The sequence below is a fragment of the Hydra vulgaris genome, chromosome 12, assembly GCF_038396675.1.
Source record: "Hydra vulgaris chromosome 12, alternate assembly HydraT2T_AEP".
Lineage (NCBI taxonomy): Eukaryota > Metazoa > Cnidaria > Hydrozoa > Anthoathecata > Hydridae > Hydra > Hydra vulgaris.
Window position 1 is genome coordinate 1520001 of NC_088931.1, and position 130000 is coordinate 1650000.

General features: G+C 27.9%; 5 protein-coding genes across 10 annotated transcripts in view; 2 read left to right on the plus strand and 3 right to left on the minus strand.

Annotated features, from left to right (window-relative positions):
* Positions 1–13437: 13437 nt before the first annotated feature.
* LOC136087866 (uncharacterized) lies at positions 13438–18266 on the plus strand. Its single transcript, XM_065811480.1, has 4 exons — positions 13438–13522; positions 15890–16738; positions 16921–17162; positions 18240–18266. Exons 1-4 carry the CDS (start codon positions 13438–13440, stop codon positions 18264–18266), a joined length of 1203 nt encoding a protein of 400 aa, XP_065667552.1.
* Positions 18267–18572: 306 nt separating this feature from the next.
* LOC100198906 (progesterone-induced-blocking factor 1) lies at positions 18573–77922 on the minus strand. 2 transcript variants are annotated; one of them, XM_065811191.1, is made up of 16 exons: positions 77751–77922; positions 74490–75094; positions 73208–73327; positions 66312–66445; positions 65941–66049; positions 61903–62084; positions 59974–60099; positions 59765–59863; positions 54911–55076; positions 52913–53063; positions 52453–52543; positions 52279–52381; positions 51973–52103; positions 19467–19551; positions 19227–19388; positions 18573–18695 (listed from the first exon to the last, which is right to left on the minus strand). In XM_065811191.1, the coding sequence occupies exons 2-16, from the start codon at positions 75066–75068 to the stop codon at positions 18624–18626; spliced, it is 2310 nt and encodes a 769-aa protein (XP_065667263.1). In that variant the 5' UTR covers positions 75069–75094; positions 77751–77922; the 3' UTR covers positions 18573–18623. The 2 variants fall into 2 exon arrangements, with proteins under 2 accessions (XP_065667263.1, XP_065667264.1); XM_065811192.1 differs by lacking the exon at positions 77751–77922 and adding an exon at positions 77552–77665.
* A 16095-nt stretch (positions 77923–94017) lies between these two features.
* LOC136087755 (uncharacterized) lies at positions 94018–106515 on the plus strand. 3 transcript variants are annotated; one of them, XR_010642038.1, is made up of 8 exons: positions 94018–94187; positions 102737–102820; positions 102901–102978; positions 103407–103575; positions 103786–103885; positions 104059–104642; positions 106012–106211; positions 106299–106515. XR_010642038.1 is itself a non-coding variant. In XM_065811193.1 (7 exons), exons 4-7 carry the CDS (start codon positions 103459–103461, stop codon positions 104264–104266), a joined length of 387 nt encoding a protein of 128 aa, XP_065667265.1. In that variant the 5' UTR covers positions 94018–94187; positions 102737–102820; positions 102901–102978; positions 103407–103458; the 3' UTR covers positions 104267–104582. The 3 variants fall into 3 exon arrangements, 2 of the variants coding, with proteins under 2 accessions (XP_065667265.1, XP_065667266.1); XM_065811193.1 differs by lacking the exons at positions 106012–106211; positions 106299–106515 and having other exon boundaries at positions 103752–103885; positions 104059–104154; positions 104227–104582; XM_065811194.1 differs by lacking the exons at positions 106012–106211; positions 106299–106515 and having other exon boundaries at positions 102737–102793; positions 103752–103885; positions 104059–104154; positions 104227–104582.
* A 5305-nt stretch (positions 106516–111820) lies between these two features.
* On the minus strand, positions 111821–118173 carry LOC105844765 (mucin-2). Of its 3 annotated transcripts, none has more exons than XM_065811196.1 (3): positions 117915–118134; positions 117029–117826; positions 111821–116879 (listed from the first exon to the last, which is right to left on the minus strand). In XM_065811196.1, the coding sequence occupies exon 3, from the start codon at positions 116810–116812 to the stop codon at positions 111932–111934; it is 4881 nt and encodes a 1626-aa protein (XP_065667268.1). In that variant the 5' UTR covers positions 116813–116879; positions 117029–117826; positions 117915–118134; the 3' UTR covers positions 111821–111931. The 3 variants fall into 3 exon arrangements, with proteins under 3 accessions (XP_065667268.1, XP_065667269.1, XP_065667267.1); XM_065811197.1 differs by having other exon boundaries at positions 111821–116858; positions 117915–118133; XM_065811195.1 differs by having other exon boundaries at positions 111821–117826; positions 117915–118173.
* An 11729-nt stretch (positions 118174–129902) lies between these two features.
* Positions 129903–130000, minus strand: part of LOC136087756 (piggyBac transposable element-derived protein 3-like) — a 3406-nt gene continuing 3308 nt past the window's right edge. Inside the window, exon 7 of the mRNA XM_065811198.1 lies at positions 129903–130000. This exon is cut by the window's right edge and continues 63 nt beyond it. The gene's annotated coding sequence lies outside the window, so the exon portion shown is untranslated.

The following is a 130000-nucleotide window of genomic DNA, read 5'->3' on the forward strand; positions in this document are numbered from 1 at the left end:
ATTTATTCTTTATAAAAATATTTAATGAAGTTACAATACAAGTATACAAAAAAAATATGCTGAATAAAATCCAGATTTTTTGCATACAATTCTAAAATTTAATGAAACTATAACTTTGAAATGCATGAATTAAAACAGAAAAAAACACACACAAAAAAACATAAAAGTAAAAATATTATGAACAAAATATGTTACTTAACATATTTTAGTGTAGCCTGAACCAAACGTAAAAATAATCCAGCCTACTCAACGCTTAATTTTGTTTGTCGCGCGAACTATTCGTGCTGTGAGATTTTTGACCAAAAATTAACACCGTGATCGTTCAACAAAACAGCAAAAATTTTTTGAATTTGATTGATTTGATAAGCCATTATTATCCTTTAGTGGCTAAACACATTGCATATGTTAAAGCAAAGAAAAATACAACCTCCTACTTTTCTCCTCAAATTCAACATGAGCAGAATGAGTCACTCAGGCAGAAAGTTAGAAATGAAATATTGTCAAACAACAAAATAATCTAAATACTATTCTGTTTTGTTTGACTGCGCCACAGATGCCTCCCACAAAGAGCAAATAACCCAAACAATCAGGTATATCCACATCAATGATAAAACCTGTGCAATTATGAAAAGCTTTGTAGACTTTATCAAACCTGTGCAAAAAATCTGAGAAGGTCTTACAACAGAGATCACCGAAAAATTAGAGATGTCTAAGGATATCTAAACATTTATGACAATTGAGCCAATACGTCCGGAAAATACAATGGCGTCCAAGCTTACATCCATTTTCTCTGTGATTCAGCAAGATTTGTTTCATGTGCAACTCAAACTTTGAACCTTGTTGTTGTCTATACTGCTAATGTTTCCTCATTCATGATTCCATTTTTTAGAAAAGTTTGAACCATTTTTTTTTTCAAGTTCTACATCAAGATGGGAAAAACTGATGAAAACATTGATATTCTCATTAAAGGAAAAAAAATGATACAAGGTGATCTGCCAATCACACAATTGTTTTTCAAGTTTTGAAATCTATTATTGACAATCCGTGACAAAGCTGTTACTGCTTGCCGTGTTACTACTTGCCGTGTTCCTACTTGCCGTGTTACTGCTTGCCGTGTAAAAGATCTTGTCATTCGAATTTCAGTTTTTTGTTTTTGTTGGCTCTCTGGTGTCAAATCCTTTCTTTAATTGACTAGGAAAGCAAACTGCTTTAGTATAAAAACATTTCAATTGACATTGCAACAAAATAAAATTAAATGATTGAAGGCTTATATTCACAATTTAAGCAATATTGGGGCGGACAACATTATCAAAGATGCCGCAAAAACAGCTAACCAAAATGGAATTTAAAATGGCTTTCCAATCAAGAGGAAGCGCTAAGTAAAGAAGATGGTACCTTATGAAGTTGAAGACAACTTTCACCTTCTCACAGCAGAAACAAATTTCAGATTCCAGTGCAACCTTGTGTTTGACAGCATTATTACACATTAAGTTGCGATTTGAGGCTACGTCTGCTGTATCTTCCAATTTAAACTTCTTATGAACTTAAATTTAGGCAATTGCTAATCGCATCTTACTCATCATATCAGTCAAAGTTGCGTGAAAAAACTTTAGCTTATAAAAAACAACATGAGATCAACTATGGGCCCAAAATTTTTTTCTAGTTTGGCTATAGTTTCAATTGAACACGAAGAGGTCAAGGGGAGCGAAGGAAAGGAGCAACTTTCGTTGCTTGCTCGAAACGCAAAGTTGGCTTGCTATGGCCCTGATAGTTTGTTTATTTATTAAGGAGTAAAATAGATTTGTATTGTCTGCAAACATTATGAATTCAAATTTTTCAGAAACTTTTGGCAGGTTGTTTATATAGATTAATTTTTTTTTTTTTTTTTAATTTTATTTTTATTTTATTTTAGGTGCCCCAAGAAGTCCTAACGGTCTTGTCACAGAGCACCGCGGAAGTGCATTTAATCAGGAAGTTCACGTCTCCTTCCTTACCGTGACGCGAAAATTTGTCCTGAGCTCGTTTCGAACCTCGATCTCCTGCTTATAAAGCAAGCGCTTTAGGGTTAGGGTTAGGGTTTAGATTAAGAACACAAGAGGTGCAAAAATCGAACCTTGAGGGACACCAAATGTTATTTCTAATAGTTTCTTATTAGTTAAACTAATAAAAAATAAAATATGATCAACCTCATAAATAACTGTAAGGAAATAATTTTTAACATTTAACATGGCAGAAACCAATATATCAAACATTTTAAATATATCTCACAGAGATAATATACTTTTAACAAATGATATTGATCCTGATGTAAACATTTTTGACAAACTTTCGATCGAAACTAATTATTTTAATGTTAGTGAGGCTTCTAGCTTTTTTGATTCTTCGTCATCTTCTTATTCGCTGTTAAACCTAAACATCCAGAGTATGAATAAAAATTTTGAAAATTTGAAAATAATGTTAGAAAATTAAAACCACAAATTTAGTGTAATATGCCTGGTTTCAAAATGGAGATGATTCAAACTCAAATGTTTATTTATCGGGTTATAAATCAATGAGTGATAAATGAGGAGTGAGTACTTTTGTTTTAGATTCATCTATTTTTAAAAAGATAGAAAACCTTAGCATAAATAATGCAGATTGCGAGTCCTTAACTATTGAAATAATCAATCAAAAAGCTAAAAATATTTTCATTACTGCTCTATACAGACCACCTAATGGCAATTTCGAACTATTTCAAAACAACTAGAGCGCATATTACCTGACAAAAGTAAAAATATTTACTTAACAGGTGACTTTAACATAAATCTTTTAAATACAAAATCCGATTCCAACGTCAGGCGCTTTGTAAATACACTTCTTCAGCACAGTGCTGTACCGCTAATAAACAAACCGACGCGTGTAACCCCTTTAACTTCTTCAATCATTGACAATATTATAACAAATAACAACATGATTTGTGAAAACGAAAGTGGTATCATAAAATCCGATATAAGTGACCATTTTCCAAATTTTTTGATAACCAATCGCTTAACCATTGAAGATAATAATTCCTTTACCGCCTACGTCAGACAAATAAACAACAATTCTATAAAAAAATTTCGTGATTTGATACACGAAACCAATTGGGAACTCATAGCTGAGTGAAATGATGTGAATGATGCTTATGATCTTTTTATACGCTTATTTTAAACAACACGAAAAAGCTTTTCCAAAGACCAAGAAAACAATTCATTAAAAAAATCTGCGTAACCCTTGGATGACAAAAAGGCTTAAAAAATCATCAAAAAAGAAGCAAAGGCTCTACGATAATTTTTTAAAAAATAAAACTTTAAAAAATGAAACTAAATACAAAAATTCTTTTGTATAATTAAAAAAAACATGTAAAAAAAAACTATTACTTAAATAGAAAATTTAATAGAAAATGGTAGAAAAAAATGGGATATAATAAAAGAAGTAACTGGAAAAAAGAAACTAAACATAAACACTGTTTTTCCAAAGCGTTTACAAACAAAAATGAACACAGATGTTTTTGACAGAAACAAAATTGCGGATATGTTTAATGAATTCTTTCTTCGTTGGTAAAAATTTAGCCGAAAAAATAATTCCGGGAAGCAAAACGTTTCAGTCCGTTTTTTAAAAAAACACACTCAGTTATGAATGAGTTTGAAATATCCTCAGATGAACTTCGACGGCATCGACGAAATCAATGCAACTGTTTTGAAATCAGTATTTGATATTATCAAATCGCCTCTTTTAACAATATTCGATTTATCCTTTAAAACTGGTGTTTTTCCTGACCAATTAAAATTAGCAAGAATAGTCCCTATTTATAAGAATGGCGATGATTCTTTAGCATCCACCTATAGGCCTATATCAATTCTTTCTTGCTTTTTAAAACTTCTTGAACGTATCATGGATAATAGATTATATATCTCGAAATAAATAATATTCTGTATAGCAAACAGTTTTGATTTCGCAGGAGCCATTTAACATATCATGCAATAATTGAATTAGTCAATAAAATTTTGAAAGGTTTTGGAAATAATGAATATACTCTTGCCTTGTTTATTGATTTAACCAAAACATTCCATACAGTTGACAACGGGATTCTCCTACACAAGCTAGAGATATATGGAGTAACAAACAACAGTCTAAAAAAGTTCAGATGTTACTTAAATAACAGAAAACAAGGAGTGCCTTGTTTTCTGTTATTTAAGTAATCTTAGTTGAAAGAATCATATTTTGCACATCGAAAACAAAATCTCCAAGTCAACTGACATCATGCATAAAATGAAACACCTAAATAAAAGTTGTTTAAAAAATGTATATAATTCGTTCATTCACAGTTATATATATTACTATTGCAATATCGTTTGGGCAAGCACTATTCAGTACTAAAGAAAATATATGTTAAACAAAAGCAAGCGTGTCGAATAGTATACAATGCTAATAGATATACCCACGCCAAACCATTATTCAGGGAAATTGGAGCTCTAATTATTTATGAACTAAACCTCCTCCAAAATTTATTATTTATGTTTCAATTGCAAAATAACTTTCTACCAAAATACTTTGAAAATCATTTTTTCACCATTGATCACAAATACCCAATGAAGTGCTCTTTACAAAACTTTGAAATTCCGAAGACTTTACTTAAAATAACTGAATTCTCTATCTCATCTCGAGGACCACGGCTATGGAATTCGATCCTTAAAGAAGAAATAAAAAACATGAAGTCATCAGATTTCTTTAAAGCAGTAGTCAAACAGCACCTATTTAACTTAAGTGACTTCAAACATACTCTCCTATTTTTAAAGATCAAATCAATAATAACTAACTAAAACGAATTTATCCTTTTTGGATGACTACAAACAATGATTATACGATGGTTTATTTCTACTTACGAATTCTACTTATGGATGATTATTTCATTGGTTTATTTCTACTTAAGAATTTTTGTCACGTTAATCTCACGTGAAACTAATTGCAAAATTGCAGGGGGCTTGATGATAAGACTACAGTCTTCTACTTGCTGCTGTCATTATTTTAATTATTATCTAATTTATAAATGTATTAAAGCTAATTGTATATAAAATAAATAGTGACGAATTAAATAACAAAAAAAAAAAAAAAGTTTCGTGTGGTAATTTTCATCTGTAATAACACATGTTTGTCTGTTATACAGGTAACTTTTAAACTACTCCAGTGTTTTGTTTTTTAGTCCGTAAATTTCTATTCTTTAAAGTAGGATTTCAAGATTTGCTGCGTCAAACGCTTTTGACAAATACACCAACACGACTACAAATACACCTAGTACGAGTTTTTTTTTCTGAGATCGATTTACTAATCCTATTAGTGAAATCTAAGATAGCATGCTCTGTTGAGTGCTGAGTTTGAAAACCAAATTGGTTTTCATTTAGGATTGTTTGCGCTTAAGTATTTTTATAAGCGATTGCATATTATTTATTCAAGGAGTTTCAAAAATATGAAAAGGATTGATATTGGCCTGTAGTTATTTAAGGAGGAGATTTCCTCAAATTTATACACAGGTACCATTTTAGCTATTTTTAAATAATCGGGTGCAGTTCCTGTAATAATTGAGGAGTTGAATATTTGAAAAATGGTTTTGATTATTTCTGGAAAAATATTCAAAATTACATTGGTGGAGATATCATCAGAACCTTTATTAATTTCTAATGTTTTAATTGCATTTTCAAGCATATTCTAGATCTTTGAAAAGAGAGCAATGAGAGTCCCCGGTGTAACTGTCAAATTAATTGTTTGTAGATTGAACTTTGAAAGCAAGATTAGAATCTACACTCAAAAAGAAGTGTTTGTTAAATTTTTCAGAGATTCAACTTTTTTATCATTTAAACTCTTTTCATATATGATAACGTTGGAAGGTAGTTGGTTCGAGTTTATTTTATTTTTACCAATTATATCTTTCATAATATTCCTCATTTTTTTATTATCTCCTTAAATTTTTGAATTTAATGTGAATAGAAAAGCCTTTGGCTTTTCTATTCACATCAAATCTATTTACTCTGATTTTTTTAAACAGATTTTTATATTGTTTATACTTGGATAAATTATTTTCGCTTCTGTTTTTTAGATACCGCTTTCCTACATTTGTTTTTGAACCTTGATAACAATCGAAACTGATTTCGTGACGGTTGAAAATATTTATCTCATGTTCAATAAGCCTGCATTTTTGTAAGTTGTTTGAAGTGTTTCAAAAAATTATAAATTTTCAAACAATTTCAAAAGAGCCTTACTTACGGGAGAACATTTAACAAGAATTTTAGGGTCATTTAGGCTTTAAAACTAGTAATTTAGGATTTAAAACAAGGCCTCATTTTATGTTATCACAATCAATTTTTTGATTGTTGATTTCATGTTATCACAGTTAATAATTTTCAAGAGCAATATCTTAGTTTTCCACACCCCACTGACATGCTTGTGATCATAAACTTATATTGCAGTTTTTATATAATCCTTTATAACAACATAGTTAAGAATATGTTTATATGGTTTTACTGCTTCTTTCACTTTACTGAAAATAAAACTTTACCACAAAAAATTATTGATTTAAATACAAAAGTTTTTAAAAATTTTCTTTTAATAGTTGGTAACTTTTCCGCTTCATTTCTTTTAAAATACTGTTATTTAATATCATTATTCAATATATAAATACACATATGTTGATAGTAAGCAGAATAGTTGTCTCTAAAGGTCTTTAAATGTCATTCTGATTCATCAAAGTTAAATATCTCGCTTGTAATTTGACAAAATTACTAACCCAGACAAATCTTTTAAAGAGCTAGAACCATCAGGAATATTTATAGAGCTCATAGTAAATTCTTATGCTTTTATAATATACTTCAAATAAGCTTTTTTAACGAATTTCAAGTAGAATATTGATGAAAAATATGTTTATGTTAGAACATTTCTGTTTTCTGCTGTAATGAACAAGAATAAGCCATGAAATGTAAGAAAATCCTCTTCGGTTTATAAGTTTTTAATTTCTGTACATACAAATATCACAATGCATTGCGTGAAAATAATGAAAATATATATGTGTACAGGGGCGGATCTAGGTTTTTTATTGACGGTAGTAAAAATGCCATAAATATTTTTTTGTCAAAAAAAAAAAAAGGTCCTCACTTTTCACATTTGCCGACAGTACTAAAAGTCCAAGTTTGCCGACTGAAGTATATGATCAACATATGCCGATTTGCTGGTCTAAAAGAGCTAAATTTGCAGACATAATGAAATAAAATTCATTGATAGGGGGTGGAGGGAGAGTATCACACACCATTCGCGCCAGCCTTTGATGTACAGTGGCTTATAGTGATACATGAGGTCCCCTACCTCATGTATCACTATAACCTCATGACGTTAAAACTATCTGACGTTAAACTGAATACTTTTTTAAAAATTAAAAGTTTACTTGTTTTTTATGACTTTTAATCATGACTAAAACACTGACCAAACCCTTATCCTCAGTTGATGTATCATGACTAAAACCCTGACCGAACCCTTATCCTCAGTTGATGTATCATGACTAAAACCCTGACCGAACCCTTATCCTCAGTTGATGTATCATGACTAAAACCCTGACCGAACCCTTATCCTCAGTTGATGTATTTACAGTTAATTCTTGGTATTCCTTTGCCAGTCAATGTATTTATGTCAAATAATACACAAAACATATTCATAAAAATTTATCTATATATTTAAATTAACAAAATATTTGTGGTTGTGAAAATGTTATGTCTGCAAAAAAATTGGAAGTTGATATTTGAAAATAAAAACGACCAATTTAATCTAAATTTGTTTAAAATTCTTTTAATCTAAATTTTTTTATTTAATTAAAACTTTTTTCAAAACACATTATGCTTTATTTAATGGCTTACTTTATAAAATATCTGAAAATTAAAATAGACACTGTAACGATTTATATAAATTTATAAAAACAATATATAAATATTTTCATATTTTTAATAATAAACTTCATTACTTCATTACAACAAACTTTTTGTCAAATAATAAAAAAAAAAATGAAAAAATTTTCAAATCAAATAAAAAATAAAGTAATTGAGCTTTTCAATAAAAATAAAAATTTTTGAAATATAAAAAAATAAAATTTTTTGCTTCGAATACTTTAAATAAATAAGAAATGGTTTTAAAATCCCAAAACAGCAAACTTCAGGCATATTACAATTAACAACAATACAATCAACAAATATCAGCAAATAATAAAAACAAAAGTGTCAATAAATAAATGTCAACCTAACAAGACAAACTTAATATGGTCAATCTTTTAAACAACATAGTTTTTTGTTTGATTTTGGTGTAGAAAGTTTTCAGTGGATTTTTATAAATGAATATAAGAAAGTATATTGTGATGATAACACTCAATTTCAATTATGTAATTCATTAAAGCGTAAAAGTGTTGAATATTGAAGTCAAACAAACTTTATCTTTAACCAAATTGAAGAAAAGCCATTGGTCAAAAGGACTTTTTAATCTACCTATTTTAAATGATTTTGGATATTGACCAAAGTTTAAAAAAATAAAACATTATACTGTCAAAATTTCATATTCGTTAAGCAAATCTTAATTTCAAAATATATTTTAATGTAAACAAGAGACTTCTTTGGTTTCGAAGAACACTTAAAAAATATGTCTAAAGATTTGTTTCTCTTAATAGCGTTTTAATCAGCTAAATTATTTCTTCACATGAATAATTTATGAAATGCCTGGTGACATTTGTTGATATTATATGCCTATTTTCTGATTTTTTTTTCATGCATAATACTGTAGGGAAGACCGGGGCACGTTGGCCCGCTTTTTTTTCCTTGATGTGTAACTTTTTTAATTAACTTTTTTCGTTTTTTAATTAATTTTTTTTGGGAAAAAGGTTGGCTATTCCCTAGACTACCCGGAAAAAGTATTAATAAAAGTTCATAATTGCTTTTCATTACATTTAGAACTCTTTTTGTTAGGTCATGTCGGGTGGGCCAACCTACACCGTTATTGGGGTAGGTTGGCCCAAGGATTGGGGCAGGTTGGCCCACATACAACTTATGGCAGACTATGAAGTGAGAAAACGCTCATTGAGCAAAAACAACTTCACAACTTGATGAAACGAAACTGAAACAACTTTAAAACAGTAAACTACAAAAAAATGAAGTAAAAACAAAATACAACAATAACATTTTATTTAACAACAGTATAAACATTTATAATCTAATCTCTTTGCATCTTTTTCTACACAACTCACATGGGCCCAACGCTGACAGCTTGAACACTGTATCCACTCAGCACCTGGAAGGCTGTTTGAGAACGGTTTGAAGCAACGGTTTGCGTTTTTCTTTTACAGGTTGACTGGCAAAAATCTTGCTTGTTTTAGAGTTACTTCGACCAACTTCTTTGATAGAAAATAGTTTTTTATTTTTTGAGCCCTTCTGTTTTTTTTCTTTTGCTGCTTTTTGTTCCTGTTGCAAAGCTTTGTAAACTGGTGTATCAGTTTATATAACAGAGATTCGTTTCCGATTTCTGAGCTTATTTACATTGTTTTTTCTAGGCTGAGCTTTTTCAAAAGGCATTACTTCTTTAGGAGATGGTATAAGTGAAAGGTTTGGAGTAGCACCTGATATGCTGTCTAAATCTGGAAAATTTCCTTTTCTTTGATTTTGATTCATTTGAATTAAATTTTTTGAGTTTTTTTTGTTTTGCTTGGAAACCACTAATTATGTTCCTTGGAGTTATAGCATTAGGAAGTGCTGTTTTTACTATACCAGGTATGTCATAGATAGTCATAGGTCGTTTGTTTACAGTAATCCATGCATCACATGCTGAGTTGACAAACTTTTTAAAAGGACCATAAACGCTTCTATCTAATGGTTGTAATTTATGAGTACAATGTGCTGGAAAAGATAAGAGTATGATGCCATTTTCTTTACAAAAATCAAGTACTGCTGCATCAGGATGAGAGCTGTGGTTGTCAATCAATACCAGACAAGTGCAATCATTGGAACAACGTGCATGGATAGAAAAATGTTTGATACATTTTAAATTTTGTCTCTGTCATCCATCCTGAAGAATGTGCTGATCCATCATATCCTATTGGTCCATCACGGATAAATTGAGATTTAAAATTAACTCTGGGAAAGATAAAATATGGAGGTATGCTATTGCCAATTGCACCACCAAAACCACAGTCACTAATGCTCCTCTTTCTGCTGATGTCACTTGACCAATCTGGCGAAGGCCTTTGCGTGCAACAACGTGATCAGGCCGCTGCACTGTAGTGATTCCAGTCTCATCAATGTTCCAAATGTCTGAAGCACTTAATTTTATTTTAAAATAACAGACTGCAAATTGTATGCCTCAAAATCAGGAGCAAGAGTCTTCAGCCATTCTTGTTTCAAGTACACCAAAGAAAATTTGCACACATTAATCAGTAAATGTCTTGTTGACCACAGTTACTCTAATTCATTGTCCAAATTTGCAAAAACGCATCATCAATATGAATCGGCAAATTATTGGAAAGTTATGTTCAAGCAGTCACAGATGATTATTAAAAAAAGTTATGTGAAAAGTTTAACTCTAGAAGAAATACCAGGTTTACAGTAAACAAGGTAAATCCAGAAGACATAAACAAAACAAAAAATATACTCATCACAAACATTTATGGTTCTATGGAAGCCCAAAACATCATTAAATAGGTTGAGTCAATTGAAATTGGAAAAATAAAAAAAAAGGTCGAAAGGAGAAGAAAAATAAAGAAAAAGATAAAGAAAAAGAACAATTTTATAAATGTAAATCAAAATGCGTTTGCGATGACATTTGTACAGTAAAGGATCTTAAAGAATGCCCAGTCTGCCGCGAAACAAAAAAATTAGTATGGAGAAAAGTATCTTGTAGAGTTAATGGAATGAAGCCAATAATGATTAATCTAGCGACATCGACTAAAACAAATGCTAAATATAAAGGCAATTTAAACGACAAGGAAAGCGATAACATCAATTAAGGAAATGTATTATGTTGATTTGAAATGTAACTTACTAATTTTGAAAAGAAATTTCGACTTTGTGTTTCAATGTTTGTGTTTCAACTTTTGTACCCTTTAAAAACTACAAGCATCTCTAATGTTAGTAAAAAGCTCATTCCGTCAACCTGAAAAGAATATTGTATAGTTTTTTTGTTTTTATTTGTAGCAACAATGTAAGTATCTATAAACCAAAGATTTGCAAACTTATTTTCAAATTGGTGCTTACCCATACCAAAAACGGTGGTTTTCAGTTTAAATTTAATTTTTTTTTTAATTCAAAATTGTTTATATCATATTTATATCATATTTTCTAAAATTGAAAACAGCCTAACTTTTATTTTTTTAAGAGAGTATTTATATAAAGTCTTAAAACAAAGAATATTATGCGCTTAAGCTCAAACAGTGCTTGTAGAGAGCATCAACTATGACTTTGTAGTTTTTAGGGTGTTTGTGTTTTTATGGCGTACCTACCTGTATATAACTTTTATAAATGATCAACAAATTATTTCTCAAACTTTTTAAATCTGACTCTGTCGTTTCTCTTTATGGAGTCTTTATGTGCGGGGGCACAAATAGAGTGCGTACGAACTTAGAGAGAGCGGGTTAGCCCAGAGCGTATAAGGGAAAAGAACTATTCGGAATGCTTTGTTTCTTTTCCTTTTATTTTTACTAAGTTACATTTCTCCTTAGCTTATCACATGTAACTTTTTACAAAGATTAAACTCTTTCGAAATTTACGAAAATATATCGATAGTTTTTTTTTTATTATCAAATTTATTTAAACAATATATTTTTTAATTGGACAATTTTGTATACTTAGAAATTTTCATAATTACTAAGTATACAAAAATCACATAAATTTATGTTATGAAAAGTTCATACAAAATTAACGTAAGAATTATGAGTATAGTCTTCTTTAGATTTAGTTCATAATTGAACTAAATCTAAACTACAACATTAAAATACCGAGAAAGGATCTCGGTTCGAACAACACACCTATTGGGGCTGTCCATTAATTACGTCAACAATTTTTGCCAATTTTTACCTCCCCTTGTCAACAATTTGTCAAACTTTCAGAAACCTCTCTATAAAATTACGTCAACAATTAATTTCCCCCACCCCCACCCTTTCTTATGTAAAATTTAAAAAAATAAAAAAAATGAAAAAAATATTTTTAAATAATAGTAATAGTAGTAGTTTACAACTTGAAGAAAAAATGTTTTAAAGTAAAATGTTTAGAAAAAAAAACTTAATTCAACTTTTAACTTATAAACATTTTTTAAATATATATAACCATTTAAAATTATAAAGGTTTGCTCTCAACAAAAAGTGAATAGGAGTAAAAGTGATTACTACTTGCAACACTATTGGTTTAAACTTCTTCCAGTGCATGATAGAAGGTAAAAAAACGTGAAAGTTTATTTCATTAAATTCACGCTTGAACTTGAACATCAGAATTAAATCATTAGTTATTCTTTTCTTCAAGTGTCGTAAGACCTAACATGACTCTTCGCTGCTCGGCGGTACGATGCTTAATCTCAGAAATGGTTTTTGTAGCACGGTTTTGAACTTTTTTTAGCGCTTCTATATCTGCCCGTTGGTAAGGTGACTACGATTGGATAGCATACGGATCCTGGGATGAAATAGTCTTGTTTTGATACCTTTTTTCATGACTAGTAACTAAGTAAATATGCATGCCTAGTAACGAAGTAAATAAATTTATTTAAAAAAGTAACGTAATGTTATTGACGTCAACTTTTCTTGCCCTCCTTCCCTCCCCCCGTGCTCGGGCAAATTTTATTTATCATTTTCATTAGCAATTTGAATGAAATAATCTCAAATAGTTCAAATTTTTATGTTGATGATAGTTTTATGTTGATAATAGTTGAAGTAAATAAATTAACACAATGTTTATCATTACAAGACGATATTAATAATGTTTTTAAGTGGTGTAAAGACTGGTTTATCAACTTAAATGTCAACTAATATAAATTTATGCATATTGGCAAACAGAATTTAATGTACAATTATATTATAAATAAAGTAGATGGCACACAACTAGTCTTAAAATCGTCGAATGAAGAAAGAGATTTAGGAATCACAATAAGATCGGATTTGAAATGCAAAACGCAAGTGTTAAACGCATGCATTAAAGCAAATGCCATAATTGGTCTGATAAAAAGAATATTTAGCATAATAAACGTACAAATGATAGAAATTTTGTATAAATTGTATATAGGACCACATGTAGAGTATGCAAGTGTAATATGGTGTCCCTATCTGACAGGAGATATAGAAAAGCTGGAAAGAATTCAACGCAAAGTAACAAAAATCCCTTCAAAATTAAATAAACACGACAGCGTGGAGACTTAATCCAAATGTATAAAATTGTTCATGGGTATGAGAAAGTTCAATGGTCAAATTTTACGTTTCCAGTTACTGATAAACCTGGGATTCGTACAGGTAGGCAAGGGCATAAATTGAATATTGAACTAATAAAAAATTCTCCAGCAAGATTTAATTGTTTTACAAATACAGCTACGTAATTGTGGAATACCTTAAAAACTGATGATACTAATGCAATATCATTAAACTCATTTAAGGCTATTTTATCGTCCAGATATGATTACTAACGTTTACATTCACAATGATATTGTAGCCAGCGACATTAACAGTTAAATGCTTGTTTGGTGCTTTGCGGTCGTCCTACTAAAGAAACGGCTTTGTTTGTATGGTTATGTTTATAGCAACGGCTGCAATAACCTAATGATAGGTTCTGTAGGGATAAATTATCTCATTCAGCATTGATATATTATTATTATTATTATTATTATTATTATTATTATTATTATTATTATTATTATTATTATTATTATTATTATTATTATTATTATTATTATTATTATAAGTTTAAAAATAATCAACACACAGCTAAGAAAAGTTTAATTTCAGAAAATGCTTTAAGTTTTCCAAATAAAAAACTTCAAGAGAAGTGAAAATTGCAACTCAAGTATCATCCACTGATGAAAACGATTATTTTATTTTGATTGACTTTCAATTGCTAAAAAGGTTCATAGAGAAGACAGCCATATGTTCTGAATGTAACTCGACGTGACACTAGGAAACTCTAGATGTGACTTTAGAGACGTAAGACGATGGAATAAACTTGGTGTATGTTTGGATCACAATAGAGCTATTTATATATAAAAAAAAACTTTAGGAGAAGTGAAAATTGCCATTCAAGTTTCATCCACTGATGAATATGATTATTTAAATTTGATTAACTTTTAATTGCTAAAAACGTTTACGAGCAGACAGCCATATGTTCTGAATGTAACTCTAGAGGTGTGACAGTATGGAACGAACTTGTCTTATGTTTAAAAAAAACAAGTTAACAGGATGAATTTTTATTAGTATATTATCAATATTTTTGTATAAATCAGTTTTGTATATTATCAATATACAAAACTGATTTATGAAAATATAAAGTCAACTTTTATTAGTCTATCGGAAGATGAGCTGTTATCTAAATGTCTTCACTGTCAAACATATAACTCAAAAGAAATTATAACTCAAATAATTTGGAGTATGTCCCCAAAGAATATTTTTGTTAAGCAAAAAATACTAGAAATTAAAATTTATTCTGCAAGACAATCAGGAAGAATAAGAAAGGATTTATAGACATACAAAATGAAAAATAAGTAGCAGATCCTTATCTTCCTGGTGGAGATAAGTAACAACTTCTTATCTTCCCGGTGGAGATTCTCTATTCTTCATGTTAATATTAGAAGTCTACAAAAAAATTTTGATTCATTAAAACAACTTTTGTATAAAGTTAATATGAATTTTCAAATTATTTGTCTCAGCGAGACATGGTGTGATGATAAAAAATATCGAGAACAATTATAATTTCCATTTACCAAATTATAAAGTGATTCACCAAATTAGGACCTCGGGCAAGGTAGGCGGGGGTTTGTGTAGTTTTATTAAAAACTCATTATTGTACAAAGTTAAGTCAGATTTAAGTTCAACCACTAATGATTATGAGTCATTGTGCATTGAACTCGTTAATAAAACCTCCAAAAATATAATAACCCTTGCTTTATACAGACCACCTTCAGGTTCTTTTAAAGTGTTTGAAGACCACATTAAAAACGTCATTAAAAATAATTATATTAAAAAAAAAACTGTTTACATGGTTGGTGACCTGAACCTCAATATTTTGGATTATGACTCAAATAAAAACATTAAACAATTTTTTAACGTCATTTTTGAAAATAGCTACATTCCTGTCATCAACAAACCTACTCGCATAACCAACAAAAGTGAAACTTCGATAGATCAAATTATCACCAATGACTTCATAAATATAAAGATAATAACAGGAATATTTAAAACAAATATTTCTGATCATTTCCCCATATTCATCGTTGTTCAAAAATATAATAGAAGTGATTGCCAAAAATAGAAAAAAATAAAAACAAGAATAATAAACGACTCGTCAGTTAACCATTTTCATGACCTTTTATCAAGTGTTAAATGGGATGCTTTGTTATTGAATCTAAACGCTGATAAAGCCTACGATATATTTATATCAGAATATTATAAATATTATAACAAAGCATTTCCTGAAATTACAAAATTAGTTAACTCAAAAACGTTATCAAATCCTTGGATAACTAAGGGTATCCTTAAATCTTCTAAAATAAAACAAAGATTATATAATAAATTTCTAAAAAAAATAAACCCTACGTAATGAAAGCAATTATAAAAACTACAAACGACTCTTTGAGTCAATTATAAAAAGATCAAAAAAAAACTATTATTCAGATCAACTAAAAAAGCATTCAAATGATCCTCAAAGTAGTTGGAGCATAATCAACGAAGTTATTGGTAAAAATAATCCAGAGAGAAATAATTTTCCAAAAATTCTTAAATTCAAAGACAACTATGTTATAGAAAAAGAATTAGTGGCTGAAGCACTCAATAAATTTTTTATTAATATTGGTCCGTCTTTAGCATCAAAAATTGAATCCTCTCAGATCAACTTTGATACATACTTAGTCTCTAATAAAACTAATATTATGCCTAATGATAATCTAACTGAAGAAGAATTACTATGCGCAGTTTCTTCGATTAAGCCCCAAAAAAGTATAGGTGTCGACAATATAAGTGGTAACATCATTATAAATTCAATAAAACTGATTACAATCCCGCTTTTGTGTATCTTTAACTTATCTTTAAAAGAGGGAGTTTTTCCAGAAAAAATAAAAATTGCTAGGGTGGTCCCTATTTTCAAATCAGGCAATCCTAGTGACGTTACTAATTATAGGCCGATCTCTGTTCTTACATGTATTTCAAAAGTTCTTGAACGAATTATGTATAATAGACTCTATTCTTTCTTAATCCAAAATAATATTTTGTACAATAAACAATTTGGTTTTAAATCTGGTCATTCTACTGATCACGCAATCTTACATCTTGTCCACGATATATTCAAAGGTTTCAATGAAAAAAAATATACTTTAGGTGGTGTCATAGATCTAAGTAAAGCCTTTGATACTGTCGATCAATTAATTCTTTTGTTCAAACTCGAGTTCTATGGCATCAAAAATTCTAACTTGGCTTGGTTTAAAAGTTACTTGTCTAATAGGAAGCAATATATTTCTTACGATGGTGGTAAAACGGATAATATGATTATTACATGCGGTGTTCCCAGGGATCAATTCTAGGGCCCCTTTTGTTTCTAATTTATGTCAATGACTTATATAAATTTTCTAATATTTTAAACACAACTTTATTCGCCGATGATACGAATTTGTTTTATTCTCATGAAGACATTAATATTTTATTTTTAACAGTTAACAAAGAACTTGATAACCTAACCCAATGGTTTAAAGCCAATAAATTATCTTTAAACATTACTAAAACTAAATACACATTATTCCATCGTGTTCATAAAAAAGAAAATATTCCACGTAAACTTCCAAATCTTTTTATTGATAAAGATATAATAAAAAGGGAAATATCTTTAAAGTTTTTGGGCGTAATACTTGATGAAAATTTTACACGGAGAGAACATATAAGTGTTATTGAGAATAAGGTTTCTAAAAATATTGGTATATTGTATAAAGCTAAACAGTTCTTAAACCAATCTTGTCTTAAATACATATACTTTTTATTTATACACTGTTACCTAAACTATGCTAACATTGCTTGGTGCAGCACCAATGTTACAAAGCTAAGTAAACTTCTATGTAAACAAAAACACGCCGTTAGGATTATTACAAATAAAAATCGCTTCTCATTCAAAAATACTTTTTAGTAAACTTAATATTCTAAATGTTTATAAATTAAATCTCTATCATGTTCTTATATTTATGTTTAAACTTGATAAAAAAAATGGCACCATATTTATTTCAACTCTTTATTTAAAAAAATAAATCATATATACAGCACAAGATTTTCAAATAATAACAATACTCAATGCAAAACCTACTATTCTGCCACTAAATACTCAATCACAAACTGAGGACCTAAACTCTGGAATACACTTTTAAATAAAGATCTTAAAACACTTTCTTCGCTTAATCAATTTAAAACTAAACTTAAGCAAAATCTTTTACTAAACGACAATGAACTAAATTTCTTCTGAAGCATTTAAAATGAGAGTACTATTGTTAATAATTTAGTATTAATAATTGTTTATTACTAAGATTGTTTATTCAAATACATAAATATGATAAATAATCTTGTCTCTAGTCTTGTTTCTGTTTTTTTTTTTTGTTTTGTCTTTTTTTTTTTTTTTTTTTCTTCTTTATTGTTGGTCTTTTTAGTAAATAAAGTAAACTTAAGCGTTAATAATAAAAAATAATTTATAGCATATGCAACTTTTTCGGTTTTTATTAGCATTGTAAAAAAAAAGAAGGGCATTATTTTTTTTTTTTTTTAAATAAAAGATTTAGTTTTAGCCTATTAAATACGAAGAACCAAAAAAATATATTATTATAAGTTTAATATTTTAGATATTTAGTATTGTTAAAACATTTAACATTTTACTATGTTTTATTTTCATTCGAAAAGCAAATATTATCATGCGTCATGATAATATTTTAACAACGCAAAAAATAGAATGGCATTTATAATAATTTAAAATAAATAAAAATAGCATTTTAATTAGATGAGAGCCGCTAAGAACTGCGTATAAATTTACGCTAATTATACTGATACACTGTTACCACCACATAAGGCCAATTTAAGTATAACAAATCAACTTTAACTTCACTGCTTACATCTTAGAAATCTGGTGGTATACTCATATTACCAAGGTGCTCATATTAACCAAATCTACCATACTAATATAAATGTGCAAAGTTTTTTTCCTTAAGAGAGATAAAAGCAATTTTTGGTAGCTATATTAATTTGACAATGATATAACAATTTTTTAACATGTGTATTTTTTCCATATTTTCTTGCTTGATACAACTTACCGATGTAGAAAAAAAAAAAGAAGAACAATATGGGTTTTATTTAATTATAAATTATCATATAATAACGCTTTAACTTATTTAAGGCTCTTCAAAGAATCGTTTTGTCTTCTCAATTTCTGATACCACGAAGGAAGTTCAGCATTTGTCTAAAAAGTTAAAACAATCAAAAATAAGATAATAGCACTTAAATATTCAAAACAATTAATGGTACCAATAAAAAAACATCGATATCATTTAAAAATACTAATAACTCAACCAGAGCCGTCCCGAAGAGATCTCTTACAGGGGGTGGGAGATGTCATATGCGTCTTTTGCCAGATCCTCGATATTTTACATTTGCCAACTATCATGGTGAAAAAAAGATATTAAATTACATAAAACGTGTTTAAAACGTCTAAAACATGAATTACTACGTAATTTATTAGTCTTAAACGCGTCTTTTACTCATAGATAGCGACTAGCTAGCTAGTCGCTAGCTAATTTTACAAAGAAATACTTTAAAAGTTGCCAACTAAATGTATGTATGTGCCAACTCAAATGCAGATATAACAGCTTGGCAAGGGGGAGGGGAGGCAGCCCCTAGACCCCCGTTCGGGACGGCCCTAAACTCAACCATCTTGTCCAATTAAACCATTATTTAAAAAAAAAAAATAATAAACAATAAACTTAAAACATACAAATAAAATTGGTTTAACTAATCTAATGTTAAGATCATCGCTTTTTTGCGATTCGTAGAGATCATTATTCTTTCGGGATTCATAAAGCGATGAAACGGTATTCATTGTCTCATTGGTGTTTGATTTGAGTTTAATGATAATTTCTTTCATCATCGTCATTTCCTTTAGTCATAAAAGAAAAAATTTAATATAAAAACCATAATCTGTTTAGTACAACTAAAAAAAAAACATCTGTAATACTTCTCTTTGATTTAAAAGTCTCTCAAGATCAGCTGACATTTGATTGTTGCAGGTAATGTATTTTTCATTGTCTATTTTTGATTTTCTATATAATAAGAAATTTTTTTGAATAAACAAATAAAAAAGTAAAGAAATAAATTAAGAAACTCAACTATATACATACACACACATACATGCACGCTTATATACATTAATAAATTCGAAGATTTTGCTAAATATCTTAACTTTAAAGTTTTTTTGGATTACAAAATTCATCAGGGAATCAGGGACAACTGCAATTTTGCCATTATTTCTATTTTAAAAATGGCGACCAATACGGAAGGAAATTTTTTTTAATAAATTGTAATCACTCAACATAATAATAACTCTGCTAAATCGCTTTTTTTCACACAGTTTTTGAACGAACGAATAGAAAGTAATGTTTTACAATATATTTAGCTAAAACTATTCAAATTTAAAGTACGTGTTGCAACAGAAATATATTTAGCTAAAACAAATTAAAAGTACTAGTTGCAACAGAAATATATTTAGCTAAAACAAATTTAATGTACTTGTTGCAACAGAAATATATTTAGCTAAAACAAATTTAAAGTACTTGTTGCAACAGAAATATATTTAGCTAAAACAAATTTAAAGTACTTGTTGCAACAGAAATATATTTAGCTAAAACAAATTTAAAGTACTTGTTGCAACAGAAATATATTTAGCTAAAACAAATTTAAAGTACTTGTTGCAACAGAAATATATTTAGCTAAAACAAATTTAAAGTACTTGTTGCAACAGAAATATATTTAGCTAAAACAAATTTAAAGTACTTGTTGCAACAGAAATATATTTAGCTAAAACAAATTTAAAGTACTTGTTGCAACAGAAATATATTTAGCTAAAACAAAGTAAAAGTACTAGTTGCAACAGAAATATATTTAGCTAAAACAAATTTAATGTACTTGTTGCAACAGAAATATATTTAGCTAAAACAAATTTAAAGTACTTGTTGCAACAGAAATATATTTAGCTAAAACAAATTTAAAGTACTTGTTGCAACAGAAATATATTTAGCTAAAGCTATTCAAATTTAAAGTACTTGTTGCAACAGAAATATATTTAGCTAAAACAAATTTAAAGTACTTGTTGCAACAGAAATATATTTAGCTAAAACAAATTTAAAGTACTTGTTGCAACAGAAATATATTTAGCTAAAACAAATTTAAAGTACTTGTTGCAACAGAAATATATTTAGCTAAAACAAATTTAAAGTACTTGTTGCAACAGAAATATATTTAGCTAAAACAAATTTAAAGTACTTGTTGCAACAGAAATATATTTAGCTAAAACAAATTTAAAGTACTTGTTGAAACAGAAATATATTTAGCTAAAACAAATTTAAAGTACTTGTTGCAACAGAAATATATTTAGCTAAGCAAATTTAAACTTGTTGCAACAGAAATATATTTAGCTAAAACAAATTTAAAGTACTTGTTGCAACAGAAATATATTTAGCTAAAACAAATTAAAAGTACTAGTTGCAACAGAAATATATTTAGCTAAAACAAATTTAATGTACTTGTTGCAACAGAAATATATTTAGCTAAAACAAATTTAATGTACTTGTTGCAACAGAAATATATTTAGCTAAAACAAATTTAATGTACTTGTTGCAACAGAAATATATTTAGCTAAAACAAATTTAAAGTACTTGTTGCAACAGAAATATATTTAGCTAAAACAAATTTAAAGTACTTGTTGCAACAGAAATATATTTAGCTAAAACAAATTAAAATTACTAGTTGCAACAGAAATATATTTAGCTAAAACAAATTTAATGTACTTGTTGCAACAGAAATATATTTAGCTAAAACAAATTTAAAGTACTTGTTGCAACAGAAATATATTTAGCTAAAGCTATTCAAATTTAAAGTACTTGTTGCAACAGAAATATATTTAGCTAAAACAAATTTAAAGTACTTGTTGCAACAGAAATATATTTAGCTAAAACAAATTTAAACTTGTTGCAACAGAAATATATTTAGCTAAAACAAATTTAAAGTACTTGTTGCAACAGAAATATATTTAGCTAAAACAAATTTAAAGTACTTGTTGCAACAGAAATATATTTAGCTAAAACAAATTTAAAGTACTTGTTGCAACAGAAATATATTTAGCTAAAACAAATTTAATGTACTTGTTGCAACAGAAATATATTTAGCTAAAACAAATTTAAAGTACTTGTTGCAACAGAAATATATTTAGCTAAAACAAATTTAAAGTACTTGTTGCAACAGAAATATATTTAGCTAAAACAAATTTAAAGTACTTGTTGCAACAGAAATATATTTAGCTAAAACAAATTTAAAGTACTTGTTGCAACAGAAATATACTTAGCTAAAACAAATTTAAACTTGTTGCAACAGAAATATATTTAGCTAAAACAAATTTAAAGTACTTGTTGCAACAGAAATATATTTAGCTAAAACAAATTAAAAGTACTAGTTGCAACAGAAATATATTTAGCTAAAACAAATTTAATGTACTTGTTGCAACAGAAATATATTTAGCTAAAACAAATTTAATGTACTTGTTGCAACAGAAATATATTTAGCTAAAACAAATTTAATGTACTTGTTGCAACAGAAATATATTTAGCTAAAACAAATTTAAAGTACTTGTTGCAACAGAAATATATTTAGCTAAAACAAATTTAAAGTACTTGTTGCAACAGAAATATATTTAGCTAAAACAAATTAAAAGTACTAGTTGCAACAGAAATATATTTAGCGAAAGCTATTCAAATTTAAAGTACTTGTTGCAACAGAAATATATTTAGCTAAAACAAATTTAAAGTACTTGTTGCAACAGAAATATATTTAGCTAAAACAAATTTAAAGTACTTGTTGCAACAGAAATATATTTAGCTAAAACAAATTTAAAGTACTTGTTGCAACAGAAATATATTTAGCTAAAACAAATTTAAAGTACTTGTTGCAACAGAAATATATTTAGCTAAAACAAATTTAAAGTACTTGTTGCAACAGAAATATATTTAGCTAAAACAAATTTAAAGTACTTGTTGCAACAGAAATATATTTAGCTAAAACAAATTAAAAGTACTAGTTGCAACAGAAATATATTTAGCTAAAACAAATTTAATGTACTTGTTGCAACAGAAATATATTTAGCTAAAACAAATTTAAAGTACTTGTTGCAACAGAAATATATTTAGCTAAAACAAATTTAAAGTACTTGTTGCAACAGAAATATATTTAGCTAAAGCTATTCAAATTTAAAGTACTTGTTGCAACAGAAATATATTTAGCTAAAACAAATTTAAAGTACTTGTTGCAACAGAAATATATTTAGCTAAAACAAATTTAAAGTACTTGTTGCAACAGAAATATATTTAGCTAAAACAAATTTAAAGTACTTGTTGCAACAGAAATATATTTAGCTAAAACAAATTTAAAGTACTTGTTGCAACAGAAATATATTTAGCTAAAACAAATTTAAAGTACTTGTTGCAACAGAAATATATTTAGCTAAAACAAATTTAAAGTACTTGTTGCAACAGAAATATATTTAGCTAAAACAAATTTAAAGTACTTGTTGCAACAGAAATATATTTAGCTAAAACAAATTTAAACTTGTTGCAACAGAAATATATTTAGCTAAAACAAATTTAAAGTACTTGTTGCAACAGAAATATATTTAGCTAAAACAAATTAAAAGTACTAGTTGCAACAGAAATATATTTAGCTAAAACAAATTTAATGTACTTGTTGCAACAGAAATATATTTAGCTAAAACAAATTTAATGTACTTGTTGCAACAGAAATATAATTAGCTAAAACAAATTTAATGTACTTGTTGCAACAGAAATATATTTAGCTAAAACAAATTTAAAGAACGTGTTGCAACAGAAATATATTTAGCTAAAACAAATTTAAAGTACTTGTTGAAACAGAAATATATTTAGCTAAAACAAATTAAAATTACTAGTTGCAACAGAAATATATTTAGCTAAAACAAATTTAATGTACTTGTTGCAACAGAAATATATTTAGCTAAAACAAATTTAAAGTACTTGTTGCAACAGAAATATATTTAGCTAAAGCTATTCAAATTTAAAGTACTTGTTGCAACAGAAATATATTTAGCTAAAGCTATTCAAATTTAAAGTACTTGTTGCAACAGAAATATATTTAGCTAAAACAAATTTAAAGTACTTGTTGCAACAGAAATATATTTAGCTAAAACAAATTTAAACTTGTTGCAACAGAAATATATTTAGCTAAAACAAATTTAAAGTACTTGTTGCAACAGAAATATATTTAGCTAAAACAAATTTAAAGTACTTGTTGCAACAGAAATATATTTAGCTAAAACAAATTTAATGTACTTGTTGCAACAGAAATATATTTAGCTAAAACAAATTTAAAGTACTTGTTGCAACAGAAATATATTTAGCTAAAACAAATTTAAAGTACTTGTTGCAACAGAAATATATTTAGGTAAAACAAATTTAATGTACTTGTTGCAACAGAAATATATTTAGCTAAAACAAATTTAATGTACTTGTTGCAACAGAAATATATTTAGCTAAAACAAATTTAAAGTACTTGTTGCAACAGAAATATATTTAGCTAAAACAAATTTAAAGTACTTGTTGCAACAGAAATATATTTAGCTAAAACAAATTAAAAGTACTAGTTGCAACAGAAATATATTTAGCTAAAACAAATTTAAAGTACTTGTTGCAACAGAAATATATTTAGCTAAAACAAATTTAATGTACTTGTTGCAACAGAAATATATTTAGCTAAAACAAATTTAATGTACTTGTTGCAACAGAAATATATTTAGCTAAAACAAATTTAAAGTACTTGTTGCAACAGAAATATATTTAGCTAAAACAAATTTAAAGTACTTGTTGCAACAGAAATATATTTAGCTAAAACAAATTAAAAGTACTAGTTGCAACAGAAATATATTTAGCTAAAACAAATTTAAAGTACTTGTTGCAACAGAAATATATTTAGCTAAAGCTATTCAAATTTAAAGTACTTGTTGCAACAGAAATATATTTAGCTAAAACAAATTTAAAGTACTTGTTGCAACAGAAATATATTTAGCTAAAGCTATTCAAATTTAAAGTACTTGTTGCAACAGAAATATATTTAGCTAAAACAAATTTAAAGTACTTGTTGCAACAGAAATATATTTAGCTAAAGCTATTCAAATTTAAAGTACTTGTTGCAACAGAAATATATTTAGCTTAAACAAATTTAAAGTACTTGTTGCAACAGAAATATATTTAGCTAAAACAAATTTAAAGTACTAGTTGCAACAGAAATATATTTAGCTAAAACAAATTTAATGTACTTGTTGCAACAGAAATATATTTAGCTAAAGCTATTCAAATTTAAAGTACTTGTTGCAACAGAAATATATTTAGCTAAAACAAATTTAAAGTACTAGTTGCAACAGAAATATATTTAGCTAAAACAAATTTAATGTACTTGTTGCAACAGAAATATATTTAGCTAAAACAAATTTAAAGTACTTGTTGCAACAGAAATATATTTAGCTAAAACAAATTTAATGTACTTGTTGCAACAGAAATATATTTAGCTAAAACAAATTTAAAGTACTTGTTGCAACAGAAATATATTTAGCTAAAACAAATTTAAAGTACTTGTTGCAACAGAAATATATTTAGCTAAAACAAATTTAAAGTACTTGTTGCAACAGAAATATATTTAGCTAAAACAAATTTAATGTACTTGTTGCAACAGAAATATATTTAGCTAAAACAAATTTAATGTACTTGTTGCAACAGAAATATATTTAGCTAAAACAAATTTAAAGTACTTGTTGCAACAGAAATATATTTAGCTAAAACAAATTTAAAGTACTTGTTGCAACAGAAATATATTTAGCTAAAACAAATTTAATGTACTTGTTGCAACAGAAATATATTTAGCTAAAACAAATTTAATGTACTTGTTGCAACAGAAATATATTTAGCTAAAACAAATTTAATGTACTTGTTGCAACAGAAATATATTTAGCTAAAACAAATTTAAAGTACTTGTTGCAACAGAAATATATTTAGCTAAAACAAATTTAAAGTACTTGTTGCAACAGAAATATATTTAGATAAAACATTTTTATACTTGTTGCAACAGAAATATATTTAGCTAAAACAAATTTAAAGTACTTGTTGCAACAGAAATATATTTAGCTAAAACAAATTTAAACTTGTTGCAACAGAAATATATTTAGCTAAAACAAATTTAAAGTACTTGTTGCAACAGAAATATATTTAGCTAAAACAAATTTAAACTTGTTGCAACAGAAATATATTTAGCTAAAACAAATTTAAAGTACTTGTTGCAACAGAAATATATTTAGCTAAAGCTATTCAAATTTAAAGTACTTGTTGCAACAGAAATATATTTAGCTAAAACAAATTTAAAGTACTTGTTGCAACAGAAATATATTTAGCTAAAACAAATTTAAAGTACTTGTTGCAACAGAAATATATTTAGCTAAAACAAATTTAAAGTACTTGTTGCAACAGAAATATATTTAGCTAAAACAAATTTAATGTACTTGTTGCAACAGAAATATATTTAGCTAAAACAAATTTAAAGTACTTGTTGCAACAGAAATATATTTAGCTAAAACAAATTTAAAGTACTTGTTGCAACAGAAATATATTTAGCTAAAACAAATTTAAAGTACTTGTTGCAACAGAAATATATTTAGCTAAAACAAATTTAAAGTACTTGTTGCAACAGAAATATATTTAGCTAAAACAAATTTAAAGTACTTGTTGCAACAGAAATATATTTAGCTAAAACAAATTAAAAGTACTAGTTGCAACAGAAATATATTTAGCTAAAACAAATTTAATGTACTTGTTGCAACAGAAATATATTTAGCTAAAACAAATTTAATGTACTTGTTGCAACAGAAATATATTTAGCTAAAACAAATTTAATGTACTTGTTGCAACAGAAATATATTTAGCTAAAACAAATTTAAAGTACTTGTTGCAACAGAAATATATTTAGCTAAAACAAATTTAAAGTACTTGTTGCAACAGAAATATATTTAGCTAAAACAAATTAAAATTACTAGTTGCAACAGAAATATATTTAGCTAAAACAAATTTAATGTACTTGTTGCAACAGAAATATATTTAGCTAAAACAAATTTAAAGTACTTGTTGCAACAGAAATATATTTAGCTAAAGCTATTCAAATTTAAAGTACTTGTTGCAACAGAAATATATTTAGCTAAAGCTATTCAAATTTAAAGTACTTGTTGCAACAGAAATATATTTAGCTAAAACAAATTTAAAGTACTTGTTGCAACAGAAATATATTTAGCTAAAACAAATTTAAACTTGTTGCAACAGAAATATATTTAGCTAAAACAAATTTAAAGTACTTGTTGCAACAGAAATATATTTAGCTAAAACAAATTTAAAGTACTTGTTGCAACAGAAATATATTTAGCTAAAACAAATTTAAAGTACTTGTTGCAACAGAAATATATTTAGCTAAAACAAATTTAAAGTACTTGTTGCAACAGAAATATATTTAGCTAAAACAAATTTAAAGTACTTGTTGCAACAGAAATATATTTAGCTAAAACAAATTTAAAGTACTTGTTGCAACAGAAATATATTTAGCTAAAACAAATTTAAAGTACTTGTTGCAACAGAAATATATTTAGCTAAAACAAATTTAAAGTACTTGTTGCAACAGAAATATATTTAGCTAAAACAAATTAAAAGTACTAGTTGCAACAGAAATATATTTAGCTAAAACAAATTTAATGTACTTGTTGCAACAGAAATATATTTAGCTAAAACAAATTTAAAGTACTTGTTGCAACAGAAATATATTTAGCTAAAACAAATTTAATGTACTTGTTGCAACAGAAATATATTTAGCTAAAACAAATTTAAAGTACTTGTTGCAACAGAAATATATTTAGCTAAAACAAATTTAAAGTACTTGTTGCAACAGAAATATATTTAGCTAAAACAAATTAAAAGTACTAGTTGCAACAGAAATATATTTAGCTAAAACAAATTTAATGTACTTGTTGCAACAGAAATATATTTAGCTAAAGCTATTCAAATTTAAAGTACTTGTTGCAACAGAAATATATTTAGCTAAAACAAATTTAAAGTACTTGTTGCAACAGAAATATATTTAGCTAAAGCTATTCAAATTTAAAGTACTTGTTGCAACAGAAATATACTTAGCTAAAACAAATTTAAAGTACTTGTTGCAACAGAAATATATTTAGCTAAAACAAATTTAAAGTACTTGTTGCAACAGAAATATATTTAGCTAAAACAAATTTAAAGTACTTGTTGCAACAGAAATATATTTAGCTAAAACAAATTTAATGTACTTGTTGCAACAGAAATATATTTAGCTAAAACAAATTTAAAGTACTTGTTGCAACAGAAATATATTTAGCTAAAACAAATTTAATGTACTTGTTGCAACAGAAATATATTTAGCTAAAACAAATTTAATGTACTTGTTGCAACAGAAATATATTTAGCTAAAACAAATTTAAAGTACTTGTTGCAACAGAAATATATTTAGCTAAAACAAATTTAAAGTACTTGTTGCAACAGAAATATATTTAGCTAAAACAAATTAAAAGTACTAGTTGCAACAGAAATATATTTAGCTAAAACAAATTTAAAGTACTTGTTGCAACAGAAATATATTTAGCTAAAACAAATTTAATGTACTTGTTGCAACAGAAATATATTTAGCTAAAACAAATTTAATGTACTTGTTGCAACAGAAATATATTTAGCTAAAACAAATTTAAAGTACTTGTTGCAACAGAAATATATTTAGCTAAAACAAATTTAAAGTACTTGTTGCAACAGAAATATATTTAGCTAAAACAAATTAAAAGTACTAGTTGCAACAGAAATATATTTAGCTAAAACAAATTTAAAGTACTTGTTGCAACAGAAATATATTTAGCTAAAGCTATTCAAATTTAAAGTACTTGTTGCAACAGAAATATATTTAGCTAAAACAAATTTAAAGTACTTGTTGCAACAGAAATATATTTAGCTAAAGCTATTCAAATTTAAAGTACTTGTTGCAACAGAAATATATTTAGCTAAAACAAATTTAAAGTACTTGTTGCAACAGAAATATATTTAGCTAAAGCTATTCAAATTTAAAGTACTTGTTGCAACAGAAATATATTTAGCTAAAACAAATTTAAAGTACTTGTTGCAACAGAAATATATTTAGCTAAAACAAATTTAAAGTACTTGTTGCAACAGAAATATATTTAGCTAAAACAAATTTAAAGTACTTGTTGCAACAGAAATATATTTAGCTAAAACAAATTTAAAGTACTTGTTGCAACAGAAATATATTTAGCTAAAACAAATTTAAAGTACTTGTTGCAACAGAAATATATTTAGCTAAAACAAATTTAATGTACTTGTTGCAACAGAAATATATTTAGCTAAAACAAATTTAATGTACTTGTTGCAACAGAAATATATTTAGCTAAAACAAATTTAAAGTACTTGTTGCAACAGAAATATATTTAGCTAAAACAAATTTAAAGTACTTGTTGCAACAGAAATATATTTAGCTAAAACAAATTTAATGTACTTGTTGCAACAGAAATATATTTAGCTAAAACAAATTTAATGTACTTGTTGCAACAGAAATATATTTAGCTAAAACAAATTTAATGTACTTGTTGCAACAGAAATATATTTAGCTAAAACAAATTTAAAGTACTTGTTGCAACAGAAATATATTTAGCTAAAACAAATTTAAAGCACTTGTTGCAACAGAAATATATTTAGCTAAAACAAATTTAAACTTGTTGCAACAGAAATATATTTAGCTAAAACAAATTTAAAGTACTTGTTGCAACAGAAATATATTTAGCTAAAACAAATTTAAACTTGTTGCAACAGAAATATATTTAGCTAAAACAAATTTAAAGTACTTGTTGCAACAGAAATATATTTAGCTAAAACAAATTTAAAGTACTTGTTGCAACAGAAATATATTTAGCTAAAACAAATTTAAAGTACTTGTTGCAACAGAAATATATTTAGCTAAAACAAATTTAAAGTACTTGTTGCAACAGAAATATATTTAGCTAAAACAAATTTAAAGTACTTGTTGCAACAGAAATATATTTAGCTAAAACAAATTTAAAGTACTTGTTGCAACAGAAATATATTTAGCTAAAACAAATTTAAACTTGTTGCAACAGAAATATATTTAGCTAAAACAAATTTAAAGTACTTGTTGCAACAGAAATATATTTAGCTAAAACAAATTAAAAGTACTAGTTGCAACAGAAATATATTTAGCTAAAACAAACTTAATGTACTTGTTGCAACAGAAATATATTTAGCTAAAACAAATTTAAAGTACTTGTTGCAACAGAAATATATTTAGCTAAAACAAATTTAAAGCACTTGTTGCAACAGAAATATATTTAGCTAAAACAAATTTAAACTTGTTGCAACAGAAATATATTTAGCTAAAACAAATTTAAAGTACTTGTTGCAACAGAAATATATTTAGCTAAAACAAATTTAAACTTGTTGCAACAGAAATATATTTAGCTAAAACAAATTTAAAGTACTTGTTGCAACAGAAATATATTTAGCTAAAACAAATTTAAAGTACTTGTTGCAACAGAAATATATTTAGCTAAAACAAATTTAAAGTACTTGTTGCAACAGAAATATATTTAGCTAAAACAAATTTAAAGTACTTGTTGCAACAGAAATATATTTAGCTAAAACAAATTTAATGTACTTGTTGCAACAGAAATATATTTAGCTAAAACAAATTTAATGTACTTGTTGCAACAGAAATATATTTAGCTAAAACAAATTTAAAGTACTTGTTGCAACAGAAATATATTTAGCTAAAACAAATTTAAAGTACTTGTTGCAACAGAAATATATTTAGCTAAAACAAATTTAAAGTACTTGTTGCAACAGAAATATATTTAGCTAAAACAAATTTAAAGTACTAGTTGCAACAGAAATATATTTAGCTAAAACAAATTTAAACTTGTTGCAACAGAAATATATTTAGCTAAAACAAATTTAAAGTACTTGTTGCAACAGAAATATATTTAGCTAAAACAAATTAAAAGTACTAGTTGCAACAGAAATATATTTAGCTAAAACAAACTTAATGTACTTGTTGCAACAGAAATATATTTAGCTAAAACAAATTTAAAGTACTTGTTGCAACAGAAATATATTTAGCTAAAGCTATTCAAATTTAAAGTACTTGTTGCAACAGAAATATATTTAGCTAAAACAAATTTAAAGTACTTGTTGCAACAGAAATATATTTAGCTAAAACAAATTTAAAGTACTTGTTGCAACAGAAATATATTTAGCTAAAACAAATTAAAAGTACTAGTTGCAACAGAAATATATTTAGCTAAAACAAATTTAATGTACTTGTTGCAACAGAAATATATTTAGCTAAAACAAATTTAAAGTACTTGTTGCAACAGAAATATATTTAGCTAAAACAAATTTAAAGTACTAGTTGCAACAGAAATATATTTAGCTAAAACAAATTTAATGTACTTGTTGCAACAGAAATATATTTAGCTAAAACAAATTTAAAGTACTTGTTGCAACAGAAATATATTTAGCTAAAACAAATTTAAAGTACTTGTTGCAACAGAAATATATTTAGCTAAAACAAATTTAAAGTACTTGTTGCAACAGAAATATATTTAGCTAAAACAAATTTAAAGTACTTGTTGCAACAGAAATATATTTAGCTAAAACAAATTTAAAGTACTTGTTGCAACAGAAATATATTTAGCTAAAACAAATTTAAAGTACTTGTTGCAACAGAAATATATTTAGCTAAAACAAATTTAAAGTACTTGTTGCAACAGAAATATATTTAGCTAAAACAAATTTAAAGTACTTGTTGCAACAGAAATATATTTAGCTAAAACAAATTTAAAGTACTTGTTGCAACAGAAATATATTTAGCTAAAACAAATTTAAAGTACTTGTTGCAACAGAAATATATTTAGCTAAAACAAATTTAAAGTACTTGTTGCAACAGAAATATATTTAGCTAAAACAAATTTAAACTACTTGTTGCAACAGAAATATATTTAGCTAAAGCTATTCAAATTTAAAGTACTTGTTGCAACAGAAATATATTTAGCCAAAACAAATTTAAAGTACTTGTTGCAACAGAAATATATTTAGCTAAAACAAATTTAAAGTACTTGTTGCAACAGAAATATATTTAGCTAAAACAAATTTAAAGTACTTGTTGCAACAGAAATATATTTAGCTAAAGCTATTCAAATTTAAAGTACTTGTTGCAACAGAAATATATTTAGCTAAAACAAATTTAAAGTACTAGTTGCAACAGAAATATATTTAGCTAAAACAAATTTAATGTACTTGTTGCAACAGAAATATATTTAGCTAAAGCTATTCAAATTTAAAGTACTTGTTGCAACAGAAATATATTTAGCTAAAACATATTTAAAGTACTAGTTGCAACAGAAATATATTTAGCTAAAACAAATTTAATGTACTTGTTGCAACAGAAATATATTTAGCTAAAACAAATATAAAGTACTAGTTGCAACAGAAATATATTTAGCTAAAACAAATTTAATGTACTTGTTGCAACAGAAATATATTTAGCTAAAACAAATTTAAAGTACTAGTTGCAACAGAAATATATTTAGCTAAAACAAATTTAAAGTACTTGTTGCAACAGAAATATATTTAGCTAAAACAAATTTAAAGTACTAGTTGCAACAGAAATATATTTAGCTAAAACAAATTTAAAGTACTTGTTGCAACAGAAATATATTTAGCTAAAACAAATTTAAAGTACTAGTTGCAACAGAAATATATTTAGCTAAAACAAATTTAAAGTACTTGTTGCAACAGAAATATATTTAGCTAAAACAAATTTAATGTACTTGTTGCAACAGAAATATATTTAGCTAAAACAAATTTAAAGTACTTGTTGCAACAGAAATATATTTAGCTAAAACAAATTTAAAGTACTTGTTGCAACAGAAATATATTTAGCTAAAACAAATTTAATGTACTTGTTGCAACAGAAATATATTTAGCTAAAACAAATTTAATGTACTTGTTGCAACAGAAATATATTTAGCTAAAACAAATTTAATGTACTTGTTGCAACAGAAATATATTTAGCTAAAACAAATTTAAAGTACTTGCTGCAACAGAAATATATTTAGCTAAAACAAATTTAAAGTACTTGTTGCAACAGAAATATATTTAGCTAAAACAAATTTAAACTTGTTGCAACAGAAATATATTTAGCTAAAACAAATTTAAACTTGTTGCAACAGAAATATATTTAGCTAAAACAAATTTAAAGTACTTGTTGCAACAGAAATAAATTTAGCTAAAACAAATTTAAAGTACTTGTTGCAACAGAAATATATTTAGCTAAAACAAATTTAAAGTACTTGTTGCAACAGAAATATATTTAGCTAAAACAAATTTAAAGTACTTGTTGCAACAGAAATATATTTAGCTAAAACAAATTTAAAGTACTTGTTGCAACAGAAATATATTTAGCTAAAACAAATTTAAAGTACTTGTTGCAACAGAAATATATTTAGCTAAAACAAATTTAAAGTACTTGTTGCAACAGAAATATATTTAGCTAAAACAAATTTAAAGTACTTGTTGCAACAGAAATATATTTAGCTAAAACAAATTTAAACTTGTTGCAACAGAAATATATTTAGCTAAAACAAATTTAAAGTACTTGTTGCAACAGAAATATATTTAGCTAAAACAAATTAAAAGTACTAGTTGCAACAGAAATATATTTAGCTAAAACAAATTTAATGTACTTGTTGCAACAGAAATATATTTAGCTAAAACAAATTTAAAGTACTTGTTGCAACAGAAATATATTTAGCTAAAGCTATTCAAATTTAAAGTACTTGTTGCAACAGAAATATATTTAGCTAAAACAAATTTAAAGTACTTGTTGCAACAGAAATATATTTAGCTAAAACAAATTTAAAGTACTTGTTGCAACAGAAATATATTTAGCTAAAACAAATTAAAAGTACTAGTTGCAACAGAAATATATTTAGCTAAAACAAATTTAATGTACTTGTTGCAACAGAAATATATTTAGCTAAAACAAATTTAAAGTACTTGTTGCAACAGAAATATATTTAGCTAAAACAAATTTAAAGTACTAGTTGCAACAGAAATATATTTAGCTAAAACAAATTTAATGTACTTGTTGCAACAGAAATATATTTAGCTAAAACAAATTTAAAGTACTTGTTGCAACAGAAATATATTTAGCTAAAACAAATTTAAAGTACTTGTTGCAACAGAAATATATTTAGCTAAAACAAATTTAAAGTACTTGTTGCAACAGAAATATATTTAGCTAAAACAAATTTAAAGTACTTGTTGCAACAGAAATATATTTAGCTAAAACAAATTTAAAGTACTTGTTGCAACAGAAATATATTTAGCTAAAACAAATTTAAAGTACTTGTTGCAACAGAAATATATTTAGCTAAAACAAATTTAAAGTACTTGTTGCAACAGAAATATATTTAGCTAAAACAAATTTAAAGTACTTGTTGCAACAGAAATATATTTAGCTAAAACAAATTTAAAGTACTTGTTGCAACAGAAATATATTTAGCTAAAACAAATTTAAAGTACTTGTTGCAACAGAAATATATTTAGCTAAAACAAATTTAAAGTACTTGTTGCAACAGAAATATATTTAGCTAAAACAAATTTAAAGTACTTGTTGCAACAGAAATATATTTAGCTAAAGCTATTCAAATTTAAAGTACTTGTTGCAACAGAAATATATTTAGCTAAAACAAATTTAAAGTACTTGTTGCAACAGAAATATATTTAGCTAAAACAAATTTAAAGTACTTGTTGCAACCGAAATATATTTAGCTAAAACAAATTTAAAGTACTTGTTGCAACAGAAATATATTTAGCTAAAGCTATTCAAATTTAAAGTACTTGTTGCAACAGAAATATATTTAGCTAAAACAAATTTAAAGTACTAGTTGCAACAGAAATATATTTAGCTAAAACAAATTTAATGTACTTGTTGCAACAGAAATATATTTAGCTAAAGCTATTCAAATTTAAAGTACTTGTTGCAACAGAAATATATTTAGCTAAAACAAATTTAAAGTACTAGTTGCAACAGAAATATATTTAGCTAAAACAAATTTAATGTACTTGTTGCAACAGAAATATATTTAGCTAAAACAAATTTAAAGTACTAGTTGCAACAGAAATATATTTAGCTAAAACAAATTTAATGTACTTGTTGCAACAGAAATATATTTAGCTAAAACAAATTTAAAGTACTAGTTGCAACAGAAATATATTTAGCTAAAACAAATTTAAAGTACTTGTTGCAACAGAAATATATTTAGCTAAAACAAATTTAAAGTACTAGTTGCAACAGAAATATATTTAGCTAAAACAAATTTAAAGTACTTGATGCAACAGAAATATATTTAGCTAAAACAAATTTAAAGTACTAGTTGCAACAGAAATATATTTAGCTAAAACAAATTTAAAGTACTTGTTGCAACAGAAATATATTTAGCTAAAACAAATTTAAACTTGTTGCAACAGAAATATATTTAGCTAAAACAAATTTAATGTACTTGTTGCAACAGAAATATATTTAGCTAAAACAAATTTAAAGTACTTGTTGCAACAGAAATATATTTAGCTAAAACAAATTTAATGTACTTGTTGCAACAGAAATATATTTAGCTAAAACAAATTTAAAGTACTTGTTGCAACAGAAATATATTTAGCTAAAACAAATTTAAAGTACTTGTTGCAACAGAAATATATTTAGCTAAAACAAATTAAAAGTACTAGTTGCAACAGAAATATATTTAGCTAAAACAAATTTAAAGTACTTGTTGCAACAGAAATATATTTAGCTAAAACAAATTTAAAGTACTTGTTGCAACAGAAATATATTTAGCTAAAGCTATTCAAATTTAAAGTACTTGTTGCAACAGAAATATATTTAGCTAAAACAAATTTAAAGTACTAGTTGCAACAGAAATATATTTAGCTAAAACAAATTTAATGTACTTGTTGCAACAGAAATATATTTAGCTAAAGCTATTCAAATTTAAAGTACTTGTTGCAACAGAAATATATTTAGCTAAAACAAATTTAAAGTACTAGTTGCAACAGAAATATATTTAGCTAAAACAAATTTAATGTACTTGTTGCAACAGAAATATATTTAGCTAAAACAAATTTAAAGTACTTGTTGCAACAGAAATATATTTAGCTAAAACAAATTTAATGTACTTGTTGCAACAGAAATATATTTAGCTAAAACAAATTTAAAGTACTTGTTGCAACAGAAATATATTTAGCTAAAACAAATTTAAAGTACTTGTTGCAACAGAAATATATTTAGCTAAAACAAATTAAAAGTACTAGTTGCAACAGAAATATATTTAGCTAAAACAAATTTAAAGTACTTGTTGCAACAGAAATATATTTAGCTAAAACAAATTTAAAGTACTTGTTGCAACAGAAATATATTTAGCTAAAGCTATTCAAATTTAAAGTACTTGTTGCAACAGAAATATATTTAGCTAAAACAAATTTAAAGTACTAGTTGCAACAGAAATATATTTAGCTAAAACAAATTTAATGTACTTGTTGCAACAGAAATATATTTAGCTAAAGCTATTCAAATTTAAAGTACTTGTTGCAACAGAAATATATTTAGCTAAAACAAATTTAAAGTACTAGTTGCAACAGAAATATATTTAGCTAAAACAAATTTAATGTACTTGTTGCAACAGAAATATATTTAGCTAAAACAAATTTAAAGTACTTGTTGCAACAGAAATATATTTAGCTAAAACAAATTTAAAGTACTAGTTGCAACAGAAATATATTTAGCTAAAACAAATTTAAAGTACTTGTTGCAACAGAAATATATTTAGCTAAAACAAATTTAAAGTACTAGTTGCAACAGAAATATATTTAGCTAAAACAAATTTAAAGTACTAGTTGCAACAGAAATATATTTAGCTAAAACAAATTTAAAGTACTTGTTGCAACAGAAATATATTTAGCTAAAACAAATTTAAAGTACTAGTTGCAACAGAAATATATTTAGCTAAAATAAATTTAATGTACTTGTTGCAAAAGAAATATATTTAGCTAAAACAAATTTAAAGTACTTGTTGCAACAGAAATATATTTAGCTAAAACAAATTTAAAGTACTAGTTGCAACAGAAATATATTTAGCTAAAACAAATTTAAAGTACTTGTTGCAACAGAAATATATTTAGCTAAAACAAATTTAAAGTACTAGTTGCAACAGAAATATATTTAGCTAAAACAAATTTAAAGTACTTGTTGCAACAGAAATATATTTAGCTAAAACAAATTTAAAGTACTAGTTGCAACAGAAATATATTTAGCTAAAACAAATTTAAAGTACTAGTTGCAACAGAAATATATTTAGCTAAAACAAATTTAATGTACTTGTTGCAACAGAAATATATTTAGCTAAAACAAATTTAAAGTACTTGTTGCAACAGAAATATATTTAGCTAAAACAAATTTAAAGTACTTGTTGCAACAGAAATATATTTAGCTAAAACAAATTTAAAGTACTAGTTGCAACAGAAATATATTTAGCTAAAACAAATTTAAACTTGTTGCAACAGAAATATATTTAGCTAAAACAAATTTAATGTACTTGTTGCAACAGAAATATATTTAGCTAAAACAAATTTAAAGTACTTGTTGCAACAGAAATATATTTAGCTAAAACAAATTTAATGTACTTGTTGCAACAGAAATATATTTAGCTAAAACAAATTTAAAGTACTTGTTGCAACAGAAATATATTTAGCTAAAACAAATTTAAAGTACTTGTTGCAACAGAAATATATTTAGCTAAAACAAATTAAAAGTACTTGTTGCAACAGAAATATATTTAGCTAAAACAAATTTAAAGTACTTGTTGCAACAGAAATATATTTAGCTAAAGCTATTCAAATTTAAAGTACTTGTTGCAACAGAAATATATTTAGCTAAAACAAATTTAAAGTACTTGTTGCAACAGAAATATATTTAGCTAAAGCTATTCAAATTTAAAGTACTTGTTGCAACAGAAATATATTTAGCTAAAACAAATTTAAAGTACTTGTTGCAACAGAAATATATTTAGCTAAAACAAATTTAATGTACTTGTTGCAACAGAAATATATTTAGCTAAAACAAATTAAAAGTACTTGTTGCAACAGAAATATATTTAGCTAAAACAAATTTAAAGTACTTGTTGCAACAGAAATATATTTAGCTAAAGCTATTCAAATTTAAAGTACTTGTTGCAACAGAAATATATTTAGCTAAAACAAATTTAAAGTACTTGTTGCAACAGAAATATATTTAGCTAAAACAAATTTAATGTACTTGTTGCAACAGAAATATATTTAGCTAAAACAAATTTAAAGTACTTGTTGCAACAGAAATATATTTAGCTAAAACAAATTTAAAGTACTTGTTGCAACAGAAATATATTTAGCTAAAACAAATTAAAAGTACTAGTTGCAACAGAAATATATTTAGCTAAAACAAATTTAATGTACTTGTTGCAACAGAAATATATTTAGCTAAAACAAATTTAAAGTACTTGTTGCAACAGAAATATATTTAGCTAAAACAAATTTAAAGTGCTTGTTGCAACAGAAATATATTTAGCTAAAACAAATTTGAAGTACTTGTTGCAACAGAAATATATTTAGCTAAAACAAATTTAAAGTACTTGTTGCAACAGAAATATATTTAGCTAAAACAAATTTAAAGTACTTGTTGCAACAGAAATATATTTAGCTAAAACAAATTTAAAGTACTTGTTGCAACAGAAATATATTTAGCTAAAACAAATTTAAAGTACTTGTTGCAACAGAAATATATTTAGCTAAAACAAATTTAAAGTACTTGTTGCAACAGAAATATATTTAGCTAAAACAAATTTAAAGTACTTGTTGCAACAGAAATATATTTAGCTAAAACAAATTTAAAGTACTTGTTGCAACAGAAATATATTTAGCTAAAACAAATTTAAAGTACTTGTTGCAACAGAAATATATTTAGCTAAAACAAATTTAAAGTACTTGTTGCAACAGAAATATATTTAGCTAAAACAAATTTAAAGTACTTGTTGCAACAGAAATATATTTAGCTAAAACAAATTTAAAGTACTTGTTGCAACAGAAATATATTTAGCTAAAGCTATTCAAATTTAAAGTACTTGTTGCAACAGAAATATATTTAGCTAAAACAAATTTAAAGTACTTGTTGCAACAGAAATATATTTAGCTAAAACAAATTTAAAGTACTTGTTGCAACAGAAATATATTTAGCTAAAACAAATTTAAAGTACTTGTTGCAACAGAAATATATTTAGCTAAAGCAAATTTAAAGTACTTGTTGCAACAGAAATATATTTAGCTAAAACAAATTTAAACTTGTTGCAACAGAAATATTAAAAGTAATGTAAACAATAGTATTTCAGACATTTTTACATTCTTCTTTACATTTTTCTTCTGCAAAATACCAGAAGAGCTGCTTGTATTGGCAGCAAATCTTCAACAGATTTTATTTTTATAGTAAACATATGTTTTCTTGCAACAGATAAGGTGCTACTTTGGTCATACATAAGATTTGTGAATCTTTCTCATAATTTTCTTAAAATCAACTCTTCTATAATGGATACTGGGGAATGAGAGAATTTGAAAGGCATAAATAACGTTTCCAAAATTTGCCTACATATTTCATACAGATTTCGTTAATTGAGCATTAAAAGGAGAAACAACATCACAACAAGAATAAAATACTAATAGAGATCTGGATGTGGTCTGAGATAATGATAACTGCAATCTCATGAGCTGGTATATCTAACTTAAAAAGAGACCAAGAGCAAACTTTAAGAGGTGTAGGGTAAACATTAAACCATGAGGTTCAATGTTTACATTACCTACACCTCGGAAAGTACCAAGTTCAACCTGCTTCTCTATGTCATCTATTGCAGTCTTGTTTAACAACGTGATTTCGAGTTTAGAGTTAAGAGAGAACTACAAATAAATCTAAAAAAAAATGATTACTCTCTCTAACTGAAGCTGAAGCTTTCGCGGCAGTTAATTCGATTGATTGGTTTGCGGATAGATTGTTAATTATAAATTACATGTTACAATTTTTTACAAATTTTTTTATTGTTTATTAATTGATTTTCTCTGCTATTGGTTGAACACATTAATTGATTTTCTCTGCTATTGGTTGAACACAATGAAATTCTTCAATTGTTAGTTACTCAAAAACTACTTAAAAAGTTTTTCAATTTTTTTTTAGGAAAGGAGTCCAACTTACATTTTTGGCCCCTTTTTTTTTCTTTTTCTTCTAAAACACATATTTACGCTCAAGGATGTTTGAAAACAATATAAAACAACACTTTACAACTTAAAAATAATTTCAAGACTCCATTTAGCAAAATAACAAATAAAGAGATAATCAATGTTTTTGTTAAAACAAACATATTCATTTTAATTGATAGTCGATGTTGTCAGTTTCATTTGACAGATAGTAATATAATATTTAGATAATATATCAATTGTAAAAAACTCATAAAAATTGTATCATTGTTTTATTTCTGAAAATATAAATAAAAAAATGCTACCAGATTTATTTAAAAGTTTATGGTCTAGAGATTTAAAAACAACATCTATATTCGCAAAATTTAGTGAAATAAATAACGTAATAACTGAGTTTTGTTTCCAAAATACAGATTTTACCAAAGATGAATTTCTATATTTGATAAGTGAATTAAAAACAATAAAAAACTCATTCATTGTTCAAAAGAACAAGCTCTTGCAGTTTATCTCTTTTGGTTAAAGGTCCTAATCAAAATTAAATTGCTTGTTATTTTGCTTTGACATGTCGGTTGAAAGTTCAGAAATATTGCCATCAGATAAGAGCCTCGCTTAATGCTAATTTTGTTGCCAAAAGTTAGGAGCAAAATCACGATCACAAATAGATAGGCGATTAAATAACACAGATATGATCAAATTTTAGTTTGACTTGAAAGACGAACAGCTACCAATTATATCTGATGGTATTTATTTATACTGCAAATGATTATTGGTGTTATATTATTGATGTTTAGCATAATTAAAATAATAACAATGGTTATATTGTTGATGTTAATGGACTTTTTGCTGCAAATATTAATGACGCAACTATAATAAAAGATATTTTAAAAATAAAAAGTGATTTAAGAGAACTAGTTCAGTCCAATTATTTGTTTTATAAAGAGGTTTATATAGAGGTTTATAAAGAGGTTTATATAGAGGTTTATATAGAGGTTTATATAGAGGTTTTAGAGATATCATTGATGAATTGAAAACTACATGTAAAGTATTTATGAAGATGTCAACTTGTTCTAAAAGTCAGTTTATTAGTTTTTAAGTTAACCATACTAGGTTTGTTACATAATGCAGATGGGTTGTTGAGGCTGTTAATGGCAAATCAATCATCAAAAATAAACAATCTTTTGATTCTTTGGAAAAAATAAGGAGCACAATGTTTCTTCATATAATGACTGATGTTAGAATAGCTGCTTCTTTGATTAACTGTTTTCATTTAAAACAAAAAATAAAAAAGACGTTAAGGATATTGCATATAAGATAACTCTAATGAAAGATAAAATTAATTTAATGAATTGAAAACATTTTGAATACAAAAAGCAAAAGTAAAAAGCAATCCGAACCAACCAATGCATCATTGATGCATTTCCCAAGGGTTTCTATGAAATTCATGCATTAGATATAAATGATTTCCCAAAGGTTTCTATGAAATGTGACGTATTCAAAAATACGTCACATTTCAAAGCTATCAGATAAAGCAACATTTAAATAAAAATGGAAAATATATTGTTTTGATTGATAAAAATTTTCAACAAATTCAAAATTCTGAATTGATTTCTGCTGAAGTTCAGTCGAGACATTCAAACGCTATTAAGTTATGCTATTTATTAAATACTTGCCAAACATCGATAGTCCAAAATCAGTATTTTCTAGGGCATGTAGGTGTTTTTCTGGTTTAAGAACGTATGGTTGTTGTAGTCACATTGCTAGCATCTTATTTTTTTTGTGTTGTGGAAAGTATTTGGAAAAACTGATTCTACTGCAAAGTTTTTATATCATCGATTTTGTTTATTTGTTGAGGTGTTTCAAGAAGATGAAAATGAACTAAATATAAATGATATCCCATTATCATTTATAATTGATAAACTTTGTTTCAATTTTATATGTTGCGCAGTATTTAATAATGATTCAAACCATTATAGATCAATATTTTTATTAAATTTTCTATTTGGTAGATGATTTAAGCAATTCAATCATGAAAAAACTACCAAAAGTGTAAAAACTACTTTTACTACTTAGCTTAAATATATAAAATTATTTTTCTTGTTTTTAAAGTCATTTCAATAATTTAATTTTAAAAAAAATTAATATATATTTAATTTTGCTTATACCAATATTTTAAAAATTATCAGATAGCTAGGAAGCCAAGTTGATCAAACTTAGATTTTTGAATAGATAATACATAAGACACTAACGATACGTTGGTATAAAATCTAAACACTATCAGCTTGGCGTGGATATGGGCCAAAAGACATAAAAGTAGGACATACTCCTTTAATAACCAAAAGTATTTAGATCTCAATAATATAAAACATATCATAAAAAGAAAACTCGAAAGTGATCCATTGATAGAAGTTAAAGCAATTTGTCAAAAAAGCTATATGAACTTTTAAACAGAGAAAACTTGTACATAATTAAAAACAAAAAAAACCTGCAAAAAGGACTTTTACAAATACCAGGCCAACAATTTGAAAGTACATCATACATTACTCGTAAAACTTTGAATGCAGATTTTGGCCTAATTTGGCTATAATCCATTACTCCAAGAAGTCTCTAGAACGGTATGAACAAAATATCGTTTATTTAGTACCGAAGGAAGCAAATCCTCTAAATTGTCCATAGCAGCAAGTTATTGAAAGTTATTGGTCAATTATAAAAAGAATCTTGCTGAAAAGCAAGATTCTTGTAACTAGTTTCATATAAACGATTTTAAGAAAAAATGGATAAATCAAAGAAAGATCCAGATGATGTTAACTAGTTGCAAAAATATACTCCATTAAAATATGTAAAAAATTATTGAATAAATAATTCAAACAGCTTATTGTATCAAAAAATTACAATAATTTGTGAAGTATTTTACAAGTAATTAATAATTAAAAGGTGTTGAATTTTATCCTGTTCAATAGATAATTCCAAAAATGTATAAACATTTTCTGCATCATCGGTTATTTTAAAGTTATAACATTTTTAATGCCAACTGGCAACTGAGCACAAAGTTTGCGCTCAAGACCAAAGTAATTTGATTTAAAAACAACTTAGGCTACTATAAATACTTATCTAATATGCATTATGTTTTTGTGCTGACAGTAAGTTCTGTTTTTTTATAATGGCTACTAGAGCATGTCAAAACTTTATGATACGTTTTGCATTGTATTTGGATATTATATTGGCAAAAATAAGGTCTCATAAAAAGTACTATACAGCGGAAAGCAAGCGCAAAGCATTTTGAAAAGCCTATGGGTGATCAGAAGAACCATGGCATCTCATGTGATATGTGGAACCTGCCAAACTATTGTAGCAGGATGGTTACAAGGTAAGAAAGGGAATGCCTTTTGCTTTTCCCAGAGTATGGAGAGAGCTGAAGAACCATTACAATGACTGTAAATTTAGTAAAATTGATAATATGAAATATGGAAATGCTAAAGGGAGTCAAGCACTTCAATAGTCAGACATTACATCATCAACAGCACTTATCCTACATGATGATATGCTCAACCATATAAATAAACACCATAACATAAAAGTAATTTTCTCATTATACATCTGTTACATGTAAAATTTTGGAAAGGATAATAAAAAAACTATTATCTGGCATATTTTAGATAATATTTTGAAAAATAAGAATGATGGTTTTTTACCAAATAAATCTTGCATTACAAATTTATTTTAAAGCCAGGATTTTAACTTTAATTTTAACTCTGGCACAAGGCTATCTTAACTCCAGATCTTGCAATTGTGCAATCGTGCCAAAAAACTGGAGGCAGGTTTTTTAGCATGAATTTTGAAAGCAAATTGACTAGTAAAAACTAGCTAGAAGCACTATGTCTTTGAAGTGTCACTGCATGCTCATTTATATATGAAAAAAAATAATACAAATTACCTGACAATGTTAATTTAATAACAATTAATGGTAAGAAAAAACTAAATGTTTCCCCAAAAAAATATTTCCTAACATTAATGCAAGTGAAATTCCAACATATAACAACACTTTTATCAAACTCAAATACTAAAGAGGATGAACTTAGCAGTTTTAATGAAGCTGACACCTTAAAATTTAGTGACAGGAATAAAGGCTGAAACTAAAAAACTACCAGTTTTAAGTTATAAATGTTATGATTATATTTTCTTATATTCAAAATACTTTATTAAAGGAACACGATTGCCATGGTAAGGAGCTTTCTAATTAATAATCTATTAATAATAGATATTTATTATGTTAACATAATTGTATTATGTTTTTATGTATATACAGTATGTCAAAAAAGTCTATCACCCCCTGATGATTTTTCAATAAAAACAAATTTTTATATGCTTAAATACAGATTTTTGACCCAAATTTTTTTTTTAAATATTGAATTTATATCAAAAAACATTTTTATTACAAGAAGTTAATATTCTTATACTTAAAACAAAAATTATCCACTAAATTAGAAAAAGTGTAAGTCAAAAAAGTGTATCACCCCTTAAATAATTATTTTGCTAATATAAAATTAATAGTCTATTTGTGCGCCTTTTGCCTTGATGACTGCAAGACATCTTTTAGGCATTGAATTTACTAAGTTTTTAAGCCATTGTGTGTCAAATTTTTCCCACTCCTCAATGAGAATTGCCTTTAATTGCGACAAACTGGATGGTTTTTGATCAGCTACTTTAATTTTAAAAAGATTCCATAAATTTTCAATGGGATTTAGGTCTGGTGACTGAGGAACCCAATCTAACATCTTAATGCTGTTTTTCTTTAACCACTCAATAGCTAACTTTGATGTGTGTTTAGGATCTCCATCCTGTTGAAAGATAAAATTACGAGATAAGCCAGCACTTCTGGCGCTTGATCTCAGTTTTCGCTTCAGAATGTCAGTATAAACCTCTTTTGTCATTATTCCATCAATAAATTCGAGTTCGCCAACACCACTCCAAGCAAAAGAGCCCCAAACCATCATTTGACCTATGATAAGAGGAAAAAATAAGTTAGAAGTATATATTATATTGAAATTTTATAATAAAGCTTAATGTCACCTCCCCCATGCTTGACAGTTGGTCTCATACATTTAGGATTTAGGCGTTCACCATTTTTTCTCCATTTGCGTATGATACCATCAGAACCAAACAAACATATTTTTGTTTCATCGGACCATAAAACTCTTTGCCATTGGTCATTAGTCCAATTTGAATGTTTCTTAGCCCAAGCCAATCTTTTGTTTTGATTCTTTTTACTCAAAAAAGGCTTTTTTGGAGCAACTCTACCTACAAAACCTCGATTTTTCAAGCGATTGCGAACAGTTTGAGGATTTACAGTTATACCATGATCTGTTTGTAAATCTTTTGCAAGCTTTGGTGCAGATAATCCTCGATCTTGTTCAACTTTTCGAATAATTTCTCTATCAATGCGTTGGGTAGTCTTAGCTGGGCATCCTTTTCTTGGCAAATTTTTAACAGTACCCATTTTTTTATATTTTCTAATGATATTTCCTACACTATTAGGCTTAATATGGACTATTTTAGAAATAGTTTTATATCCTTTTCCACTTTTATAGTGTCTCAGGATCAGTTTTTTTACTGATTCATGAATTTCATATCTTTTCGCCATAATTTTCTTATTAAGAAACCTAAAAAGAAAACAAACTTTGCTAAAAAATTAGTTAGAATAACTTCTATCAACCAAATTTGATTGTTTTTGGCTTATTTTCTGCAATTTTACTAATTTAAACAACAGAAAAGTTAAAAAATCATAAGGGGGTGATACACTTTTTTGACTTACACTTTTTCTAATTTAGTGGATAATTTTTGCTTTAAGTATAGGAATATTAATTTCTTGTTATAAAAATGTTTTTTGATATAAATTCAATATAAAAAAAAAAAATTAAGGTCAAAAATCTAAATTTAAGCATATTAAATTTTGTTTTTATTGAAAAAACAACAGGGGGTGATAGACTTTTTTGACATACTGTATGTATTTATATGCACATCTTTTAGATTTCTATTCAAATCAATAGTGATTCAACATATAAAGCATTTATATGGGTTCACAGTGTTATCTTCCTAGCCTTTCGCAAAACCGGATAAAAGTAATAGACAAGTTGTCTGTTTTATCTGAAGCAGTTTGTTTTTAAACAACATTGAAATGACTAAAAAAAAAGAAGTCTTGCAAGAAGAGTTATTTGCGATGAGAGCTACCACTGTTAGAGAACCTTTGTACTCACCACCAGATACTATTGTTTGAACCTTTGAGTATATGACTGTATCCTGAGCATTATATAAGCATTTGAGAAATGACTTTCAGCTACCTAGTGTATGATCTTTGACAAAATTGACCTCAAAAGCAAGTAAACTTGATACTGTATCGTTAATTTCCAAAATATATCACAATTTGGAAGACAGGCAGCATTCGTGCTTTTTAATGGTTAATAAGTTATATATTGTGTTATATATTATAATATATATAAGTTATATATAATTATATTTAGTTATACATAGTTATATATGGTTATATAAGGTGGAAAAATCTATGGTCATGCTCAGGATGACCCAGAGAAGTTTGTAATGATTAATCAAGATTACCTTATTGATATCCTCTTTACTAACTTTTCTAAAGCATTTGACAGAGTTCACTATACTAAACTTATATTCAAAATTGATACGTACGGTATAAAGGGATTAGTTCTTAAATGGATTTAGTCCTTATCGAATAGAAGACAAAGAGTTGTTCTTGAAGACATTGCTTCTACCTGGCTTAGTGTTTCAAATGGTGTACCACAAGGCTCTGTTCTGGGACCAATTTTGTTTTTAATTTATATCAATGATCTTTCAGATAAACTAAAAAATAAATGCAAGCTTTAAGCTGATGATAGCAAAGTTTTCCAGATAATCCGTGATAATAGTTACAATCTACAGAACCTTAGACACAATCTACAGAATGATATAAATACAAGCTGCAGAATAATATAAATTTTATTTTTAATTGGTGCAATGACTGGAGTATGCAATATAGAACATATCCAGCACACATTTTCATTTTTAAACGCTGATATAGGTAAATTGTTATACGTTTCGGTACTATGCCCTCCTCATCCCTCATGCGTCTTCTATTTAAAATCCATTTTTTTTTTAATATATTCTTATTGAAAACGTACAACATAGAGCAACAAGACTGATTCAGGATACTACTTTATGAGGAAAGATTAAAAAGACTAAACTTAAAACCTTATCCATGAGAAGAGAAAGAAATTATTTATTTATCTTTTCTAAATGTGTTAATAATTTCTATCAGCTTAATACGGTATTATCCTTAAGGAGACCCTTTGTTGACCAACAAGACTAGCTGAAAGTGTACATGAATATATTCACAATCAAAGAGTTATTTCCGAGAACAGTAGACACTCAATTAGAAGAAACTGTTTTACCAATTGCGTCATCCCAATTTAGAACAATTTGCCGTTTGATGTCAAACTTATAAAACCAGTGCTTAACTTTAAAAAAAAACTTGATGAACTTTATTATGTGACTTAATATTTTAAACTGCAATTATAAAACTTGCTGCTAAAGTGATTTATTACTCAGTGAGTATATGCTTACCGCAGCAAATAAATAAATATTCAATCTCAAGATTCAACAAGTAATGATAAGACATGAAAGAAAGTTTTTATACCAAAAACAACTTTTCAGACTTTCTAAACCAGAGTGAGCTAGAAGATTTAATCAGAGATTTAGGTCTTACTAAGTCAGGAGCTGATTCTTTCATCAAGGCAGATGAAATGTAATTTACTAAGCAAAGCCTGCATGACATAATGAATTTGAAATTGACTATGACTTGCGTAATGATCTATGTTGTTGTAAAGATGTGACTGGTTTGTTTCGCTTTAGACTCAAGCACAATCCTGCACAATGGCAACTGTTCATAGATAGCTCAAAACAGAGGCTCAAAATAAAGTTTCAAAGCAGTATACAAAATGCAAATAAATATACAGATTTGCCTCTTGCACACCTTACAGGAGAAAGAAAACAATGTCAAAGTACTTCTTGACAAAATTAACTATTCTGAATTCAAGTGAGATGTTTGTGGTGATTTCAAGATGTTTGCTTTTATGGTTGACTTGCATGGGGATACACAAAGCATGTTTCCTTTGCTTATGGGATAGCAGGGCTAACAATGATAATTACAAGAAATTTTATTGGCCCTCACAAGTGAAATTACAGCAAGGAGCATGATGAGAGATTTCATCAGAAAATTGCAAAAATGGAAAGCAGATATCAAGGATGATGGAATACTGCTATGATGGGAGATTATATATGGGCTCTAGTCAAAAAAGATGAAAGTATGCACTCAAGAAAATCACGATCATCAAAATACTTCTTTTAATTCTTCTAATGAGGAAAGAATTTATAAAAAAGAATTGTATTGTAATTTAAAGTTCAAAAAACTTCATAGTAAAGATTTTTTTCTTTTTGTTTTCACTAATATTGTACTTCCCAAATACTTTTTCATATATGAAAAAGTGCTATATGCCAGGCCTTGTTAAGAAGTGTTAAGCTATTCGCATTTCAGTTAAGAAATGGCTATTTGCAAGTCAGCAGTTTTATGTTAAGCAAAAACTTTTTTATTTTAGAACATTTAAGCTATCTTTTAATATTGTTAATGTGACAATTATTCAGAAAATATCAAGTCATAAAAAAAAGTCATTTACCGCAACTGTGAACTTTTTTTGCTAAAGAAACTTATTTTAATTATTTTCAACTTTTTTTAAGTAAAAGACTTAATTAAATATAATTTTAAAAATTAAAAATTTAGTTTTGAAGGAATGTAAAATAATAATATTTATTAAAGAAGAAATTTCTTATCATCTACTAAGTAATTCATTACATAAAACACAAATCCATCCATCATAAATTAAAATATATTAAAGCAAATAAAAAAATTTAAAAAAAGGGAGATGTGTTTTTGTTTAAGAAAATACTTTTCAAAAATGCTTTTTAATTATTTTAGTTTCTTATACTAACCCAACATATAAAATTTCAAAGAACATTTATTTATGAGCATAAATTGTATTTACAAATATCTTATTGGTACAAATAAAAATTCAAGTGAACATTATTTGTTTGCGAGTACAAAAAATGACTTCTTAAAAATAAATAAACAAGTTGTGATAAACAAAAGATTATCTATAAGATTGTATTTAAGGATTATTTTAAGGAATAAATTACAAGGGAATATAATCTGTTTCAAATACCAAATTTAGATTTCATTAGTAATTTTTGTTATATTAGTTTAAATGATTTTAAAGCGGTTTAAAATTAAATTTAATTACAAGGCGGTGCTTTAAAATATGTTAATGACGCAATTTAACTTTTAACGATGTAAATACCAAAGATGTGTTAAAGTTACATTTATTAGCCTTAAGTATTTTAGTTACACAAATAAAATCTCATAACAAGACCTGTAATCTCATAATAAGACTTGTAATCTCATAAAAAGGCCTGTAATCTCATAACAAGACCTGTAATCTCATAATAAGATATGCTATGTAATTATCCTTACAATATTAGAATAGATTCACATAATAAAATTAAGTTAAAACATCTGTTTATAGTATATAAACTTATTCTTATAATATTTATTTTAATATAATACTATAATTTTAGGGGTTATATATACCCTTAAGATTAGTAACTTGAATATTTTAACCCATTCTCCTTAAAATGGAAAAATGCAACTGTGGCTGCATTTTTCAATTTTTTTGAGAATGTTTCAAAGTATTAAAAATACTTCAAAACATTCTCAAAAAAATAAAAAATCACATCGCCATTTTGGAAACCTTATTTTTCTTATTTAAGATGCAAGAGCACATTACATAGAAGCTTTATTATTTGCTTGTTTTTTAATGGTTTTTTATATTACTTGAATAACGAGGGTATATATAACCCCTAGAAATATTGTATTATATTAAAAAGAATTTCATCAGGATAAGTTTATATACTATAAACAGATGTTTTAACTTAATTTTACTATATAAAAACTTATCTAAGACGTTAACTTTTAAAAATTCACAATGCTTTTAAATTTGTGGTTAAATTTTTGAACTCAGCCTCAAATTTCAAACTTTGAAAACTTGAATTACATGTCAAAAAATACATAAATAAATATTGAAAGTGGACAAAACCTTTGTTAAATTGTGTTATTTTTTTATTGATTATTTTTTCCTTTATGAATGTTTTAAATCAAGCTCTTTAATCACTAGTAATCATAGATTGTTCAATTATTTCACCTGAATTGTGCAGCTTAGTAACCTGTTTCCTGAGGTTACTAAGCTGCACAATATCTATAGTTAATATCTATTTCACCAGCAATAATAGCAATAATGGCAACCAGTTACTAAAATCCACAAGCAATAATAGTTTGATTCCACCAGCAATAACAGCAAATTTTTTGTTTCGATTAATGATATTTATTTAAGCTAATAACTGAATCATATGGCACTTGAAACTAAAGGCAAAACAACTTATCAAAAATCAATTTTTTTCAAGTTTTTGCATGCAACCATAAACCGACAAAAACAGGTAGTGGTGTTTATCAAATTGTGCTGTTTATCAAGTGGTGTTTATCAATTTGTGTTGTTTGTCAAGTGGTGTTTATCAATTTGATAATTTCCATCAGAACTGTCACTTCTACAGACATACCTATTGTTTGAGTTCAGATATTGCAGCTTGCTTAGACACAAAATAAAACTGAGATTTGAAACATCCAAGATAACTTGCACTAAAGCTAAGAGTCTTTGTATGTGGCATCAGATTTTGTTTTATAAATGAATTTCCAAAAACCTTCAGGTTCAATAAAAATTACAATATTTTCAGCAAATGTTTTGTACCCTGCAATGATTGTAGAGGCAGAACATTGTTTTTCTTCAGTATTTTCTATACGAAAGCTACATAAATTCCAATGAATTTTTATTGCGTATATAAAGATTTTTCATACACCAGATTTGTTAGAATCAATCAAATCTTTTTGAATTTTTATTATTATAACTAAAAAAAAGCACTGATACATATAATTTTATAAAGAGAATGATATCATTATAGCCTGTGATCAAAAAAATGAGAAACCAAATATTTTCAGAATAAATTACTTATACTTTCAGAATAAATTACTGACACATTAAAAAGAAGAACAATAATAATATTATAATCAAGTAATGATAATAGTCATCAATAAAAAAAAATAAAAATAAAAAAAGAAACTAATAATGAAATTTTAACAATTTATTAAAATGTCATTGAAGCAAATTGAATTTGAAAATCAGAAAAATATCTTGCACATTCGTAAAGAAAATCCATCATGGAACTACAAACGATTCTCAAAAGCTACAAGAATTCTTATATCTACTATTGGAAGGGTTATAAAACGATATAAGTAGACTTTATCCATCAAACAAGCTAAAGGATCAGGAAGAAAATTTTAATAATAAATCAGTGGTGAATAAGAGTCATTGTTCTTTTGAAAGAAATCTGGCTTGTCTAACAGAGAAAGAACTAAAAAGTACATTTTGACAAAATTGAATGGCTGCATATTAATGGACTAACAAGACTTACATATGTGACTTTAGCCAACTTCCTGGTGACAAATACTATACTGATTTCTTAGATTGCCATATTAGAAATTAGAAATATAGTATAATTTAGTATAACTTAACCAATGAAAACCTATATAACCTAGTATAACACACTAAAAGCACTTGTTTAGATTTCATGTAAGCACCAAAATATTACTTTAAGGCAGGCATTTTCAAATCTAAAATGGCAATCTCACAAAGTGTCTAAAAAAATTATATTGCAAATAAAGAAGTTGAAAATATATTGAAGTTTAATTCTAAGGTCAAAGGTATTATATTTTTTTAACATTATCTCTCCAACATTTACTTATAATAATTTAAAACATAAATTTACCTGATATCATTTTCTAAATTTGAAATAGTTTCTTTTAAAAGATTATTTTGAGCATCTCGAGTTCGAATACTTTCTATAAGATAGTTGTACGGTTGTTGCGCTTCATTCAGAAGAGAATTAGATTGTTTCAGCTAAATCAATTTTTATAAAAAATAATCCCAGTTATTATTTAAAATATTTTTTTTTAATTTATTTAAAAAAACAAAATTTTTTGAAAAGATTGAAACATTAAACTCTAAAACTATTCACAAAAAAAACTTTTACAAATGTAAATAATCTTTTCTAACAACTCGCCGAAGCCTTTACCTCTTCAGTGATTTGCTTACACTTTGTGGATTCTCTTTCAACTTCGCTGCGTAGAGAAGTATTTGCTCTTTCAAGTTGCAGAACTCTTCTAGCTAATTGCACGCTAATGAAAAATATAATTTCAGTAAAAAAAAAAAAGTGCTATGTGAATGAGTCAACTAAATAAAGTCTAACCTTTGTTGCATTCTTCGTTTAGCTGTGCTTGGTATATTGGCTCCATACCCATATGCAAATAATACTTTTTCCCCCTCAACTTCATTTGTCACTGTATATGAAAACATAAATTTTGAAAACATAAATTTTGAAAACATAAAAATCATAAGAAATATTAAAAATAGCTAGTATCATAATATAAATAACTTTTCTTTTTTTTTTTTTTTTGTTGTTGCTTTGTTTTTATTTTGAATTTTTAATAAAATTTTAAAATTAAATGTAAAGAAACTACTAAATTAATGACCATTACAATAATAATTAAAAAAATTATCATTATCAGATCATCAGAGTTTATTTAGCAAAACATAAGTCCAAAAAAAAAAAGGCTGAAGTATAAAAAAAGCAGAAAGTTTATAAAAGGTAATGCTACATAAAAACATTTACAACAACAACAAAATAAAATAAAACATAAGAAAGTTACATTCAGCAGCTTGCATAACAACATCATCCAATTCTTGTTCTAATTTTTCATATATTGTAAGCTTAGATTTGAACTCTTGGTTTTTAATTTCCAATTCAGAGATTTGTTTGTCTGAATATGCTTTCAGTGCATAATATTCCTTACTCAAAGTCTATACATAAAGTTTTGTTATTAAAACCCATAAACAGATAAACAAAATGTTTCTTAAAGATAACTTTTTTAATTAAATAAACTTAAAATTAAAAAAACTACTATTAACAAATTCAAAAAAATATTTTAAAAATATTTGAATAAAAATATTACATTTGAATAAAAATATTACATTTGAATAAAAATATTACATTTACAATATTATTGAATAAAAAATCAAATTAAGTAACAATCATTTCAATTCTGTTAATTAAAGAACTTGTAACTAGCTCAATATTTCAATAAATGAAATTGTACACAGAAACACAAGGAAAAACATTTCAATAAATGAAATTGTACACAGAAACACGAGGAAAAACAAGGATGCTGTGTAGAGAAACAAATTGAATGCAGTACTACCATAGACATGGCATAGATTGAATTCAAAACATGTTGCCTAAAAAGCAATATCTTTACCACTACACATTTATCTACCTAATGTACCACAATTATTACAACTAATTAGCAATTACCTTACAACAATTAATTAACTACCTAACTTACCATAATTAATTAAAAACTAACTAACTTACTACAATTAACAACTACCTTACCACAATTATTTAATAAATTTCTAATATATTAGATTAATTTTAACAATATACACACTGAAAAAACAAAGTTTCTCTTGTTCAACAGCTGATTTATAACATTATAACAGAAAGATTCTTTAGTGAGTGGAAGCAGTGAAGCCATTTGTTCTTCTAATAAAAGAAAGATTCTTTAGCGAAAAAAAGTGAAAAAAAGAAATGATCTTTTTCTTATGCTTAAAAAGTTTTTATGCATCAAATTTGATAAATTCTATATAACGTTATTATTACATCAAATTTGATAAATTCTATATAATGTTATTATTACATCAAATTTGATAAATTCTATATAACGTTATTATTACTTTCGATAATAACTTTATGACTATTATATTGTTATCATAAGTTATTATTAAAACAAATATAGATGACTATTGAAATTTTTATAAGTTTTTATAAGATGACTATTGAAATTTTTATAAGCTTTCTTTGAGATCCAGTTTGAAATTTTTTTTTAATAATATTATGGACCCATCAAATCTGCTAGGATCATATGACACTCCTGAAATATTTTTTAAAGAATAACTTTATAAGTTTAGTTCTACAGAGATAGGGATAGAGATAGAGTACATATAGAGGGTGTGAGCACATAAGGGTGCACAAAGGGTGTGAGCATATATAAAGGGTGTGAGCTTTTTTATTGAAAATATTTTTTTTAAATAATGTTGTGAGCACGATACTAATATAAAGTAATGTAAATTAAAACATTCTTTAAACTTTTATGTAAATTGAAAACATCAGTTAAAACATATATCTTTTTCTCTAAATAAAATTTAACTTTTTTGTTTTTGTTTTTTAGTAACTCCCAACTTAATAGTAGTTGCTTGCAGCCTTGTTGGGAGTGAATTAAAATAAAAAAATAAAGTTTTCCTTTCTTTTAAATCTTTTATTTAAAAAATCAATTTAAAACTATAGTTAACTATTATTATTGTTAAAAATTTGTAAAAAAATTATTTATTTAGTAGAATAAATCAGATTTTTCAATTTTTAACAACACAAAAAATATTTTTGAAAATAATTTTATTGCAACTTTTTCATTCTATAAAAATTCCCTGAAATTAAAAGTTTCTGAATAAATTTTAGATATCAGTTTTAGAAACTTGAATTTGGTTCTAGAACTGAACAAAAACAAAATAAAAATTGTAGGAAATAAAAAATATCATTCTCATTTAAAAAATAAATTTTAAAAACAAAATTTTTTCTTAATTTTTTTTTCTACCTCCACTTTTTTAGATAGTGTTTCATTCTGTAGAGACATCTGTTTACAATTTTTCATGGCTTCTTCATGGAGTAATTGTATCCGATCTAACTCAAAAGATTTCAACTGAGATTCATTTTCTTTCTCACTGACTCTGCTACTAGTACTGATTTGGAGCAATCGAAACCTTTTTAAAAACAAAACAAAGTTGCTAAAAAACAAACTTAAAATCTAAGCAAAATAGAGAAAACTCCTGGTTTTTCGAACTGGCAAATATTTGAATTTCCCGCTTATTTGAAGCAATTTTCATTTCCCGTGAATTTTTCTTAACAAACTCATGCAAATATCCACCAGTTATTCGAACCTGCAGTTATTTAAAATTTTATTTATTCAAAGCAATTTTTTGCTCCCCTTAACAAACACTCTGTAAGTTATTTAAAGCTTTCCTTCGGTTCAAGATACCATTGCATTACATTTCGAAATATAACTTTATCGAATGTAGTCAAAGCATGTATGTACATAAATTACAAAAAAAAATTTTTTTCAAAATATAAAAAAAAATCAAACCCATTAAACGTAGTGCAGTGAAAATTTAAACATGTCGGTCTACCCGAAAGAAGGCAGTACTGGCAATCAAAGATAAATATCTTGCTTTTAAAGATTTGGAAAAAAGTCAAACTCAAAAGAATGTAGCCAAAAAGTTTACTGTTCCTCAAAACACTTTAACTTACTGGATTAGCCATTAAGAAACCAATCATTAAGAGTCTAGTCAACTTGTAGCAAGAAAACAAAAGTTAAGTTTTGGAAAGCATGATTCCACTGATAAAGCTGTATATAAATAGTTTATGAACGCAAGAAAACAAAATGTACCAATTGGTAGACACATTAGGGAGAAAGCTTTAGATTTTACAAAAGAATTCAACATAACATATTTTAAGGCTTCAGAAGGGTGCTAGATTGGTGGAAAAATAGTTATAATGTTGTTTTTCATTTGGCGAAGAAAGGTGCACAAAGAAAATGGCAGTAAGTTGGGAGCATACCCATTTGCCCACAACCCTTTCAAGATGTGAATTGAAAGATATTTTTAACACCGTCGGGAATGGTTTCCTTTATCAACAGCTTCCGACAAAAACCTTTCATCTAAAAGGTGAACGATGTGCAAAAGAAAAATTTAGCAAAGTTCGAGTTAACTGGCCTAGCAGCAGGAAATGGGGTTTATGAAAAGCTACTTATGTTGATAATTGGAAAGGAAGAAAAACCACGATGTTTCAAAGGTGTCAAAAGCTTACCTTGTCAGTACAAGTCCCAAAATAAACTTTGGACAGATTCTAAAAATTTTACTGATTATGTAAGAAGTCTTGATGCAAATTTCAACGCTGAGGATAGGAAAGTTGTTCTAATCATAGATAACTGCACAGATCATCCTAATCCTGACAACCACATAGCATTGAATTTATATTTTTACCCAACACAGCCTCCAAAACTCAACCATAGGACCAGGGAGTCTTAAAGAGCATTAAAGGCTTTTTATCGCACGAATGTTGTGAGACAAATATATCAATGCTGGTAAAAGGTCCCAAAAGATCAATATTCTTGAAGCTATGAGCATATTGGTCAGGTCATAAGACGCTCTATTAACAAAAAAAGTAAAAAATTGTTTTAGAAAGGCATGCATCTTGCAAGAAATACAGATTTCAAATATAAATGGTAAAGCTGATCCTTTCAAATTGCTTAAAGAGAACATCAACAAGCTAAAATCATGTGGTTTATTAGATGAAGAATCAACTGTTGATGATTAAGTTAATATAGATTTTGAGATCTGTACAAGTGAAACAATTGCTATCATCGAGAAAATCTGGATGTCATTTTAATTAATGATTGTGTGGAGGTAGAAGAGGAGATAGATGAAATGTCAAAACAGTTTTCCTCCTGAAAAGCCATAATTATCAGAGATTGCACATGCAATAGAGGTACTTGAATGTGTCTCTTTTTGAAAACAACAGTGTCAAAATCCGACAATTACTAAGTCTCCTATTGAAATGTTTAATAAACATTCTTTACAAAAAAGCAATTGAAAATGGACAATTTTTTAAGAAAATTGTAATAAAATTGTTTTTTTATAAACAAAAAAAGTTATGGAAAATGACTTTTTCAAAATTTGTAAAGAATTTATTATTTTACAAGTTAAAGACTTAAGCAGCATCTTATTCCCTCTGATTCCATTTTTCTTTCTTTTTACTCTCTATTTTTGTTACAATCAGAATTTAGCAGACGTGGCGCAATAGTTAGTGTGCTTGGCTTAGAAGCAAACAGCCCAGGGTTCAACTTGAGCTCTGGGCATGTTTTCTGATATCGGTAAAGAAAGAAAACAATCAATAAAGGCATGAACTTCTTACTTAAATGCTATTTCTTAGTGCTTCGTAACACGACCGCTAGGACTTTTTGGAGCACCTAAATAAAATTAAAAAAAAAACTGATTGTAACTTGAAATAAGTCACTTCAAAAAAAAGTTTTAGTTATTCGAAATTTCTATTATTCAAAGTAAATTCTTATTCCCCTGGGAGGTTCAAATAACCGGGATTTTACTGTAAACATATTTTTTCATTAAAAAGAACATTAACAAAAAAATAGCTTGATGTATATTCTAACTGTAATGAAATTAACATACTAATACTAATAAAACATACGTCAAAAGTTTTAATTCACTCATCTTCTTAAAATATGGAAAATAGTAAATCATTAAAAACAAGACAAAAAATTGTAATTAAACATTATTAAATATGCAATTAAAATTTAAATTAGAATGTTCAAAACATCATTAATTTGGTATATCATAAAGGTATTTTTAGTATAATAATAATAATATTTGAATATATTAGAAATATTACACAAATTACAAAATAAAAATTTTACTATTTTTTTTTTTATATAGTTATTATATATAAATTGATGCAATACAATTAAATATTTAAAGATAATGATACTTATGTTAAAACTACACTTGTGTTTGAAATCTATTTTTGTTTATTTTGAAAAATATGTCAATGTTTTTATTAGAATTTTATGAAAGTTTATCTTCCTTAAAAATTTTTTAAACAAATTTAGTTTTCTTAGAAACAGTTTTAAAAATAACATCACAAATGTTTTGCAGTCATAGTAGATCTTTAATAGATCATAGTAGATCTTTTAGTTATGAACATAGTCATAGTTTTAGTTGACGTCTAATTTGTGACATGAATTATCTCTTTGCACAAATTATTTTTTAGTTCAAACTGATAAGTTTGAATGGAAATTTTAATAAGAATTAAACTATAATATTTTTATAAATCTAGACTATTCAACTATAATACTTAGTTACTTATTTTAAACAACAGGCTAATGAATTAAAAAAATTTTCATGAAAAAAACATTTTCATGAAAAAAACGTTAAAGTAAAAGAATGCGACTGAATGAAAAAGTCACACAAGAACAATTTTTGGAGTTTCAGGTCCAATAACATTTACAGTTTATTCTAGGACTTTGTCATAAAAAGATTCATTAAAAGAACTACTGTAAAAGTGACAACAGTATTCCATACAAGGGCAAATAAGAGCTTTACAAAGAGTGGAATCAGGAATTAAAGACAAGAAAAATCAAGAGAGGCAATTATATCATATGCTAGCTTTGTAATGGATTCTATATACAGTTTTTGTCCGTAGCGACCCAGTAATAATCCATTTAAAAAGGAATACCATTGGGATATTAGCAGAAAACAACTGAGTTTTGTTTGGATTAAAATTCACAACTTCAAACCATGCATTGTTGCAGGAGAGAGAAAAAATTCAAGATCATCTGTCTGTTCTAAATCAAAAAGTGATAATTTTTTGTTAAGACTGGAGTATATAAATTAAGCAATAAGCTATACAGTTGCCTCATTTCGGCCTCATCCCAAAATTTAAAAAAATTTTGGCTTTTTCTGTGACTTTATCCTTATATCAAAACACAAAGAAGCACACTTTCCATGTGCAATATGGAACTGTTTATACTTTGATATTTTACAGCTGTGATTGGAATCAGCCTCTCTAAGAACACAGAATTTTAGTAATCCTTACTACCTGATAACCTCGAAAACATTAAATTGAGTATAACCTCATTAGGAAATAACAAGAGGAGTTATAGAGTCACTAGTAGGATAAGACAACAAACCATAAGTAAAGTCAAGAAGAGCATTTATTATAGAAAAAAACAATGTAACATAGGTTTTTATCTGTGCCAACCTATTAGATGAAGAAATAATGTAAAGCTGGTCAATAAAGTTTACTCCTAATGTCTTGCTTAGGAGGCTTTCTAAATGACTGTATTTAACATCTGTCAAGATGAGTATTTTTAATAAGACACTATTTCTAACATTTACTTAACCAAGACCCTAAAGATAGAAGGAAGTTTAACTCAGGGTTAACTTTTATATTTCCATTGTTAGATTGAAATTTCACTTGCTTATCACAATATAATCATAAATTTTAAACAAAAAGATAAAAAACCACAGTAGACAATAATATTGTGAAGTCTCCCAAAATAATTAGAGAAAGTTGATTATGTATGCTGTTTGCTTTTACAATTCTGTAAAAATGGCATCAAACTTTAGTTATTTATAACTACTAAGTTATTTATATTTATTTATTATTATTATTTTCTTTACATTTATAATTATTAAGTAGGCTTAAAAATAAAATAATAAAGATATAATTTAATTATAAATTTTTAAAATAAAATATCAACATTCTTGCAAACAAAATATTTTTTTCTTGTACTAACTAATCCTTCGCATAGACAAAAAATTCTTTTTTTCTAGAGAAAATTCTAGAGAAATTAAATTCTAGAGAATAAAATACATACTCAGACAGTAGTTCACTATATTTTTGTTGAATTTGTTTCTCTGACTGCATAAGTCTCTCACTTTCTAGAACAGCCATTTCTTTAGCTTCACGCAAACTTCTAAGTAAATAAATAGATAATTTTACTTTAACTTTAATTTAGCAAAATAAATTTATGTTTTTGATGGAAATATTTTTACATTTTATCAAAAAAAATTTTAATTATTAAACCTATTTTCTCGTTCGTAAACTTCTTTAGACATTTCTTTTAACCTTTGAAGTTCAATATTAGTTTTGTTGGAAACTTCATCTAATTCTTTTTTCAGTTTTTCTTCATACTCATGTTTATAATGATCTCTAAAATAAAATCTGTTGTTGTTAGCAACATCATTAACAAAAACCATCTACAGTTAATGTCAATTCACTTTAACATCAACTACAAATTATGTATAAATGTATGTATATATATATATATATATATATATATATATATATATAGGGGTAGCCCAAGACCCTTAAACATCAGATGGGTCCCTAAAATTATCAAAAATTTTTCATAAGTATACCATGTTGGGTCTCAATAGAAGTGAAAGTATATAAAAACTTCAAAAATAATCATCATTTTATTCATCAACTACATACCAGGAAAACTACAATGTGTATGCAAACTTTACACTGACATCACCAAGCTAATAAAACCGATAAAAAACATTTAGGTTACGATCAGTTTGTAAAAGGATATCAACAAGCTAGTTGAATAGACAAGTATATGGTTTATAAAGTTAAAAAAAGAAAAGTGCAACATTATGCACAATGGAAAAAAGAAACCTAACCCCATCTATGCAATTACAGAAAATGGTGTTGAGTACAAACTAAGCAAAACAACAGTAGAAAATGACCTCAGCGTGTTGATATCATCAGTCATCAAATGGCATCATTAAGTTAACCCAGCAGCAAAAGCCCAGAAAACGGATCAGCATCAGCAATAAGAGGTCATAATATAAGAATTGAAAAAGAAAATGTCAAGCATTTTTTCTTTTGACAAGCATTCTATAGTAACCGTATTGCGAATGAATGAAATGCATTACCGATTCACGTGGTAAATGCCCAGTCTTTGAACTCTTTTAAAGCAAGACTTGATAGATTTTTATTATAAATTTTCTGAAATTTATTTAACTCTAATTTTTTTTATATATAATTTTGATTTTTTACAAATTTTAAATTATTTATAAATTGTTAAAAACCTTAATATTTAAGCATATTCAACAATTAAGCAACATTTTAATAAATAATACATGAAGCACATTAAGTTTTATGGCTTTTTTATAAAACCACAATAATAATGACTAAAAAAGTTTTTTTAATTACTGGTGTTCTTGTTTTAAAATATTTTTAAAACATGGGAGAAGTGTTGCTACATCGACTGACAAATAGGTAAATCAGTGTTGCGCTTTTACTGTAAAACATGCGCAGAGCATTGCTACATTGACTATCTTATACCCTGCTGCAACAAGAAAGTGCGCTACATTAACTGAGGGTTTGGTTCGGACAAAGAATCTGTCATTTAAAAAAAATTATTTAAAGTTTTAAATTTTTTCTGGTCTTTGTTTATTAGCGCTTGATTTAAAACAACAATTTATGGAAAAAACTTATCAATGTATATACACTTGCTAAATCTGTCTATGTACATATTAGTGCGCTTGTGTGTAAATATATTAGTCAACATATGTACAATATAACAAAAAATTGAAAATCAAGAAAATAAATAATAATAAAAATAGCATAAAACAAATGTAAAAAACAAAACCAATTTGACAACTTTTTTGATTTTTAAAAAGACAATTAAATCCAATTAGCTTCCTTAATTATTTAAATGGTATTTTTAATGTAGTGTACTCAATATATCAACTTACCAAAATAACAAAAATAACCAAACTAGTTAAGAGTTGTTTTTACTATATGTAGGGGCTATATAATCATATGTATGTATGTATGTATGTATGTATGTATGTATGTATGTATGTATGTATGTATGTATGTATCTATGTATCTATGTATGTATGTATGTATGTATGTATGTATGTATGTATGTATGTATGTATGTATGTATGTATGTATGTATGTATGTATGTATGTATGTATGCATGCATGTATGCTTACCTTGATGAAAGAAACTTCTCATAAAGCTCTTCTCTTGATGTTTTAACATTGTCTAATTGAGTTTCAATAATATGGTGTCGTTCCTCTAAAAATTTATACCTTGGAGATAATTCATTCAACTGTTTATTCAAATAATCTTTATCTTGTTTCAACAATGCAGTAGTTTGCATCAATTCTGCTATCTGAAAAGCAAAAAGGTGTACTGCATTATATACTACAAATGCATCTGCGTACAAATACCTAGAGTATATATACACAACTATAAATGCATGTTTAGATAAGGACTGTGATGTCACACATAAATAGCCTGATGCAGGAGCTTCAAAACATACATCAACTATCTTATAGCCTACTGCCACAAAGAAATGCCACTACATTGACTGAGGGTTCGGGATGGGGTAGCAATCTTTTTTATCATTATTCTTTGTTTTTGTTTTTCTTTTCTGAAAAAGCTGTATGCTATAAAGATAAGCAAAACTAGTAAGCTTTTGCTGATCTGCATTCGCTATAGATATATTTTTATTACTTGTGTTTTCTTTCTGCCACTTGTGTGATTTTTTTATGTGACATTTTTGCAATCAAAATTTTTGATATTTCTTTAGTGACTTGCTATGAATAATAACTACAAGCAAAAACAATTTTTAGTTTTTTTTTTTTTTTGATAGTTTAATCTGAAATCTAATACATTAATTTTGTCGGCAAGAATGCTAAAACCAGTGTCAGACCAACATTTTAATACTGTTTTCTGAAGAAAAACTTTTAAAAGATTTAATCACATGTAATGATAAAGTTTTTTTTTATAAGGAAAAAGAGTGGCTAAAGAGATTTCCTGGGTATTAACATTTGTAGATTGGTACATTGGTTATTAATATTTGTATATTGGGTATTGACTTTCAGTCAATACTCAAAGAAAAATAATGGTAAAATAAACATAGCAAGTTGCTGCATAAATTTTATAGTTTTTAATCAGGGCTTTTTCATTCCCATGGTTTTTCTGTTCATAGTTTTTGATCAGGGTTTTTGCTCATGGTTTGTCTGTTCATAGTTTTTAATCATAGTTTTTGCCCATGGCTTGTGTGTATTAACTACAAAATAAAAATCTTTTATATCTAGTGAATATTTGTTTAACAAAAAAGCAAAATAATTTAAAAACTTAATATTTATACATGATTAGTTGTAAGGTATATGAAGGTTATTATTTTCAGTATTCACTTATGTAGAGAATACTATAATTTAAGTTATACTTTTATCCAGACTTAAATCAACCTACTATAGTTGCTGATAATGTGTTTATTGTGCTGACTCGGCATTTAATTAGGTTTGAACTGTAAGAACTAGGCTTGTGAATTAGCTAGAAAAATTAAAGTTAAAATATGATTAAATGTGGTTGTTACCAAGATACCGAGTGGTATATTATCAAATGTGGTTATAGATATCAAGTTCTACATAAAGCATCATGTTGCACAGCAAAAAAAAAAAAAACTTTTGATGAAACTGCATTTTGCCTGAAAAAACTTTTACAAAAACATGGCTAGCTAAATTCTGTGAAGACTGAAAGTATTTTTTTAAAATTTTTTAAAGTTACTTTCCATGAAAAAAATCACATGAGAAATAAGGTCTAGTGAACAGCTGTGTATACATGTGAACAAGCCTTGTTGATGAACTCTGTTGCACCAATGTTGCTTCTGGTCAAGTCAAAAATGATTTTCCAGTTTAAAGAATTTTTATGCCAAGTCATCTTATCATGGTAACTTCAACTTAAAACTCTTTATAAAAATTGAAAAGCATTACAATTCTTACTTAAATTATTACAATGAGCTGTCATGATAAAAGGATCAATGTGACAGAGAGTCAGCACAAGTCAGATCTGCCATCAAGAGTTTTGTTGATGTTGGAAATGCTATTTAGAGTGCAGAGGCTCTTTATTAGGCACTTCATATTGGCAATGGAACTCAATATGCTAATGCTGCAATAGCTACAATAGACTTCAAAAAATGGAACTATACAAATGTGAGATTTCATTCTTCATCTCATATTGTTAGGCCCTACAATTAAATTAAAAAAAAAAGAAATACTGCACCATCAATTTCCAAAATAGAACGTGTCGATAGAATCATTAATACTATCAAATTTGGTCCAGAAAAGAATAAGCAAGTTCCCCAGCATCTGAAGACAAAAATGAAGCCAAGTGAATATGTAACAAGTTAACAAATTTGATTTTCTCGAGAAGTAAAGTAACTTATACATAAATACTCAAAGTATACATGATATAAAATTGTGATGTTTTTTTTCTTCTTAAAACTAAATTTAACTTCTTAAATGGCGTAAATAAAAAAGAGCTGAAAAGTTTACAGCTATATTAATTTATTTTTAATTCTAAACTAATTTTCTTGAGACTTTAAATTATTGGTTTATTAACATATTTCAAGCAATGCTTAGAAAGCACCCATAGTTAGTAGTTACTTTATCTTAAGCAAATAATGATGATACTATTGTTTTTTATATAAAATATGCTGCTGCACATGGAAAGTACTGTTTAAGTAGCCAATAATCCTCCTTTGCTTATCTATTGTTCTAAGAATAGATGCATAGACCCTAACTGATCAAGGAGAGATTCTCTCTCAAAAGACAACTGTGACAATGCGAAAAATGAAGCAGGACATTTATCTTTAATTTTTTTATGTTTCCACCTGAAGGAATTAAATAACATTGGGCTTCTCAAGGATCTTATTTTCTTGAGCAGATTTTGGGGACAATTTTAAACTTACCAAATTGACATTATATTTTCATTATTAAGAACTACTGTATTTACGCTCTAGATGAATAAAGTGCTCACACATAATGCCTGTAGTACAAGAAGCATTGCTAAAGAAAGGTTATGTGTATAGGTCAGCATTTGTGGTGGTATTACGGGGATATCCAGATAAATGACACAAACATTCATGCTCCCTTAAAAAAGTAGTATCGTTAGCTTAAACAGAGATTTATTAATTGACTGCTGATCTGAGAAAAATTCCTTAACCTACCACAATGATATGGCTCCTTTAAAAACGTAGTATCAGGAGTTTAAACAGAGACTTATTATTGAAAATTTGACTGTTGATCTGATAAAGATTTGTTTACCTACCTGCAATGATATCATAAAAATGTTGGTTGAAAGTTTAGAAAGTATTGAAATTGATATCCCAGTATGTTACAAAGCACTTTGGCTTACAATTACTCATGAAAGAGAGATTTAGTACCAGAGAAACAGACGAGCTTAGTAGGAGAAGATCTTAAAAAATTCAGAGTGTAACTAATGAAACCAAAAAAGTTTAAGCAGTTGAATATTTGCTGGAATGAATTACCTGTAACATTTATAATTATTTCTTAAAAAAAAACTTTCAGAGCCATAATTATTCTCAAATATATTTTCTACATAAATTAAAAAATGTTGCCACAAAATATGTAACCCTCTCCCTAACAAAGTATACGACAAGCCCTAAAAATAATAACAATATTTTTAGTAAATAACATTGTTTATAAATTGAAACTTTTTCAACAAAAATAATTAATAAAAACTTTGCCTAAAATCCTAAAAATCATGGAAATCATATAAAAAAAGTTCAATTAAAAAAAAAAATATTTACAAATATTGTTTGAAAGTATTTAGATAAAGTTGGATGACAAAAATTTAACTAAAATCAATGTAGATGAAAAATATCTAATAAAGAGGTTTTTATTCATCTTTAATCATTACTAAAAATGTGCAAAAAATATCTACTTTTAAAAAAACATGTTACATTAAATACAAACTTTTTTATAACACAAGGTAAGTAACTGTTTTTCAAAAAAGTCTCTTTTTTTCTAGGTTTATAAAACTCTTAAGTTGTGAAATCTGAGCAAAGTATTTTGCATATACATTACAAAATACATTAAAGAATGTGTAATGTATGCAAAGCCTTTGCAAATGCGTTTCACTTTTTAGTTACAATTTTTTTTTTTATTACTTTTTCTAGTTAAACTGATTAAAGTATCAAATTCAAAAATTATAAATACCTGTTGCCTCAGTAATTCCATCTGAGTTGACTTTTCATCTAACTCATTTTTGTAAACTGTATTTTGCTTTTCAAGTTCTGTTATTTTTCTTTCTAATGCATCACGTTCACTAAAATTAATGAAAAAGTAAAAATAGCAAATAATCAAAATTTAATGGATGTTTTCATATTTGCATTAATTGCAAAATGAAATTTCTTACATTAGATAAGGAAGAATGCTTTTTTTAAAGTTATTTAAACTAAAACTTAATTTATATTTTCATACTAACTCTCCTCCATTCAAGAGGGCTGGTTATTCTTAAATCAAACATATTATTAAAAAACTATATATTATTATAAATATATACTATAAAAAATTATGTAATCATTTACCTTATAACATTATCAAAGTTATCATTTCTATAATATTTGTGAGACAATTGAGTTCTCAAATCTTCTAATTGTACTTGTAATTTCTGATATCGCAATTCACTTTCAACTCTTGCATGTCGTTCACTCTTATGTTCCTATATGATTTAAATAGCATTCAGGATTGATTTGTGAGATTCTTGATTCAATTCAAGTCACTAGAAATTTTGTATATAGAATTTAAAAATGCCCTTTAAAATATTTATGCAACTGATATAATATTTTTAATGATTTTATATATATATATATATATATATATATATATATATATATATATATATATATATAAATATATATATATATATATATATATACATATATAAATATATATATATATATATATAAATTATATATATAATATATATATATATATGTATATATATATATATATATATATATATATATATATATATATAAATATATATATATATATACATATATAAATATATATATATATATATATATTATATATATATAATATATATGTATATATATATATATATATATATATATATATATATATATATATATATATATATATATATATATATATATATATATATATATTAGCCCATTCCATTTTGACCCTCATGAACAAATTTTAATACACGGAGTGTCATAAAATATTCCCAAGGTATTGTTTTCTTCATGAAATTGTTTAATTTTTTATTTTGGATGACTATTTATACTCGTGCAACTCTTTCAAAGTTTAAAATTATTACATTTTTTTAGTTTTTAAAGGCATTTTCAAATAATCGGCACGCGTAGAAATCTACAAATCATTAACTATATAATAACGTCATTACAAATAATGGAAGGTTTTTTATCTATACCGATTGTGCGCATTTTTATTGCTATTATTATTGTTATCTAATGGTATTTTAAAAATCCACAAATTCATTATGAAATTAAAAAAACGTGGTTTTTAAACACAATAGCGTTGAGGCCTACATATATAGCAATTAGAAATTTTCGAGATGCTTTTGATTTCATACAGTTCACTCGCATCAAGCCCTGGCTATTTAAAAGGGGTTTGTATGAGATTAGCTAAGTTTCCTGGCCGACCATTATTCTCGATAACCTCCGGCCATCATTGTGGAGAGCTTCATATAGCCATAGCATTGTGGAGAGTTTCATATAGCGTATAAATCTGTTAAGCTGGTGAATAAACTATTTATATCATAAAACCATAAAAGGCTAAAAAATAGTAAGGTAAAGATCAAACTACTTCACTTTAAAATACTTTTTTGCAAAAACAAAATGTATAAATTTCTAATTTTAAAATTATTTACATCTGTATAAATTTGTAAAAAATATTTATAAATGCGGGAAAAAATCAGACCATTAGGTGGAAATTAACAAACATGGAGCTGTTTCACACGCCTTGAATTTCATGAAATTCAAGTTGCATTACTCTAAAATCAGGCAGGTTTTTATTCTGAGTAATAAAATACTCAAAGAGATCAATAGAATGGCTGATTACATTTCTCTTTCCTGCAGCCGTATTCACATCTCTCCATTAAGCTTAACGAAGCTTTTGTCTAAAATTTCATTACAATATTTCTAAGTAAAGAAATGACAACAATTTCTATAAATTCGTTTAAATAAAACTAATACCAAAATAAAACATTTATGTTTAAAAAATTATATTTTTAAAGAATTTCTTTATTAATGTAGTTAATAATAAGTTTTTGACTAACGCTCTGTTAAGTTTAATGGAGAGATGAGAATACGGCCCCAGGGCATCGCGGTTTTTGACCTGCGACTTTTCTGATTCTGCAATTTTTAAAGCAAAACTTAGTTATTTAATTATTTAACTAATTAAGTTTTCATATTTTAGTCTTATTTTTTAAGAATAATTTATGTCATAGAGTAACTAATTGTTTAAAAACAATGGCTTGCAAAGTGTTTTAAAATGAGATGGTTGAAAATTCAAAGAAAATAACTCTAAACCAATTTTTTTTTCTAATGACAGACTTTTCTTAAAATCTTAGAAATTCTTAGAAATATAATAAAAATGAAATCAATAGAAATAGCACTTTGATTTTATCTTATCAAAATTAAATGTAATGAGTTTTTAGTAGTGTCATTTTAAATCTTATTCTATATACATTGCATTATTTTTAATTTAAACCTTTAAGATCAACAAGACTATTGGCAGATGTATAATGAGCCTTCTGCAGAGGTGAAATTCAAATAATGATAAAAACATAGATATGTTTGGTTCTGGCATTAGTATCTTTTGACCAAGATCACAATATAAAAATGGTAAAAAGTTCTGTATTCAAAAACAACAGAGGTCCAAAAATATGGAAAAACGGATAGAATCAAAGCTGAAATCTTTCTGAAAGCAATTTTTATTGATAAAGACCAGTTGTATATTTCACTACTGAGAGTGAGTATATATATATATATATATATATATATATATATATATATATATATATATATATATATATATATATATATATATATAAAACATAGTAAAACAAATTAAAGGAAATAGTAAGGACCATGTTTATTTTTATGCTCTTAATTATTTATTGAATAAACTTTTTGTTAACACCTTTTGATCATGTTGTAAATAATCTTTTTCTAAACAAGATGACATAAAATTTTCATAAAAATAAACTATTTCTTTTTTTAAAGAAATGAATATAAAACACTCGAAAATTTAATTTATTTACAGTAATTTAAAATGTATTCCAGTAAAACTTATTATGGTAACCAAAAATAAATGATTGGTGATTTGCTAAAAGTAATAACCAATATGCTTTATTGTGCATTAGATTGAGTTGGAGAGGTTAAGGCTATCGCTCTTGATAATTCTAAAGCTTTTGATAAAGTTTGGCATGCTGGTCTTCTCCATAAGCTTTCTTCTTACAGTGTATCTGGTAACATCTTTAAGATTATTGATTATTGATCTGGTAACATCTTTAAGATTATCAATGGACAGCACTCTTCTTCATATCCTGTAACTTCAGGGGTTCCTCAAGGTTCAATCCTTTTCCCTATACTCTTTTTAATTGACATTAACGATCTTCCAGATATTCTCACATCTAAAATGGCATTGTTTGCTGATGATACTACCATTTATTCTTGTCATGATAAGAAGCCAACACTCTCTGATTGCTAGGAGGGGGCATTTGAGCTTAAAAAGAACCTCACTTCTGCTACAGCATGGGGCTCTCAGTGGCTGGTGAACTTTAATTCAGATAAAACTCAATTTTTTTCAGCCAATCATTATCACAATAATTTAGATCTTCCTATATTTATGAATGGTAATGTACTCGATGAGTACATACACTTCATCTTCTAGGATTAACTCTTGCTTCCAATCTTTTTTGGAAATCATATATCAAATTGATTGCAAAATTAACATCTGCAAAGATTGCATCTCTTATCGTGCTTGACACTTTATTACTCTGGATTCTATTCTTTATCTCTATAAATCTCAAATTTGTCCTTGCATGGAATACTGTTACCATATCTGGGGCGGATCTTCTAATGATGCCCTTTCTCTTTTAGACAAGGTGCAAAAACGCATTGTAAACATAGTTGGACCTGCTCTTGCAGCCAACCTCCAACCATTATCACATCGTCGTAATATTGCTTCTCTTTCTCTTTTCTACAAATACTATAATGGGCACTGCTCTAATGAGCTAGCGTCTCTTGTGCCATCTACTAAAATTCATTCTCGTGTTACTCGTCATTCAATTAAGTTTCATCCTTTTTCTGTGACTGTTCCTAAGTGCTCCAAAAACTCTTATTTGTCTAGTTTTTTTCCTTGAACATCAGTTCTTTGGAATTTGCTTCCATCATCTTGCCTTCCTGATAATTAATAATCGTATAATTTGCAATCTTTTAAGTTGTCTGTCAATCATTTTCTTGCTCTACAATCTTCATCTTTTCTGTTCCAGTAATTTCCAACTCTAATAGTGGTTGCTTGCAGCCTTGTTGGAAGCGAAGATAAAAAAAAAACTGTCTTTGTTAGCCTTTCCACATGCTTTTGGAACCTGCAACACTTTAGGTATTGATTTCTGCAATTGCTGCACTAAAGATGGCAATCCTGATGCTGTTGCTATCAGCTCAACTTGATTTTCTTTCATATCCTTATTTATAGTAGGTTGTAAATCTGGATCATTAAATAATCTTTCAGCTAACATTGTTGCCAAGGACAATGTAGCCCCCTTAGGCAAGTATGAAAATTCCGCCAATTCTTTTTTTGGAAAATTTCCACTTTGTAGGAATTTATGCAATGTAATTAATTCTTTATTTCGCCTTTCTGAAATTCTGATTTTCAAAGAACTGTAAAATTTATTTCCCAAATTTGTACAGTTTTGTCTCATTTGAGTAAATAAAAATGTCAGTACTCCTTCTGCAGTGAGTAAAGTTGATCTTGTTTTGCTCAGTTCTTTTACTGCCAATTCTGCTGGCTTTAATATTTGAATTAAATTTAGCAAAATAGAAAAATCCTTTTCATTGTATAAATGTTCACGCCCTGTTTCTTCCAGTGTGTTTTTTATGCAAGCTTTAAGTTGCACAAATCTTTCCATCCTAGGTATAAATGAGTTTCATCTGGTTCTACTGTCTAATATAAGTGAAATTTTTTGTCATTTATCTCTTCAAAATATCGTTGCAATAGGTCGTTTCTTACTGGGGATCTTCTGAAAAATCTGATAATGTTTCTTGAGTTTTGGAATACATCATTAATGCTTGCATCTTCTAAATTGTACTCGATTTCATTATTACAGACAACATCTATATCTAAATTATGAAAACCAGAAAAAGAGTTAAACTGATTTTCAGTTTTCTCATCAAAAGCTGAACTGTCAGAATCTGATATTTTATCAACTGGCTTATTGACTACAGATACTTTTTTATAAAAAGTGTCTAGAACAGCTAAATGAATAGCATGATTGATGCAAAATTGGTTTTCAATTCCATTCAATTGTCCATATTTTTTCATAATGCTAGCTCTATCTTCTGTTGATGATAATATATGACTTAATTTAATGCCATACTCCATCAGTTTTTGTTCAACTAATGACTGAACTTTGTATGAATCACGTTTCTATGTTAGTAAGTCATATTTTATAACTATCCTCCTGAGAATGCAATGTTACATTTAAATACTTTGGCTGACTAGGCTAAGTTGGATTAGGCTCTTCATTTTTATTAATTTCAATCTTATGTTTTGCTCAAAGATGGTTTGCCAAATTTGATGTATTCCTGTACATTTTAAAATTGAATGGCGTATTGTACATTTGCCATATTTGGTGTTTCTTTTTGAAATGTTTGTTTCATTTATGCCTCCTTTTCCCTTTCCCATCCTTCTGCTTTTTACGCAACTCAATTAGCTTATTTTAACTAATTTATAGATTCTTAACTAAAAATTTTTTATCTATTATTTTTATTATATTGCAGCTCATGAATGCCATAGTGGTAGAGCGCTCGCTTCATAAGCGAAAGGTTCCGAGTTCGATTCCCACCACGTCCCTGGTAGTACCGCGCTCAACTTGTTTCTCCGCGAAGCGGCCTTGTTTGTCAAGGTTCATGTTTCGGAGTTATAGAGTTGAGAGAGGGTTATAACCACAAGTAGCCTCCTCATATGTAGTGGCCTTCTCAGCCTTGGGGAGGTGAATTACAAAAAAAAAAAAAAAAAAAATGTGATCTGTTTACAATAGAATAATGTACAAATATGCTACAATTTATAATATTTAAAATAATACAAAAGTCAGCACTTCTTAACATTACAAAAACAAATATGTTAACAATAAATTTGTTTTTTCTTGTTTCATTATTTTTAATTTGAGATTGTTATCACAATTTACATAAGAAAATTTGTCAAAAAGAAAAGTAGACAAAATACTTCAAGTAAATGATACTGATTTTTGTTGGATTGTTTTGTTTTGAATATTATAAATATTACAAAATTTAAACATTGTTAAAATATTTTGTCAATCTGTAATATATTGATAATTGGTAAAAAATATATATATAGAAATAAATAAAAGTAAATGCGTTATAAACAATCGGTTTCGCTTTTTTTTTCTTCTAAAAAAACCGGTTTTTGATTTCTGGAAAATTGAACAAAAAACCAGTTAACCGGTTGCAGTTTCCACCGGTTTCCAAGCCCTATTATAAATGAAATAGGCTAATATTAACCTGGTAAATGGGGCTTGTATTAATTAATTTATTAATTAAGTCTTAACTGACCAATGAATCTAATTATAGTTTTCTAATTATATGTATAATATTTCAGTTGTAGATGGACACATGTTACCTATCCGGTCATACTTATATGCATTGAATAAAATATCATGTTAATTTGTTAATTAGTTGTTTCTTTAATTGTTACTATTGGTTGTTTTTTTTTATTTGAATGTTGGTTTAATGAAATTAAACCAACATTTAATTGCCTTAAACAATTTTTAATAACATTTGTATTGTGTTTTTTGTAATTATGTATTAGTGACATTTGTATAATGACAAAGTATTTAAATTTTTTTATTTTAAATTTAACAAAATATAAATTAAAAAAAAATTAAATTAATGCTTTAAAATAACTTTATTTTTTTATCATATGGAAACCGTGAACACAAAAAACTGAAAACTCCACATACAATAAATACCCCCTAAAACTATGCAACATTTTGTTGTTCTCTAATATTAAAGTAAATCTTCATAAACATATTTGGTTCAGTAGACATAAAGATATAGCTAACAAAACTTATGAAGTCAGACAAAATACCACCTATGTACACACATAAAATATGCTCACAATCAAATTTTTGTAAAAGAAAATAACAAACTTTCAAAAAAAAATTTAAATTTAACAAAAAAAAAATTAATCCAACTTGTTTTTCTGAAGACAATTCCTCTTCTTTATCTCTTAAATCTGCAGCAAGCATCTCATTGCGTTGAGATAAACTTTCTATTTGAATTTGAAGAAGATTTACTTTTTCATAGATATGTAACTGGAAACAAAATAAACATAAATTTGTATATATTCAGTTGTTAATAGAGTTAAGAGTCTTGCCGCTGCAGTTTATGCTTCAGTAATTTAATTGCTAAATGGCAGTAGTAATTAAATTACTGCTATATAAAAATTAAAATAAAAACACTTTTAATTCTACTTTTGCAAAAGTACAAAAATAAAACTATAATGTAATACAAAGTACGATCTAATGTATGTAATATAAAGTACGATCTAATGTATGTAATATAAAGTACGATCTAATGTATGTAATATAAAGTACGATCTAATGTATGTAATATAAAGTACAAAAATAAAACTATAATGTAATACAAAGTACGATCTAATGTATGTAATATAAAGTACAATCTAATGTATGTAATATAAAGTAAGATCTAATGTATGTAATATAAAGTACAATCTAATGTATTTAATATAAAGTACGATGTAATATATGTAATATAAAGTACAATCTAATGTATGTAATATAAAGTACGATGTAATATATGTAATATAAAGTAAGATCTAATGTATGTAATATAAAGTACAATCTAACGTATGTCATATAAAGTACGATCTAATGTATGTAATATAAAGTAAGATCTAATGTATGTAATATAAAGTACAAAGGTAAAACTATAATACATTTAAAATGCTGTTAAGTGATAATGAAAAACAAAATTATTGTCAACATTGTTATTTATGATGCTACAAATCAATTTAAGTATAACTTAGCTGCCATTATAGTTATTAATACATTTATTAATACATTATAGTTATTAATACATTATAGTTATTAATACATATTAATACATTATAGTTATTAATACATATTAGATGCATAAAGAAACATTTTCATAAAAAATAATTTTTTTTTGAAACAAAATTTTCTGGTCACAATGTAATAAACTTTTAACTAAAATTTTCAACATAACTGCTTTTTCTCATCAACCTATTTGATATAGCATAAATATGTTACAGTTAGTTTACTGCTATGTACTATTGTTAGTAGGGGTATCCTTATCAAGAAAGAACAAAATAAAACAAAAAACTCATTTGCTTTAACCATATCACACCACTTATTTGTTTTAACTGTATCACTCATTGTCAAACCTCTTTTTCTCATTATAAAAAAGTTTAAACAAAATAAAACCACAACTTACAGAAAATAACTCTTGTAATGAAAGATCATCTTCAGATTTCATCTTTAATGTATTATACTGTTCTTCTGATATGTTTATTCCTTCAGTGAATGTAGTTTTTGCAACAGCAGCTTTATCTGATAATGAAATACATTTTTCATGATAAATTTTCTGCAATTCTAAGCTTGATTTTAAATCATTTTTTAACTTTTTTATTGTTTTTTCAGAATTATCACGTAAGATTTGAATTTGAGTTTCATACTTTGCATGCAAAAGCTGCTTGGTATGCAATGCATCAGATAGCTGATCTTCAAGGTCATCTATCCGATTTAGATGTTCTGCTTTCAATGTATCCACAAGCAAACCCTTCTGACTTAATTCAATTTTTAACTTTTGAATATCGTGAAGAAGTTGTTTTTTAATCAAAAGTTCTTTAGTAACATGTTGAGACTTTTCATGATCTGTTTCAGTAAAAGTAGAAGATAGAGTTGATGTGATGTCAGTCAAAAGCGAACTTGAAGTTTCAAAATTAAAATTTGTTGATTGGTCTTTACTTGATTGCAATGTTGAAGTCCCATCACTTGTTTGCAACAAAGACATAACAACTAATTAAGCATGTTAAGTACCTACAAATAGTTATATTTAAAAAGAAAAATGAATAAAAAAAAAAAAAAAAATATATATATATATATATATATATATATATATATATATATATATATATATATATATATATATATATATATATATGAGCCTACTGATGGCGAAACAAATTGCTGAAGAAAATTAGATGAGTAACTAATTTATCATTGCTCTGTTTTTTAAGAACATTGAGCACTCTATTTGTAGAATACACTAACGTAATTTATATATATATATATATATATGTATATATATATATATATATATATATATATATATATATATATATATATATAATTTATATATATATATATATATTATATATATATATATATAATTTATATATATATGCATTATATTATATATATATATATATATTTATTATATATATACATATATATATATATATATATATATATATATATAAATATATATATATATATATATATATATATATATTATAGATATATATATATAGATATATATTATATACATATATATATATATATTATATATATATAGATATATATATATATATATATATATATATATATATATTATATATATATATATATATTATATATATATATATATATTTATTATATATATATATTTTATATATATATATTATATATACTATATATATATATATATATTTACATACACACACACACACACACACACACACACACACACACACACACACACACACACACACACACACACACACACACACACACACACACACACACACACACACGCACACGCACATGCACACACACATATGTTAGTTAGTAGTAAGAACTAATTATGTTTTCTGGCACATTATGACAGCCAGAGTGATCAATTGCAGATCATGCAGCAACCAGTAGCTTAAAACTGTAATTGTTAACTGAACTACTTCTTTTGGATGAGAACATAAAAATTCAATAGAACAGCATTTGCTGTTCTATTGAATTTTTCTTGATGGCTATACCTCTGATTGTTAATGATTAGAAAATAAATTTTTGAATTATTTACAGTTTTTTACAATTAATTTTTGAATTATCTACATTTGAATTAGAAAATAAATTTTTGATTAGAAAATAAATTTTTGAGTTTACTACCAGTTTAGCATCTTTGTGTAAGAATCTTTTAATAATGTCATCATTTGAGAAATGGAACCAAAATGGAACTGCAAACTCCAGTAATGGACAAGTAAAAGGAATTTAATTTTGATCTTTTAACTAAAATATTTTAATATACAAGACAAGCTAATTTGATTTCTTTTTTAATCACTTCACAAGTCAGCTAGTACTGTTTGCACAGTATGATCTGTAAAAATAAGATCTATTAATATACAAATACAGTTTATATATCTGAGACATTTTTAAATTAAAATTTTAAAATCCATATTTTCGATCCATAGAACAATTGGGTTTTTTATTTGAGATATATCAAGCACTTAAATAAATTAAATAAATACCATATCCAAAAGGTGAATTAGTTTACTATTCCTGAACCAATACTTTCAAATCCAATGACTTTATTCATGATAAAACCATTGGATATGGCTAAGCTCTAATGATTTAATAGTTTCACCAATATATAGACACAGACCATGACCTTTGTGCACATTTCTGTCTATTCTGTACAAACTATAGCCATTTAGGTTCATGATTGAGATGCTTTTGGATCATGATCACTAACTACTATAAATTGTTGATGATATGCATCTGCTAATACTTTAAACTAAATCAATTTGATTTGTAACTTTCTTCTTTCAAAGTTTTTGCTAATATTTTTATACAAATAAATTTATTTCAGTTGAAGAAGAGTTAAAATAATAAATTTAATAAAAGATATTTAAGATATTATTATAACACAACAGACAAAAGAAAAATATTATTGCTGTAATAATCATATTAAGTTGTTGAAAAGTAGAAGATTTATAAATAAAAAAATTTTAAAAATAGTTAAAGAGAGCGGTTTTAAAATATGAGAATGATTTAAGAGATTTTAGTGGGGAAGGAATAATGTTTCATACTTTTATGCTTTTATATTGCATGGATTTATAGCTGTAATTAAAAGTCCAATATTTAGATAACTTAAAGTTGCAAGCAGATCATACAATATAATAACAAGTTTCCCTATATTTAAAAAAGTTAAAGGTAGGTTATTATAATTTTGGTTGCAAAAAAATAAGCAAAATGATAGCTAAATAAGGTCGAACAGTTTAAGGGCTTTAGACAAAAAAATGTTAGAGTTCGAATTAGTATGTTGGAAATAAATTAGTTTTGGAGCTTTATTTTAGAGATGAGTTCTAAGTGATAAATTTTAAATAATCAGGTTGCTTAGATTGTTCCTAAACTTGACATGCGTATCTAAGACAAGAGTTAAAAGTAGCATGATTTATATTGAGCAAAGTTTCATGATTAACATAATGACAGATTTAGACTAACCTGTGATTCGATCTGCATAATTTCAATGCTGAGTCTTAAAAATGAGATGCAAAAGATAAATTAGAGTCTAATTTGATCCCAAGATAGTCTAAACTAGACTTATTTTATTCCAAATTAATCTGAAATTTAATACCATTAATCAAAACAAATTGTGTTCTATTACAAAAACTAGAGAAAAACCAGAGAAAATTGAAAGTACCTCTAATACCGTAGTAGCACAATTTTTTCTAGAAGAATCGTATGCATAACTGTATCAAATGCTTTTCTTACGTTCATACGCGCAAAGTGTTTATTTTCTGTTATTTTCATTTTAGGAATGAGTTGTTGAGTGATTTTGTATTTAACTTACTTTGATTAACTAAACTAAGCCTAAAGAATTTTAATAAAATACTATAAAAATAAGATTGAAAAATTAATTTTAAAAAGTAAAATTTTTTAGCTAGATCAATAATCTGTTTTTTTATTTCTCATTATTTTTTAAAGTTTTTTCTTGTTTACATTAAAAGACTATTTGAAAATGCAAACAAGTTAAAGCAAAACCAATCAAATCAACGGAAAAAGCCGCCTTAATTGTAAATACAAATAGAAAATTAACCAATCGTCTATTGACGCTAGCTTTCAAGAAAGCAAGAGGTGCAAAGGTGCAGTATGATTGAATCCTAATTTAACCTTTTTGGTATCCTACAAGAAGCAGTTAGTTATTCTGATGTATATCTAAAAGGCTGCGGTACATCATTTTTATACAGGTGGTGTAAAGGATGCGTGTAGGAGTCTCAACCCGTCAAGTTAGGGACGGTTTGAAGGGTGTGTACGTCAATATCCCCTCCTTCCCCCAAAGAGGGTCATATTAAACTATAGTCGGTTCATTCAGGAATATAGTCGGTACTTGATGCAGTTCAGTCAGCAGAATTTAAGGAGCTTTTTTTTTTAGAAGACAGTCAACACTTTTTATAGATTTCCAATCATCCGCCCCCCCCCCTCCTTTCCTCCTCTTCTCCCTCTCGCTTCTATTTTATTTTATTTTACATTACTTTTAATAAAAGAAATTAGTATTATAATCAGTTATATTTTTAGAAAAATATTAAATTTAAGTTTCCTTGGATAATTCTTGCTGAAATTTTATCCTTTTGGTTATCTATAATATTCAGAAATTTTGTTTGACTATAAAATTTAGAAAACAGCTGGTTACAGGTAGTATCTTGGTTTTATTTTGTTTAAAAATTAAAAATTTTGCTTTCTTGGATATTAAACAATAAAAATTGTCGAAAACATTTTTTCTAAAATGATAAAGAAGCATCAGTGAATGTCCTCTCAAGCACCTTAAGAAATATGGGAATTTCGTAGCAACCGTTTGAAACATTTATTAGCTCCTTAAAAATAAATATTCAAAACCAAAAATTATTCTCTTTTTAATGTCTCCATTAAGCCATTGATCTAAATGTCGAAAATCTAAATAACATGGAAACAAAGTATCATGCATAACGACTCAACTTTGTGGCGTGTTCCATTTTTAACTTATGTTACAGTCGCAACAACTTTATCAAAAGCTCTCTCGTTTAATCCCTTAAACAAGTTTTTATCAATTTTGTTGGTCTGAAGAATAAAATAAGCTAAAAAATTTTGATTATGAATATGAATAAGTAAACTTCGAAAATAATGATCAAAACTTATATCAAAAAATACCATTTAACTTACGTTACGCAGAAAAAACAAGTAAAAAAATGTTTCAACTTTAAGAACAAAATTTTGCGAAGTAGTATTGTAAAACGTATTGAAAATTTTGACAAAAGGATATTAATTCAATTTTAAATACAAAAATAAAAAACATTTTATTAGAGGTAAACGACTCAGGAAAATAAACGGCTTGTCTTGATACCATGCATTTAACTGACGTTGCATCACTTACGTTACCGAGCGATTGTAAAGGAGGATTTCCTCCCAAAATAGCTCATATCTTTGTAAAAAAAATACCGTTGAGCTGATTATATACAGAAAATAAGTTTATTGCTTGTGGCAGCTGAAAAAGTAGCGAAGCCAAACGATTATAGTTATTTAAACATCCATTAGTTTCATTAGTGTATATCATTTAAATTACCTAAAAATTTGTTTTGTATTATAACTTTTATTACTAATTGTTTGAAGTCATTTTATTTGTAAATAAATAATTGTTTGAAGTCATTTGTTAATTAAAAGCAACGCTATTGATTGGTGGTGGAATATCTTATTTTTTGAGTTACGAAACGAAAGAATTGCAATTGAAATTCCATTTATTTTAAATTAATACAAATAACCAATCGCTCTTTAAGAGATTTTTTTTTAAAACTAATACAAGTTAAATCGTCGTGTAAATAATGAAAACATTTTTTAAAAAGCGACAAAACATATATATAAAATTACAATGTTATAACTTATTTACGCAAATTCAAGTTTAAAATCTTTAAAATGACAAAAATGAGATTGAAAAATGACCACTCTACCATTTTCCACAGCGGAGCACGCAATATTATTACCAATAATGATGAACTTTGAATAAATGAAAAAAACTTTTATAATCATTTTAAAGAAATAAAAACTCGTTTTTAATAGTATGCTATTTGTAATATATCCAGACGTTTACAATTTAAGTAAGACGTTTAGGATTTTCTATGTTTTTTAAAATTTTTGCAGTATTTGTATTTAAAAGTTACTTTTTATTACGCAATGAAAAAGTTGCGCTTTTTCCTTTTTTTGCTTACATAAAAACGAGTCAATTCGTATCGAGTCAACGTTAATTCGTATAGTAGTATTAAAACAATTACATTAAAATAGTAGCAAGTATTATTTTATTGTAGTTGTTTTATTTAATAATGATTTTTTGGTCAAAACAACTCATGCGGATCATCTTACAAATAAATTAGGAAAAGTTTTCATCACAGAATTAATATTCTGAGAGTGTGTATGTCTTGCTTCAATGTAAATAGTAATGGTTTCAAACAATTTCTGACTCAGGCCTTAATTCTTCAATTTTTTTCAAAATTTGGTATATTGGCAGATTTTAATTTTTAACACATATCTGATCTTTTTACTAAGAAGATGCATTTTTTTTTGTGCTGAGTAGTTAACAAATATTCTTTGCAATTGTTTTGTTGATTCATTTTTTTCTTTACGAGCTTGATATTTGTTTGAGTTGTGATTTGGGTCCATCCAATTCATATAACCTGATGTTTGTATTTAGGTTTGATTCTTAGGAGCTTTTTAATGAAATCTAGCAGTACTAATTGGTGAAGAAAAGTACAATAGCAGCAAAATGAAAAACAGAAAACTGCTGTCTACATTAAAAAATTTTATTCAATCTAAAAGATCTTCTTTACAATAAACATTGAAATATCTAATTTTTTATAGTATAATAATTTTTTTTTAGTTAAAAAATACAGACAAAGTATTTATTCAAAGAAAATCTTTTTTTTTTCCTGCAACTTTTTGTATGAAAGTATTTAGTTTAATAAATATTAGGCTATTGATCAGAAGGTTGAGTATGTGATGAATGAGGTGTCTCAGTGTTTTGAAGTTTTGTTACTGAGTTTGTTGTTGTTGTTTCATGCAGGAAATCTAAGAAAATTTTATAAACTATTTTCGTAAACTTTCTTTTGAAAACTCAGTATGTGGAAGTAGGCTTGTGGTTTAATATTATGCTTCTGATGTGCACATGATACTTACGCTTATGCACCTCAAAGGGTTATGTTCACCATGGTTAAAAAACTGCTCGGATTGCAACCAGGCACTAAAGTAATTTTTTCAAATACAATTTATCTTTCATTATATGATAGCAGACTTTATTTTGAAAATAGGTTTTAGTAGTTTTACAATGAAAAAAAAAACTTATTTAAAATCCTCAATCATATTGGAAAATAGAGAATCAGTATGCCAGGTAGCCTTTTTTTTAAGGTAATTTAAACATCCTAATATAACTGTTTTTTAGGGTAAATTAAACCGTCATTTTGAGGGTCTTATTATATGGAATGACAGTTTTTTGATTTCGATCAAAAATGACAGAATGATTATTTATCAGACATGTCATTTTTGAAAAAATAACATGTTTGGTATTACAGTAAGTTAAAGATGACGGTCTGATGTCTTACTAAAAAAATCCAGGTGTCAGATAATGTGTATTACTTTACTTTTATATTGTTTTTTTAAAGGTATTTCCACAGCTTTTTAAATAACTATGCTTTTGTTTTTTTTAAACTAGGTATTAACGTTAGATTGGTTTTATTTACATTTTGTTGAATAAAGATACACTAAAGTCGTGGAGTAACTTGCTATCAACTTGCTATTTGATATAAGCCCTTCAAAAGGTGTCTTTAAAGACCGAAAAGGTTAGTTTATTATGTTTGTTCTAGTATCTCTTAACTGCTTGATTTCTATATTTCGATTAATATATCAGTGTCTTCTTTCAGGGCTACATTAAAAGTCTGCTGACCGCTACGTGAAGCGATTTTCGTTTAACATTATTGTTTCTCTACTGTATGTAGTCAGGGTTAGGGTTTCTCCGCGCAGCGGACTTGTTCCTCAAGGTTCGTTTTTTCGAGTTATAGAGTTGAGAGAGGGTTATAACCACTATTAAGTAGCCTCCTCATCTGCAGTGACCTTCTCAGCCTTGAGAAGGTAAATAACAAAAAAAAAAAAAAAAAAAAATGTAGTATCCAAATTGTGTATGTAGTATCCGAAGAGTGAAACGTTTCTTTTTATATTGAAAAGAATTTTTAAAATCGCTAAAGAGAGTCGAGTTTAGAGTCGCTAAACGCAATTTAAGCATTAATTTATCGAGGTTATACATTAGGGTGTGTCATTTAAAAAAAAAATTGATTTAAAAAAAGTTATATTGAAAAAATATTAGGATTTTATATATAATTAAGAAATGTAACCTTCCGTTTTGTTGAACTTTAGCGCTAGCTACATTTTTTTTAATTTTTAGTTTTACTGTTTATTGCTATTCTGTATACTACTCAGTGAGCACACACCAAAAAATATCCTTATAAAAACCAAAATATTGTGTTACAAAATACATTTTAGGGCTTCTTACACTTAGGGTGGTTTTGTGCTCTATTGTTAAATATCCCTATAATTTGTGTTATCCTTGTAATATGTGCTTTCTCATAAAATAAAATAATTTTAGAAAAAGGCTATATATTTTTGTCTCTAAAAATATAATTTGTTATGTTATGACAACTAATAATATTAAAAAACACTACTATATTATAAAAATAATAAGCAATCTATTTAATATTAAATGTTCATTAAATATAAACATATATGTTAAATATTAAAACAACAACATATTGTTATATATTTTTTGAGCTCAACAAAAAATAAAAAAATAAAAATCACTTTAACTATAGTTTAGAAGTTCCATCATGTCTTTCTTGCTCCTATTAGCAGACATCAACTCTCTGCTAATGAATTGGGCTCTTATGTAAGCTTCTCTTCTTTCTGATGTGTGGACATGTCCTGCAGCTTCTGTGACCATCTTTACACACCTCTCAACTGATTGTGTATGTGAATTCCATTGGGGAACAACCATGGGGTTATCAATTAAGTCTTTAATATCCGAAGATGTAAAACTGCATGTCAAAGGTGGTTCTGTTATATTATTGCTCCAGTCTATCAGACTAAAAAGATTTTTAGCATCAATGTTAATATCAGGTGTTCTTCGATGTCTATGGCTATAACCACCAGTATTAGACTGCTCATGATATTTTTCACGGAGTTTAAGAATAATCTCCACAGCTTGACCTTTTTCTACTTTACTGTCACTGCATATCATAGCTTGTAAAATAGCTTCTGAATGTGCATACCAAGCTGATCTTTTAATTGTGGGCATTACAATATCAAGAACCGGTTCCCTCTGGCTTCTGAGGAGTTCTAAATTGTATAAAATATGTCTTGGTCCCTCAACCCAACATGATTTAACTTTTATGTTAAACCAGTTTGGAATATAAACACCTACAATATATTCAACAATCCATGTAAGATTTTGAAGGTTGATACCATATAGGCCATGCTGAGAAACCCATATCCTGCAAAATCTTAATGCCGTAGTGAGCCATCTGCTATGGCAAACAGGTCCTATTTCTAGAATTGCTAACTGCTGAGGTAAATCACCAGACTTTATTGCTTTTGTTATTCGGTAAGCATAGCTTTGATCAGTACTTAAACCATTTATAACTTCAGGGCTAAGAACTATTAATGCAAACCCAATATCAATTTTTGTAAATCTGGGATTAATTTCAAGACTTGTTGCTGAATTTAACATCTTTCCCAGTATTCCTGACCACTTACTTCGACATTTTGTTGGGCCGTCTAAGCTTATAATTAAATGTCTTAAACCTAACTCATTTGTGTGAAGATCACAGACAATCCATACTAATCTCTTTCTCAATTTTCTTTCCACCCATTGCATCACACCACCTTCCCAACCAGTATTTACATTAGTGCTGTCTCCTCCTATTGCTTTTAGTTGTGTTCCTAAATTTCTTTCCACCAACCAGTTAACCAAGTGGTCTGCAATTACCTCAGCATGTTTTCTGTGATCAGTCTTATCAGGAACAAAATGAAATAGATATTTTCCACCTGGTTCAGTAACGACAGAATAATGCTCTTCCTTGAGAAGACCAGGGAAATGCGTACCATCAAATTCTGATAATACTTTTGTATTATCTTTCCTGCCATCAAAAAAAATACAGGAAACCACATTATTTTCAAGGTCTTTATTAAATTTATTAGCTCATTCAATAGCTAACTTCTCTTGGGCCCTTTTAACCTTGCTGTGATCAATAATCATCAATGTATTATTCTTTGTTATAATTTTTGCATCTATAAGTGCTGCTGTCGCTATTTCTGCAGTTTCTCGTAAGCTAGTGTGATGCCTCATACTAGCCATTGCAATGTTTGTTATGTCCATTCTGTTATAAACTTTTACAATACTATTAGAAGGTTCTGGTTCTCTTGAAAAATCCGGTTCTGATTCAACTTTATTTGTTTTTTCAATCTGAAAAAAATAAATACAAGACTTAAACTTTTTGTTATTAACATTAAGTTACTGGTTTATAAAAAATCTAAAAAAAAAAGATATTGAGATATTTTTATAAACAATCACTATATCAACATTTCATTTCTCCAAAAAAAGTTATATTAATTACTAAAAAACATATTTTATTATTACCTGAATAATCTGTGCCAAGCAAATATAATCTTCTGGAATCATTTGGTTGACTTTTTCTTCTTTTTTAATTTTTTTATCTCTCTTTTCTAATTGCAGCTGATACTCTACTTTTCTCTTTATAACTTGTTTTATTTTTGTTGATTCTAGAGTGTCAACTCCACCAATGCAGTAATGTGCAAAACTTCCAACTTTGTCTCTCTGTGACTTGATAAAGCTGAGTTCTATAACAGGAATTTTACTTTTACGTACACATGTACATTTAATATGTGCCTGCTTTTTACAGTCTTGGTCACAACCATACTCTGAACAAAACATTATTAAACATTTACAGGACAAAATATCGAAGAGTTTGTCCATTTTTGGAATAAGAGTATCCTTTATTGATTTTTTTGCATTTCCTAGGCTTACTTTAACTACAGTTTCCGACAGATACTTTAGTTTAGCTTTAATACTACATTCTTTAATAATTACTGGAGGTAAAAACTTGCAATTAGCTTTTTTCCATTGAGCAGATAAAGCTAGAGTCATATCACTAACTAGTTTATCAACAGTATAGTTTCTTTTGTTAAGGTCACTGGTCTCTCTCAAAAATATTCCATAGCGTAAAATATCCCTTGCAGTAGGGAGCTCAGATGGTAAAAGAAGTTTTCCTTTTCCAACATATCTACTTAAGTGAGTAGCTGATAAATTTCTTGTGATTTTTGGTGCCATTTGTTTTATTAAAACTTAATTTTTCAATAATCAAAGTAATTTTATTTTAAATTTATTTTTATCAGGCAAAGCGTAAAGTTTTGAAAAATATCTCCTAATTAATAGGTCCGAAATAAATTTCTTCCATCTAAACTATAATTTTTAAACAGAAAAATTTAATGATTTTCAAAATATTCGCAAACAGAATACACAAAAACCCAAAAAAATGTAGCTACTACTTAATTTAATTTATTTTTAAAAGTATTACTCCATTTCATTTATGAAATCCTAATATTTTTTTCATATAATTTTTTTGTAAGAAAGTACAAAAATAATATTAAGAAGGTTCATGCCTCAAAATCGACGCGCAAATTGCCGAAGCTCCTATATCAAAACGCTGTCGCTCCAACATTGGCTTGCCGCCAACGGACCGCTGTTAAAAATTTAGAGTTTTACCGCCATCGGTCTGCTGTTGAACCGCCTGAAGCTTGCTTCTAACGGTCCGATGTAAATACAATGTGCAAGCCAACGCGGCAACAATACGGGCGGCCAACGTCGGCACGGCATAAATGCTGACAACGGTACGAAAAACTTACTCCAAAGAAAAAAAATATTAAAAAATAGTTTGTCATTTTGTTTATCTTCAAAGTTTGTTAGTTCCTCTATAAAATTTAGAAATAAGATAGCTTTAGTGAAAGCTAAATTAAAAAGCATGCTATATAAATTAAAAGTTTTCAGGCAAAGTGTTACAAGAAAAAAAAAGATATTATTAAAGCTTTAAGAGCAGTACTTAGAGACCTAAAACAAAAACTATAAACATATTATTATAATAAGCATATTTTCAATCTCATAATTACAAGAAAGGCAAGAAAAATTAAAGAGAGAAAAAATTTAAGACGGGTAATGCTCAAACATAACACTGTTTAATTTAACTGGAGAAAATAAAATTACAATTGCTATGTTAGAAAATGATATGACCCAATTGGAGTAGGGCGATTGTATAGTTGCATTTAGGTCAGGTGACTGTAAAACTTTTATTTATTACATTTATTTTATTCTATTTATTACTTATATTTATTACATATATTTGTTATATATATACATTACAAACTACTAGGCTGTTATTTATAGCATGTTATTGTCTAATGTTCCTACAGGTAACATTTCATTTCTATTTGAGAAAATTATACAATATTTTGGTGTTGAGTTTTTGGGTATTCCCCAGAGTAATACTGTTGAGCAAAAAGCTCGTGAGCTTGGCATTATATCAAACCTACAGGCTATCAATAATAGTAATGGTACTCTTGGATTTGATGCCACAACTCAAGAAGGTGTTCATATTAACAGCATATACCTAATGGCAAAGAATTAATGTCAAGTCATTGCTCTAGACCAATTACCTGAAGGGACAGCTGATGATTATGAAAATCATATATGTAAAGCAATATTTCATATAGCTTTTATTTCTTCTGAATTTTTACTTTCTGTCTTTTGAAAACAGTTATAGTTTGATTATCTCATATATATTCAACACAGTGTCAAACAGAGTTGCAGCAAACTATTTTACCAAAACCAAAATTTGCGAAATCTTTGGCAAAAGGTTTTGTCTAACGCCAAAAAAAAGGTTTCGTCTAACGCCAAAACCCGCTATTCCCAGGTCATGAAATCTCGTATCTCATCTCAAAAATTAGGCTCTCGTGACTTCTGGAGAATCTTTAATAATATCAATAATAAGGGCAAATCTTTAATTTTACCTCTCTTGTATGTTTCAGACTTTGTCACCTCACCTAAAGACAAAGCTGAATTGTTTGCTAAAAACTTTTCATCAATATCATCTCCTGATTCCACTAGTTGCGTTCTACCTGATATTGCCAACAAACAGTTTGATCCATTGCTTGACATTCATATAACTCCAGCTTCTGTATCTAAAGTGATTTCCTGTCTAGACTCTTCTACAACTTGTGGCCCGGACAACATGCCTGTTATTGTCTTGCAGAGGTGTTCTCGGGAGCTGTCGTCTATACTCTCAAAACTATTCAACAAGTGCTGGTCTTCTTCAAAAGCTTTCTTCATATGGTGTATCAGGCAACATCTTTAAAACTATTGAATCCTTTCTTTCCAATCGTAGTTTAAAAGTTGTCCTCGATGGACAGCACTTTTCTTCTTATTCTGTAACTTCAGGGGTTCCTCAAGGTCAATCCTTGACCCTATACTCTTTTTAATTTACATTAACGATCTTCCAGATATTCTTTCATCTAAGGTGGCATTGTCTGCTGATGATACTACCATTTATTCTTGTCGTGATAAGAAACCAACACCCTCTGATTGCTTGGAGGGGGAATTTGAGCTTGAAAAGGATCTCACTTCTGCTACAGCATAGAGCTCACAGTGGCTGGTGAACTTTAATTCAGATAAAACTCAATTTTTTTCAGCCTATCGTTATCGCAATAATTTAGATCTTCCTATATTTATGAACGGTGATGTACTCGATGAGTCATCCACTCTTCATCTTCTAGGATTAACCCTTACTTCCAATTTTTCTTGGAAACCATATATCAAATCAGTTGCAAAATTAGCATCTGCTAAGGTTGCATCTCTTTATCGAGCTCGTCACTTTCTTACTTCGGATTCTATTCTCTATCTCTATAAATCTCAAATCCGGCCTTGTATGGAATACTGTTGTCATATCTGGGGCGGTTCTTCTAATGATGCCCTTTCTCTTTTAGACAAGGTGCAAAAACGCATTGTAAACATAGTTGGACCTGCTCTTGCAGCCAATCTCCAACCATTATCACATCGTCGTAATGTTGCTTCTCTTTCTCTTTTCTACAAATACTATAATGGGCACTGCTCTAAAGAGCTAGTGTCTCTTGTGCCATGTACAAAATTCATTCTCGTGTTACTCGTCATTCAATTAAGTTTGATCCTTTTTCTGTGACTGTTCCTTAGAGCTCCAAAAACGCTTATTCGTCTAGTTTTTTTCCTCGAACATCAGCTCTTTGGAATTCGCTTCCTCCATCTTGCTTTCCTGATTCATATAATTTGCAATCCTTTAAGTCGTCCGTCAATCGTTATCTTGCTCTACAATCTTCATCTTTTTCCTTTCAGTAACTTCTAACTTTAATTAGTGTTTAAACAGCCTTGTTGGAAGCGAAGATGTTTTAAAAAATATATATATATATGAATGAGCTAAACCACCATTTTTACCCTCTTGACACAATTGTCACTTCATGTCATTCAACATTGAAGTCTCTAAAATCTAAAAATTCTGAGTAACTTGATAATGATTGTATAGCAATTAAAAATGTTTTGGCTATGAACAAATTGAGTTTCAATAACGTCAAAGGTCATCTAAATTATTTGTTAATTTTTTAGACGCTAGCAAACCATGTATCATTCTAAGGTATCTTGGCAACCGTCTTCACATACTTCTCCATACTTGTTTTATTTTTATTAAACACTATTATGAGTTTAAGCAATTTCACACTCTTGGAACAGTAAAATGACTAATTTACAAAGTCTTCAGCAAGCAGCTTTTTGTAACATAAATGCCATAAAACAAATGTGCCTGCTGGTTGTATTTGGAAAACTTCTCACTGGACCCTGGATGGAAGTATTTTATGTATCAGCAGAAAATGGAAGTTTTGACGATGTTGCTGATATCCAGGTAGTAAAAAGATGCTTTGCAAACATTTAAAAGTTGCAAATATAATCCAGGTGCACTGTTTTTAGAACAGCTGATTTTTTTGAAAATTCTCTTATCCCAAATATTTCAGAATCTGTAACCAATTTATGCTCCATTGATAATTTCGTTATTTATTGAACAAGATTTTTCATGTCTTATTGCAGTAGAAGATGTTTTGAATTGACAATATAAGAGTTATTTCTCGATAACAGTTAATAAGTTACTCAAAGAAGAGACAACAAGTAGAAGACTTCACAAAATTTATAGTAATGGTGTGACTTACAAATTAGGTGCTGCAAGTGATGTGACTTGCAAAAAGGCGTCTACAAGTGGTGTGACTTGGAATTTTTTGATAGATGACTTTATCTTACATTCTCTTATTGGTTCTACCAATAACATTGAGTATTAAGTTTCATTATTGGAGTTTAAATTTTTAATCATTTACTAAAAGCCAAGACAAACTAATTACAATTCTTGTTTCAAAACAATGTTTTATTTTTATTTTTTTTACTTATAACTTTTACTATAAATTTTATACTTATTTCTCTTATTTTATGTTGTTGTAAAGTAGTGAAATATAATTTTTATATTTTGTATTAGATTTACTCATTTTATTAAAGATAAAAATATTTATAATAATTAGTCATTTTTAATAATACGTTGTGTTAAACCATCACAACACCCTAAACTCAAAAGTACAGCTCTCATATTTAACAGTGGTCATGGAAACAAAATTATAACAGTTTCTTGTATATAAAAATTACAACTTTCTATAATATAAGTTTAAAAAAATGAATTTTTTCACATTATGGATGGTGGATTAGTGCCCCCCATTCCCTTTCGGCCCACTGAATTGCGCCCTGTTGCTAAAAACTATTTTAAATTTGTAGCCTGCTCTTACAACTTCCTTTTGAGACCAAATTTTAGACGTTTTAATAACAGTTGACAAAGTTATAACAGTTTAGGCTCAGAAAAACTTAATTTTTACCAGAGTTTCTTCAAAAAATCCGTATATTAAAAATGTGTTACTTAAAACCTGATAAACTTTTGTAGTTTGTTCAATTTTCATAATTTTTTACGCCTTTAAAGTTCTTTATTAGAGCTTTTTCCAAAGATATGTCTGTGATTTATACTGGCCTAAACAAGACGAATCAGTTAATGTAGCTCTTTACACATTTAAAATTGACAATTTTAGCGAGGAAATGTTACCACCGAATAAGGTAACGTTTCTGCAGCACATAAAAAGAGCTAAATATAAAGCTTTTATACGAAAACGATTACATATAGCAGTTATTAATCCACCAAGGTTATTTTGGAAATAGTTGGTTTAATGATTAAGGTTCCATTGCGATATCTTAAATGGAATTGCTTGCTGCACCAGATTCGGTGCTTGATTTTGTTCATAATTATTGGCGTGGTGATTACACAAAAAGATATTCCTGCAATAAAGCTGGCGTAATTTGCATAGATCTTTACAAATGCAATAGCTTCAACAACCATAGTAATAATCATCAAGAGGAAGGTAGTGACAAATTGTCAGATGAACAATTAGAACCTGAGTCCGATAGCAATAGTAATATGGAACAGATTTTTATATTTTTCTGTGTAAACATCACTTGCTATTTTTATATTTTCTAATATTGAACTTTGAGATAAACATTGACAGAAGAAATAAAAACAAAAAATTTGGATAAAAATAGTATCTGCGTTTTAAACACAATCCTCTTTTGAAGCAGATGATAAATGATAAATAATTATCATCGTTAAAAAACGGAGATAAAAAACGGAGATCTAGAAGCCAGGTTACACATATCGTAAAGCGTCCAAGTTACTGAAGAATACATTAACAAAATTTGAAATTATAAATATGAATTATTTGGGAGGTAGTTAAAGAAAAAGACAAATTGATTTTTATTTAGTTAGTAAAAACCGTCCCAATTAAAATCAAAGGATGGTTTTTATATACGGCAAAACTTTAACCTTGTAAATCCGGTTATTGGGTCTCTTAAAATGTGAGATCTTTTGGGGATTAAATCAATTAGTTTAGATCTTTAAAATACCGTTCATAAATTATTTACTACCGTTCATAAATTAGTTACTAAATGTGTCTAAAGAAAGTCTTTTTTTTAAAAGCATTTTTGTTAACAAACCCCGGCCTATGACAAATCAAAGTTGGGCTGAACAAAGATGAGAACCTCGATAAGTTATACAAAATTGATTAAAGTTTGTTTGACAAAAGGATTCGTTATAAAAAGCTTCTATTTCGCAAACTAAATTTATTCTTTGCAATAAGGGTGCGTGTTTGGGGTATGATTATTTATGGATTTTATTCAAGATTTTTTTATCAGTTATTTTAAACAATCATAAGCTACAACCATTAAGTTTGCTTCTCCGTCTTCTATTGTTTCTAAACGTTTCAATGGGTTGTTGAGAGTAGGAGGAGAGGGGGAGGAGTCAAAAAAAAATTTTGTGAGTTTTTTTTACTTTTTTTGTAAATAAAAAAAATGTCAAGAAGCAATTGTTAAAATAAAATATCTCATTCTGAAGTTTTTCATGTTGGAAAAAGAATTAAAATTATATATAACACATTACACATAATACATAACCAATAACACTTGCTTATTATGAAAACTGTATTACAGAGGTTATTCTATGTGTTAATTTTCCAAACATTTCTACAATTAATATTGCTTCATGTCTATTTTTTTACGGCTCAATGTATTGAAATAGGAGGTTGTCTCATAGTTAAAAAATTTACCATGCACCCTCTATTAGGTGCAGAAAGTACTGACTAACATATCAGATATTTACTATATTATAGTAAAATGCTTATAAATTTACAATTCAGTCCAAATTTAAATTGACTAAAGAATATAGTAATATGTTTTTATGATAAAAATATCAATATATAAATGTTTTTAGCTACGACATCTCTAATGATATCTTATACTTTGCCATTTAGAGACAAGAATGTTAACTTAAAAAGGAATAGAAAGAACTGAAACAAAAACAAAACAATAAAAGCAAAAAAGTGGTTTTAAAAGAGGAAGATTTATTTAATGAAAAATGAAAAAACTTATCATCTTGAAAGATAAAACACAAGTTTTAAAAAGTAGACAAGAAGATGTAAATTTTCTCAATGATTAGAAAGGATAGCGAAAAAAATTTTGCAAAATAGAAAGTAAGTAAGAAATTTATAAGAATCCATTTGGAAACAAACAAAGGTTGGTTAGTAAAAAATTTCAGGAAACAATAAAATGTTTAGATACTTGCGATAATGGAGATAATAAGATAGACAGTATCTCCAACCTTTCAGAAATTTTAAAAAGCATATTGTTCCTATTTTTATTTATTACCTGTAAAGTAATGAATAAAATATGTGCTATGTGTTATATCGCTATATATTATATACTTATTTCCAGATTATAAAAGATCTTTCAAAAATTTGTCACTGGTCTTTTTGTTCTACAATACAGTGTAGAACGTGGTTCTAATTCTAGTCAAGACCTCATTGAAACTTTTAGAAACAAAAGTAGATGGAGAAGTAAACTTAATGGTTGTAGCTTATCATTGTTTAAAACTTAAAACAACTGATAAATCTTAGATAAAAACCATAAAATAGTCTTTCTTTACATAAAAAATGTTCAATTACAAAAATGCTTTATATTTAAAGTACATGAAAAAAAATTAACCCCCCCCCCAACCTCTCAAATATACACATGATTACAAAGGGTTAAGATCAAACAAAACATAATCTAATAGTAGATAGATTAAGCTACAAAAATAACTTGCGTGGTATTTTTTAAATTTTATTAAGTGACCCTGTCCCTACTATAAATGCAAAAACTTGATTTTTTTTGCATTTTTAAAGAGCTGCGACCAAATTTTCATCTGCACTGGTGGGGGAGTTTTTTTTCGATTTGGAAAAAAGTATTATTATTTTAAGTTAATACAAGTAAAATTTCATCTTTTGTCGCTATGCCATTTCCGAAAAAATGAAATGTACTTTTTAGTCTTACCTCTAGAGCATATTATCTTATTCTTTAAGGGTCTTTAAAACATAAATATCTTTAAAAACATTTAATAATGGGTTATTCATACAACAAAACGTAAAACATTATAAATGTTAAGTTCATAAAGATTTAAAACATTCATATATTCGAATAAAGGTTTCGTATTTGAAAAACGATTTGAAAAATGTATTACGCGCATTGCATTTTCTGGTGCTGATAAAGACCTAGTAACTTATTTTTACCTGTACTTCCCCAGGCAATATTCGCATAGTTTATATAGCTATGAATAAATGAGAAGTCTATAGAATTTTTTGCAACTTTTGTTGATATATAATCAGCATGAGTTTTCCATGATAGATTTTTATCAAGATAAATACTAAAGAACTTAATAAAGAAAGCTTCTTTAATTTCTACTCTATCGATAAAAAGTTTAAGCAAATCTTTTGGCAAAAGACATTTTTTTGTTGAGGAACTAAAAAGAATCTATTTTGTTTTGTCAATGTTTAAGGTTAATTTATTGCATTTGAACCAAGTAGAAAGTTCCTTATTCATATTTAAAAAAAGTTTATATCTTTGTCTAATAAAAATAAATTGGTGTCGTCAGCAAACATGATGCTCATAAGATCAGAAGCCTAATTTAAATCATTAATATATACTTAGAAAGGGAGTGGACCAAGAATAGAACCCTGTGGAACACCACATTTTATTTCAAATAATGTAGACTAATAAAAAGTAGTTCATCCCCACAGAATTGCTTCAAGTAGCTTTTGTATTGCTTCAAGTACCAATTATTGCTTTTGAATTGCTTCAAGTAGCTTTTGTACCGTTTTATCAATTTATCACTTATTCCGCAGAATTCAAGTTTTTAAAGTAAAATATCGTGATCCTAATTTAAGTAAAGTTATTATTTGTGGTGTTTCTATTAATAATATATGGCAGTGTAGAGAATTTCTTTATGTAAAAAGTGTAGTTGTAGCAACTTCTTGTTACATCAACAAGGAATCATATGATGGTTTAATTAATGATAGTTTTGCTGAGTCATCTTAAGTATTTGATTTATATGAGTAGTATATAGGATTTTTGATTTTAAATGTTTTTTAATCCAGCTTCAAATTTTCAGGTATACATGTCCTTCACTAAAATCATTAGTGCTTGAACCTAACATTAAAAGTCTAACTTATTACTTGAGCTACAATCAGCATTAAACTATTTTTCATTGCATAAATTAGATTTTTATATCATTAAATCTTTTTTATTTTAGATCGTTTTAATTTAAAATAAAAATGGCAGATTTATTGCTCTGCAAAAAATTTTTTTGTTAATTTAACCAAATATGTTTGGTTAAGTAGATTTTGCAATAGCTACAAACCTGTTTTATAAAATATACCAAATCTTTTGTGAACTTTACCAAATTGTTTTTGTTATTTTAACCAAGTTATTTGGTATGATATTGTTTTTACTTTTTGTCTTCATGCAAAGTATAAAAAATTTATTTGGTTAAATTTACAAAATTGTATTTGTAATTTTCACCAAATGCGCCAACGGGATTGCAATAAGAGAAAAAAACGAGATTTTGTCGCCATTTTTTTCTATATTAATTGTTAGGCATCGTAGTTTCAACTGAAAATAAAAACTTAATAATGTTACTATAAGTAAGATTAACTGTGCTTATTGTGAATATACTGCAAACTCCAGCAACTCTTATAAATGTCATTTAAAAGATTTTTCACAGCAAACATAGTTATGGCAAAAGATTAGTTTGCAGTCAGGATATTTATCCAATGGAATATCATTCTTTCCAAAGTCTTGCAAAACATATTGAAAAAATCTCATCAAGAAGTTCTTCAAAGACCTACTTTAAAAGAAGCAGATATTATGCAATGATGTTTCTTTTTGAATAACTTGTCTTTAGGTGTTCACAATACCAAACCTGTTAGTACAGATAATATGTCAAATTTTGGTATTAGATTTGATGAAATCAATGGTATTTTCGATGGTTCTGCTTATTTTATTTCTAAACTAAGAAGTTATTCTAATCTGCCCCTAACCACTACATTAAAAATTGTGGATGCATGTTCAGACTTTGTGTCATCAATTGTAACAGGAATTAGTAATGAAACCCAAGTAATTTTTGAAAAGCATGGTCTCAAAATGATGAATATAATAATTTCTTGGAAAATATCTCACACCTCAAAAAACTTTTTCAAGGTTTAGAAAGTTTGCATAAACAAACAAGTTATTTTGAAAAGAGAGGGTATTATATAGAACCAAAATCATACTCAATTGGTCATTCTGTAACCACTCAAAGAACAGCTAAAGAAATAGTTTGCTCAACTTGGATCGCAACAGGGCAATATATTTCATTAAAGCTGTGTCTTGAAGTTTTTCTTTGTCTTCCTGGTGTACTTGATGAAATAAAAATTAATATAAAACCATCTACTTATGGTTTAGTTTCAAACTTTAAAGATGGAGAATTGTGGCAAAATCATCAATTACATTGTCAACATGTTCATTCTCAAAATACTTTCGTAATTCCAGTTTTTTTTTTTTTTTTTTATGATTTAGAAACTGCCCTTCCATTGGGTTAACATAGCACTGTTCACAAAATTGGAGCTTTGTGTACAATTCTAAAATGTTTAAAACTACTTCATAACTCAAAACTTGAGAATATTATGTTAAGTGCAATTATATATTCTTCTGATAGCATTAAGTATTCAAATAAAGATGCATTTTCTATATACATCGAAAAAATGACAGAATTAGAAACAAGAGGCTTTACTATAAAAACAGATGGTGATGAATTTAAAATATATGTTGTCCTTGCTCAAATTATTGGTGACAATCTTGGTTTAAATGAAGTATTAGGTTATGTGGAAAGTTTTACTGTGACATACCCATGCAGAATATGGAAAATGAAACTTAAAGACTTTGACAGTATTTTTGTTGAATCTGTTGAATTACTTAGAACTGAAGAATGTTACCATTATGATGTTTCTTTACATAATTCTTTCCTCAATGGTATAAAGGAAAAGTGTTGTTTTAATAAAATTCCATCATTTCATGTTAATGATAATATTTATTGTGATATTATGCACGATTTGTTAGAAGACATTTGCAAATACGTTTTTCAAAAAATGTTAAACTATCTAGTATTTCAGAAAAAGTTCTGCAATCTAGGTGACATAAATAGCAGAATAAGAAGTTTTTCATATGATCACTCATCAATTCCTTCATGTCCCATTGAATACCAAATAAAAATTGGTGCAATTGAAATGCTAAATTTGGTTTTAATCTTTCCTTTATTAGTTGGAGATTTAGTTCCTTTTGATGACAATGTTTGCGTTGTTTTTTTATTATTAAAACATATTGTCCTTTACTCATTTTAGCAAACCTGATTTATTACATTTTAGTTCTCTTATCACTGAATTTTCATAACCTTATTTATTATCCATGAAAATGCTTGGTCTGCTAAGTCATATGTAGGTAATGCGTTGTGAAGGTAAAATAAGAGATTTTAAGAGGACTGCTTCATCTGTGGGTAATTTTTAAAATGTTTTTAAAATGGTAGCTATTAGACATCAAATAGATCAGTCAGCTCGATTCATGGCAAAACATGGCTTAAAAAATAATGATTTTTGTGCTAAAACTGAGCCTATTTTACTATGCCATGTGATTGATGGACAAACTATATCAGAATTGATAGGTAATTATGGGTTGTACAGAGAAATTTTCTAAACAAAAAGTATTTCTATTAACTTCGTTAACTTTAGAATTGTTATTATTTATAGTTGAAGAGTTGAAGAATTATATCCTGCATTTTGTTTAATCAAACAAATGTTCGTGTCTGATACTGATTTATTTTATTTTATTTGTCAAAAGTTGTTTATTATAAATGAATGCTATCACTTGCAATCTTTGGTTTGACATTGAAACAGTTATAATTGTTTTAAATTGCTCTCACTTTGATAACATCATCTCACCTTAGCCGTTGAAACTACGAAACTTAAATAAAAATGTGTCATTAATACACAAAATATAACTATTGATCTTGGTAGCATTTGAATTTTGTTTATTTTTCAATAAAAAACGTTTGTATAATTATTTGATGTTATTTAGGGCAATATAATATAAATAATATTTATAAGTAAATATTTAGGTTTGTAGAATTTAAATTTTTTCGTTATAACAACTGAAACTTTTGTCACAGAAGGAACCTACTATTCTTTCTGTGACACAAGTTTTGAATGCCTATAACTAAAAATTTAGAATTCAACAAACCATGTCTTTATTCCAAATTAAATAAATATTATATCAATTTAATTTGGAGTAAAGGCATTGTTAGTAGCATTCTAAATTTTTAGTTATAGGCATTCTAAGTTTGTGTTACAGAAGGAACTATAGGCTCCTTCAATGACACAAGTTTCAATGGGTATAATGAAAAATTTAAAGTTCTTCAAACAATGTCTTTACTTGCAACTAATTAGGTATTTATATGTAATATGTAAGGTGTTATTGCCATCTGAATCCATTAGAACATTTTTTTAAATGTTATTTCTTATTTAGTTTACAAAGGTTACTTTCCATTTGAAAAAGCAAATTTTTCAATCCTGCTTTTTATTTCGTTCCTTTAAGTTTTAAACAAATATATATTTGCTATATAAATGTATTTGGTATTATCTGTTTTTAGTGAACTGATTTTATGTATTTATTTCAAAACAATGTTTTTTTTTGTTTGTTTTACATTAAAAAATTGACTAGTTTTCACTTACTATTTATTGGTACATTTTGTATTATATTATATATAGCCCACAAAATAATTATATTTTAGATAAATTGTTGCATTCTTGTATTCGTTTATATACATATATTAAAAACAATCTAAGCGTTTTTCAACTTTCTGTTTTATTACAAAAAATCGTATATAAAATTTATATTATAATATAAATTTATATTATAAATTTATATTATATTTTTATATTATAAATACAAAGTTAATTTCCCATGACAATTATAAAACAACAATAGTCATTAAAAACCATAAATGAATGCGTGACTTTCATCACGTTTATCTACGTGACTTTTACCACGTATACGTAATAATTTTAATTCACTAACTTTAATAGAACATGCCCTCTTGGTGAATTAACTCATAAGTCTAATCGTTGTGGGGCTCTTATTATTCGTCCGGAGCGCGTTATCGTTTGTTCGTTGCAATCATTTCGAACTTGAACGGCATTCTCGTTATATCTTCCTTTACCGTTACCAACTTCATCTTTTGGTATATCAAGACCATCGTTAAATGAGTCTTTTTTATTATGAGAGTCCGGAATACGGCGACGCAAGTGTGAGATATGTCGTGGGAATACCCTATTTGCGGTTTCGACGTCAAACGACCAGGCATTTTGCTTCCGTACGATACCAGGTATCCAAGATCGATCACATTTTGTCTCTCGAGCTGGTTTTACCCAAACATTGTCACCTTCCTTGAATATGTTGTCTGCTTCATATTTTTCGACTTTCTTACATGTATCGACACCTGGAATAAACGACGTTGGTTTTTGCTTAAATTGCTGCGATGGACTTTTACTACAATTTGATGAGATCGTCTCATTGTACAGTAATACTGCCAGAGCGATTGAGCAACGTGAGCGGGCGACTGTTCTTTTGATTGTTCTGTGTATGCGTTCAACGATACCATTGCCTTGAGCTTGATGAGCTGCTCGATATTCTAAATCAACGTCCCATTCGTCAGCAAACCTTGTTAGCGTGTGTGAACGAAATTCATTATCCATTAGAAGGCAAACTGGCGGTCCAAATAAGGAAAATATTTCTTCCAGCTTTCCAATAATTTTAGCCGCTGTTTTGGTTACCAGTTTGCGCCACACTGTATACCGTGATGGGCCGCAGTCAATCATTGATAAGTATAGTTCTGCACCTACATGCGTCACATCGAGAGCAACCTGATTCCAATTCTGCTTTACACTCAGCTGACCATGCTTCCATTTTACGGAATAAGGATCGATGGAGTTGCACTGGTTACAACTTGCAATTACTGCTGAAACCTCCTTACGTGATACATTCTGGTTGTTTCGTAAACAAAGTTGCAATGTTCGATCGACACCAAAATGACCAATTGAGTGAACTTTCCATATGTCTTTCTGTTGGATTATACCGGTTGCACACACTGTTCTGCACCATTTTTTAGGGATTCGTGAAAGTCGATCGGCCAGATTTAGTTCAGATGGAATCCATTGTACAATAATCTTAATATCTTTTGCTATTTCCTTTATCGTATTCAGCCGTCGTTGTACTAGCAGTTGAGAAATTCCCCGAGTCTTTACGCAATATTCTTCTTTTAAAACTGCGTTTAACCATCCCACGGTGCTCTTGCTATCGCTGTATACTGTGAGTTCTTTTATATCCCATTTACTGGCTAAATTTAACCCTCAAAGTATCGAATCTAGTTCACTTATATTAGTATGGTGCGTATCACTCGTTGGTCGCAGCCATGCTGCATCTTCAATAACGATTCCTCCAATTAGAAGAACTACACCCAGTCCTATGGACGATGCATCACAGTAAAGCTCAGCTTTTCCATTCACTGGTACCAGCCATTTCCTACCAACCGAGTCCTCTTTTTCCAAACGGTGAAGCAACTCATTCATTTTTTCTTTGCAATCTTCGGAAACATACTCATTCCATGGAATATTTCCAGCTAATCGTTTGATGTATGAAGCTTGTAAACGCAAACTTCCTGCCACCGGGTAATGTCTAATAAGTTTACCTAAATTGCTAAAAAGCTGTGATCGTGTGATTGCATTTGAAGATTCGAATTGTACTACATTGTCCCGCTTCTATATCAATTCCCCATTTTTATTTCGTTTAACTCTCAATCCTAAAACACGTGCTTTTCCTAGCTCTTCTGGAAGTTTACACTGCAACCCAAATTTCTCAAGATGCTTCGCTACATTTTCAGCTGTTTCTACACTTTCATCGACAAATGTATCATCAATGTAATTATCACATGCTTTCTTCACAGTCGAATTCATATTGAGCACGTGACGAAGAATTGTAGTCATTATTGTTGGAGCCAAGTTGATGCCAAAACACATTCTGGTGAAACAATACCGTTCCCCATTTATAATCACAGTTTGATATGGCCACAGTTTTTTGTCAATGTGAATTTGAAGGTAGGCTTTCTTAAGATCAAGGATTTTTGCACTTTTAATTTTCCTCCAACGACGCAGTTTCTCTTGACAAACGTCGGCATTTGCTGTGTGAAAATTTACAAATTCGTTGAGAGCTCGGAAGTCTCCCACTGGGCGTATCTTTCTACCTTTATTTTCTTGCACAACACACATGAGCGGTATCAATACTTTAGGTGATCCCAATGCTTGCTCGTTATACGGCACAAGAATGCCAGAGTTGATCCATTCATTTATTTCTTTTCGGTAACTACTTTTATGCTTTTCGCTTATCTTGTATTTGCGGATCGTATTATTAATTGCGGGCTCTTTATTCCAGTTCCATGATGCCGTCCACTTTTTTCCGTCGAACTTTGCCGTGAAATCCTGATGTTTTATTTCGTTGTTTTTGTTTATTTCTTTTTCTTTGTTTATTTCGTTACCTTCGTTTATTTTGTTTTCTTCGTTTACTTCGTTCTTTTTGTTCTCTTCGTTCTCTTCGTTTATTTCGTTCTTTTCGTTTATTTCGTTATCTTTACTTCTTATATAATTTGCCCCACATTTTGCCGTGTTTATTTCCTTCTCATCGTTTACTTCGTTCTCTTCGTTTACTTTGTTTATTTCGTTCTCTTCGTTTACTTCGTTCTCTTCGTTTACTTCGTTCTCTTCGTTTACTTCGTTCTCTTCGTTTATTTCGTTCTCTTCGTTTATTTCGTTCTTTTCGTTTATTTCGTTTTCTTTACTTATACAATTTGCGCCACATTTTTCCGTGTCACATGCTAACATTCGGACGGTACGGTTTTTATCACCATAGATTACGGCTCCTCCGAATTTTTCAATAGCATCCATTCCAAAAATCAAATCAAACCCGAATAGTTTGTCCTTTACAATTAACGAATTAACCATCCGATATATTCCATCAATTTCCAATTTGATTACCATTTCACCTAGTACTTGTACAGTTCCTCCCAAAGTTGAGATTAATTTTTCACTTTTTGAAACAAGTCCACACGTAGATTCAGCATGAACCACTGTAATTGAGCATCCAGAATCAATTAATGCTGTTCGGAACATTCCGTTTATTTTAACTTTTAATGATGGCAACGCTGTTTCAGGGAGAATACTGGATGCCATTATTTCCAAATTCTCCCTTTTCCTTTTAAACCTTGCAATCGTTTGATGCAGTCTTTAGCTCGATGATTGTGTGAACAGTTCTTGCATTTTGCCTCGCAGTCCCGTGCATAATGTTCAAATTTCCCACAATTAAAACATGTTATTTTATTTGTTCCGCCAAAACCAGTTGTTTGGGGAAGTAGCGATGTTGCTGCAACCATCATATTATTGGAACCACCCAACTGTCGGGCTTCTTGAGTCACTCGTTCCAAAGTAACAGCAACCTCAACAGCCTTTGCAAATGTAAGTTCTTCAGATTCCAGTAATAGTCGTTTGATCGTAGCTCCATCGTTAAAGCCAGTGATAAATTGGTCGCGCATCCTGTCATCTCTACCCGTAAATTTGCATCCTTTAGCAGCTCTTGCAATCCGTCGTGAAAATTCCGTCACACTCTCGTTACTTGCTTTTTTAATTGTTGCAAATTCAAAGCATAGTATTAACGATGACTTTGGTTTAAAAAGCTTCATAATATTTTCCTCGATCTCTTCGTAAGTCACTGAATCGTCTTCTGGGTATGCTGGCAAGCATAGATCTTCTAATGCAGAATAAATCTGTGGTGGCAAACATGTTAGTGTTATCGTTTTTCTCTTTGCTTCGTCAATGTCCATTGCTACAATATATGTTCGCAGTTGACGGATAAACCGTTGATGGTTGCCATCAAATACTGGTGGCATAATAGCCAAAATAGCTTGTTGCATTCTTGTATTCGTTTATATACATATATTAAAAACAACTATCTGAATGCGTGACTTTCATCACGTTTATCTACGTGATTTTTACCACGTATACGTAATAATTTTAATTCACCAACTTTAATAGAACATAAATAAACTAGTGGTGTAGTAGTAGAGCGCTCACTTCATAAGCGAGAGGTTCCGAGTTGGATTCCATCGTGCTCAACTTGTTTCTCCGCGCAGCAGCCTTGTTCGTCAAGGTTCGTGTTTTGGAATTATATAGTTGAGAGAGCCTCCTCATCTGTGGTGACTTTTTGGGCCTTGGGGAGGTAAATTATAAAAAAATAAAAAAAGTATACTATATACTATTATAGTATACTATAACTTTTAAATTGGTATGTTTTCATTATTTCATTTTTCAGTTAATTTAGTCATTTAGTGTTATTTTTTCTAAATAAATTTATATACTTGATATAATAAAAAACTTGGGTAATAAAAAATTGTTTTTCTGTTATTTTTAAACTTTATTTTTCTATTGTTACTTTTTTTTTCTTTATTTTCATAGTGTCATTAAAAATGAAGGATAAAAAAGGGAAAAGTAGAATGCAATGTCTTAAAGCAGGTTGTGATTGCATAGTTTTACATAAAGGTATTTAGAGCATGTATTTTTATATAATAATATTTCTAAATAATTATGGAAATATAACACAATTTTTTTATATAATTTAGTGGAAGATAATTTCAATCTTGTTGAAGATGTTGAGTTTGCTTATTTCTCTAAGACCAATTCAATACAGAACACATTCAGTACTTTTATTATTTTGATTAGTTTTTTTCATGTGTTTCAAAACTCACATATATACAATAGTGAAAGCAATGAAAAGCAAATCATTATATAGTTAAATGACTTGTTACTTGTTTTTATGTTTTTAATATTTCATACATAAGATTTTTCGCAAAAATATACCTAATGTTTTATAAATAATATTTAACTTCTCTCAGTATGTCTAGCATGTTCTTTGAACCTCAAAACTATGCAAAAAAATATTGAGATCCTACTTTTGGTATTTGTCTTAGATATTTGAAAAAGAAAAAATTTTTCAGTAGCTATAACATTTTTAATTATTTGAAAAGAGTATACTTAAAACACTTGATTTTTTTATGTAATAATATTTCTCACTATACTAGTATTACTGCTTGCAACCCATGTGAATAATGATATTATTTGATTATAGAACCAGCTATTTTGAGCCGAGGGGGAAATAGACTTCAGTTCGTATAATAACAATGACCCCATTGAAAAAACATTGCATACAGCAAGTTAATCCATTCCAAGATTCAACTGATAAAGTAGTTTCTGCATCAAAAACTGTACTTCATCATAAAAGCAATACTTTCTTTGAGGTTTGACGTATTTGTCTTTATAATGTTTAACTATAACATAGTTTCTGTGGAAGAAAATATCATAATACTTAATTAGCATTATTGATAACATATCATTTGTATCATAAGTATGATCATTTTAATAATAAGTTATGTTTTGATTAGTAAAACTGAAATATTATTTATGAATTTAACAGAATGCCTTAGCCCCGATCCTAAATTCTTGCACAGGTGAGATGATTGTGTTAAATGCTTCAAATCTGACCTTTGCTTTACGCAGCAAGTTGGCTGGCATAGTAGTCAACCATAATATTCATAGAAAAGGTTTGCAGTAAGTAAAAAAATTTTTAGGTTTTCAATATTATTTTTATATATTATTGTCAATCTATTACTAAAGTTACAAGTACATAAATATATGTCATGGTAGTATAGAGTAATCCAGATACATTGAAAATTTGATAAAAATTTTTTCGATACATAAATCACTTTCAAATTGTTCTGTAGGTATCGTCCGACTAATGCAGATGTCTGTGAATCAGCAAATGCTATTATTGCACATTTTCCTTCAGAAAAGATTGTTAATACCTTTCAGAGCTATCAGTTAATGTGATCCTTATGATTTTTAATGAAACTGTTGTTAATGCTATTTAAGTTTAATTTCTGCTTTGTTAGGAAACATGGTATACTGCTTCTACAAATAAAAAAACTATAGCTGGTGGAAAATTGACAGAAAAGCTTCGCAACACATGGTGAAATATTAAATCAGTGGGTATTTAAAAAATTCTAATGACCAACAATTAGTTGAAGAACATGAAGTGATGGTAGATGAAGAACATGAAGTGATGGCTTTATATGATTTAGTTATTATAAGTAGTATATTGTGTTTTATATTTTTAGTAAATTTTATATATATATATATAACCATTGAAATTTTGTTTGATAAGTTATATTTTGATAAAATGTGTATTCATTTTCGCACAATTTTATATAATTTTTTTTTTTTTTTTTTTTTTTTTTTTTATAATTTACCTCCCCAAGGCCGAAAAGGCCACTACAGATAAGGAGGCTACTTGTGGTTATATGCATTGGTAAGTATTTTAAATATTTGTTCTGTTATTACATGTCTATATATTACTGACTATATGTTACCACAGAAATACAAAATAATGTTTTTTTTTATAAGTAAATATCGATTCTACTCAATTGAGTATGCAGAAGAACTATGAGCATTGCAACAACTTTTTGTTTCAAAAAATTCCATTACATGCAAAAAAAATTGATAGGCCTAGTTGCCAAAAAAAATTCCATGCAAGATGGTTAGTTTTTCCATGCTTTATATAAGGTTACTTTCTATGTTTGTGTGCCACAAAATTTGAAATCAATTTTTGAAAGCTTTTTTCTCAACCAATTTTGCTCAAATTTTGCACACTTAATCATTTTCGATGACAATACAAGGAAATGGAAAAATTTGACCAAAAAAAGTTAATTAAGTTAACAAAAATTTAATTTGTATTTCCCCATACATTTTATTTATTTGATATGAATTGCGTATTACGTCACAAAAATCATTAATTTGCAAATTATTTGCAGTTTCGAAGACATTAAAGCGCAGCGATTCAAAACCTATTGTTTTAAGTTATTAAGTAATAAGTCTTAAGTTATTAAGTTAAAAACCTATTGTTTTAAGTTATTAAGTTAATAAGTCTTAAGTTATTAAGTTAAAAAACAAAAATTTAGTAAAAACAGTAATTTTTAAATTAAAAAAAAAAAAAAAACAGTAATTTTTCCTTCTACAAAAGATAACACAAAAAGAATTTCTAGGCCCAATAGAATTCTGCTTGCATAAAGCATGGATTTGAAAAATTTTTTTTTTGATTTACTAGTTTATTTTAAATTAAAGTTTATGATTAGCATAAATATATTAATGACAGCTTTCAATCTGACAGTTTTGAAGAGGGTGGAAAATTACCTACGTATATTAAACTGACAATAGAAAAATCATATATTATAGGGGTAGAAAAGGAAACTGCTGCTCTTTTGGCTATTGTAAGATTGACATGCTGCAAACGTTCCATATGTTTATGTAAAGAAGCAAAGAGAAAATCCTGGACTTCTAGTGTTAAAAAATGTGGCGAATCATTTCTTTTTCTAGCCAATGCATGTTGTTTTTTTTTTGTTTGTTTTTTTTACTTATTCACCTCCCCAAGGCCGAGAAGGCCACTACAAATGAGGAGGCTACTTAATAGTGGTAATAACCCTCTCTCAACTCTATAACTCCGAAACACGAACCTTGACAAACATGGCTGCTGCGCAGAGAAACAGCGCGGTACTACCAGGGACGTGGTGTATATTAAATATGAATAAACTACTAAAATTTGATTCAAAATTTAAAAAGTGTGATTAAAATAATTATGTTTTTACTTACATCGCTTCATTATTATTATTTTATTTTTTCAGTCAGTTGAAAATGCTGAGCAGTCCATTGATAACATTGATAACATGAGCAGTCCATTGATAACATTGATGACCTGAAGCTGACAATTCAACCTTTAGTTTATGCTGTACCACCAAATAATGCTGTTGTTGTGTACAACAATCACAGGTGGTCATTTGAAACCCCCTTGAAACCAATAGATTTTTCGTCTAAATTGATTCAAGTGAGTTAAATGTTATTACTGATGTTTGCGTTCCTGCGTACAGATTTTATTGATGATTCTTTATCATTTTCAATTATTTGTCTTTAGATCTTGGATAAGGAATACAATACTACAAGTTTTACAGCTTGGATGTTTTTAACAAAATTTATATATTGTTTTAATTGCCTCGATTTTGACGTATTATGTCCGAAAGCAAGTGAGTTAGCTTCTGGGTTAAATCTAAAAGTTGACTGTATAGTTGCATTATGTGTAAAAAAAAAAAATATTAATAGATAGTTATACGATAATAATACAAATGGAAATATTATTTGTTTTTTTGAGTTATATTACCTATACTTTAGTTTTTTTGCGAGGTATTTAAAGTTCCGTTTTGTCTTAGAAAATAAAGACAATTTATTGGGTAATTTTTCCACACACAAAAAAGGTAATTTAAGGAAGTTCACCAAAATGTTTGGTTATCTTAACAAAAACATTTGGTGAATATTTATGCACCAAATATTTTTGGTGAATTTCACAAAATCGTTTTGTAAATTTTACAATCGATTTGTGAAATTTATAAAATCATTTTGTAAATTTTACAATCATTTTGTGAAATTTACAAAATAAATTTTACCAAAATATTTGGTTACTTAAACAAAAACATTTGGCGCATAAATATTCACCATAAATATTCACCAAATATTGTCAGATCAGGTTATCCTGCTACTGGTAACATGTAACCCAGTACAATCTGCTTCATGTCCTGCTGCCTTGTAGGATACGCCTTTTTAGGCAAAGGCTAGGAGATGCCAACTCCGATTTAAAACACCCCCTGCCTTGGGGCTCTTGGTTGAGTAAAGGCTAGAGATGGTGTCTCGATAAAAATACTCATCTTGGGCAGATGTTAAATGCACCCAGCTACTGTCTTGTAGAAGGCCTCTTAGGCAAAGACTTAAGGGGTAAACAGATTCTATCTATTGACCAGCCTCGCACCCCTTCTTCATCTATTAGGCTGGCGCAGATGTATTTTTAATACATTGTTTCCAGTTTAGGATGTTAAATGCTGGATCTTCTTGACTCAATGCATGGGTTTGCTTGTGTCACTGTTTTTATGACTAGGCAACTCATTCTATTATCTCCTTATGAGGGTACAGCTCTAAAACTCAGTTTTATGGTTCTGAGGCCGGCTGGTAGTCAGGTTTCCCGAACTCTGTGGTAGCTCTCAGAGAGGCTGATTCCATCAACAGCTGAAAAATATCAAAGTATTAACAGTGCCATGTTGCGCATGGATGGTGTCCCTGTTTGTACTTTTGGTGTGCATTGCGGAGGCCACATTTGGAGCCCTTTGTTACGGCTTAGGGTTTATTAGTAGTAATGAGGCAATTGCTTGGGCTATTAAACGGTGTTCTGAGTACTATCTATGCTTTGAGTCAAGTTCTTCAATCTAATTTAAAAATGAATAAAGTACCAAAAACTATAAAACACAAAAAACCATCATCATCACCAAGTTCTCTAAACCTATCATTCACTAATATTCGTGGTCTTCGAAGTAACTTTTCTTCTGTTGAGTCTTATCTCTTGCAAAGTTCACCAGACCTACTTGCCCTTTGTGAGACTAATTTGAGTTCAGCTGTCTCATCTTGTGATCTTAGTGTTGATGGTTATCTTCCTCTGATTCGTAAAGACTCCAATAGCCACATGCTTGGCCTGGGCATTTACATTCGTAAGAATTCACCTGTTTGTCGTGAAACTAGGTTTGAATCCACAGACTATTCTTTCATGTGCTTTCGTTTAGCACCACTTCACGCTATTGCCTTTCTCTTTGTTCTATATCGATCTCCTTCATCTCAAGACTGTACACTTTTTGATGTTATTTCTGATCATATTGACCAAGCCCTCTCTCTTTATCCATCAGCTAATATAGTTGTTGTTGGTGACTTTAATGCTCACCACTCTGAATGGCTTGGCTCTAGTGTCAGTGACTCTGCAGGCATTAAAGCCCACAACTTTTGCCTTTCTCAATCCCTAACTCAAATAGTCAACTTTCCAACTCGCTTTCCTGACAACCCTAATCATTTACCTTCTCTACTCGACTTATGTCTTGTTTCTGATCCTAGTCAGTGCTCAGTTTCTCCACATTCACCCTTAGGTGCTTCTGATCACAGTTTGATCTCTCTAAAACTAATATCTCATTCTTCTTCATCACCTGAATACCCCTACTATCGAACCTCTTACAACTACAGTAAAGCTGACTGGGATTCTTTCCGTGATTTTCTTCGTGATGGCCCTTGGGTAGAAATCTTTCAACTTCCTGTCGACAAATGTGCTTCTTATATAACTTCGTGGATTCAGGCTGGCATGGAATCTTTTATTCCCTCTCGACGATTCCAGGTCAAGCCTCACTCTCCTCCATGGTTTTCCTCACACTGTGCTGCTGCGATTGCCAATCGAAACCGTTACTTCCATATTTATCAGCAAAACAATTCTCCAGAAAACAGACGTCTTTTCATTACTGCTAGAAACAACTGTAAAAAGGTTTTGTCTAACGCCAAAACCCGCTATTCTCAGGTCATGAAATCTCGTATCTCATCTCAAAAATTAGGGTCTCGTGACTTCTGGAGAATCTTTAATAATATCAATAATAAGGGCAAATCTATAATTCCACCTCTCTTGTATGGTTCAGACTTTGTCACCTCACCTAAAGACAAAGCCGAACTGTTTGCTAAAAACTTTTCATCAATATCATCTCTTGATTCCACAAATTGCGTTCTACCTGATATTGCCAACAAACAGGTTGATTCATTGCTTGACATTCATATCACTTCAGCATCTGTATCTAAAGTGATTTCCTGTCTAGACTCTTCTACAGCTTGTGGCCCAGACAACATACCTGTTATTGTCTTGCAATAACAGAAGTGTTCTCGGGAGCTGTCGTCTATACTCTCAAAACTATTCAACAAGTGCTTATCAGAGTCTTGTTTTCCAGCCTGCTGGAAAGCCGCATCTGTTATCCCTATCTTCAAAAATTCTGGGGAGCGATCTGATTCGTCTAACTACCGTTCCATAAGTCTTCTTCCTATCATAAGCAAGGTTTTTGAATCTTTAATTAACAAACACTTAATTTCTCATCTTGAATCTAATAACTTACTTTCTGACCATCAATATGGATTTCGATCTTCTCGTTCTACAGCTGATTTGCTAACAGTAATAACTGACAGGTTTTATCGTGCATTAGATGAAGGTGGAGAGGTTAAGGCCATCGCTCTTGACATTTCAAAAGCGTTTGATAAAGTTTGGCATGCTGGTCTTCTCCATAAGCTTTCTTCTTATGGTGTATCCGGCAACATCTTTAAGATCATTGAATCCTTCCTTTCCAATCGTAGCATAAAAGTTTTCCTCGATGGACAACACTCTTCTTCTTATTCTGTAACTTCAGGGGTTCCTCAAGGTTCTATCCTTGGCCCTATACTCTTTTTAATTTACATTAACGATCTTCCAGATATTCTCACATCTAAGGTGGCATTGTTTGCTGATGATACTACCATTTATTCTTGTCGTGATAAGAAACCAACACCCTCTGATTGCCTGGAGGGGGCATTTGAGCTTGAAAAGGATCTCACTTCTGCTACAGCATGGGGCTCACAGTGGCTGGTGAACTTTAATTCAGATAAAACTCAATTTTTTTCAGCCAATCGTTATCGCGATAATTTAGATCTTCCTATATTTATGAACGGTGATGTACTCGATGAGTCACCTACTCTTCATCTTCTAGGATTAACTCTTACTTCCAATCTTTCTTGGAAACCATATATCAAATCGGTTGCAAAATTAGCATCTGCTAAGGTTGCATCTCTTTATCGAGCTCGCCACTTTCTTACTCTGGATTCTATTCTCTACCTCTATAAATCTCAAATCCGGCCTTGTATGGAATACTGTTGCCATATCTGGGGCGGATCTTCTAATGATGCCCTTTCTCTTTTAGACAAGGTGCAAAAACGCATTGTAAATATAGTTGGACCTGCTCTTGCAGCCAACCTTCAACCATTATCACATCGTCGTAACGTTGCTTCTCTTTCTCTTTTCTACAAATACTATAATGGGCACTGCTCGAAAGAGCTAGCGTCTCTTGTGCCATCTACTAAAATTCATTCTCGTGTTACTCGTCATTCAATTAAGTGTCATCCTTTTTCTGTGACTGTTCCTAAGTGCTCCAAAAACGCTTATTCGTCTAGTTTTTTTCCTCGAACATCAGCTCTTTGGAATTCGCTTCCTTCATCTTGCTTTCCTGATTCATATAATTTGCAATCTTTTAAATCGTCCGTCAATCGTTATCTTGCTCTACAATCTTCATCTTTTCTCTTACAGTAACTTCCAACTTTAATTAGTGGCTGCTTGCAGCCTTGTTGGAAGCGAAGATGTTTAAAAAAAAAAAAAAAAAAAAAAAATATTTTTGTTAAAGTAACTAAACTTTTTGTGAATTTCACAAAACGTTTTTTGCAGTGTGGTAGAAAAATGGCAGACTTCATAGTATAAAAATTACTTCATAGTATAAATAGCTAACTTCCGCGATGAAAAGTAGTTTAATGTTAGCGTACTAAAATTGTGCAAAGTTTCAACCTGTCAGGGTTAAAATATTTTCTATCATTGAAATGATTCGCGAGGAAGTAGTTTTTTTTAAATTACTATTTCAAATCTTGTCAGTATTAATTTTTTTTAACAATATGGTTTAATTCATTAGACCATTTTGTTAAAATTTTCTGTACTGCTTTTACAATCTAATAATTCTTGAAGAGCACTACTTAGAACATCTGTCCGTTTACACTAAAATATCCGTCCGTTTACAAAAATTTTCTCCGAGTACTACATGTTAAAATCAACCTTTGAAAATTGTTCTCTACATTAGTTCAATAAATCACTATTAACACCATACAAGGCTAATTTCATACTCAGTTTTTCATTCGGTACAGTATCGAACTCTTTAGTAACGTCCAGAAATGAAATGTCAACCGGAGTTATATTGACAATGCTTACAAACTAATGATAAATACTGACAAAGTTTGTTTTTTGTTGAATTAAGATTAAATTGAACATTTAGATGATTCATTTTTTTATTTCTGATAATGTTCATCATCGCTTTGCAGACAACTGATGCAAAAGAAATCAACCTGCATAATATATCTATATCATACTTATAGCAAAATCTTTATTTTTAGCAAAAAACAACCAGAGCTGAAACTACAAATACAAATTTTGAAAATTTAAGATAACCATAATTGGAAAACAAAAATGTTATTTTAGAATTAATAACTAACATTATTATTTAAATTGCACAAATTTACCATACCAAACTTTTTAAAAATTACAAATTTTTTCTTTCTTAAAGATTTAAAAAATATTTCCATGTTTAAGTTAACATAAAACATTTTTTTTTTTATGTTAATTCACTTCCCTAAGGCCGAGAAGGCCACTACAGTCGAGGAGGCTACTATTATTGTGGTTACAACCCTCTCTCAACTCCGAAACACGAACCCTGATAAGCAAGACTGCTGTGCGGGGAAACAAGTTGAGTTAAAAAATTAAAATTTTTTGATGATATTAAATTTGTTTGATGGTATCAAAAATCCATTAAATTATAAAAGCTTATTTTTTTAATTTTTAATTAAAATTGCAATAATAAAAAATGAATAAATTCAAATTCAAATTTTTTCAAAAATCTAATTTTTAAAATATTCAAAAGTATCCTATTTGCTATCTCCTTTAATGTAAGGCAATGGTCTCAAATAAGCCGGTGGAGGATATGGTGGAACAACAATACTGATAATGGAGTCTTCGCTTATAGAACTTTTATCATCATCAAAGTTTTCGCTTTCCCTTCTTGAAACACATGGTCCCATGAATGATGTTTGCATATCTGGAACGACTGCTATTGATGGATCATTATCAGACATGCTGTATTTCAAATCAAGTTTATCAGAGAACAAAGGAGGTTGTTGTTCACAATACTCTCTTCCTTTTCTTATATAGTTTTTTCTTTTAACAATTTTTTTATATATTACAAGCAACACCATAATGAGAACTATAACAAGCAGAGATAAAATAATTATCGGTATAAGATACAATAAAAAATTTTCCTGTTTTGATTGAGGGAAAGTTGTACACAAATCTTGAGTGTTAGTACTTACAGCTAAAAGTGGAAATTCAGGGCTTAAAAAATAGAAAAATGAAGGCTGAGGAGAATTGGAGTTTGGTATTTGAATATTCTTAAGAAATCCTAATATAGTTTCGTTGTCACATACATTTTCTAAAAAACTTGTATTTGACCAATCCACAATTGTAGAACCATTTCTTAGCGATGATAAGTAAACATAAGACTCAGAGTCACCAAAATATTGTGAAATTTTTTGAACAAGTTTTACACGTTGATCTTTTCTGGAAATAAATGCTGTATAATCTATGGATAGCTTAAAAGTTATAATAAGAGATAATTTAAGAGCAGCAGCTTCTATAATAAAAATTTTAAAATTATTTATAGCGTAATTATTCCGAGAATTGAAAGCAATTAACTGTAATGATAATCCACCTAGTTCCTGGTTAAAATAATCGCTGGTTAATGGAATACCCTCCAGCAGTTGTAAGGTAGAATTAAATGTTAACCACGGATTAGAGTCAAGCAATACTCCTGAACTGGTTACGCATTTTAAGCTCAAGTTACGAACATTTCCATCTTCTGAATCAATAAACATCTCAGCTGGTACTTTGAATACAAAGTAATATCCTACTTTTGGGAATAAAAATTCAATAGGTTTAATAAGCTGTGGCCGGTTGTCTTTAAATAAAGGCGTTATATATGTATGAGGTATTGACATTTGTGAAGAAAGTGCAGATATTTTATAACTAAGGCCAATAGCCTCTCCTGGAACTGTTGAAGGCTCTATTTGAGGTTTAGAAGTTTCATCTCCGTTGGTTACTGGTGAGGTAGTTATACGTGGAGTATCTGCTACAAAATTGATGCTTTTAGAAACTTTTGAATACGATGATGACAAAGTCATTGTGGTTAAAGTTACATAGCTTCTTACTATTGTCAAAGCTGTTAAAAACGGAGTTTTCATTGTTAAGTAAGTGTCAGAATATAATGTTGAATAGGTTGGTGAATAGGTTGGTGAATAGGTTGGTACATAAGATAGTGAATAGGTTGGTGAATAGGTTGGTAAATAAGATGGTGAATAGGTTAAAGAACTTTTAACTTCCAATGTTGAATATGCGTTAGGAAGTATTATTAAAGATTTTGATTGATACAGAGACTCCACACTAAAATCGGTACTTCTAAATCTTGAACAGTAAGTTTTTGTTATAGAACTTTCAGTTATATAATATATGTCAAGAGATACTATTATAGAAGTGGTCGGAAACAACGTATTTTCCGTTATATATAAACTCGTAAACTTTGTTAAAGAAGCAGGTAGAAATGATTTTTCTGGATTTAAACTTATGCTACTAAGTAATTTATCTACAGGTGTTTGAGAACGAACTGTTAAATTATTATTGGGACATATTGTTGATAATAAGAATTGAGTTTCCGATTCTAAATATGTACTCTGACATATTTTCATACAAGAAGTAAAATATAAAGTATCTTTATTTGTGCTTTTCAAAAACGAGTTAGTTAGCATCTGATTGTCTACAGTTAAATTAGAAGTTAAACTTGAACTGATTTTTAAATTGACAAAAGTTGTTGAAGCAATGGATTGACATGGAGTTTTTGATATTAAATCAATCCCATTTGTAGTTATTGCACATTTGGATAAAAATGGATTTGTTAAATCTGAGATAAAAAATATGTTCGAAAAAGTATTTAATGGCATAGTATCTGCCAAAGACGAAATGCCTGTCAAAGAAGAAGTATCTAACAAGGACTGTTTTTCTGATATTTGGTAAAAGCTTGAAAATTTGGTTGACAAATTTACAAGAAATTCTGTTTCTGTTGTTAAAGATCTATTTGTATATTCGATCGAAGAAACACTAAGAGAAACAGCTGTTAAACTGGTGCTATAAAATATTTCTCGAAAACTTGCTTTATAATTAATTTCTGCTGTTAAGGTATTTTGAAACATTGTTAAATATAGAAATGGAGTTTCTACTGGTAAATCTGAGCTATATAGTGTTTTTGAATAAGAAGTAAAACATTCTGCTGTTGAATGCGTTTTTACATATGTTATTGAAGAAGTAGTAAATGTTTCTCGAGGTGAATATTTGCTTAAAGATGTTTTTGATGGATTTAGATAAATAGTTTTTGATGTTAAATCTGCGTCATAAAATATTGTTGAAATTATAGATTGATTTGGAGTTTCTACTGTTACATTTATTTCGGTAATCATTGCAGAAGAAACGGGCCGATAAATAGTTTCTACCGTTATGTATATCCCGGACAACATGTCTACTGTTAAATTTTTGTAGGAAGACGTTGCAAGATCTATAGCTGGATGCGAAGTTTCCATATATATGCTGGAAAACATTGTAGAAGATACGTATAGGTATGGAGATTCTTCATTTACATTTTTTTTTGAATACATAGTACAAAATATGGTTGGATATAAAGTTTCTACTATTATACTTATTTCGTAAAATGTTGTGGAAGATACAGTTGGATGTGGAGGTTTTATTATTGCATAGGTGTTGGAAAACATTGCATGTGATAATGATGAATACGGAGTGCTTGCTGTTACGTATAAATAGGAAAATACTGTTGAAAATATAGTTGGATACAGAGTTTCTGCAGTTAAGTATTTGTCGGAAAACATTGTAGAAGATAAAGTTGGATATATAGTTTCTGTATCTTCATATACTTTGTAAAACATTATAGAAGATAAAGTTGAATAAAGACTTTCTCCAGTTACGTATATGTCGGAAAACATCGTAGAGGATAAATTTGGGGACATCGTTTCTGTAGCTCCGTATATGTTGGAAAACACCATAGAAGATAAATTTGAATAACGGCTTTCTCCAGTTATGTATTTTTCGGAAAAAATCGTTGAAAATAAAGTTGAATACGAAGTTTCAGCAGCTCCGTATATGTCGGAAAACACCATAGAAGATAAAGTTGGATAAAGACTTTGTCCAGTTACGTATATGTCGGAAAACATTGTAGAGGATAAAGTTGAATACTGAGTTTCTGCAGCTCCGTATAAATCGGAAAACACCATAGAAGTTAAACTTGGATAAAGACTTTCTTGATTTACGTATACACTGGAAAACATCGTAGAGGATAAAGTTGAATACGGAGTTTCTGCAGCTCTGTATATGTCGGAAAACGCCATAGAAGATAAATTTGGAGAAAGACTTTTTCGAGTTACGTATACACTGGAAAACATCGTAGAAGATAAAGTTGGATACGGAGTTTCGGCAGTTACACGTATGTCGCTAAATTTTGAAAATACATAACACTGAGTATTTGTAGATAAATCTTGAAAAGGTAATGAAAAGTTTGTGATTGTCAAATCTGTGCATTCGAGATTCGTTGCAAAATATAAAGTGTGAGTTGAAGTAAATGACTTTGATAACAAAGAAAATGTTGTAGAGGGGTTGATTATAAATATATCTTCTGTTAAATAAAAACCAGTTAATGCAGAAAGTGACAGAAAAAATGTTGACGTTATGCTAAAAAATAATTCAAAAGAATCGGTTTTTAAAGTTAAATCGTTCGTTGTTATAAAATTAGAACTCAGCAAAGGAGTTTTTTTAACTAAATATGTACTCTGATATGTTTTTGAAGCAAAAATCGTTGATGTTAAATATGTTTCAGCAAATGTTGACCAAGAAGTCATAGGAAAGTGAGTTGTTATAAGCAAAGACTTTTCTGATAACACTTGGCTGCTTGTAGGAAAAGTAGTTAATGATGGAGATTCTGCCGTTAAATTTACGCTTGAAAATCTTATCAAAGAAGTGGTTAGAAAAGTATCTATATTTGTGCTAAACAAAGTTGATGAAGTGATAAAAGTTATACTTTCTTTATTTATTTCTTGGCTGCCAAATAGCTTCAAAGAATTATGTTCTGTTGTTATCTCTTTTCCAGAAAGTGTCGTTGAATATGAGTCTAATTTATAAGTACTAAATGCTGTATCAGCGCCATGAAATGTCTGATGAGGTACGCTCGCGTTTATAGAATCATTTATAGCATTTGGAACTGTAGAAAATGTGGGTAAAACTATCTTTATATTATTCAATGTTGACAATTCTGGTGTTGGTAATTTAAGATTGACAGTTGCATTGTAGTCTAATTGGATTGTTGCTGCACTATAACTATTTGGTTCATAAAATGATGGCATTATGTTAGACCTAATGTTGAAATCTAAAATAGAATCCAGACTACCCGTCATATATAAATTAGTTTTACTAAATAACGGATTTGAATAATTATCAGTAAAAAAATTAACTGTGGTATTAATACTAGTTACATATAAACTTCTATTTTCTGCAGCATTAGTACTTTTAGTTTCTTTATCATTACTTTTTGAAGCAACAATAATTTCAGTTTTACTTCTAATTTCAGCGACATCAGTACTTGATAAATAATCTGATATATCAATAGAGTTGGGTGGATAAAAAAACTGTGAAACACTTATCATACCATTGAAACCACTCAAAGAATTGAATGTTGTTATGACCGGGTCTCTAAATAAAGATCCAAAGTATCTAAATGAAGATCCAAAGTATCTAGAAAGTGAAGTGCTATTTATACTAATACTTGATAAAAAAGATTCTTTGAGTAAACTGGACCTTATAAAATTTATGAAAAAGCTTTCATTTATAAAACTGCTCAATATTTTTATATTCGTACTTACTTTAGATAAAAGTTGAGATGTAAACAAAGTTATAGAAACTTTATTGAAAGTTTCTTCTAAACCTTTAATTATACTTGAAGATGAAGAATACTCTTGAAAACTTGCTGTAGTTTTTTCAATTGGTGTTCCAACTAGTGCACTTATTGAACCAAAAAAAAGCTCCATGTTCTCTTTAAAATAACCTTTTGTAATATAACAAACAGTTAATGAAAGTTCTGGTATTGGTTCAATAGTTTTTTTAATGCTTCTTCGAAAAACGCGTGAAATGTGACTGTTGTGTTGACAGCCGATTGGCCACGAAAACATATAGCCCTCACTCATTGGTCTAAAAACATTTGATTCTATGACATCTAATGAACTAAGCTGATTAAAATACGAATAAGAATTATTTGTTGGAAGAACTTGAAGAAAGTTTTCAGGGAGTTTGAAAAAGTCTACTAACAGATTTGACTGCTTGAGTAAAATTGACAATGGTAATGTTTCATTAGAGGCATATTCAAATGTCTGAATATATATTTGATTAAATTTTTTACATTCTGGAAACTTTTTACTTTCTTTTAACTTAAAGTAATTTAAGTGGCTAAAGAGTATATTCTGAAGACTTGACATGCAGCTTTGAACTATAACTTTTACTTCAATGGTATAACAAATCTTTGTGTACAAGTAAAACGAATGTAAATATACAACTAACAAATCAAGTTGCAAAGGTTCTTGTGCAAGTATGGTAATGTATGTACCATCAAACACGAGTTCTCTTATGTGAACACTTTGCGCGTCACTTTTGTAGACACTTCTAAGCTGTATTTTATTATAAATGTATAAAATTATAAATTATATAGTTTTAGTGTGATAATAAAGTATAAGTGTTTTGAACTATAATGATTACCTCAATTTTTGTCTCGTTGCACCAATGTGGTGAATAATTCCTCAAATTGTGCTTTATAAGATTTCCTACATAACCTGTTATATGAATACAGAAAGATTTACTTACTAAACATAGAATTAAAAATATGACTCCATGTTGAATAAACATCAACTTCAACAACATAACTGCAAAATTTCGAAAAACATTTTACATATATATATAAATATATCTGCACAAAATATTTTTCTAAATGTTTTTTGAAAATAAATTGAGTATATCTGAATTATTAATTTCTCGTGGAAAAAAAAAAAGAAATTAAAATAAATAATTAACATAGAAAAATCAAAAACAAAAGTTTTCTTAACAAAAGTTAAATGAAAAAGAGCGTTCAAAACAAGAATTTTTTAATCATAAAGAAAAGTTTTATACGTTTAAAGTTATATTATTATCGAATTAGTATTTAAAACAATATAAACTCCACAAAAACTCGACAAATAAACGACAAAATTACGATATATTATTTGCATGTTCCCTAAATAATTAAGATTCAATATATCTCAGCCTCTAAAATACCAACGGCAGTTATCGTGCTGGGATAGTAAAACCACAGGTGTCAACTTTTTCAATTACGAGACACGGTTCGTCAAAATGGAATCAATTGAAAAATAAAATTAAAAAGTTTTTTAGCATTTACTTTTTCAAACGACAAACGAAATTTTCTTCTGATATTTTTTAACTTAAACGTATTAATTATTTTTAAAAAGTTTGTTTACCTTAAATTTGTTTGATCAAAGCCTGTGTCATTTAGTTTAAAAATTTCTCTGTGAAATTTTTTTCAGAAATTTGTTTGGTTACAGACTTTTGACAACATAGGGGCTTGAAGATACGGATGATTAAAATTATCTACGAAAAGTTTGTGACAACTTTAATCACCCGTAATTTTTTTTAAAACTTTTTTTTTATCTTTTTTTAGTTATTATCTAAGAAGACCTATCGGTCTTATCACAGAACTCTAACCAATGAGCCACTCCAGCCACTGCGCCACTGCTGCTTTATTACACAGTATCTTCATTAGGGCTTGTTTGTATTTAGAAGCTCTCTTTTTGTAATATAAACATATTTTAGTAATTTATTTTTATTATATAAAGAATAAAAAAAAATCTCTAAATACCAAAAAAGAGAATAACATTTTTATAAGAAACTATTTTCAAATTGAAAACATCTTTTTGAAATGTTTTGTGGGGTTGACCTGAGAAGGTTTAAACAAAAAAAATTTAGTTTTGACATTGAAAACAAGAAGCTAGACAAAACAAAGAGTTAAGAGTAGGTTTTTCAATTTTTTTTTAAAGAAACTCTGAGAACACCTGAGAACACCTAAAGATTTTATTTGAGTTTCTTCAGAAAAAGAAACCACATAGAATTATTAGCAATAACTAAAGTGCTACGACTCCTATAAGTAAAAGATCAAAGCTATAACATTAATTTTTTACTTGCCTTAAAAACTGAAAACATTTAATATATTAAATTTTACATATAACTGTATATTGTTATTTTAACTCTATATTTAATTTTACATATAGCTAGACATATAGCTCAATTTTTGTTTTTATATAAATCTGAACATAACTTTACATGGAATTTCCTTATTTGTTTAATACTTTCGTTTGGTATATTAATTTCTATTGAATGACAAAAACTAAAAAGATTTTTTTGTTGAAAATCGAATAAATATGGGTTTATAACGTCTTTATTTATGAAAATTGTATTTTTAAAATTGCATAATTTTTCTAATACCCAAGCTGCAGAGATGATTTTTATAATTTAAGATTATAAAATCATGTAGACAAGATTTTATTATTGTAAAGTTTTAAATTTTCTCTACATACTTCTGAGTTTTATAAGTTGATATATTTTCTCTAACACCTCTAACCATAAAATGGTTTGTTGAACTATTCAAAATATATATTTCTAGTAGAGTATGTTGTTAAAGTTGAAATTAAAACAATTACTAAAACACTAAATTTAAATTAACCAAACTAAAAGTCAAAAGTTATCCAAATATAAACTGAAAATTAGTTTTATACGACGGGTCGGTTCGGTACAAAACCAAGAACATACCGAGAATATGTTAAACATAACGAGAGTTTTTTATTGAAATTGAATCATGCGTATTTTCCAACAGAAAGTTGGTTGGAAAATACACACTAATACGCCTTAATGTGAGTTTTTACTCATCCGTTTTTCTACGGGAACGGGGTAGGGAAGGGAAAAATAATCACGTGAGCTTGCATAGTTTTTCGTCGGACAAATTAAAACTTATATTACGCATGCTATCATGATTATTTTTACCTTCCTTTCACGTTCCCTTAAAAAAAGTGGAAATTTACCTTAACAGTAACTCTTTTTTTGTTTTGAAGATATAGTGAAGAATTTCCTAAATTAAAATTGTTTCTTAATTGAAACTCTAAATTCATTGAAAAAAAAAAATCTTTTATTTGTATATTTCTTTTTTTCTATTTAAATAATTTTTGCTTCAATGTTTACTCTTTTTGAACGTCTGGTTCAAAAAGCTACAGATGCACAAATTATAGCGAATTGCTCAATACTTTTGCTGTGATTTAATTCCGTGTTAATCAATTGCACAAGGTTGCATAGATCTATTTGTTCTCTTGTTGTAATTTTTTTATAAGTTGCTACAAAAACGAATTTTATGCGGCATTGTATTGCAACGATGGGATATTCTAAACTTGAGACTTAAATATTTGGAGGGTTCCGGCCTGCTTCTTTGAATTGCACATGTTAACTACGCTGTGGGCGTTTTTGTTTTATTTGTGACTAACTCCTGTCACCCGCGCATTATTCGTTGACTTCTTAAGCATTATTTGTTGACTTTTCAAATTGTTCTAACTGTAGTTATGTATAAAATCACTGCAAACCATTCAAAAAGATTAAACAAAGAACTAGCTCAGATTTATCTTGTATTTCTGAGGTAATTTCAGAAGTTTCTATGGATAGATATAGCACAAAGAATTCTAAACCTATTAAAAATGATATACAACCTGAACTTAAAGCATGATTACATTTAATAGAAATGACAACAAAACGGTTGCCTTTTTTTTTATTGATGCCCGTTCCAAAACTAATGAGATTAGTTAAAACACAACGAGGATAACAAAAAAAAATTTTTAATGCTCTGAGAAGGATTAGGATGTGTGACAGACATTACAATCTTTTCCAGTAATAGGTTAATCCTTCTCAGAGAAAAGCTTCTTGACACCGATGAACCATCACCGGTGTCAAAACAATGAGCCATAAAATGCTAATGTAAATAATAGCAGAGTTTAACCCGTCGAAGTGTAAGGTAAAATATTAATTCCAAAAGATTAGCTACTGTCTTTTTGTAAGACCTAACAAAAGTTTAGATGCAGTCTACAACCTAATAAAAGTTCAGATACAATCTACAACCGAACAAAAGCTCAGATGCAGTCTACATTTATTGTGTCTATTGGTAAGTCTTATTATATTGTATACCACATTTTATAAGCTTTAAAATCCGTTAAACAAAATTAACGAAAAAAAAATTTTGTTACTAAAAATAACGCAATTACTTTTATCAGCAAATGTGTGTGGGGGGTTATATTGGTACAGCATTTGTTGGAGGCCCTGCTAATGTATAATACAACTTCATTGTATAGTAAGGACTCTCGAGGAGCATTTGTTTAATATTTGTTGTAAACAATTCAAAATTTATGAAAATATATAACTATTACATGCTTCATTAAATGAGATTTGAACCATTGGATGCACCAATAATTAATTTGTTTGCCTTTTAAATAAAAACTTTTTTATAAAGTCGATAGGTTGTACAAAAGAATCAGTTGGAGTACCTTTAAAACAAATATTTAAATTTTACACTATGTACCTCTGCAAATATAACTTATTGTATTTAAACTTTTTATATACAAATTGCATCAATCGCTTTAAAAAAGTTTATCTACATTTTTCTTAAAATTCAAATTTAACAATTTTTAAAGATTAAGTTTACAGCCCCCTCAATTTAAAGGTGATGTAAACTTTATAAGGTCATGAAAGCCAAAAAACTAGAAATAATTAAATCAAATTTGAAATTCGTCCATTGATACAAATTAAATCTAAGATTGAAAAAAAAACAAAAAACTAATTTGACTCATTGCCCTCCTATTTGCTGGGGGGAGGGAGACTAACGTTTTGGGGTTTTTGTTGTTCCCAGTCTCCAATCATCGCAATTTTTTGAAAAACATTCTCATTCCTCATATATATGAACATACTTAAATATGGAGTTTTGTTCATGTTTCAAAGATGCTTAGCTCAAACATCAAAAAAAGTTGTCTACGGCCCTGTAATTTTAATAATTTTTATACTTTTTGTTATTTTCGAATAGTTATAACTTCTGTTTTAAGTTTTAGTTTTTAAGCAGAACACATGTTGATAACAGTTATCTTCATTATTTAATTCTTATTCATTAAATGACTTTTTAAAAAGAATATTTTATGAAAGTCTTGATTTTTTTATATAAGTTTAAAACTAAAACTTAGTTAAACTAAAAGTTTAAAACTAAAATCAATATCATACAAAAAATTTGTATTTTAATTACTTAGTTATACCAAGGACGTATGCACGTCCACGTACGTTTCTTTTCTTTGCTTAACTTATGTCCCATTGTCAAACCTACTGAATCTCTCCCTAGTCCAAGGTCCCACTCATACAAGCTAATTATTTGATGCCAGCCAAGCTGCTGACCGTCAATCTAAAATAAAAACCCATATACAAATTTAATACAATTTTTTTTTCCCATTACATATTATAAAACAGAATATCAATGTTAATCAAAAGATACCTATTCTTGTTTGTTTAAAATTTTAGACACAATTACAAAATTTGTAGTTGTGTCTTTACATTTTTACATGTGTTCAGATGGTTTTCCATAATGCCATTTAAATTATATTATGGTGGAGTTGAGGCCATATTTATAATAATGGGATGGCTTTTTGCGGTTAACCTTTTTGAGTATTTTTATTGTGATACTACCACAAGGAAGATTACCTTACAAGGTTAAAAAACTGCTCCTAACCTTACCAACAATTAATTTGGAGTTTTATATCAGGGTTTTACTGTCTCCTAAGTAAGTTACCTTTGCTTCAGACAAGGAGACTCGTTTGCCCTATATGAACTAGGATGTACTGGATTTAAGGTTACCAGCAGCAGAGTGACCTGTTTACCAGGGTGACCTGATTTTATTTATGACTTAATTAAACTACAATAATAATATAAATGATGGTATTAGCATTCATACCTTTAAATTTAAATGAATAAAATAAATGGTGCAAAATGCAAATACACTCAAGTAAGAATGGTGTATTTTATGTAGAAATGTTTTTTTAATGCAAGTACTCAATGCATAAAATTCGTAAGAATAATTATAAAAGTATTACATTTTATGTGTTTTCTAAAAAAAAGTACTACATAAAATATTCCGTCTAAAAATTAAAAAAATTATCCAAAATAAACTATAAAAATTTATTTTGAGGGATTTAGTTCCCAATAATAAATAACAGTCACTATCAATTTATAACTCAAATTTAATAAATTTACAGTTTATAGAATTTACAAAACAAATATAACATTTATAAAACAAATTTTTTGTTTTCGATTAATTTAATATTTTATTTATAAAATAGAAAAATGTGATAATACAATAAGTAAAGTAAAAACAAAATAATTTACTTTATAATTTAAAAAGACAAAACTCGTTCCATGTCCAGTAAATTACACCATCTTTGGTATTTTCCTTTGTATCCCAGGCATGAAGACGCGTACATTTTCTATTAGGCGAGGGGAGTCTTCTGTGAATGGGGTTTCATTCCCATATTTTCTATATGTTTCTACAATAATATTGTGCTCAGCATCTTCAAGAACAATACCTTCTTCTTTTATAGATATCTCTAGCTTATTTTGTAACTGTTGATATTTTGCATAAATGGTTTTCCTTTCTTTTTTAAGAAGTTTTAGTTTTGTTAATAATTATGACTTACACATATAGCGATCATTTATTTTTCCTGAAACTGAAACTAAAAACTAATCTTCAGAACTGTTCCTCTTAGATTCCATCGCATGCAAGCTAACGCGGCAGATTGTTCCAAACATATTAATGAGCAATCTTTATGTTTAATTACATTAAAACTGTCAATTGAATGTCCTTCTTCATGCTCAATAATTCCAATATCCTCATTTGATAAATTTTTGAAATTAGAAAAGTCAGATAATTTTTTTTTTATTAAATATGGAAAATCATTATTTCCTATGCAAATAAAACATGACGAAATGCTTGAGAAATTAATATTTAAATATACAAAAAAACTGCAAGGGTTTTTTTTTTTAAATCAGATTTATTCGCATTCAAAGTCTTATAATAACAAACCCAAAAAATTTCGAAATTACACTAAAACCATGAAAATAATTAAATTGTAATGAGAAAAACTAAAAATTAAAAATCTTTGAAAGATAACAAATTAGTTCTCTGGTTTAAAGTTTGCCCAGCTATCTTCAATGCTCTGGTGATCTATTTCACTGATTTTGTATTGTCTTCCTGTCTAATCATTAACAATAAGTTTGTTGATGGAACCCAGCACATATCATCTCTAGAAGGCCAATAATATGACCTTGAAGGGTAATATGGATGCATGAATCTTACTAGAAAGTCTTTATTTTCAACATCAGTTTCCTCAACTAGTCCAATACATGGATTGTTATCATATATCAAACATACAATCGCGCCAATGCTTATATTAGACAAGAATTCTTTAATAATCTCATCAGTTTGAAAATTAAAAACAAATGAATACTCCAATTGTTCAGAAACAACTTTAGTTCCAATTTTTGTATTACTTATTGGAACAAAATTGTGATAGGTGCGAGTGCCTGGTAACGTTTTTGCAGTTGCATATCTTTGCTCCATCTCACTTCGAATTATTGTGTTTGACTCCTTAGATATGTAATAAAAATTAATTCCTATGATTTCATTTTGGCAAAAATTAAACATTGCAGATGCTGTAAGAATATGATTTGTTGTTGTTCGATGAAGGCTAGCAATGGAAGTTAGTCTTTTTACAGTCCTGCCAATACCATCACAGGGCGATTTACCGTGACTTGTTGCAAAGAAAGACCATGTACATTTCATAGCAAAATCTTGTTCATGGTGGCATATATTTATGAAGTGTTTGCAGTTTTTGTACTTGCCAGCACACCCATCTGAAAAGTAATGGACAGTTTCTATTTTATGAGAAATATTGCTTTTATTATGTTCAGTTGCTAGCTTCATCACATGATAAACCTAATCTACATCATGCAGTAAATCATTTGAGATGAAACATAATGAATCACATTTGAGGACATTGTTTTCTTTATAATAAATTACTGTTGGGTGCAATGTTGCTTGAATTTTGTTCCAGTGAAAACTTTGTATTTCGTCTTGTATAACAAACTCATAATTTTCGGAGAAATCTAAAAGGACAACAACCTCAGTACTACTTAACTCATTTTTTAACTTTCTTAAAGAAGCAACTTGACTTTTTGCAATGTAAGAATGAACAGTAAGTTTTTGTAACTTATTTTTCAAAATATTAATAAAGCTACTTGTCGTTTCTGTTAGATTTAATAGCTCAGATCGGTCTGTTGTTTTCCATTGTTTATAATCTATACAATAATCATCATCTTCATCAATATTGTCTTGAGAGTATAGCTCATTTTCAAGATAATGTACTAATGCAGAATCTTCTTGGCACATAGTGCAACGATGTATCATGCAATTCTTGTTAGCCCTACTACAAACAAGCATATCAATAAGTTCGTGATAATTCTTTGATAATTCAACTGCACTAACCATTAACTTAACATTTTGATGCACACACATACTGTATGCGTACCAGATGCTCCTACTGTAATGCACCATTTTGGACGATGTGAGCAAAAGTTAGAAAAACAAGTCTTTATATCTGGATAACAGGTTTTAAACTTTGCATATAGCTCTTTTAGATTTGAGAGAATCAAACGCTTTTGCATGTGATCTCAAATCTAAATGAGAGCTTCGAGCTATACTAACAAAATCTTTTTTACCAGACATTGGTCTGCTATTTTCATCATTACAATAAAATTCAATAATTTTATCTCCTGATTCTTGAGGTGTTTTCTTTCCTTTTTTTTTCAGGAAAAGATAAAATACCATTTTTCTGCAGCAATTTGCGTGATATCTGCACCATGTAATTAGTAAAATTAAATTCTTTTTCTATATCTTTGTGAGACCAAGAAATTGGAACCAGTGTTAGTAGTTGAATTTTCTGATTACGATTGGAAATGAACATTTTTTCTTTGATTTTTCTAATAAGTATATCCATGTCATTTGCTTTACCTTTGACTTCCTTAGATAATTTATTGAAGGAATCTTCTTGGCTTAACTCTTCAGGATCTATATTTAAAGTCCTTGCAATGCCTAACTTTACTGTTTTTTGAACATGTAACAATTTTTTTTTGCCAAGAGCAACTCTAGAGTGAATATTTACTGCATGCATTTTGAGAGGACTTATGTTCATAGTCGTTAAAGAAGAATTAAGATTTTTTTTTAACAACTCGTTTATATTAAGTTCATTATCTTCATCTTCATAAACCTGGCTACAAGTTGGTTCTCTTTGTTCATCATCCTTAAATGACATCAATTTAATCATACATGAGGGACATATCTTTTCTCCAGGAATAACATTAATACCAATATTTTTCAATTTCCACGCAAGTTGCATATTAATTTCTTTACATCCTCCTAAAAACATGAGTGATAACTACTGCTTTAGTGAATATTTTGTAAAATATATATATAATTTATATAAAATTAAAATAAAGTTTTCAAAAAGTTTCATGATTAAGTAATAATACCTTTTCTTCTTTTTCCTTTGTGTGAATTAAATGGATCACAGCAAGTTATGTGGATTGCGGAATAACGTTTTAAATAAACATATTCGTGGTGTAGGCAAACCGTTGCATTTTCATCAAATTGAAAGCCAGAACGACTAATTATCAAGTCTTTTTCAACATCATTAAGACTTGAAACTTTTTTGATATCATGGGATTTTACATATGTTTGTTTGTTACAAATTTCTTTATTTGTTATTCCAATTGAACATATTTCTTTATAATTCATATTTTTTAGTTCTGTAAGAAACAATTTTAAAATAATTATTGTTTGAAGATCCTTTAGCTATTAAACATAATGATCTTAGATGTGAAATGCAAACAAGTTTATATATTAGAACTGCACCTGAGACAGCAAGATTCTAAAAATCTTTTAAAAAAATGCAAAAAATAAATGCAAATAATTTTTTTTCATTATAAAATAACAATTTTTTCCTAATTTTTTTTTTAAAACTTTGAATAGAAATAAATCTGATTTAAAAAAAAAAACCCCTGCAGTTTTTTTGTATTATGGAGTTTGTTACATATAGAACATTAGGAAAAAATTTCAGAATTTTGTCTTTTAGGCATCTCAAGATAAACATTTTTTTGTACGGGGTATCAAAAATCTTACAAAAAGTGTTACACCATTTTAAAATTGAATTTTCATATAGTAAATTAAATTTTTGTGTGTTTTAGCCATCGTTTTTAAGTTCCTCACCCTAAAAAATAGTTAGGTAGAAATTTTTACCACAATTAAACAAGTATTTCATAACTTAAAGCTAATTGTGTCGTGCAATGAGCCAAAAAAATAAATGGCGTTGAAAAAAAAAGTTAAAAAAAAGATTGGGACCAAGTATCAATATCTCTGAAACCGTAAGGAGTCAGACGCTAAAATTTGGAGTGAAGTTTTCTTTCATTAATTCAAGCTTGTATTCCAAAAATCAGCAAAATCTGAGATGGCATGGTGCCGAGCATAAATTGAATTGAGCTGGAATGACCCATTAGCAGATTGATGTGTTAATTGATTTGGAAGATTTTTAATATTATCATTGATAAAGGTACTTCACGATTTAAAACCTTCAATTTCCAGAGGCCATTTGGTTCAAGTGATAATGTTTTTGGTTCAAGTGATAATGTTTTTGGTTCAAGTGATAATGTTTTTGGTTCAAGTGATAATGTTTTTGGTTCAAGTGATAAGTTATTTGGTTCAACTAATGTTTTGCTGATAATTTGTCGAAAACTACTAATATCAACTTCCACAAAAAATTTATTTTCATTGTAACAGTTAAAACCATGCTTTAATACAATTTCTTTAACCTCATCATCTCCGTTAATTGAAAAAACATTTTTATTTCTTCCAACTTTATTAACAGTATTACATACATAACAAAATTCTTTGTGTTCTGAAAATGTAAAGAGTTCATCGCTCCTTTCAACTTTAATTCCATTTTTAGTTTTATATTCAAGTCGGTATAAAAGCAAATAACACGATTGACATAAATTTTTTGGATGTATTCTACTATAGTAGAATACATTCATAGTATAGATGTTAGTTTGGATAGTATATACTATCCAAACTAACATCTAAGTTATATATACTTAATATAGTAACTTTAGAGTGAACAACAGGTTTCAATTGATAGTGACTTTTAAATTTTATTTTGCATCCACACTTTCTACATAACTTATTTAATGATTCTTCGTGAGTATGCATTATCTTTAAGCTAAAATAATATCATACATTCTCAAAAATAATATCATACAATTTTCCTCTAGGAAGGTTAATAAATAAATTATTGATGTAGTTTTTAATAATATTATTAAAATAAAATTCTAAATAATCTAAAGTACTATAATGAATAAATTTTACTATGTAAAAAAAAATGGATTTAAACATTTAACCCTGTATAACTCTTGTATAAATATATAACAAAAGTTTTTAATTTATATATTATCAATAAATTCACAAGAACTCTACTTGTACACAAAAAAAATTCAGTTACCGAAAAACATCAAAACGAAGTTGTGAAACAAAAAAAGTTAGGAATAACGACAAAAATTAGAAATACCTTCAAATTTAAATCCTTAAAAGAATAGTGAAAACTAAATGTAGGGAATAGAGACCACAAGTAATCTATAGTTTGACCTATAAATGCTGTAAAGTATTCCCTACAACATGTAAAAAATTTGTTTCACTTAGCAGTATTAATTCTTGTAAACCACATATTACGTTTTAACAAAAATATGACTTTTGACGTCAAAGTTTTACTACCAATAAGTTCTGATTAAAAATCCCTAACATATCAAATTTAACATTTTAAAACATTTAACATTTAACAACACAAATTTAACATTTTAAAAATTCCTTCTTGACAAAAATGGATTTATCTTAACTAGAAATTAGAGTTTTATAAGTAATCGCTTTTTTACTGAAACGAGTTAAAAAAAAGCAAAATTGCCGGATAAAAGTCGGTTGATTTTAATATTAAATTGAGAAAAAAGTCGCTAAAAATTATAGCTCGCATAGTTTTTGTTTATTGTCGGCGCCTCTAATCTATAACAATTGGTTAAACGTTCATCTATTTATACGTCCTTGGTTATACGTATTTGATTTATAAATCGTAATTAAATATATTTATTATGCCGCGTTTCGTGAGTTAACCCAATAGTGCCGGAGAAATTTTTTTGCGAATTTTTTTTTGAAACTTATTTTACATGTTGCTTATGGGTAAAAATGATTATACATGAACAGATTTTTTAATTTAATCTAATATTTTCTGTGTAACACCTCAAAACACCCACGTTCTTTTAAGGACGCGTCGGCACTTAACGTAAAAAAAAGTAAATATTTAAAATAATGTACATATTTTGAACCTCTTGATTATCACGAAAAATTAGGGTTGTAGAAATATATAAAAAAAATTCAAACTTGACTACATAATAGGGAAAATAATAAAAATATGATTAAAAACGCTATTCTTTAAAATAATATTTTATTAAATTATATAAAAATATTTTTTATAACTTATTTTCAGGTAGTTTACAAAGCAACCAGGGTGTAGAGCAACATCACAACTTTCACATCTAAAATTGCTTCTGTCATGACAATATTGGCAGACTCCTTTTAC

Excerpts from the sequence above, each read along its gene's own strand:
- LOC100198906 (XM_065811191.1), bottom strand. The coding sequence starts at position 75,068 with ATGTCTTTGTTGCAAACAAGTGATGGGACTTCAACATTGCAATCAAGT. Across the intron at positions 66,446-73,207 it reads AATTGTCTTCAGAAAAACAA|GAACATAAGAGTGAACGACA; the intron begins GTTGGATTAATT and ends TAAATCATATAG. Across the intron at positions 52,104-52,278 it reads GTAAGCAAATCACTGAAGAG|CTGAAACAATCTAATTCTCT; the intron begins GTAAAGGCTTCG and ends AAATTGATTTAG.
- LOC105844765 (XM_065811195.1), bottom strand. The coding sequence starts at position 118,076 with ATGTTGTTGAAGTTGATGTTTATTCAACATGGAGTCATATTTTTAATT. Across the intron at positions 117,827-117,914 it reads GCAACGAGACAAAAATTGAG|CTTAGAAGTGTCTACAAAAG; the intron begins GTAATCATTATA and ends AATAAAATACAG.
- LOC136087755 (XM_065811193.1), top strand. The coding sequence starts at position 103,459 with ATGACCCCATTGAAAAAACATTGCATACAGCAAGTTAATCCATTCCAA. Across the intron at positions 103,576-103,751 it reads AAAGCAATACTTTCTTTGAG|AATGCCTTAGCCCCGATCCT; the intron begins GTTTGACGTATT and ends TGAATTTAACAG. Across the intron at positions 103,886-104,058 it reads ATTCATAGAAAAGGTTTGCA|GTATCGTCCGACTAATGCAG; the intron begins GTAAGTAAAAAA and ends ATTGTTCTGTAG.
- LOC136087866 (XM_065811480.1), top strand. The coding sequence starts at position 13,438 with ATGTATAAAATTGTTCATGGGTATGAGAAAGTTCAATGGTCAAATTTT. Across the intron at positions 13,523-15,889 it reads TAAACCTGGGATTCGTACAG|ATCAACTAAAAAAGCATTCA; the intron begins GTAGGCAAGGGC and ends ACTATTATTCAG. Across the intron at positions 16,739-16,920 it reads ATATATTTCTTACGATGGTG|TTAACAAAGAACTTGATAAC; the intron begins GTAAAACGGATA and ends TATTTTTAACAG.